Below are 144,179 nucleotides of genomic sequence, written 5' to 3'. Positions count from 1 at the left end.
TTCAGTCAGCGATTACTTTGGGAATAGCGATCACAATTCCATAAGTTTTAGAATACTCATGGACAAAGACGAGAGTGGTCCTAAAGGAAGAGTGCTAAATTGGGGAAAGGCCAACTATAACAAAATTCGGCAGGTGTTCAGGAATGTGGATTGGGAGCAGCTGTTTAAAGGTAAATCCACATTTGAAATGTGAGAGTCTTTTAAAGAAAGGTTGATTAAAGTGCAGGACAGACATGTTCCTGTGAAAATGAGAGATAGAAATGGCAAGATTAGGGAACCATGGATGACGGGTGGAATTGTAAGACTAGCTAAGATGAAAAAGGAGGCATATGTAAGATCGAGGCGACTCAAAGCTGATGAAGCTTTGGAGGAATATCGGGAAAGTAGGACAAATCTCAAACGCGTAATAAAGAGGGCTAAAAGGGGTTATGAAATATCTTTGGCTAATCGGGTTAAGGAAAATCCCAAAGCCTTTTATTCGTATATAAGGAGCAAGAGGGTAACTGGAGAAAGGATTGGCCCACTCAAAGACAAAAGAGGGAATTTATGCGTGGAGTCAGAGGAAATGAGTGAGTTTCTTAATGAGTACTTTGCATCGGTATTCACCAAGGAGAGGGACATGATGGATGTTGAGGCTAGGGATGGATGTTTAAATACTCTAGGTCATGTCAGCATAAGGAAGGGGGAGGTTTTGGGTATTCTAAAAGGCATTCAGGTGGACAAGTCCCCAGGACCGGATGGGATCTATCCCAGGTTACTGAGGGAAGCGAGGGACGAAATAGCTGGGGCCTTAACAGATATCTTTGCAGCATCCTTGAGCATGGGTGAGGTCCCAGAGGACTGGAGAATTGCTAATGTTGTCCCTTTGTTTAAGAAGGGTAGCAGGGATAATCCAGGGAATTATAGACCTGTGAGTTTGACGTCAGTGGTAGGCAAAGTGTTGGAGAAGATACTGAGGGATAGGATCTATTCACATTTGGAAGAAAATAGACTTATCAGTGATAGGCAGCATGGTTTTGTGCAGGGAAGGTCATGTCTTACAAACCTAATAGAATTCTTTGAGGAAGTGACAAAGTTAATTGATGAGGGAAGGGCTGTAGATGTCACATACATGGACTTCAGTAAAGCATTTGATAAAGTTTCCCATGGCAGGTTGATGGAAAAAGTGAAGTCGTATGGGGTTCAGGGTGTACTAGCTGATGGATAAAGAACTGGCTGGGCAACAGGAGACAGAGAGTAGTGGTGGAAGGGAATGTCTCAAAATGGAGAAAGGTGCCTAGTGGTGTTCCACAGGGATCCGTGCTCGGACCACTGTTGTTTGTGATATACATAAATGATCTGGATGAAGGTATAAGTGGTCTGATGAGCAAGTTTGCAGATGATACTAAGATTGGTGGAGTTGCAGATAGCGAGGCGGACTGTCAGAGAATACAGCAAAATATAGATAGATTGGAGAGTTGGGCAGAGAAATGGCAGATGGAGTTCAATCCAGGCAAATGCGAGGTGATGCATTTTGGAAGATCTAACACAAGAGCAGACTATATGGTCAATGGAAGATTCCTGGGGAAAATTGATGTCCGGAGAGATCTGGGAGTTCAGGTCCATTGTACCCTGAAGGTGGCAACGCAGGTTGATCAAGATTGTAAGTGGTCAAGAAGGCATACAGCATGCTTGCCTTCATTGGACGGGGTATTGAGTACAAGAGTCGGCAAGTCATGTTACAGTTGTATCGGACTTTGGTTAGGCCACATTTGGAATACTGCATGCAGTTCTGGTCGCCACATTACCAGAAGGATGTGGATGCTTTAGAGAGGGTGCAGAGGAGGTTCACCAGGATGTTACCTGGTATGGAGGGTGCTAGCTATGAAGAAAAGTTGAATAAATTAGGATTGTTTTTGTTGGAAAGACGGAGGTTAGTGGAGACCTGATTGAGGTCTAAATAATTATGAGAGGTATGGACAGGGTGGATAGCAACAAGCTTTTTCCAAGAGTGGGGGTGTCAGTTACAAGGGATTTCAAGGTGAGAGGGGGAACGTTTGAGGGAGATGTGCGTGGAAAGTTTTTTACGCAGATGGTGGTGGGTGCCTGGAATGCTTTGCCAGCTGAGGTGGTGGAGGCGGGTACGATAGCATCATTTAAGATGCATCTGGACAGATATATGAACGGGTGGGGAACAGAGAGAAGTAGACCTTGGGAAATAGGCAACAGGTTTAGATAAAGGATCTGGATCGGTGCAGGCTGGGAGGGCCGAAGGGCCTGTTCCTGTGCTGTAATTTTCTTTGTTCTTTGTTCTAACTACTATTAGACATTAATCATGTCAATACAACCTTTATTACACACCTTTAAAGGATAAAGGAGCAAAACACTCACTAACCAATCACTTACCCATTTCCCTGTGACCTTGCTCTTTGATAATTCCCCAAATGTGGTTGGTCCACAGACTGAGCTGGTTCTGCTCTTTAATGGACTCTCTCCTTTCTCTCTGCGACAAAGATCAAAGAACAAACAAAGAACAATACAGCCCAGGAACAGGCCCTTCGGCCCTCCAAGTCTGTACCGGTCATGATACCAACCTTTGCCAAAATCCTCAGCACCTCCTTGTGCCGTATCCCTCTATACCATCCTATCCATATGTTTGGCAAGATGCCTTTTTTTTCTTTTAAATTTAGTGTACCTAATTGATTGTTCCAATTAAGGGGCAATTTGGCGTGACCAATCCACCTAGCTTGCACATTTTGTTTTTGGGTTGTGGAGCGAAACCCACGCAAACATGGGGAGAATGTGCAAACTCCACACAGACAGTGACGTGGAGCCCAGAGTCGTGATCTCAGCATGGGACCTCAGCATCATGAGGCCGCAGTGCCACCACGTGCTGCCCATCAAGATGCCTTTTGAACGCGTTAATGTATTTGCTTCCACACCCTCCCCTGGCAACGCGTTCCAGGCACTCATCACCCTTTGCGTAAAAAACCTTCCTCGCACATCTCTAAGCTTTGCCCATGGACCGTAAACCTATACCCCCCCCCCCGGTGACTAACTACTCCACCCTGGGAAAGAGTATTTGCCCATCCACTCTATGCATGCCCCTCATAATTTTGTAGACTTCTATCAGGTCACCCCCTCAACCTCCGTCTTTCTAATGAAAACAGTCCAAGTCTATTCAGGCTCTCCACATAGCTAACACCCTCCAGGGCAGGCAACATCCTGGTAAACCTCCTCTGCACCCTCTCCAAAGCCTCCACATCCTTCTGGTAGTGTGGTGACTAGAATTGTGCACAATATTCCAAGTGCGGCCTTACCTAGGTCCTATACAACTAGAGCATGACTTGCCAGTTATTATACTCGATGCCCCGTCCAATGAAGGCAAGCATTCTGTATGCTTTCTTGACTACCTTGTCCACTTGTGTTGCCACCTTCAAAGATCGGTGGACCTGCACACCCAGATTTCTCTGACTTTCTATATTCCTCAGAGTTTTGCCATTTACGGTATATTTTCACTCTGTGTCACACCTACCAAAATGCATTACCTCACATTTGTCCAGATTAAACTGCATTTGCCATTTCTCTGCCCAAGTCTCCAACGTGTCTATGTCCTGCTATATCCTCTGACAATCCTCAACACTATCCGCCAGGCCACCTACCTTGGTGAACTTACTAATCAGACCAGCTACATTTTCCTCCAAATCGTTTATCTATATTACAAACAATCGAGGTCCCAGCACAGGGGCCTGTGGAACACCACTAGTCACAAACTTCCATTCTTTAATAGACTCTTGCCTCTCTCTCTCTCCATGCTCGTTAGTGGGCTCCCGCCTGTCTCTATGCATGCTCTTTATTGGACTCTTTTCTCCCTGTCTCTCCATGCTCTTTAATGTCTTCTCTTTCTCTCTCTCTCTAGCCTTTAATGGATTGGATTGAACTGGATATGGCTTGAACAGGGAAGGTCTGCTTTTGGAGGCTCTGATTTACCAGAGAGGCAGTGATGGACTGTGCTAATGACACCTGTTAACATGCAGCATCAGATGGGCAATATGAACAGTATTAATAAGCAGCTGTATACTTAAGTACTCTGACTCCCCTTCTTTAAAGAATGCTGAAATGTTGTCTTTTCTGGAAAGTAGTTGCTCTGGAATGGCAAACAAGGTCCTCATGTTTCAACATCTCCACTTCACCTGACAACAGAACTGCATTCCAATGTTTTCCCGCTCTATTCCACGTCCAAGGAATTGATTTCCTACGTCCAAATTTGTTGGATCAGCATTTGAGTTTTTTATTTGAAATTATTGTTTCATTCCCAAAAACATTTTTAAATGCAAACAAAAGTATAATCTATTAAAAAAAACATCTGTTTTCACCACTTTTTATATCACGTTTTTAACTTTATAAATTGCTTTGTGCACATTAATGAAGAGTCTTCTCCGTGTAAACTTGTCACATTGTAATTCCACAATCTGACCATAAGGTGGAGGGATTTTCTCTTTCAGCACCATCTTAGATTTTGCCAAAGTAATTTGTCATCTAATTTCTCTCTTCAGGCAAGCATAATTTTCACTTTAAAATTGAACATTTTGTGTTTGTTATCACTTTGATATTGATCATCATCTCCTGTATGTTTTGCTTAAAGCTAAGTTATAGTTCTGCTCTTGTTACATGCTGCTGCTTGGCCCAATCGCCTCACACCCATCTTCTTTGTAGAATCCCTACAATGCAGAAGGAGGCCATTCAGCCCATCAAATCTATACCGACCCTACCTAGGCCCTATCCCACCTAATCTTTTGGACATTAAAGGACAATTTTCATGGCTAATCCACTTAACCTGCACATCTTTGGGAGGAAATTAGAGCACTCTGTGGAAACCCATGCAGACATGGAGAGAATGTGCAAACACCACACAGACAGTCACCCGAGGTCGGAATTGAACCCAGGTCCCTGGTGCTGTGAGACAGCAGTGCTAACCACTGTACCACCGTTCCGCCCACTTGATTGCTTCTGAGTTGGAGTGCTCCTTTGTTGTTAAACCCTAAGGATATTGCTAACCCTGCTATAGCTTTGGTGGGCCCCCTGCCTCACTATTTAAAAAAATGTGGCTCTCAGCTGTTGGCTCAGCCTTAATGCTCTTCCTCTTACAATAGCTTCAGGCCTGTTGGGAACATCAGCGCTGCTGTCACTGTTAGGTGGCCTCAGTCATAGCCATCTGCTAGCTTCCCCATTATCCGTGGTATTAGCTGCCACCGTCCATTAAGGCCAGAGGTGGATTAGTGGTGGATGGGGGGAGGTGGGGGGGGGGGGGGGGGGGGGGGGGGGGAGGTGCTACAGTGTGGCCCAAGGGTGCTTTCCACAATATGAGCGTGCCATGGGCTGACCAGGACATGGCAAGGTTCAGAAATAGGGAGAAAGGCTGTCTGGCAGCAAACAACCTGGGACAGGGAGCAACATTCTCGAATATGAGATTGTCCTATAAAGTCTGGGACTTTTGGTCACCTTAGACAAGCATAACGTTGAGGGCAGCGGAATCAAATTTCTTGTGGATAGCAATTGATACCATCCCACCAATTGCAAGTTTTTCATTGACATCAGCACTAAAGTAGGTGCAAGAAGCAACTTCTCCATTATCAGCAAAACCATTGACACACAGTAAATGGAATAGAAGTTTGGAGGAAGCTAGACCCATGTCAGTTACCAATCTTACGTACCCTTACCTACACACTGCATTTCACACAAACTTTCAGGACAATATGTTTTGATGCTTACAACCTGACATTATAGGGTTATTCTGTGACAAAGCATCCCATGTGTATTGATTTATACAGTGTTGTTCTTCAAATCTGCATTCTCATATTAAACTATGGTGCATCTCAGAAACATAACTGGATTGGATTGGATTGGATTGGATTTGTTTATTGTCACGTGTACCGAGGTACAGTGAAAAGTATTTTTCTGCAAGCAGCTCAACAGATCATTCAGTACATGGGAAGAAAAGGGAATTAAACAAAATTCAAGAAAATACATAATAAGGCAACACAAGATATACAATGCATTGGCATCGGATGAAGCATACAGGGTGTAGTGTTAATGAGGTCAGTCAATAAGAGGGTCATTTAGGAGTCTGGTGACAATGGGGAAGAAGCTGTTTTTGAGTCTATTCGTGCGTGTTCTCAGACTTCTGTATCTCCTGCCCGATGGAAGAAGTTGGAAAAGTGAGTAAGCTGGGTGGGGGGGGGGGGGGGGGGGGGGGGGGGGGGATCCTTGATTATGCTGCCCGCTTTCCCCAGGCAGCGGGAGGTGTAGATGGAGTCTATGGATGGGAGGCAGGTTCGTGTGATGGACTGGGCGGTATTCACGACTCTCTGAAATTCCTGGCGGTTCTGGGCCGAGCAGTTGCCATACCAGGCTGTGATGCAGCCCGATAGGATGCTTTCTATGGTGCATCTGTAAAGGTTGGTAAGGTTTAATGTGGACAGGCCGAATTTCCTTAGTTTCCTGAGGAAGTATAGGCGCTGTTGTGCTTTCTTGGTGATAGCGTCAACGTGAGTGGACCAGGACAGATTTTTGGTGATGTGCACCCCTAGGAATTTGAAACTGCTAACCATCTCCACCTCTGCCCCATTGATGCTGACAGGGGTGTGTACAGTACTTTGCTTCCTGAAGTCAATGACCAGCTCTTTAGTTTTGCTGGCATTGAGGGAGAGATTGTTGTCGTTACACCACTCCACCAGGTTCTCTATCTCCCTCCTGTATTCTGAATCGTCGTTATTCGAGATCCGGCCCACTATGGTCGTATCGTCAGCAAACGTGTAGATGGAGTTGGAACCAAGTTTTGCCACGCAGTCGTGTGTGTACAGGGAGTAGAGTAGGGGGCTAAGTATGCAGTCTTGCAGGGCACCGGTATTGAGGACTACTGTGGAGGAGGTGTTGGTGTTCATTCTTACTGATTGTGGTCTGTTGGTCAGAAAATCAAGGATCCAGTTGCAGAGTGGGGAGCCAAGTCCTAGGTTTTGGAGCTTTGATATGAGCTTGGCTGGGATTATGGTGTTGAAGGCGGAATTGTAGTCAATAAATAGGAGTCTGATGTAGGAGTCCTTGTTTTTGAGATGCTCTAGGGATGAGTGTAGGGCCAGGGAAATGGTGTCTGATGTGGACCGGTTGCGATGGTATGCCAACTTCAGTGGATCAAGGCATTACGTGTGTATGGAGGTGATGCGCTTCATGATCTGCCTCTCGAAGCACTTCATTACAACTGACATCAGGGCCACTGGGCGGTAGTCATTGAGGCACGTTGCCTGGTTCTTCTTTGGTACCGGTATGATGGTGGTCTTCTTGAAGCAGGTGGGGACCTCGGAATGGAGTAGGGACAGGTTAAAGATGTCTGTGAATACCTCTGCCAGCTGGTCTGCGCAGGCTCTGAGTGCACGACCAGGAATCCCGTCCGGGCCCGTCGCCTTCCGCTTTCAGGAAGGCCGATCTGACTTCGGAAGCTGTGATGGTGGCTCTGGGTGAATTATGGGCTGCTGGGGCACTCGACAGTGGATTGTTGGTTACCTGCTTGAACCGAGCATAGAATGCATTAAGTTAATCGGGGAGGGGTGCGCTGCTGCCAGAGATACTGCTCGGCTTCGCTTTGCAGCCCGTTATGTTGTTTCGTCCTTGCCACAACCGCCGAGAGTCTGTCTGTGACTCTAGCTTAGTTTGATATTCTCTCTTGGCATCTCGGCATAACTGATGTGTTTGATGTTAATGACAAAACATGTCAATGCTTGCGTATGTGACACATTTTCTAGTCTGGACACCATGAGATTTTTTCCATTCTTTGGGCTGCTGAACATATTTTTCGTTCCTTCCACACTGTCCCAAAATGCTTCGTTTATCAGTATCAGTTCATCTTCCACACCTTCTCAATCTCTTAGTCCCCCAGCACCAATGTTGAAGTTTTCATGTCTAGATGGCAAGGGTAGAGCAACTGGATTCCCGTCCCGCCAGCCTCGTTTTGTGGCGAGGTGTGCCCCTTCGGCGGCGGGATCCTCCCTTACGGCAACCGGCCAATTGGGTTTCCCATTGTGGCCATCCCACGCCATGGGGAAACCCGTGGGTGTGGGTACGCTGCTGGTGAAGCAGAGGATCCCGCAGAAGACCTTTACTGGCAGATTTTCATTAAACACAAACATGACACTGAAAATTGTGAATGGGTCCAACAGACCTCCTAAAAAATGCTGCACCATAGCAATTCTGATGCTCGCTGAGCTACAATACAGAACAAGCATTTACTGTTAAATTTAGAGGTGTAATCCTGCAACTCCTTTCTTCACGTCAGAAGAGTCATTCTGATGCATTATAAATGCATTTGACATTAGCACTCCTTTTGGATCCTAAATTTCAATGTGCGCATCCTGTGCAATGAAATCATACATGATTAAAGCAGGTTGAATATCAGCAGGTTTAATTAATTACATCATCGTATTAGTAACATTCTGACTCTGTGTATGATTAGTCAATGCACCATGGTGACATATTTATTGATTTCTACAATGTTGTTCTTCAAATCTGCATTCCCATATCAAACTATGGTGTATCTCAGAAACATAACTGATGTGTTTGATGCACGAAAGACTTGACTTGGATACAACTGAGGCTTTATTGCTCTAAGATGTGTGGCGTCCCACAGCAGCTGGTGAAATGGCTGCAGCATGGAGGACACACATATTTATACTCAGGGACTACCAACGTACCTGTAGTACAGGTACTACCATACATCCTCTAATAGAGATGCAACATTCACCCCTCTTAAAATTGAGTCCGGTGGTGGTGGTGGAGAACTATATATAACAAATGGTTTTTACATTTCCAATATTCGATAGAGAGAAAAAAGAAGTGTCTTTTGAAGTCCAGTGGACCCGTTAGAAGTTTAACCGGTCCGGGGCCTTGATGTGCCGCTGGTAGCGACGTAATGGTGGCGGCGATGCTGATGCTGGTCTGATGTCCAGTAACTCTGGCAGCGTGCCGGAATCCTCTTCACCCTCGGGCGTGGGCAGGTGGAGGACGGATGGTCCTGGGGGGGGTTGCTGCTGGAGGTGCCGGGGGAGGGGAGGGTGGCGCCGGGCCGGGTGGGGGGAGGGGTGTGTGTGTGTAGAACCTGCTGGTGCCAGGTCCCTGAGGGAGACAGTATCCTAGCGGCTGTCGGGGTATGCCACGTCAGCATACTGGGGGTTTGCATGGAGCATTTGCACCCTCTCCACCAACAGGTCCGCCTTGTGGAATCGGACGTGCCTACGGAGCAGGACAGTTCCTGGAGCTGCGAGCCAAGTCGGGAGCGACACCCCAGATGTGGACTTCCTGGGGAAGGCAAAAATACGTTCATGGGGTGTATTGTTAGTAGCGGTGCACAGTAGTGACCGAATGGAGTGTCGTGCATCAGAGAGATTCTTTGGTTTGCGGGGTGTACCGCGAGGGAGCAGCGCCTTACCGTACCCAGGTGGATGAAGCTTTCGGTGCTCCTGGAGTCCAGCAGGCAAGAGGTCACGTGTCCGTTGATTTTAACGCTGGTCAATGTGGTGGCCTGGTTGTGCGGGCGAGACAGGTCGATGGTCACTGAGGCGAGTCGTGGTTGGTTGTTGGATGATGGGCAGCTTGGGGGCCACAGCTCCTGGAACGCTGGCGGTGCCCATGTGCCGTGGGGGAGACAAGATGGCGGCGCCTGAAGATCTTGAGGAGGACAAAATGGCGGCATCCATGGGCCACACATAGCGGGGGTTGAACAAGATGGCGGCGCCCATGGGCCGTGCGTGTTGCTCGGAGGGGAAGATTGCGGCGCCCACTGGCCGCAATTGGTCTGAGGGGGAGAAGATGGCGGCGCCCACTGGCCACGCGTGTTCCTGGGAGGTGAAGATGGTGGCGCCCATTGTCCATAAACGGGAGGGGTAGGGGTGATAGCGGCGACTGCATGGACCTGGCACACCGTGGCGAAGTGCCCCTTCTTGCTGCAAGCCTTACAAAGGGCAGCGTGGGCCGGGCAGCGTTGGCGGGGGTGTTTCTGCTGGCCACAAAAGTAACATCGGGGACTCCCGGGGTTCGCTAGTTAGCGCGTGGCGCAGGCGTATTGGCTGGGTAAGGCCCCCGTTGGGGCACTCATCTGTGGGGTCCACGATGCGTAGGAGGGGTGGGCCACACGGCTGGCGGTGTAGGCCTGAACGTTGCGCGAGGCGACCGTCACAGTGAGTGCTAGTTTCTTCGTCTCTGCTAGGTCACGCGTAGCTCCTTCTAACAGTTGCTGGCGTATGAGATCCGACTCAATCCCCGTAACAAACGCGTCCCGCATAAGGAGGTTTGAATGATCAGTGGCCGTAATGCTTGACAGTCACAGTCCCTGACGAGTGGGATTAGGGCCCGCCAGAATTCTTCTATGGACTCACCAGGGAGTTGAGAGCGAGTGGCGAGTACGTGCCTGGCGAAGAGCGAGTTCGTCTTCTGAGCGTAATTCTCTTTGAGAAGCGTAATGGCTTCGGCGTAGTTTGGCACATCCTGGATTAGCGGAAAGACGCTGGAGCTCAACGTTGAGTACAGGATCTGTATCTTCTGAGCCTCCGAGACAGGGCTGGGCGCCGAGTTGATGTCCGCCTCGAAACAAGCTAGCCAGGGTTGAAAGTCCTTTTTGGCGTAGCTTGAGTGTGGACCCAGCTGCAGGCAATCCGGTTTGATACGGAGGTCCATCTTTTGAAAATCTTAGAGCAATAAATTGATGCACGATCAATTGCACAAACACTTGAGTTGGCTACAACTGAGGCTTTATTGCTCTAAGATGTGTGGCCTCCCACAGCAGCTGGCGAAATGCCTGCAGCATGGAGGACACACATATTTATACTCAGGGACTACCAACGTACCTGTAGTACAGGTCCTACCATACATCCTCTAATAGAGGTGCAACAGTGGTTTACCACAATGTTAATGACAAAGCATGTCTATGCCTGTGTTTGTGGCACATTAAGTATTTTCTAGTCTGGACATCATGAAGTTCTTTCCATTCTTTGGGGCAGCAGAACATATTTGTCCCTCCTTCCACACTGTCCCAAAATGCTTTGTTTATCAGTATCAGTTCATCTTCCACACCTTTCCATTCTCATAGTCTACCATGGCTCTGATTGAATGAGATCAACTTGGAGTGGGCAATTTTCCATGGGACTCTCAGGCTCTTCAGCTATAACGTCATTTTTCCAGGGGTTCTATTGGCCTTCTGTTGAAGTTACACTGGATGAAGAGGAGAACCCCAGGATGTTTGGATTTAGTGGGCAACGGCAAAAATGTCTACCGTGATCTAATGATTTCTGTGGTGTTAATTTCCCCTTTCCCCATGACAATCGAAATGCGGTGCGTCAGTTCAAGGGAATTTCCAGCAGCATAAACAGCCTGTCACACCACAGTATCCTCCAGGGATGTGGCGGCGTAGTTGCATTGTCTCTGGGTAATTCTCTCAGGCCCCAGTACAAATCCCATCACAGCAGATGGTGACATTTCCATAAATTAGACAATGAAATGGTTGTCATTAAAAAACCCTGGTTCACTTAATGGGAAATCTTCCATCCTACATCTAACCGCAATGTGGTTGATTCTGAATGGTCTCGCAAGTCACTGTTCAAGGACAATGAATTTTCACTTTTAATTAAAATCGTACAGTGAACATTAAGGTGGAAACAGAAATATCTTAAACAAACTTTAAAACTTAACTTTGAAACTATGATTTTTTTGTCATTATGGAGAAATTCTATATTCTGCTACATATAATTTTCTTTAGGGTAAGTGAGGCTCTTCAGCAGTAATTATGCAATTAGCTTAAAAACCTCAATGAACAATGTGTAATCTTTTCAATGATTTTTACAACTACAATAGTTTAAAAAGGCATGTTTTCATTGCTTTAATGATTTCTATTTGATGGCAGTCTGTGGGAATTCAAATAACGCATAAATTCTGTGTGAACTCCCAAATTTGCCAGTTTCAGAGTGCCAGTAAATACTGAAAGTTTTGCCTTCATAACTACTGCAAAATACAGGCCAGAGTTCATGGAATATCACTGAATCCCTACAGTGCAGAAGGAGGCCACTCGGCCTATCGAGTCTGCACCGACCCTCTGAAAGAGCACCCCAGCTAGGCCCAATCCCCCATGGCCAATCCGCCTAACCTAAACATCTTTGGACTGTGGGAGGAAATCGGAGCACCCGGTGGAAACCCACATAGACAAGGGGAGAACGTACAAACTCCACACAGTCACCGGGTCCCTGGCGCTGAGAGGCAGCAGTGCTACCCACTGTGTCACAGTGCTGTCCATGTATTGATGGGTGCAATTTAACCTCAAAGAACAGAGTCCTGTTTTGGGTGCATATAGTTGGGTCTTTCTCAGCACTGAAGCGCCAAGAATAACCAAGCTACGAAATGGATCTCTGTTGTTTTTTTCTGTCCTCGGTCGGGAGCACCGCGTCGAGGCCGAACTTACCTCATTATCTGTATTGATGAATGCCACACCAATCTCTTGACCCCCTTGGACACCACACTGCAACCTCCAGGCTGTCCTCACTGTCCCAACCTACCTCTTTGGGGATCCTCGAGTCCCCCATAACCCCACCTCTTCAAGGCAGGGCACCCCCAGGCTTGATCCCTGGCACGGACAACCTGGCACCTGGGCAGTGCCAATGCCAACCTAGCAGTAGGTCCATATTTGTGTGGACCAGTTCTAAATGCGTCATGGCGAGATCTCCAGGTGTGGCTGTTCGTTCCCGGGCCTTGGAAGAATCGGGCACTGACATATTTAAATGAGTCTAATGGCTCACTTAAATACATTAATCTAGATCTGCCCAGAGAGGGGTTGTCTCGCGCAATCTCATTAGATCTTGTGAGGTGTTCCGAGTGTCACAAACCTCGTGAGAGGTGGCCTTGTCACATCACCAAGTCGGGCACGATGAGCCGTTTGATCATGCCCAACATGTCAAATTATTGGCCACTTGTCAGAACTTGAATGCATTAGCGATGTAATAATTTGCTGGAAAGTACAGAGGCAGGGAAATGAGCCGCTTTAGGTAAGTTGAGAACAAAAATGAAGATCTGTGAATGGGTGGAAGGTAGGAGAGATTAAGTGATAAAAGGTAGGATAGGGCAAGGCAAAAGTGGGTGGTAAAGAAACAAATTAGGGTCTGGAGTAACCATAATGGCAACAGCAAAATCATGACAGGCAGTTGCTTTCCAAAGTAAATCAGAGCAGTGGTTATGATTTGAAATTGTCGAACTAAGTAATGAGCTTGTAAGGTAATGTATCTAATTAAAAGATTAGATGCTGTTCCTTGATCTTCCATTAAGTGCCATTGAAATAGTTTAGAAGGCTGAGTGAGGACAGGAAGGATCAATTGAAAGTAGGATAGAAAATTAAAATCACAGTCGACTGGGAGCTCAGGCTCATGCTAATGGCGTGAATGTTGATATTCCACAAAATTGTCACCTGATCTGAATTTGGTCTCCCCTATGTAGTGAAAATTGCATCATGAGCAACCAATACAACATTTTATATCGAAAGAATAAAAGCAGATCATTGTTTCACCCAGAAGGAATGTAAAGGACCCTGTAAGTTGGGAAGGCAGGAGATGAAAAGGCATCTCCTGTACTTTCCGGCAGAAAGGGGAGCAGGAAATGGGTTGTTGAAGAGTAGATCATGTTGCCGAGGAGAGAATGATCCTCTTGGAATGATGAAAGGGAGGGCAAGATGTGTTTAATGGTAGAATTGCATTAGAGTTTGCAGCAATGGAGGAGGACGATCCATTGAATTTGGAGGTTGGGTGGACAAGGTGAACACTTTTGCAGTTTAAGGCGGGGTGGTGAGTGGGTGAGAGCAGAAATGTGGGAACTGGAATAACGTGATTGAGGACCCTGTCAATCACAGTGGAGGTTATCTTCCCTGGAGGAAAAGGGAAGGCATATCAGAAGAATTAGTGTGGAAGTGGTGTTGGCAGTACAAATGCAATGGAGACAGAGAAATTGGGAGGATTGAATAAAGCCCCACTGTAAGTGGATGGAAAGAACGTAGCTGTGGATGACAGTGGCCTTATAATGGATATTGGTTAATAGTTTCTCTCCAGAAATGGTGAGAGTGGGAATTTGAGGTTGACGTTGAACCATGCAAAGGTCAGCGATGGGTGGAAATTGGAAAGAAGATTAACAACATTTTCCAGTTTGTTGTGAGAGTAGGCAATGGCACCAAGATAGTACCAGAAACGGAAGTGAGGAAAGAAGCCTGAGTAGAACTGGAACAGTGAATGTTCCATGTATCTCACAAAAAGAGAGGCACAGGCACCTTCTATTTGAAGGAAGTGTATGGAGTCAAAGAAAAACTTTGAGTGTGAGAACAAATTCAGCCAGGTAGATGAGGGCTGATTGTGGAAGGGGACTAGTTGGGCCTCTGTTCAAGAAAGAAATGGAGAGCCCTCCGGAAATCCTCATGGGGGATAGAGGTGTGGAAAAATAGACATCCATGGTGAAAAAGAATCAGTTAACACAAGAAAATTGGAAACTGTTGAAGTGGCATAATTCATAGACATGGCGGGTGAGACTCAACAAGGGCAGAGAAAATAGTCTCAAGATCGGAGAAGTAAGTACTATGGGACAAGATTTAGCTGAAACAATAGGTCGACTAGTGGAGCAGTCATATTTGTGGATCTTGGAAAGGAGATAGAAGTAGCTTCTTGGAAAGAATGTGGCTAGGGAGAAGATGAGGCCGGTGACAGTCTGAAAAATGGTGGTTTGATTTTTGATCCTGGGGTTCTGGTTCATTGGAAGATTTAGTTTTCAGCCTCGGAATTTATAAGTCTGTTCATCAAACAACAACTGATACTCAAAGTTTGTTGGGAAATTGGATGCTGGTTAATTGCTCATTAAAGCAGGGAACACAGGGAAGAGGGTCTAATGACTGGAGCAGAATATGTTGCTTTTGGGAAACGTTTCCACCGTACTTGTCAGCTCTTTGTGAAATGCATGTCAGTTTCCAGAAATATTCTTATCTTTGGACCTACAAGATATTAAACTGATTGCTGCACAGTTTGCTACGTCAGGGCAACTTTCCTTGGAGTCCGTGGAGCCTTGTCAACGATTTGACGACAGTGTAGTGACTGAACCTGAGCGAAAGAAATGCGACAAGTTTGGAGGGAGATCAATTACAATGCGTGGTGAGGAGAGAAATTGAGACAGTGGATATCAATGAAAAGATCGAGAGTGTAAAGTGGCAGAGTGGAGGGTAAGGTGGAACGGGAATTCTAATGACCGAGTCTGCTGTGTATGGGTAGAGCTACTGGCCCATATGTGGGATGTAGGCGGTTGGCAAAGGCGATCGCGTTTAGTTTGAAATTTCTTAAGGTTGGAGTGTAATGGGGTGAGCATACAGGTCAGCATACTGGGACATCTGCGGGGTCCTGGCACACATCTTAGGTCGTACATCCGATCTTCGACAATTCAGACACCTGATGATCTGGGCTAATATCTCCCTTATTGTAATGGGTTAGAAGATTGGCTGTCACTACTGGGAAAAAATAAAAATTCAGCTTGAACTGTGATGGATATTTCTAATTGCATTTTGTCATTCTGCAAACTCTTACAAGTGTGTGTAAATATAACTGATCTCAGAGTTAGGCATAGATGTAAATTTTTACCGACAGGGCCTGGAATGTAATCTGGTGGAGTAGATCGCCTGTTTCATGTTGAACATGCTCAATTTTCATTTCAGAGATTTCAATGGAACAAATCTGTGCGTATTCTCCAACAGGCAGGGAACCTGTGCTTCCTGATTATGAGCCATGCAGTGGGGATTAAGGTCATTTTATTCCAGAAAGCCACCTGATAGTGGATGGAATTGAAACAAATATTTACAAACTTTTCTCAAGTTTTATTTATAGAGATACGGAATACATATAGAGACCACCTCGCTCAAAAAGATTCAGACCGTTTCTATTTATTAATTTAAAAATATATATTTTATTGAGGCATTTATATTATACATTTTAACACAATGGACAACAATACAGTCAATATGTTTTTACATAACCAGCACCCCAAAAGGAATTCCCCACCAACCCGCCCCCATCTTTTCCAAGACCGGATGCCTCCCCTTTTTAACTGCCTCCCCCCCACTGCTGACAGCTTAATTTTTCTCAAAGAAGTCGCTAAATGGCTACCACATCCGAGCAAACGCTTCCACTGATCCCCTCAGGGGGAACTTAATTTTCTTTAGCCTGAGAAGCCCCGCCAGGACACTCACCCACACCCCCAACTTCGGTGGGGGGGGGGGGGGGGGGGGGTGCGTGGGGGGGGGTCCGAGTCCCTCCATTCTAGCAAGATCCATCTCTGGGCTACTAGGGAGGCAAAGGCCACGACACCGGCCTCTCTCGCCCCCTGGACTCAGTCCTTTTCTTTTTATAGGAACACAAATCTCCAGATAATGCCCACCACCTTCAGACAATTAAATACAATTAAAAAACTATTAATGCAAATATCTTGTCCACTCTAAAATTAGGGGCGGGATTCTCTCAGCCTGGGGCCGGGCCAGAGAATCCCCACGACCGGCGCAAAAGCGCCACGCTGCCCCGACGGCGGCACGGAATTCTCCACAGAGCGGAGAATCGCCGCCATTGGCGCCAGCGTGTTTGGCCCGGGATGGGCTGAGCGGCCGTCGTGAAAATGCTGAGTCCCGCCGGTGCTGTCCACACCTGCTCTCAGCCAGCGGGACCTCAGCGTGGAAGGGTCGGGGGGGTGGCATGTGAGGGGGGATGGGGGTCCGACCCCGGGGGGGGGCCTTCCGGTGTTGCCTGGCCCGCAATGGGGGCCCACCGATTGGCGGGCTGGCCTCTCTGGCTGGGGGCCTCCATTCCTATGCACTGGCCCCTATAGTCCTGTGCCATGTTGCATCAGGGCTGGCTCGTTCAAGGAAGCCACTGCGCATGCGCGTGCGTTGGCGCCACTGTGCAAGTGCGGATCCCGCGGTGCCCAGTTTGCACCGGGATCAGCAGCTGGAGCGGCGTGACCGCTCCAGTGCCATGCAGGCCCCCTGTAGGGGCCAGAATTAGTCGTATGGTTGGCCCATTCAGACCGCTGTAAAACACGACGGCGTTTACAACGGCGTGGACACTCTACCGCAGGATTAGAGAATCCATTCCTAGGTATTTTTGCTTTTCTGTTTTTAATGTACAGTGTAAATTATTATTTTTGTGGCACAACATTTCTATATCATTGACTGATACAAAGCAAAAATCAATTGTTCTTAGGGTAGCATATTGACATCAATATGCTTTTCGTGAGTAATTGGCAAAGGTAGAACTAATTACCTAAAAGATTTAGCAAAAACAAACTGATAGCTTATCGTGATTGTTCAATTTTATAAATTATAAACATTAGTTTCTTGTTTCTGCTAAAAATGCATCGTCAGTTAGAACAATATTTCAGCCTTGGACAGATTCAACTATATAGAGCTGAAGGAACCGCAAAGCCCACAAGGTCTGAAGTTCATCTAGCCTCAGATCAATAAAACTTTGGGCTGCCACTCCATACACAATTACCTGCGACTGTCTCACCTGACTTTCCTGATTTAGGCCAGGTGAGCTCTAGGCAGCACCGGGAGGAAACTCACGCAGACATGGGGAGAACATGCAAACTCCACACGGACAGTGACCCAGGGCCAGGATTCGAACTTGGGTCCTCAGCGCTGCAGTCCCAGTGCTAACCACTGCGCCACATGCCACCCCCACAGTAATGTCATTGCAGTGTTGATGTAAGTCTGTAAAAAAAAACTGCTGGGGCCTCCTTTTCAGAAGACCTTAGATATATCACTGTGAGATGGCTTAAATGGCATAGCTTCCCCTCATAGCTGGGATCTTGCTGCCTCTACATCGTGTACTATTTTAAAGTAAAGAAAAGTTCTCCTCCAAGTCTTTGGGATTCAGCCGAGAGTTTCAGGTGACTCCCATTCTGCTGATGTTAGCAAGATATGCTTGGTGAGACGAGGTACATCTATGTTGATTGCATTCTGGCTTCTGACTGAGGACCTAAGAGTGCAATTTATATACAGGATAATCCTTTGAAATCCTACTTGAAATTGGCCAGAACAGTAATAGATGGATGAAGGAAAATTCTTGCAATGAGGCCTACAGCAATGTAGACAAATGCAGCAGCTAGTTCCCATTGACAACAATAAAATAATGACCAAACAATCATTTGAAGGAAAACTTTGGCCAGGACATGGAAGGAACTCCCCTGTTCTTCATGAAATAGTGTGATGGGATATTTTAATCTGAGACAGCTATTGGCTCCTCTGTTTAACATTTCATCTGAATAATGGTGCTTCCAACAATGCTGCACTCCCTCAATACTGAAATATTAGCCTGGATTATTTGATCAGAGTTCAATCTGGGTGATTGTCTAGCAAATGTTTATTTAATCAAGTGGATCTTGCTGAAACGTGAACATTAATTAACTTTGTTACAAAGTCTCGTCATCAAACTTCACCCACTTTTTGTTTACAATTTAAACATGATTTTTCATAAGTGAGACAAGGCAATACACTAAATCAATGCGAACTTGGGTCGGACATTAAAATTAATCTTACAAGTGACTCTGAAGCACATCTATCAACAAAGAAAGTTCCTTATTTTTTTCAATGAGTACTCTAAATTATGAACTGACATTTGTGTTTAATTTATTGCTGTTCAATTTATTTCTTTTAAAGAAGATAACAGGGATGGTAATCTGCTGTGAGGAAAGATTCCACAAGCAAAAGTTGTGCTCAGCAAACATAACTGCCTTGATAACGTTTGAGTGAGATAATGACTGTTTATAATTTAGCTGTAAGAAGGGAAAAAAATCTGCCTAAGCTTTTTAAGCACATTGTAACTCAGATTGTCGATTGTGTCTGTTGAACTCCTGCATCTCCATGTTGACTAAGTCCATTTAGTTTATCTTGAAAGTTCATCCCATGCCAAACATTTTTAAAAAGAAAAGTGCAATGCTCACGTATAGCCAGATGAGGAGCCAGCAACAACACAGAAAACTTTGATGGAACTTTAAAGGCTGCACTACTCACCCTTTTCATTCTAACAGCACTTCTGTATCAGGAGGATGTTTTTGATTGCAACCTTGTGTAGACAGCTATGCAATTTATTTGGACCATATTTAGTGCCACCTGGGTATGTGCTGTTAATGGTGTGTTGCTTGCTGGTTTAGGGAGGGCAAATCTGCGTTATTCCTATTATATATTTTTAAAAGTCTGTAAAAATTTGTTTGAGTAATTAGAAACAGTAGAATCTTTCAATACATTAAAGCCACTGTTCAAACATTTCCTTTAGAAAGGGTAGGGAAATTCTCCCAGGCAATATGTACCCTTCAATCGATAGCACTAAAAAACAGTTAATCTCACCATTATTACATTACTGTATTCAGGATATTACTGTGCACAAATCATAAAACGTACAGTGCAGAAGGCCATTAAGCCCATCGAGTCTGCACCCGCACTTTGAAAGAGCACCTTACTAAGCCCACGCCTCCACCCTATCCCCATAACCCAGTAACTCCACCTAACTTTGTGGACACTAAGGGGCAATTTAGCAATCCACCTAACCTGCACAGCATTGGACTGTGAGAGGAAACTGGTGCGCCCGAAGGAAACCCACTGAGATACCCTCAATTACGACACAGGAGAGAAGATAGGTAATTCAAAGGCTTTAATCATCTGAGAACTGAACAGCAGCTGAGAAGTGTGCTCATCACATGCTGCCGAGTGAGCCTCATCTTGTATACCGTTTCCTGGGGGCGGAGCCAGAGGCGGAGTCCCCCAGGGTTCCAAGCCCGGTCTTAAAGGGCCAATGCATTAAAGGTAAGGTACTGTTACAGCAGCTACTGATACCATTCATCACACCCATAGACACGGTGAAAAAGTGCAAACTCCACGCAGACAGTTAACCGAGGCCGGAATTAAATGCAGGTCCCTGGAGCTGTGAGGCAGCTGTGCTAACTGTGCCGTGCCGCCTATGTATGGCTGGCCTGTTTCCTTTATCTTGGATTGGATTTGTTTATTGTCACGTGTACCGAGGTACAGTGAAAAGTATTTTTCTGCAAGCAGCTCAAACAGATCATTAAGTACCTGAAAATAAAATAAAAGAAAAAGAAAATATATAATAGGGCAACACAAGGTACATAATGTAAATACATAGATACCAGCATCGTATGAAGCATACAGGAGTGTAGTATTAATCAGGTCAGTCCATAAGAGTGTTGTTTAGGAGAAGCTGTTATAAAGGACTGAATTGGCTGCAAAGCTCTTTGCGATGTCCTGAAGTCATGAAAAGTACGATATAAAAGCAAGTTTTATTCTGTAAAAATCACAAAATTAACTGTAAATATTTCAATGAATATTCCGACATTTGGATGTGAAGGCGTTTTGACGGAAACATTCCTTGCAGTAAAATTAAAGTCGCCATTGTCCCGGATGACCATAGGCTGCTTTCCCGTTTGAGGGGGCGAGCTGGTGATGATTTAACCTGAGGATCACCACACCTCAGGCGAGGGGCAAGGTTGAGAAGGTGGGGCTTCATGAAGTAGCAGTGGCCATTGTTTTGTCACCGTAACTTTCCCAGCAATATGTTTGTGATCTCTGTTTCTGGTGTATCTATAACAGACAAACTCTAGCTGCTCTGAGGAAATTTGTTTACTACTCAGGCAAGGATATTGCATTTTCTAAAATACAGGTTGACTTATTGCCAAATACCCAAACAAAGTTTTGACAGATTGATTTTATATACAGCAAGATTAATACAGATTTGCACTCCCTAAACCTACAAGGGCCATTAATGGCACATTTGTAGGTTGCACTAAACATGGTCCAAATAAATTGTACAGCTGTCTACATGAGGTTACAATCAAAAAATATCCTTCTTGGGAGGTAGTGGCTGCTGTTGGTGCAACACTCACCCAACAACCAGGATCGTCACTAGGTCCTAGCTGGCCACAGGTGAGTGATGGCAGGAGGGCAATCATGGAATGGAATGGGGATTGCATCGGACACAAGGTGAGAGGGGTCAGCAGCAAGGGAAGGGGGTGGCTCTCAGGCATATTACTGTTTATGGGATTTTTCTATGCACAGATTGAACCCTCCCCCCTCACCCTGCCCCCCTCAGGACCCTGCATTGATTTGCTTGTCATCCTCCCGGGATGGCGGGTTCTCCCGTCCTCCACTAGATTAACAACAGCAGCAGCGGGATGAGGCCCTTAAGATGGACTTAAGTCAACTTAATCGGGGTGGAGGCATGAAATCAGCAGAGTCCCCACACCACTCTCCCATCCAATTAAGTGCCACTGAACAGGCCATGGGAAGGCATCAAATATTCTGCCGCATATTTGTCTACCTGTTGCAATTGTATCAAACTGTTAGGTTACATTTTCATGCATGTGCTCTGGTATCTGATTTGGATCGATAAAGTCTTGACCTGATTGGAGCAACAGCAGGAACTATATTCTTCATAATCAGAGCCACCATAAAACATGGTGCCGGCTATGCGCAGACCCGATCTGGCAGATAGTGCCCCCCTGGCCACCCTCTGGCCACCCCCCCCCCCCACCAGTCCCCCCAGCCTTCATGGAAGCCCCCCCCCCCAGGCAGCAGCACGGCTCCCTTCCGACTGTGGCGGCGCTGGATACAATCTGCAGCCGCCGCGCCATGTTCCCGACCATTGAGACCACACGTCAACCGTGCGGCCAGGAACTTGGCCTATTGGGGGCGGAGCGTCAGAGGAGGCCCTTCAGGTGACATGCAGAAGCCGTTCCAATGGCATGCCGCGTGCGATGCAATTACACCATTTTGGAAGGGGGAAGGATACAAAACCTGTGACACACAGGCGCCACCTCTGATTTTGGCCTCAGAAGGGATTCTCTGCCCAATCGCCAATTATGAAATCGACGTTGGGGAACGGTGAATCCCACCCAAGTTCTCCTGCTAGAGCTGAATTGTCACCTGATTTGCGGGAGCGCAAAAGAAGAAGCCTTCGGCATACAAATTATGCATGGTGAGGATTGCGAGGGATTCCCGCTATCAGTCCACTATTTTGAGCGGGCGGCCCGATAGCGAGGTCCTGAGGCTGGCAACCCCCCACTGTAGCGAATTTGAAGGCCCCATATCCTGGATTTTCTGGGTCCCCCCCGTACCGGGGGGAACCCGACCCTCCCTCATGACAGAGACCCCCCTGAATAAGAGACCCCCCAGAATCCCCTAAATAAAAGGGACTCCCCAAACCCCATGAATAAGAAACCACCACCTTGAGACCCCCTACTTAAGAGACCCCCAAGGCCCCCAAAATAAATACATCAACCCCAGAGATATCTTAAATAAGAGACCCCCCATGAAACCCCCTAAATTATGATACCCCCACACACACACTCCCCAGAAATATGAACCCTGTCAGGAAGACCCCCAGAGAGTACGTTCAGGAAGCCCCCTTAGAAAAGAGACTCCTGTCAGGCTTCTTGACAGGGGTCATTTTTCTGGGGTATTCCTGACAGGGGTTTCTCCTTTGAGGGGCTTCCTGACGGAGTCTCTTTTCTGCAGGTTTCCTGACAGGGGTCACTTTTCTGAAGGGTCTTTGGGAGTCTCTTTATTTTCGGGTCTTTGGGAGGATCCTTATTTAGGGGGTGTGCTGGGGGTGTCTGGTGTGGGTGGGGTGGGTAGGTCTTGCATTGCGGGGGAAAGGGTGACCCTCGGATGGACTTTGGGGGCAGTTCCCTTAAAGAGTTGCCCCCTTGGCCCACTGCGAGGTCCATTGCGTCAGAGCCACACTTGTCGGGACCAGTAGTGATCCTCGCTCATGTGATTCCTGGCCTAGAGGAACGGAGAATCACTTGGGCCCGGAGAATTTGGTGCCAGCCCGCTAAGTGGATGCAAATGGATCTTAATGACCAATTTCCATCCTCCTGCTGGTGAGAGGCGTAATCTCGATCGCCAGCAACAGGCCGGAGCCGGGTGCCGATTCCGATTTTATTCACGACGGTGGATTCTCTGCCTCAAATAAATACAGATGTGTTTATAAATGTACAAATTAACAGATGTAGATATAAATACAAATTCATTGTGACTTTGTTTATTCTACTACTGCGATTATTGGGCGACATTGAATTCATATAACACCATTCATGCTTAAAGCACAAGATTTTATACAATTTCCTGATAAACTCAGTATCATAGGCATCCAAGCTGTTCAGCATCATTCTTTGGCCCACTGTGATTGCTCTGCATTTAAGTGCCTTTGCCGTGTTATCGGGAATTTACAACTAAAACTTCTGGAAAAGCTTACTTTCCACCTCCCGCTTCCTTTAAAACCCTCCTTAAAACCACCATCTTGGCATGTTGGTGGTCATACTTATTAATCATTCATTTTTTGGTTTGGTGTCTGTTTTCCTTATGCATCTGTGAAGCTCAGTTGGATTTTTTAAAATGCTGGAAGTAGTACATATGTGTACATTGTTGTTGTTGTGGGGAGGAGGATAGTAGATAGTGAGTTTTATGTGTGTCAAGGCAGGTGATCTTGGAACGAGTGCTGAGGCTACCAGGTGCCGAGGCAGGCTGGACAGAAGTCTGCCTGGGTGCACCAGCACTGTGTGGAAGTTTTAAAACATAAATAAACTCTCCAGACTTCACCCTTCACAGGTCTTAACCCCCATCCTACCTCACGCACACTCCCCATGTCCCATCCATGCCAACTCATACCATCTTATACCCAGCACACATACCCATGGTCCCCCTTAATCACCATGCTAAACAATGCCCCTCCACCCATTCCAATGGTCCTTCTGAACCTCTATGTGAACCTACCTATTTACCAGCTCTTCATAGCCCCTATGTCAATATATTGTCAATGCACGTCAACTCATTCCTCCCAACCAGAATCTTTTACCCTGAGACCTATCATGCCAACTCACCCAGTATCCACCATCAACAGGCCTCAGGGGCCCATGCTGAGATGAGATGAGATGAAATTAAGTATCCATTAAAGAATTCACTACTTCAAAAATAAAACACTCTATTGATAAAAAACCCATTTACTACATTTAACTTTCTTTGATCCCTTGTAAAACAAGGATTGAAATTCATAGTCCCTGTTAAAATAATCTATAACCTCTTGGTTCTGTCAACCAAGAGGCTCCCTACTGTGAAAATGGAGGGTTACTAAATCAGTTTTGCAGCACTGGTACAGTAATGATAGCCCTCAGGTGTGTGTCAACAGACAATGAAATAACAAGTACTTTATTAAAATACATTTCTTTGAAATATTTAATGGGTAGGAGTTTTAAATGGTCTGAAAGCATGACAGGCTGCTCTGACAGGCCCATTTGACAGTTCCTTATGAAGGTTCCTTGTGGCAGTTCTTTCTGACAATTCCAATGAGCTTGATAGCACGGTAGCATAGTGGTTAGCACAGATGCTTCACAGCTCCAGGGTCCCATGTCCAATTACCGGCTTGGGTCACTGTCTGTGCGGAGTCTGCATGTTCTCCCCGTGTGTGCATGGGTTTTCTCCGGGTGCTCCGGTTTCCTCCCACAGTCCAAAGATGTGCAGGTTACGTGGATTGACCATGCTAAATTGCCCCTTAGTGTCCAAAAAGGTTGGGTGGGGTTACTGGGTTACGGGGATAGGGTGGCCGGTGAAGACTCGGTGGCCAAATGGCCTCCTTCTGCACTGTAAATTCTATGATTCTATGACAGTTCCTATGAGTTCATGTACATTTTAAAAACATTCATGTCTACCTTTAACAATCCTAAAGAGCACCGTACCTTTCCGAAAAGGCACCTTACCTCTCTCAGGTGGCAGCTTACCTTACCAAAGGGTACCTGACCTCCCCAAAGATACCCTGGAACCAAATCCAAAATAGTACCTTACCTCTCCAAAATGGTACCTCATTTAACCAAATAACTCCAGAAACCTTGGACTTGCTCCTATCAGATTTCATCTTCACACTTCATGTTTCCCACTCCTAGCTGACAAAAATCTGACATGCCTGGAGGCAGCTGCAGTTTTATTTGGACAGCTGCCTCCGTGTATCACGGATGTGTAGCTTAGAACCTGCCCCCATTCCCAATCCCTACAAAAATGGTGGGTGCCATGTTTTTGGCCAGAACCTCCAGATCTGGGGTGGGATCCTCCAACCCCACGGCAGGTCGGAGAATCTCCCGGGGCCGGCGTCAATCCCGCCCTCGCCGTGTCCCACATTTTCCGCTCCCCGAGATTCGGTGGGGGTGGGAATCATGCTGCGCCGGTCGACGGGCCCCCCGCGGCGGTTCTCCGGCCCACGATGGGCCGATGACCCACCGCTGACTAGCCTCTCCCACCGGCGTGGATTAAACCACCTCTCTTACCGGCGGGATTGGCGGCGCAGGCAGGCGCCGGGGTCCTGGGGGGGGAGTGGGGCGATCTGACCCTGGGGGGTGCCCCCTACGGTGGCCTGGCCCGCGATCGGGGCCCACTCTCCTGCGCATGCACCGATATGACGTCAGCAGCCGCTGACGCTCCGGCGCATGCGTGGACTTACGCCGGCCGGCAAAGTCCTTTCGGCCCCGGCTGGCGTGGCACCAAAGGCTGTTCACGCCAGCCGGCTGAGTGGGAACCACTCCGACGCGGGCCTAGCCCCTCAATGTGAGTGCTTAGCCCCTAAAGGTGCAGAGACTTCCGCACCTTTGGGGCAGCCCAACGCTGGAGTGGTTCTCGCCAGTCCAACACGCCGGGACCCTCCGCCCCGCCGGGTAGGGGAGAATCCCGGCCCTGATCCTCCACAGCCATTTTTGTAATTATTGAGAGGTTATCCACCTTTACAGAAATTCAAGCCTTTGAATATTTAATGTAATTAATATTAATATGAACTATTCTTCAGTGACTTTAAATGTCCTCATGTTCACTTTCTTATGGATAAATTAATGGCAGAATGATTCACCAAATATACTGCTTCTATCTGTAATATAAAGGTGCCTGTAAAAAATTGTCTTTTTCCCATTTCTATCAAAGTCAGAAAACCAATCATTTAGACTATGATTATGATTTCACTGGACATAGCGAACAAAGCAGTTTTCACAAAAAAAATTCTGAAATGGCATTGCATGCTGAATTTTATTTACTTTTTACCTAATAAAACGTTTGAAGCAAAAGAGGAACCACAGTTTCTGTGCCAAGGTTCATTAAAAAAAAACCTAGCACTCCCAATGTTAGGCCATAATTTGTTTTGAAAGGGCACTTAATGGTATCTGCCATTTTAGACTTGAGCTTGCACCATTGTGTATTTAATATTTTTGGCATGATGCTGAGAGTAGAGCTCCAGGAATTGACAGGTGCTGCTTCTTCTGCCTGAGCCCAGCAGATATATTGCCCAGGTGAGTGTTAAAGCAGTGATCTGTTTCAATACCTCTGCCTGGACTGCTCTCTAGATTCCAGACAGGGGTTGCTTTTCTGGGGGGTTATCTGACAGGGATCTCTCTTCTGAGGCGGGAGGAGGGGTGCTTCTCTTCTGGAGCATCTGTGGGGGGTCCCCTTATTTAATGGGTCTCACCCAACTTAATGGCTGCAGTGCTTCACCATCTACTCCAAAGACAAATTCATAAATGTTGTCTTTCGATACACTTATTTCTAATATATGTGTATGTATGTTGTGTTTTATTACTTTCTTCTTTTGTTTTAGTGGCTAATAAACTCACTCTTTCTTTATCTAAAGAAATCCTGGTTATATGAGTTCCTTTGAAAACATAAACACATTTTGACTGGAAACAAGTATCCACCGGCGTCAATCCCGCCCCCGCCGTGGCCTGAATTCTCCGCCACCCGGGAATCGGTGGGGGCGGGAATCGTGCCGTGCCGGTCGGCGGGCCCCCCATGGCGGTTCTCCGGCCCACGATAGTCCGAAGTCCCGCCGCTGACAGGCCAATCCCGCCGGCGGGAATCAAAGCCGTCTGATGCTGGTGGGATTGGCGGCGCAGGCGGGCGCCAGGGTCCTGGGGGGGGGGGGGGGGGGGGGCGCGGGGTGATCTGGCCCCGGGGGGTGCCCCCACCATGGCCTGGCCCACCGATCGGCGGGCAGGTCTGTGCCATGGGGGCACTCTTTTTCTTCTGCCCCGCCATGGCCTTCACCATGGCGGGAGTGGAAGAGACACCCTCCCCAGCGCATGCGCCGGTATGACGTAAGCAGCCGCTGATGCACCGGTGCATGCACGGACTTTCGCCGGCTGGCGAAGGCCTCTCGGCCCCGGCTGGCGGGGCGCCAAAGGCCGTTTGCGCCGGCCGGTGGAGCGGGAAAATTCCGCACCTTTGAGGAAGCCCGAAGCCAGAGTGATTCACGCCACTCTGTCCCGCCGGGTAGGGGAGAATCCCGGCCCACAAGGGAACCAACCAAGGGGGTTTAATAAAAATTGGGAGCCAGTTCATCCCTCCTCATTTGAAAGCATAAACATTTGGAGGTATTATTTCCAATATCATAACAAATGGGAAGGCCTTAGCCAGGGATAGGACATAACAACTGTAAACGTATTGGTTCTCATCAGCTCAGTGCTTTCTAATTGATTGTATTCTGGGAGGACTTCAGTGCAGAGTTTGGAGAAACTCAGAATCACTGACAGCAATTTCAGGATTTCTCCTTTTAACTTAATTTGTGGACTCCAGAAGTTGCTCTAAGTTTTAGAAGACTAATGATGGTGAATGCTGACAGTTTCACCAAAGTCCTACACCAAAATCTGGGTTAATACTTAAAGGATTAAACACTAGTTTGGAGTAGTTAATTTTCAATGATGCAACTCAAGCTGAAATTCAATAAATTTGACTTTCTGCGGTGAATTTAGCTCCTAACTATGGTGCAACTGCAACATGCTCACACCATTCAATGCCTTTCAATGGTGAGTCAGACAGCAAGATACTAGAATTGCAAAGCGTTTGGTAGAACAGCACATCTTGTACAGCAACCGTTAATTTAACGAAGAACCATGGGCGCGATTCTCCGCTCCCCACGCCGGGTGGGAGAATCGCGGGAGGGCCGGGCGACTCACGACACGCCGCCCTGGCACCCCCCCCCCCCCCCCGCAATTCTCCCACACCCCCGCTCGCCGAATCGCCGCTCGCCGTTTTCCACGGCGACCGGCGATTCTCCGGCCCGCATGGGCCGAGCGGCCTGCCGTTCCCAACCAGTTCACGACGGCGGCAACCACACCTGGTCGCTGCCATCGTGAACATGGGCACCAGATGCTCGTTTGTGGCTTGTGGGGGGCGGAGAGGGGAGTGAGCACCACGGCCGTGCTCGGGAGGGGACTGGCCCGCGATTGGTGCCCACCGATCGTCGGGCTGGCATCTCAAAGGGACGCACTCTTTCCCCTCCACCGCCCCGCAAGATCAAGCCGCCACGTCTTGCGGGGCAGCGGAGGGGAAGACGGCAACCGCGCATGCGCGGGTTGGAGCCGTCAGCCGTCGTGACATCAGCCGTGCATGCGCGGGTTGGAGCCGGCCAACCTGCACATGCGCGGCTGACATCATTTAGGTGCCGCCATCGCGTCATTCTCGGCACGGCCGAGAATAACGGAGCACCGCTCCTAGCCCCCCGGGTGGGGGTGAATAAGGTGCGAGGAGCGGCCTCCGAGGCTGTCGTGAAACTCAGTCGAGTTCACGACGGCCTTCCTGATTCATCGCGGGAGCGGAGAATTCCGCCCCTTGTGTAAGGAAGGATATTAACGCGCTAGAGACAGTGTAAAGGAGGTTTCCTAGAATGATTCCAGGAATGAGGAATTTTAGATACAAGGTAAGATTCGAGAAATTGGGTTTTTCTCCTTAGAGCAAAGGAAATTATGTTCCATATAATGAACAATTTTGACGTAGTAAAGAAGTTTATTCTATTTCCACTAGTTGGTAAATCCGTGACTGGATGGGGTCACAATTTCAAGATGGTCAGCAAAGAGCTAAAAATGAGCTGAAGAGAAATGTCTTTACTCAGAGAGTTGGTGGGATTTGGAATGCACTACCTGGAAGAGTGGTGGAGATGGATTCCAAAGGAGGTTTCAAAAGAGAGCTGGATATATATTCAAAAGTGACGAATGTTGAGAACTACGGAGGTAGGGTTGGGGAATGGGGCTCGCTAGGTAGCTCTTTTGGGAGCCGGTGCAGACACGATGGGCTGAACAGCCTCTTTCTGTGCTGCAAAATTCCATGATTCTATGAATTTAGTTTAACTGTGCATCTGAAGTTGCTGTATCAATTATGCATAAATAATAGGAAGTGCCATTCGCCTCATTATTATTTTGACCATGATGTGGAAATGCCGGCATTGGACTGGGGTGAGCATACAACACCAGGTTAAAGTCCAACAGATTTGTTTTGAATCCCTAGTTTTCAGAGCACATTCACCCGAGGAAGGAGCAGTGCTCCGAAAGCCAGTGATTTGAAACAAATCTATTGGACTTTAACCTGGTATTGTAAGATTTCTTACTATTATTTTGACAGCAAATTATGGCCCAATATTAGTTGACAAAAAAGCCTGATTGAGGATATTACTCCATGGGAATTGATTGTTGTGTAGAGCTGTTTGGACTAGCATCAGAATTTTATTTTTGACATTAAGGCTCAAGTGGAACAAACACTGGCAGTGACTGGATTGGACTGAACAGCCTCTTCCTGTGCCCTATATCCAATGTAATTTGTATGCTGCTTTGGCACTGCAATTGGTGTTCCACACGACACTGCCATGGTTCTCATTATGGGGACACCACACTGAGCATCAGTACATCTGCTCATCATATGTAAGATATAAATCTAATGAATGTGTGTGATATTGATGCATGGCTGAGATGTTGGGAGGATGCATGTGTGGAGTAACTGAACTTACTGATCTCTTGGTTAGCTGCATGCCATCCGACTAGAGCAGAAAGTATGCTTCAATTGTTCAAACTTTCTTTGATATAAAAGGTCGCAGCAAACCACAGGGAAACTGAAAACGGATATTGCCGAGAGGAGTACTTTATGGTTTTGTCCATTTGTTAATCCATATGTCAAGGAGGGTAACCGAGTACCTCAACTGTCAGCAACAAAATGGCAGAGCGGTGTCAATCAGTGCTGGTGTGAGTTATAGAGTAATAAAGGTTTACAGCATGAAAATAGACCCTTTGTCCCAACTTGAAATGAAATGAAAATCGCTTATTGTCACGAGTAGGCTTCAATGAAGTTACTGTGAAAAGCCCCTAGTCGCCACATTCCGGCGCCTGTCCGGGGAGGCTGGTACGGGAATCGAACCGTGCTGCTGGCCTGCTTGGTCTGCTTTAAAAGCCAGCGATTTAGCCTGGTGAGCTAAACCAGCCCCAGTCCAACTTGTCCATGCTGCCCAGTTTTTACCACAAAGCTAGTCCCAATTGCCCTCATATGGCCCATTTTCCTCTATACCCATCTTTCCCATATAACTATCTAAATGCTTTTTAAAAGAAAAAATTGTACCCGCTAAAATTGTACTCTAGATGGGCTAGAGTAAGTAATGGCAGGGACTGGAGGAGTTCCATCTAATAAAGAGTCCACTGTTGGTAATAATGCTTACAATGCCCTCAACTTCTTCAGACTTTCTGCTGTTTTGTCGTTGTAACTGAATGGACCTGTTGTACTTACACAAAGTTATGGCAGTGTAGTGACAGAAAGTCTGGGGGATTCTAGAGGCTTGTGGATATTTTTTGCATTTCAGCAAATCAAATCAACGTGAATGTAATCTCCTCCACTCTTAGTTGCTGCTGCAGGCCTCTGTGAGGCAGCTTCCATTAACTGGTGAACTGGGAATGTGTTTCATCCTGGTAGCTTGGCTTGCCAGTTGATTTTAAGACAAGAGAAACCATGAAAATTGCGTGGAGTCCATGCTAGTTCCTCTGGCTGCCCATTCAATTTTACCTGCAAACTGGAAGTCAGCCCATGGTCTTGAAAATATAGAAGTGGACTCAACATTCTTGAAATTAGGCAAGTACAAATGCTTAACGTACCCTTATGATACATAGAAATATAGAAAATAAGAGCAGGGGAGGCCATTTGGCTCTTCAAGCCTGCTCCACCATTCATTATGATCATGGCTGGTCATCCAACTCAATAGCCTAATCACTTCTTCCCACATATTCTTTCATCCCCTTCGTCCCAAGTGCTATATCTAACTGCTTCTTTAAAACATACAAGGTTGGATTCTATGTTTGTGAGATTGTTCTCCCGCCTGAGCTGAATGCACAAGTTTTATGTTCCCCTTGCAATCGTAAAGCGGGATGTAATTCACTATTCCACGGCATGCAAATTTATGCATGGCGTGGAAGATGAGAGATTCCCAGGTAATCCCACTATTGGGTCACCATCGTGAGCAGGCGGAACAATGGCGCGGTCCCGCGGTCAGCCACCATCCCCTCAACATGGTAAATCAGCCCCAACCACCCCTCGCACCACAAATTGGCATCGACCCCACTACCCCACCACATGGCAGCCCCCTACCCATGGTTTGCCTGGGTGTCTCCCCCATCACCAGTAGCAGATGACTGGACGCATCTTCACCAGGGATCCCTGTAATAGGGAGACCCCCCCCCACCCGGGACCCCTGTAATGGGAGGATCCCCCACATGGTCCCCTGCCTAAAGGAACCCCCTCCACAGACCCTCCCCCACACACACACAGACTCCCCCCCATACACAGACCACCCCCCCCCGCAAGAAAAGGGACCCCTGTCTGGCTGTTAGAAAGTAGTTCAGACAGAGGCAGTGAAAGCATTATAGCTGTAATACTTACCTTGTAGCAGCATGTGTCCATTTCTTCAAGGAGAGCAACTTTGCCTGTTCCCAAAGATCCACTCATTCCAAGCCATTCATAACTTTTGAGTAGTGGTCTATGATTAACAGCTCATAAAAAGCATCTGCAGCTTTGATCCATTTATATCCTTTCAAGCTCCAGTGGTCTAAGTGATGAAACCCAAATGTTCGTAAACATTGACCATATCAATGAGAGGAAAGTGCAGTGAAATCACATGCTTGATTGATTGGAATGCACTTAGGGCACTTATATGTCTTTGATGTGGTCAATGTTTACAGCAAATACAATCCTAACCGACTTGGTCTCGCCTTATACATCCATCCTTCTATTCCTGGAATCAGTCTGGTAAACTTTCGCTGCAGTCTCTCCAAAGCAAGAACACCCTTCCTCAGATAAGGAGACTAAAACAGCACATAATATTCCAGCTGTGGCCTCACCAAACCCCTGTATAATTGCAGCAATACATCCCTGCTCCTGCACTAGCTATAAAGGCCAACATACCAATTGCCTTCTTTACTGCCTGCTGCACTTGTATGCTTACCTTGATTGACTGGTGTATGAGGACACACATGTCTCAATGCACATTCCCCGCTCTTAATTTATTGTCATTTGGATAATGGTCTGCCTTCCAGTTTTTACTGTGGATAACCTTACATTTATCCAAATTATACTATATCTCCCATTTGTTTGCCCACACAGTCAACTTGTGAAATCACACTGAAGGACCTCTGTATTTTCTCACAGCTCACCCTTCCTCCTAATTTGGTGTCATCTGCAAATTTGGAGATATGACATTTTGTTCCATGATTTTATGACTTTATCCAAGTTTCGTCACTCTATAATTCCTGGAATGAAGAAGATTTTTGACCTTTGATTAAGGGTGGGGGGACTGTCATATATCTTTACTTCAACAGTAACTTCATTCCTAAACTATATTCTTTTAATATTTTATTTTCATATCTTTTAATTTCATTACCTAATGCTCGACAATTTAATCTCTTGAAGATTTTCTAGCATTATTGTAATTTTGTTTTAGAAATATAGAAACATTGAAAAAGTAATAGCAGCAGGAGGCCATTCGGCCATTTGCCCCTTCAAGCCCGCTCCCGCCATTCATTATGATCATGGCTGACTATCCAACTCAATAGCCTAATCTCACTTTCCCCCAAATCCTTTGATCCCCTTCACCCTATGTGCTATAGCTAACTTTGCTTCTTGAAACCATACAATGTTTTGGACTCAACTACTTCCCGTGGTAACATATTCCACAGGCTCACCACTCTCTGGGTGAAGAAACTTCTCCGCATCTCTGTCCTAAATGATCTACTCCATCTTATCAGGGTTAAACTCCATCTACCACTTCTCAGCCCAGCTCTGCATCCAATCATTGTCTCTTTGCAGCCAACAACAGCCCTCCTCACGATCCAGAACTCCACTAATCTTTGTATCATCTGCAAATTTACTGACCCACCCTTCAACTCCCTCATCCAAGTCATTAATGAAAATCACAAACTGCAGAGGACCCAGAACTGATCCCTGCGGTACACCACTGGTAACTGAGCTCCCTTCAAGCGGCTATTGGATAGGTACATGGATTATGGTCGAATGATGGAGTGAGGGCCCGTTCTGTGCTATATTTTCTATGTTCTATATCCTCAGGCTGTGACCCCTGGTTCTGGACATACCCACCATTGGGAACATCCTTCCTTATTCTACTCTGTCCAGTCCTGTTAGAATTTTATAGGTTCCTATGAGATTCCTCATTCTTCTGAACTCCAGCGAATACAATCCTAACTGATTCAATCTCTCCTTGTGTGTCAGTCCTGCCATCCCAAGAATCAGTCTGGTAAACCTTCACTGCATTCCCTCTGTAACTAGAACATCCTTCCTCAGATAAGGAGACCAAAACTGCACACAATATTCCAAGTATGGCCTCACCAAGGACCTGTATAGTTGCAGCAATACATCCTTGCTCCTGTACTCGAATCCTCTCGCAATGAAGGTGAGCATACCATTTGCCTTCTTGACTGCGTGCTGCACCTGCATGCGGTAAAGTGTACGAAGACATCCAGGTCTCATTGCATGTTCCCCCCCCCCCCCTAATTTAAGGCCATTCAGATAATAGTTTGCCTTCTTGTTTTTGCTACCAAAGTGGATAAACTTGCATTTATCTAAATTATACTGCATCTGCCATATATTTGCCCATTCACTCAACTAATCCAAATCACATTGAAGGATCACTGCATCTTCCACACAGCTCACCTTCGCACCCAACTTTATGTCATCTGCAAATTTGGAGATATTACATTTTGTTCCCTCATTCAAGCCATTCATATATTGTGAATAGCTGGGGTCCCAGCCCTGATGCCTGCAGTACACCACTAGTCACTACCTGCCATTTGAAAAAGACGCATTTATTCTTACTCTTTGTTTCCTGTCTGCCAACCAGTTTTCTATCCATCTCAATACACTACCCCTAATCCCATGCTCTTTAATTTTACACACTAATCTTTCGGAGGCCTTATGAAAGCCCGAATAAACTACACCTATTGGCTCACCTTCTTCAACTCTACTAGTTACATACTTGAATAATTCCAATAGGTTTGTCAAGCATGATTTCCCTTTCATAAATCCATGTCCGATCCTGCCACTGTTTTCAAAGTGCTCTGCTATTAAATCTCTGATAATGGAATCTAGAATTTTTCCCACTACCATCGTCGGGCTTACTGGTCTATAATTCCCTATTTTCTCTCAACCCACCCATTTTAAATAGTTGGATTACATTAACCATCCTCCAATTTGCAGGAACTGTTCTAGAGCCTATCGGACCTTGGATGATGATCACCAATGCATCCACTATTTCTAGAGCCACTTCCTTAAAGAACAAAGAACATTACAACAAAGGAACAGGACCTTTGGCCCACCAAACTTGCACTGATCCAGATCCTTCTTTAGACCTGCAATTATGGCCCAAACAATCTTATCCCTCCATTCCTTGCCCGTCCATGTGTCTATCAAGATACATCTTAAACGTTAGTATCGTGCCTGCCTCCACCACATCCACTGGCAATGCATTCCAGGCATTCACCACACTCTGCGTGAAAACCTTTCTCCGCACATCTCATCAACACATTCTCTCTCTCACCTTGAATCTGTACCCCTTGTAATTCAGTCTTCCACCCTGGGAAAAAGTTTCTGACTATTTACCCTACCTATACATCTCGTAATTTTGTAGACCTCAATCTGGTCCTCCCTCACCCTTCATCTTTCCAATGAAAACAATCTGAGTTTATTCAACCTCTCCTCATAGCTAACACCCTCCAGACCAAGCAACGTCCTGGTAAACCTTCTTTGCATTCTCTCCAAAGCATCCATGCCCTTCTGGTATTGTGGCGACCAGAACTACACACAATATTATTCCAAATGTGGCCTAACTGAAGTTTGATACAACCGTAAAAATGACCTGCCAAATCTTGTACTCAATGCCCTGGTCAATGAAGGCAAGCATGCAGAATGCCTTCTTGACCATTTTATACACCTGCATTGCCACTTTCATGAACTATGTACCTGAATGCCCAGATCCCTCTGTATGTCAATATACTCTGGGCTGTAAATTATCAGGCCTGCGGATATATAAGTCTTCAATCCCATCAATTTCTCCAACACCATTTCTCTACTAATATTGACCTCCTTCAGCTCTTCCCTCTCCCAAAACCCTGTGTTTCCCAACATTTTTGGTATCTGATTTGTGAAGACAGAACCAAAGTATTTATTTAGTTGCTCAGCCATTTGTTTGTTCCCCATTAAAAAAAATCCCCTGTTTCTGACTGTAAGGGCCCTTACCAATTTGTCATTACCAATCTTTTTCTCTTCATGTACTTTTAGAAATCTTTACAGTTAGTTTGTATGTTCCCTGCAAGCTTACACTCGTACTCTATTTTCCCCTTCTTAAACAACCCCTTGGTTATCCTTTGCTGAATTCTAAACTGCTCCCAATCATCATACCTGCTGTTTATCATGGCTAATTTGTATGCTTCTTCCTGGATCAAATACTGGGCCAAATTCACGCCACATTAAAAACCCCACTACCAATAGCGGATGATGGTAGCAGGGTTTCCAATGCGATGGAGAATTGGGTGTCTGGGGTAAAAACAAACATCAACAACTTCAAAGAGAGTTAAGTGCATTCCTATAACCTCCTTTTCACGCTACAGTGATTTTGAAATGCTCAGCTGGAAATTGACAGAACTCTTTGAAGTGGTTGATATTTGTAAACATTTTGGTCAGACCGCTTTACAGTTACTGAACCATGAAAGAGATGAATGATGTAAGGCTCACAGTTGTGTTTGTCGAAGCTGTCAATCACAGCCCACAAAGGGTAATTAATGAATGGCTTGCAACCCAAGGATCTGAGAAGTTTAAACACAGATCATTGGTTTACTTTTTCCAGGAATTGACATGTGGTGCTTCCTCTGTCTGAGCCAGCAAATGTATGCCCAGATGAGTGTTACAACAGTACTTTGTTTTTACTTGCTCCTGTCTGGACAGCTCGCTAGCTTCCAGACAGGGTCTCTTTTCTGGGGGTCTGTGGGATCCTTTTATTTAGGGGATCTCGGGGGGGATGGGGGGGGGGGGGGGCAGGCGGGTTGGATCATCCATGTACTTGGGGGAAGGGAGTAGGTCTGATTCCAGTGGGAAATCAGTGGGTGCTGATTTGCAATGCTGTGGGGAGTTTGCCAGCTCTGGGACGTTGCTATCAGGCTGACCACTCAGAATGATGGCCCGTTAGCAGGATTCCCTAAGAAATCCCTCGCAATTGTCATCATGCATAAATTTTCATGGCTAAGGTTTTGGAATCGATTCCTGACTTAAGCTCCCATTATGACCGGAAATCAGGTGCGATTGACCTCCAGCAGGAGAAGTCTTCCAAGTATCGCCCAGTATCTCTTTCGCATTTTACTTTTGTGCCCGACAGGAATATCTCGGTCCACCATTTTAACAAAGTTGTTAACACATTAAAATTAATAAAAAAAGAGAATATCTGTTCTAATATAAAAATGAAAATCGCTTAGTGTCACGAGTAGGCTTCAATGAAGTTACTGTGAAAAGCCCCTAGTCGCCACATTCCGGCGCCTGTTCGGGGAGGCTGTTACGGAATCGAATCATGCTGCTGGCCTGCCTTGGTCTGCTTTCAAAGCCAGCGATTTAGTAGTCTTGAATCATGTCCATAATTGAATTTGTACCCAAGTTCAGTGCTTCATACAACATATGAGTCAACAATTATTTTTTACTTCTGCAAGACACCGAGATATCTAAAATATTACTCATCAGATAGGGATCGTACTAGCATTAACACCATTGTCATGTTCAGTAGCAAAATGTATCCATTTCTTATTATGTCACCCATCCAGGACTGCCTCCTAATTTATTATTTCTGCTTTTGTTTTTTTAATTGTCACAGCTGGCAGACAGTCATCAAAACCACATAATATTATCACCATCTGCTGTCCAGCTCTTCCTCTTTGTGGTTCAATTGCATAGCCATGTACGGAGGATGCAAGAGGTGCAGGAGGTCCAATATGAAATCTTCCTTGATCTTCTTACAACTTGTCAACAGATGGGATGATTCCTGAGGCAAATATTATTTTGGGTAGATGGCAGTTTGATTAAGGCTACTGATGCAGCTTCATCTCAAAAGCACCAGCACAAATCATTTCTCTATTAACTAACACTGCTCCGAATGAGACTGTTTCACAAGCTGATCAACAAATTGAAGAAAGATAGATGATCCATCCCATTCCAATTCCCAAGGGGGCAGACATTTTTTTTGCCACATGCCATTGGAGTTATTGCTACAACATTAGGAGTCTTGCCTGCTGGCTAGAGAGCCAGCAAGACACCGTGCTGCTTCTTTTCAGGGAGGTCTGCTAAATGTGAAGGCAGTCTGGCAGTGACAAAGCCCCTCGACTCAAGACCCTGAGGGGGTGGAAGTGCCGCTTCGTGAAAACTTGACAGCTGGTTAGAAGTTAGCAGCTCTCATACTAAGCAGCATCACTGAGGAGTCCATGGCTACCAGCAGAAGGACAAACCCCAGAGTCCTAGGAAGACTACCTGTTACAGTTAGCTAATGTGGAATAGTAGGCATTTTGCAGTGTGGTGATAGCAGGTAGAGAAGGCAGTGGAATTGGAAGCAAGGGAAGGGTGTAGTTCTGAGTGAAACCCCCCTCCAAACCCCCCTTCCCAATGTCTACTCCCTGAATCAGGCACTGAGTGCCTTTGATTGAGGAACCACACCCCCAACCCCTCTGTGGTGAATGTGATTCACACTATATATAGTTGCCAATATCACTCCATGTATATATGTTCATTATCTACCCATTGTAAGATCAATGCTGTATATAGTTGCCAATATAACTCCGTGTATATATGTTCACTGTCCACCATTGTAAGTGCAGTTGCACTATCCAACCACCAGGGGGAGTCGCTCTGGGAGTACGCGAGAGTTTGTACTGGGCTCCTCCCTTGGCTCCGCCCAGGACTCCTCCCCCTGGGACCGATGTATAAAGATCAGTGCCTTAGAGCCAGCCTGCAGTTCATCTGGAGTTCAACGACGAATAGGCTGGCTCTGTTGTAAGTGTCTGTTCAGATCCAACTACACGTGTTCGCTGAATTGGAGGGTTCCATCACCCTGCACCCTGAGGTGGCAAGTGGCCCACACAGTTTCAGCTATTGTCCACACTGCACGGCGACATGCATGCATGCAGTTGGGTTAATCCCAGCCACAGTGGGATGAGACAGAGAGTGGCAGGGTGGGAAGGTCAACCCTTTGATTCTGGCAGAGGTGGAAAGGCATCAGGTTTCCTGTATGCCACCATCCTGTCTAATTACAGGCCTTTCCCACCTCCAAATTCACCACCAGTGAAAGCAGCAGATTCAGCACCTCAGTATATGCTAATTTATTTATGACTCCACCTTGATAGACCCAGGTACATGCAAAGCTGAGGTAGGTGAACATATATTAACAGTGCATGATACGTCAATGGTACATTAATGTACAGTGGATACATGTAACAATAACTAATTGTTGCCCAAAAATCAATCTCTGTGTTGCAAGCTAAACCAATCAAATTATGTTTCACTGGCAGGACAGATACACCAGAGGGTGGCAAGGGCACGGAATGTACTCTGGGTAGGGCACTTCAATACACATCACCAAGAGTGGCTCAGCAGCAGCACTACTGACCAAGCTGGCTGAGTCCTAAATGGCATGGCTGCTAGACTGTGTCTGTGGCACATGGTGAGGGAACCAACATGAGGGAAAAGTCTACTTGACATTTTCCTCATCAATCAACTTGTCATAGGTGCATCTGTCCATGGGTGTATTGATATAAGTGACCACTGTAAAGTCCTTGTGGAGACAAAGTCTCATCTTCAAACTGAGGATGCTTCCATAGTGTTGTGTGACACTAACACAGTACTGAATGGAATAGCTTTTGAACAGATCTAGCAACTCAAGACTAAGCAACTATGAGATGCTGAGGATCATCAGAAGCAGAAGAGTTATACACAACCAGAATCTGTAACTTCATAGCCCGGCAAATCCCCACTTTCTCAGTACCACCAAGCCGGGGATCAACCCTGGTAGAATGAAGGGTGCATTCCAGGAGTAGCACCAGACAAATCGAACAATGAAGTTTCAACCTGTCGAAGCGACAACATAAGACTACTTGCACGCCAAATAGCAGAAGCAGTGTGCAATAGAGAGAGCTAATTGATCCGACAACAAACAGGTCAAATTTAATCTCTGCAATTATGTCACATCCAGCCATGAGTAGTGGTGGGCAATTAAACAACTCATTAGCAGAGGAGGCCTCGCAAAGGTTCCCATCCTCAATGGTGGGGGAGCCCAGCATATCAAAAGACAAGGCTGAAACATTTGCATGTTACTTCAGATAGCAGTGCCGAGTGGATGATCTATCTCGGCCTCCTCTAGATGTCCCCACTATCACAGATGTCACTCTTTAGCCAATTCAATCAATTCAAAAAACGACTCAAGACACTGGATAAAGGAAAGGTCCTGACAACATTTGGCAGTAGAAGACGTGTGCTCCACAACTAGCCACACCCTGAGTACAGCTACAACAATGACTTTTACTTAGCAGTGTAGAAAATTGTCGAGGTATGTCCTGTACACAAAACGTAAGACAAATCCAGCTGGGCCAAATAGCACCCTATCAGTCCACTCTTGGTCATCAACAGAATGACGGAAAGTGTCATGAACAATGCTGTCAAGTCGCACTTACCCAGATATAACTTACTTTCTGATGCTCAGTTTGGGTTCTGACAGTCCACTCAACTCCTGGCCTCATTACAACCTTGGCCCAAATAGAGAAAAAAGAGCTGAACTCAAGAGGTAAGGTGAGAGTGTCTGCCATCGACATCAAGGAATCCTAGAAAAATTGAAGTTAATGGAAGTTAGGGGAATAACTTACATTAGTTGGAATCATATCTAGCACAAAAGGAAGATGATTGTAATTGTTGGAGTTCAACCATCTCAGTGCCGGGACATAGCTGTAGGAGACCCTCAGGCTAGTGCCTGAGGCCCAACAAGTTTCAGGTGCTTCATCAATGGCATCCCTTCATCATAGGTCAAAAGAGGGATGTTCACAAATGATTACACAATGTTCAGCACAATTCATGACTACTCAGTCACTGAAGCTGTTTATGTCCATATGAAATAAGACCTGGACAATATTCAAATTTGGGCTGATAAATGGCAAGTAGCATTCATGCCACACAAGTGCCAGACAATGACCATCTCTAACAAGAGAGAATCTAACCATCTGCCCTTGACATTCAATGACTTTAGCATCACTCCCTCGCTATCAACATTGTGGGAGTTACCATTGACCAGAAACTGAACTGGACTAGTCATATATATGGCTACAGGGGCTGAGAATTTGATGGCAAATAACTCACCTCCTGGTTCCCCAAAGCCTGTTCACCATTGCAAGGTACAAGTCAGGAGTGTGAGGGAATACTCTCCACTTGGGGATATGTACAATTCCAATAACACTCAAGGAGCTTGACACAATCTAGGACAAAGCAGCCTGCTTGACTGACACTTTATCTACCACCTTAAATATTCAGTCCTTTTACCACCAATTTACAGTGCCAGCAGTGTTCTCCATTTACAAGCTCCACTCCAGTAATTCATCAAGTCGCCTTCGACAACATCTTCCATCTATGACCTCTGCCACCTAAAAGGACAAGAGCAGCAGATATTTGGGAGCATCACCATGTGTGAGCTCCCCCGTAAATCACAAACCATTCTGGCTTGGAATTCTATCACTGTTCCTTCACTGTTGCTGGGTCAAAATACTGGAACTCCATCCCGAACAAGACTATGGGTATACCTACACCACATGGACTGCAGCATTTCAAGAAGGCAGTTCACCACAACCTTCTCAAGGGCAATTAGGAATTGGCATTAAGTTCTTGTCAGCGATGTCCATGTCTCATAATCCAATTTTTAAAAAACCAAAAGGACAGGAACGTGTGAAATTACCCATGATGACAGAGAGAATGGAAAGAAAGAAATCTTAAAACCTGAGAAATAAGTAACTGTTCGGGTTCAGAGGGATTTTGATATCCTTGTAAACAAATGGCAGAATGTTAATGTGCATGCAAAGCAACAAATTAAGAAGGCAAATGGTATGTTTGTCGTTATTATGAAGGGTTCCAGTATTCGAATAAGGCAGTCTTACTGGAATTATGTAGGGACCTTATTGAGAGTGCCACGCACACGATATGCACGGGCGGCACGGAAGCACTGTTGCTTCACAGTGCCAGGGACGCGGGTTCGATTCCCGGCTTGGGTCACTCTCTGTGCGCAGTCTGCACGTCCTCCCCGTGTCTGTATGGGTTTCCTCTGGGTTCTCCAGCTTCCTCTCACACGTCTTGAAAGACGTGCTTGTTAGGTGAATTGGACATTCTGAATTCTCGCTCTGTGTACCCGAACAGGTGCTGGAATGTGGTGACTAGGGGATTTTCTCAGTAATTTACTGCAGTATTAATGGAAGTCTACTTGTGGCACTAATAAAGATTATCCTTATTAATTTTGGCCTCATTACTTAAAGAAGGATACTTCCCTGAGAGGGGGTGCAACAAAAACTCATTAGATTCATTCATAGGATGAATAAAATGGGCTTATATTCTCTTAAATTTCAAAGAATCAAGATAAATTGATTGAAACATAAAATTCTGAGAATATTTGACAGGATAAATGCTGAGTGGTTGTTACCCTTTTGAAGAAAGTTTTGAACTTGGGGTCATTGACTCAGTATAAGGCTATTTAAGACTGAGAGTAGGAGAAATTTCTTCATTCAGAGTGTTATTGGAAGACAATCCTGAGGGTTGTGGATGCTGAGTCATTGAGCATATTCACTATTAAGATGGAGAGACTTTTGGAGACTAAGGGCTGGATTCTTCAGCCCCACCTGCCGCAGAAAGATCACAACGGGTGGGACGGCGCGCTTGACCTCGGGCAGGAATTTCCGGTCGCCAGGATGGGACACGGCCGCACAATCCTTTCCTAAGGAAATCAAGCCATATGAGGCTAGGGTGGAAAAGTGGAGTTGCTGTGGAAGCTCAGTCACAATCTTATTGAAAGACAGAGCAGACTTGAGGGGCTGAAATGGCCATTCCTATTTCTTTTAATTCTTTTTGGTCTTACACATGCCTTGGTCTAACACGAACAGTGCTATTGGAGATCTGCTCGTACTGTACCCCACAGTATGGCGGATGCTGGGACATTGAGTAAATGTAAGCAGGAAATAGGCAGAGTTTTAATTAGTAATAGGTTGAAGGCTTATGGAAAATGGGCAGGAAAGTGGAGTTGAGGCTGGAAGAAGATCAGCCATGATCGTATTGAATGATGGAGCAGGCTCAAGGGGCTGAATTGCCTACTCCTGCTCCTAGTTCTTATGTTCTTATGTACATACAAAAATGTGAATTTCAGATTATTAATGAAAATTAAGGGTTTTATAGTGGAACTTTATTGGGTTATATTTGTGTTCACGAAGATAGCTGTTGGCCTGTCTGATTGTGAATAATGACTGTGACATTTAAGAGTGAGTCAGGCCTAACCACAGCTGAAAGAAATAGCTAAACTGTCCAAAAGAAGGAAATGAAACTTATGAGGCAGTGAAAGAAGACCTCAGACCTCCCTTAAATGTTTAAACATTCAAATCATTTTATGACTAATTAGAAATGAATAGAAAAAGTGATTTATCAACTTATTTACAATTTCTCTGAATCTAGCATTCATAGGTCATCTTCCCGCTTTGGGTACAATGGTTAAGGAGAGGGAAAAATTGATCTGCAGCTATCATACTGGGGCCCAAATTAAAAGGTTATACGCAAACTGAGAAAGTGTGCATGTCTTCTCATGTTTGCAGGCAGTTTAAGATATATGGGATCATGATTATGGTTATGGATTAGTTTAATATTACTCTGGTAAAGTTGTGGCACAAGTTTGACAGGTCAAATGGCCTTCCCTGTGCTATAACTTTGATGATTCTAAGCTGCTTAAAGCTGAAGTCATATTATTAATAAATTGGCAGGTAATAGATGTGTACAGTACACCATCGACAGATTATCATGAATCACGCATACAGTTACCATAAGATTGCCCGGGATGTCCTTTTCCAGCTTCCCCTTCTCACTGTCACATCTATTAAAAATACTGATTAGATTGGAACATTCCACCAAAAATTGTATTTAAATTCCTAAATCAGACTTTGTCTACAGAAAAAAATTCTAAATTTAAGCGGTATATCCTGTAGGCTCCACTGTAAATAGCCACCTTAAAATTTTAATATGTCACGGTGGTATTAAATAGAAAAGCAATATTGTAAATTACCATTTATGGACCTGCCTGAACTTTCACAAACCAACCACCTGATGCCTGTGCAACAGCCTCTTTACTCCAGAAGGTAATGCCAGTCTGAAGAGTGATATCCTGCTCTGTTAGTGCTGTTGGTATTTTTCTGTTAAGTTGAAGATTTCCAGGTGCCGCAAGCATATTATTAATAATTAATAATCTTTATTGTCAAAAGTAGGCTTGCAACACTGCAATTAAATTACTGTGAAAAGCCCCCAGTTGCCACATTTCGGCGCCTGTTCGAGTACACAAAGGGAGAATTCAGAATGTCCAATTCCCGTAACAAACACGCCTTTTGGGACTTGTGGGAGGAAACCGGTGCACCCGGAGGAAACCCACGCAGAATGTGCAGACTCTGCACAGGCAGTGACCTCAGCCGGAAATCGAACCTGGGACCCTGGCGCTGTGAAGCAACAATGCTAACCACTGTGCTACCTTTAGGCCCGTCTTATTAATAATAATAATAATAATCGCTTATTGTCACATGTAGGCTTCAATGAAGTTACTGTGAAAATCCCCTAGTCGCCACATTCCGGCGCTGGTACAGGAATTGAACCCGCATTGCTGGCATTGTTCTGCTAAACCAGCCCCTAATGCATATTGCAAGTGATTCTATTTGCATCCATACCCTTAAGCGAGCTTGGAAAATGCTGCAGCAGCCTGAAGAGCCTAATAATCTACTTTAGCTCTTATTTCTTATGTTTCTATCGGAAATAGAGGAGGAAGGTGGAATAGATCAGCCATGATCTTATTAAATGGTGGATCAAGCTAGAAGGACTAAATGGCCTAATTCAGCTCTTATTTCTCACATTCTCATGCTGAGTTGTTCATCAGAATATTTTAATTTCATTTATTTCTCTATTATTTGGACCCCTCCCATTCCCCAGTAAGATGGCTATTGGAGCCATGCCCTCCTTTGGTGCCACAACACCACACATTGCCCCATCTAGCCTGCCACACCTCAGCCCTGGAGCACTCTGTTCCAACAAATCCATTCTGCCGTTCCTGCCTCCTGGGTATACTAACAATTCAAACATTTGCATCACAATTAACCCTGATAAATATTACTGTACCTCTGATATTATCAAATAGATCACTTTCAAAAACATCTCTTACCATCCCCAGCCTCTCCTTCATCCTTTATGGCAACATGTCCCATCTCAGAAACCCATTTTCTTTGCGAGAAGCATTTCTCAGACACCGCCTATAATCTTCTGAGAATACTTTCTGATCATTTCCTGAAGCAATATTGAATTTCTGTCCTGCAGGCATAGATTGCCAAACTGTTATCCAACAATTTTACTGGTCCAGGCAGCCCATATATTGCCAGACCTCGACCCACCTACGCAAACCCCACACCAGAGTCAGACCCCACACACTGAGAAGATTTCCAAAGTCTAGCAGAGACACAGGTCACTCGGCAGCATACACTCACCCATTCTGCCCCTTTCTCCTAGCCATCTTGCCACCTCCACTTTGGCCTTCCATCACTCCCTCCACATGAACTCCTCACTCCCACCTACTCCTCTTTCCTCACCCCCCTCTTGTTTCTCTCTCTCCTGACCACTTCACCTTCCCTCATTCTTCATTTCCTACTCTTCTCCCTGTCCTCCCTTATGTCCTGCTTTTTCCTCCAATTTCCCCAGCTTGATTCAATTGCACCCTCATTCTCTAATGCTGCTTTACTTGAATACTTTCACTTGGTTTAACTGGCTGACATCAACTAGTACAGACAAAATGCCAGTGACAGGATATAATCCACTCTAATCATTAACAGGCACTGAGGCCCAGACTTTGCTATCAAACTGGCAGTGGTGGGATTTGGGGATAAGGGTCCTTCAACTTGGTGTGAGACTACCAACAGTGAAAGTTTTAAAAACCCATTAAAATATATCAGTGTTCTAATTGTGGATCCAGTTATACATGTCATTAATGGTCCTTAAGATACCGGTAAACTATTAGCAGAAAATGTCACAGGACGATCCAGGAAGGTTGGTGATTACAGATGTGTAATATAGACGAGTTCCAGAAAATGTCTTTCATGCTTGCATAGAACAATACAATGTGTTGGTTCATCAGGTCTGATGCATTCAGCTAAGTTACAACTAAGGATGGTGATCTACATCCAATGGTGAACCTAATCCCCTGGAAAGGTGGGTGGAGAAAAGCTGATATAAAAACAAGACCAGGTCAATTCAGGGAGAAAAAGACAATTCTGGGATTTTTTTCTCAGATAACCTCCAGGGGATAACAATAACTTGTATTTATATGGCAACTTTAATGGAGGAAGACATCCCTATGTGCTTTGTAGGAATGTTATTAAATTTGACAGAGCCATTTAAGTTTACATTAGGTCAGGTGACCAAAAGCCTGGCCAAAGAGGTAAGTTTTACAGCATGTTTTAAAGCAGGAAGGTGAGGAATTGAGGTGGAGAAGTTTAAGGAGTGAATTCCAGAGGTCAGGGCCTTGAAGGCACAGCCATCAATGGTGGAGCGATTCAAATCTGGAATGCTTAAGAGGCCAGAATTGGAGGAATGCAGCAATCTCAGAGGGTTGTAGAACTGGAGTAGATCGCAGAGACCAGGAAGAGGCAATTCCATGCAGAGATTGGAAAACAAGGATGAGAATTTTAAAATTGAGGCAGTGCTTGACTGAGGGTTAATGTCGGTCTCGTGTGATAGGTGACTAAAACTTGGTGTGAGCGAGGCAGCAGAGTTTTGGATGACCTCAGGTTTACAGAGGATAGAATGGGGGAGGCCAGCCAGAAGTGTGTTGGGATAGTCATGTCCAGAGGTAACAAAGGTTTGGATGTGGGATTCAGCAGCAGATGAGCTGAATAAATACCTAATACAGGGGTGGAGTCAAACAATGTAGGTGGTCTTAGTGATGATGTGGATATATGGTCAAAAGTTCACTTCAGGATCAAATATGATACCAAGGTTACACAGAGACTGATTCAGCCTCTGTGGAGAGGGATGGAGTTGACGGTTAGGGAGCAAAGTTGATGGCAAAGACAATGGCTTCAGTCTTCACAATATTTAGTCAGAGGATATTTCTGCTCATAAAGTATTGGATGCTAGACTAGCAGTTTTGTCCTTTAGACAGTGGTTGAGAAAGGTGCTGGGAGGTCTTTGTGGGTATGCTTTTGCGCAGCGTATTTGTGGAAACTGATACTACATTTTCAGATGAACATAACATTCCCTGAAGCATTTCCTGAAGAAATATTGAGTTACAGTTCCCCAGGCACATCTTGCCAGACTGCTATCCAAGGATTTTACAGCTCTAGACTGGACTAACCACCCACGCCCACCTCCCACTCCCTGATAACAGCGACCACGATGTACATTATCCAATGTCTCACCTAGCTCTCGCATGCAGTGACATCAGCTTCCTACAGGAACTTGTGCAGTTCCCTTTTGCACGTTTGCAGTGAATCTACATCCATTGCACAAGCTGACAACTTAATCCAATGATCAACAACTCTCTCTGAAAAGAAAAAGCTGTTGACATCTAACCTAGTTTTAGGCTTATGTAATTTGTATGCATGTTTCTTGATTTTTCTTAACTTATTTAACTCATTATCTGTCCACAAGTACACAGACTACTCCATTATCTTTAATATTTTTATCATCCTGAAGTCCACACTTTTCTACAGTAAAAGAAAACAATTGTGATAGCACAGGACTTGAAAACCATATCAATCTAAAAGTAAACCTAGGATTTACATTTATATTGTATCTTTCATGATATCAGGACGACCCACTGCACTTTACAACTAATAGTACTTTTGAAATGCAGTCAGGTTTGTAATGTGGGAATCTAGTGACTTTGTTCTGAACCTTTTCAATGACACTTTATGGGGAGAATTGTAACTCCAGAAACAAGTGGTATTTTGGTCATGGGGCATGCAAAAATGTGAAAATTCTGAAACTTGCAGTTCAATCCAGCTCTAACTCATCCACTTTTGGCTTTAATGGAGGTGGGATTGGGGCAGGTAACCATCTTGCTCACAGGAGGAGGGCTCATCATTTATAGATTATGGTAAGGGCGTGTGCCTCGGAATTAACCGTCATTTTAAATTGAACCTGGGCTAGCTCGGCTTCCAGGAAACCTGTTGCCTTTACACTTACCTGTTGGATTAATTTTACCTGCATCACCCATTGCTGCAATTGGACATCTCACCAACTCTTATGATCCTCCAGTTACCTTTCCAATCTCTCCAACTCCCTCTGTTTCCCCATCCCATACCAATCCTTCTGATCCCTCCACCAAGGTCCCTGATCTCCCCCTCCACCCGAGGCTCCTTCTTCACCACTGAACTTTCAATCTGCCCCTTAGGCTACTGACCCATTTGTCTGCTCCCTGGCTCCGGTTTGGTGCTGACTGATTACCTACCTTACAGCCAGCCTTTCAACATCATTGCTTACAACCAGGCAACAGAGACAATAAATGTTAATCCAGTCCTGCTATTTAATTTGGGCCCGATGGAAAGTTGTTCTTATTGGTTTCCTGATCTCAAAGTAACAGCACTCACTCCCTCCCGACATCTAAACTAATATTAGAGCACATATTCCCACCATGTAAGGGAACAATAACTGGGTACACAGTAAGGATGAAATTTGGCTTTGGTGGTAACGTAAAGACAAGCAATAATGAATTAACCACTTAACGTCAACAAACCTACAGTACACATGAAAAGTACACTGATTCTAAAGGGAGCTTCACCATGGGCTTGTACATTGCCACTGTTGTGCCATTTGCCTTATATTTGACCTACTTGTACATCGTATATCCCATTTGCTTTCACTATAACCTTTCAGCACTGGTTGGGGACCTTAGAGGCTCACACTGTAACACCCATCTCTTTCCATTTCAACAGTTTATTAAATCAGGTTGGTAAAACGTGGCCTAATTTTTTACAATCGATCTTTTGTATCCCTAATAACTCTTCCTTTGTCAAGGTAGTTGCAAAGAGCATCCTCATGGCAATTGAGGTTGGATCAATTGTAAATTTTAAATCTGAGATTGATACATTTTTGTTATCCAAAGGTAAACAGGATTACGGGGCAAAGGTGGGAGGAGATCAGTCACAGATCATCCATGATCTCTTTCAATGGTGGAACAGGCACGAGGGCTAAATGCGCTTTATAACAACTATCCTAAAACTGACATCAAATTAATAGCGCTATAATTTCCTATAATATTCTAACTTACTGTCGTTCAAAACAATTCCTACAATAACCTCTGTCCCAGTGATAAGGAACAGTTCCCAATATCAGCAAATTATCGAAAATATGAGCAATGGACTCATTTAGCACGGCTCTCATTTCTTTAAACAACCTGAGGTAAATTTTGTCTTAACAGCTTTGAGTTAACAGCTTGATCTAATTTAAGATCCTTTATTTTCTTCAAGATCAGATCTTCATTAATTATAACACTAACTGTCATGTGTTGCTCGTTCTGGGTGAGTGTGCTTAACACTTAATTTGGCTCTGTTTCGGTACTTAGCTCTAGAGTCGCCAGGTATCGTTAAGATACCGCCACAAGTTTCAAGGTCAAGTTCAAAGCAATAAAACCATACACCAATTAGTAAGTTCAAACAAGACACGTTTATTATATTACAGTAATCTACTAATCATGCATATAAAACTATAAGACTAGGCTAATCCTACCACTAATAGGCCAAATACTTATCTGGATAAGGGGACTGCCGGATCAGGGAACAACAGCCTCTAGCTTTGACCTGGGTCCACAGGCTTCCACTAGTTATGGACTACAGGGGGTCAGGAGTGTCTACTCTCGTAGCGTGCGTTGTGACTTACTTGTTTGCGGCTGCTGTCCAGACCTCTCCTCCTCAAGGTTCTTCTGCTGCAACGGTGTTCTGCTGGGAGGGCTGGCTGGTCAAGGAGAGGCTGGCAGAGAGAGAGAGCTGGGGACGCGGTCTCTGTCTTATATACCTCTCAGGGTCTTGCGCCCACCTGGGCGGATCCTCTATACTCTCGCAATCGATTGGGTCTCTTCCCAATCGATTGATTTGAATTCCCCAATAACGGGGCAGTACCTCGATCACTGGGGCGGTTCTTGGGACTTATTGTTTTGGACTTCTTTGGCGCCGAGAAGTCTGGCCTTCCATTCAATGTATCGATTTGTGTTTAACTTGTTTCCATTGTACCTGGGGATCGCCCGGTATCGCCTCATTAGTATGCTAAATGTTTTCTTTTCATAGTGCTGTCTGGTTTCTGCAGCAGTCAGAACTGGTTTCTACAGTAGTCTGAATATACAAGCGCTTTGCAAGCTGCTTGCTTTTACAACATGTCCAATTTCCCTGCATTCCTTGCAATCTTCCATTTTGTGTTGGGCAGTGGTCACCCCAGGTGGCTACCCTCCCTCCTTGTGATCCTCATGAGAAATCATGAAGGATCACCCAAGTTTGGTGTCTTTGTGTTCCCTGATCTCAGCGAGTCCCATGGCCTGTACACTTTCCTCAATTATGGCACAGAATCTTTATCTAACAGTCTCTGGTTGGCGCTATGTCAAAGGGGACATGCATTACTAGGGAAGCTCTAACTATCCTTTGTAAACTACACTCCCTAACACATTTAAACATTCTATCTTCTTATCCATAACATTATCATTACATTTCATTTCTGGCTCGGCAGTCGAACTCAGAATATTACAAAACATCAGAAAAGGTCTTTATTTACAACAGCGATTCAAAAATTAAATCATTCATTACACATAAAGGGGTTGGGGAGATTGGTGGAAGCCGAAAATAGGGGATTGTACTCTGTAAATGGTCGAGGCGCAAGAGCGGGAGGCTCTCCTTCTCCAATTTCATAACCGAAGTGTCTGCACTATGATGCAGAGAACTGCTATCACCAAAAGTGATTCAATAACGTACGAAAGGGAGTACCAGTTCATAAATTTTGTGCACCAGGTCTGGTCATCGCTGTTCATTACTGGGCTTTGAGAAGTTGGTGTCTGGGAAACATTAACGGCGGGGGTCATAGGGGAAAAAGGGTTTGCGTCCGCGCACAAAAATACAGAAACAATAACTAAAAACATGTAGTTCTGCATCATGCTCTTCTTTCTTCTCTTCCTTCAGTCCTTTTGTATTGCTGATCTTGCTCTGATCCTTCCTTCGAACGTTCGAAAGCTATGGGATCAAGCATAGTATCTGTCAATAAGTCGTTAGTGTTAATTCGTAATGTTAGTGTATCTGTCCTCTCATTCCAATTGTCCCTTAAATGAATGCCCAAGTCACACCCTGTGACTCCCCTCATTTTGTTTTCAATAGCGAATTTAGGACCAGACATACACTTAACAACTTTGCCACTGCGAGCCGTCTCGCAGGTTTTGTGATTAACCATCCCAATGTTCCTGGATGTAAATAGCATAAGGAATGGCAGCCGAAGGGCTACCTCAAACAAAACAAATGAAAACAAACTTTAGAAATCAGATATCCGAATGAGTTGCGTACGGGCTGCGATGGGTAAGATTTGTATGGAATCCCTGGGTAGGGCGTGCTGTGCTGTACCCGAGCTTAGCTGACCAGAGCGGGGGTCCTCAGACAGGGCGGGTCCTCAATGCCGTTTCTCCACTGCCTGAGCGACCTGGAACGAACGGGCATGAATGTGTTCATTGTGAATTTGCAGCCTCTATTCCCAGAATAGAGGGGCACCTAAAAAAAAGGGGGAGCCAAGATGCTCCTAGTGGGTGAAGGGTGGAGCCTTAAGTTGGGCTCCAGACATTGTAGCTGAGTGAAGTTCTCAGAGTTATCTGCGGACAAACTTAACGTGCATGTGAGGTGGTCACAAGCTTTTCGGCTGAAAAGCGAGTGGCCAATCTCCTTATCAAACATTTAATATACAAACATACAAACATCACCAACATGCGTGCAGGTTCCATCAGAAAGGACACCGTTTATCTCTCAAACGGTTCCTCTTTTTACATAATCTGGACACCTCAATTCTCTTCATTCTCTGCGAACAGGGTCGCAAAGGGGTTGCCGTGTTGGGAGTCAGACTCAGAGTCATCCTCTTCTCCTGGATCCCATACCCTTGTATGGATCAGGCATGCAATTTTAGCGTTATGTGACCGGGGGTCACTCTCGTCATTTCGGACAAGTCTCCAAGAATTGTCCCTGTGCCAAATCGTGGGGTCTAAATTTGTATGAACGTCTTCGGGGTCGTCATAGTTGGGCGGTGGGGTTGGGTGTGGGTCTGGAGTTTTAATGTAAGTGATCTCTAAATCACTGTAGTCAGGGTCGTAGTTGGTGTGTGTGGGGTCTGGTGTATCAGGGCAGTAGAGAGGCGTGCAGTGGCTGTCGTCAAAGTCACAGTCGCTGTCTCTGCTGTGGCAGCTTGTGGGCGTTTCGGGGCATGGTCTGAAGCCAATGGGCGGAGTCGAGGTCGAGTCCGATGAGGCGCTGGTCTGTGAGGGGGAGGGTGAAAATGTGTCTCTTGTGGGCGGGGCATGGTGTTCTGCTGCGTCTTGCAGGACATGGTGTGAGTGGTTGGACTGTGTTCCATTTGCCTTTAACTGGTTAATATGGAACCACGCAGTCTTCCCGTTTGGGTACTTGATCCTATATACTGACAGGCTGATTTTGTCCGAAATTGAGTATGGGCCGGAAAATTTTGGGGCCAAAAACATGCTGGGGTATACACAGATAACATTACCTGTTGCCCAACCTGAAATTCTGTGGTATGGACAGTCCTGTTAAAACAAGCCTTGCCCTGTTTCCGTTTCTTACCCAATTTTACTGCGGCTGCTAACTGCGCCGACCTTACAGTCTCAACTAATTGTTTTACTGCTGTCTCGTGTGTGAGGTCCATCACTTCTGGGCTGGTCATGTCGAGTCCTAAAAGGAATTCAGATCCTTTCATAGGGTGTCCGGTCATGAGTGTGTGTGGGGTGAAACCTGTTGATGCTGAAACAGTATTTCATATAAACATAAGGGCGAATGGGAGCACTGAATCCCAAGTTCAATTGTTCTCCTGTACCATCTTTCTAAGGGTCGATTTTAGAGTCCGATTCATGCGTTCCACTATTCCGCTTGACTGGGGGTGGTACGCAATGTGGAAATTTTGTTTGATGCCGAATATGGTCAGGACGTTCTTCATGATCCGTCCTGTAAAATGAGATCCCTGATCTGATTCAATACTTCTGGGAAGTCCCCATCTAGTAAAAATGTGGTGGGTCAGGATCTTTGCGGCTGTGTTTGTACGAGATGGGAATGCTTCTACCCATTTCGTTAACGTGTCTATGACCACCAGAACATATTATAGCCATTCCTACAAGGGGGCAATGGACCTATAAAATCGATCTGGAGGTTTGTCCAGGGGCCATTAACGGGGCGAGTGTGGCTGAGTTGTGCCTTCTTTGAATACCTCTCCGGGTTATTCTGTGCACAAATCAAACAGTTCTCAATGTAGTGCGTTACATCATCTCTTAAATTGGGCCACCAACAGAGCTGCCTAAGGTGGGCTGTGGTAGGATTGATCCCTTGGTGTCCATGACCATCATGGAATAAGGCAATCATTTGATTCCTGTCTTTCTCAGGAACCACATACAACTGGTCTTTGATAATCACACCCTCATGTGTGGTCAAAGCGTGTTTGAATTTGTCGTACTGGGCCACAAAGTTTCCTTTTAAAATCTCCCGGAGATTTGCGTCCTGCCTCTGTGCCTGTACTAAATCCTCTATGTCTGTCTGTGAGACCTGAACTGAACTCACAGGGGCGCTAGCTGGTGCGCTAGCTGGGGGTGTCCAAAAATGACCTCACCTGGAACCTGCTTTAGCCAGTGCGTCAGCTTTCACATTTCCAGGGGGGGATGATCGATGGTGGCTTCTAACCTTAATAATGCCATACGTCCTATTCTTTGCCTTCTCTAGGATATAGCAGAGTAATGGGGCTGATGGAAGGGGCTTCCCGTCCGCGGAGACAAAACCTCTTGTCCTCCACAGGGGTAGAAAATCTGTGAGGCTGTTACAGACATATAGACTGTCCGAATATATGTCTGCTGGGCTGGGGAACGAATCTGGTTGGTCCACTATGTATGCTATGGCTGCGAGCTCTGCTGCCTGCGTGCCTAAGTGACCGGGTAACTTTAATGCTATCTCCTCTAGTGCACATCCCTGTGCATATTCCACATAAATACCGCATCCTGTAATGCGTTCGCCATCTAAAACTGTGGATGAACCGTCCACATAGATCTTCAAGGGGGCACACATGTCTGTGTGCTGGGGGCTCTGGCTTGAATTCCCTATCTTCCTGGGGGGCGCCTTAGCAATGAAGGGGCCTGTTGGGGTGCTACTATTTTGCATTCATGGGGTTGTCCTGGGTACTGGAGGTTGTCTGCTAAAAATGTGTGTGTCCTGGTCCGTTTAACTGTTATGTCCCATCGCTGTAACAGAAGTGTCCACCTAGCTGCTCTTATCTGGCTCACTGAACCGTCCTTCAGTCGACCATCTAAAAGCAATTGTGTGGGGGTGTGTTCGGTCAGAATGGTGATGGGGTTGAGTTCGGTAATGTAAGAAAAGTATTGTACTGCCCAGAACACTGCGAGCAGGTGCCTTTCGCAGGCTGAAAATCTTTGCTCTACGGGGTCTAACAGTCTGGAGGCATAAGCCACTGGTTGTAGCTGCTCATGCCGTTCCTGAAGGAGCACGGCCGAGAGGGTCAGATCTGTGCTTGCTACCTCAATTGCATAGGGGAGAGCGGGTCTGGAACTTGTAGTGCAGGTGCTGCGCTAAGGGCTTTCTTTAACTCTTCCACAGCCTCTGTATGCTGCGGAAGCCATTCCCAAGGGGCTCCTTTCTTAAAGAGGTCTGAAAGTGGGGCTGCCTTGGTCGCAAAACCATTGATATGGTACCGACAATACCCAACCAGTCCTAAAAATGACCGGAGGGCTGAAACATTTTGGGGAAGGGGCAATTTGACGATTGAGTCAATTCTTTTGAACTCGATCTCGCGTTTGCCATGTGTGATGATTGTACCCAAGTACATCACTTGATTCTCCAATATTTGGGCCTTTCTGGGGTTAACCTTACATCCGATTGTGTTCAGAAGTTCCAGGAGTTCAGACAGAAGCGTGATGTGCTCTACATTGGTGTCTGTCTGTAGTAATAGGTCGTTCACATACTGTACCAGACATTCAGGTCGGGAAAATTTTGCTAGTCCATTTGCCAGCTGCCGGTGGAAAATGGAGGGGGAATTGTGGAATCCTTGTGGGAGGCATGTCCATGTGTACTGCTGTCCTTTGAAAGTGAAGGCAAATTTGTACTGGCACGCCTTTGCCAATGGGATTGACCAAAAGCCGCTGCTAATGTCCAATACCGTGAAATATTTGGAGTGGAGTCCCTGCTTGAGCATGGTCTCGGGACTTGTTGCTACCATGGGGGCTACTGCTGGGGTAACTTTGTTGAGTTCACGATAATCAATGGTCAGATGCCATGATCCGTCGGGCTTCCTCACTGGCCAAATAGGGGCATTATTAGTCGAGGCTACTGTCCTCAGTACACCCTGCTCTAATAAGCTCTCTATAACTTTTCCAATTTCTCCCTCCGCTTCTAGGGGAAATCTGTACTGTCTCTGTGGTCTCGGGTCAGGTCCTGTAATTTGAACTTGTCCAGTCATTCTGCCGCAGTCGTGCCGGTGACTGGCAAATGTTGTCCTGTGCTTGTTCAATACCCTAACCTGTTTGTCCATGCTAAGTGTGGTTGGGTCAAAACAACAGTCACCTACTGCGCTAATCCTGTTTGCGTACTCTCCTACTGTGAGCGTTGTGGGTGCTCTGTCTGATTTCGCCATTCGCCAGACACACTGATTTACTGGGTCGAACGACAGGCTGTGGGCATTCATAAAGTCAATGCCCAATATGTGTTCTGCTGTGTGGGGCAGATTAACTAAAACAATGGGGTGTCTGGTGGAGATATTCCCTAGCTGGATTGATACAGGGGCTGTAATGGTTCCTTGCTGTGAGTGGCCTGTAAAGCCGCTGAGTGTTATGGTGGCTGTAGTGGGCCACGTGTCTGCCTGTGGTGTACTGGAGGAATTAATGGTTGTGTGGGACCCTCCTGTGTCCCAGAGTAATTCTATGGGCTTTCCCTGAATTATCGCCGTGACTACCGGTCGTCCGGATCGGTCCCAGAGGGTGTCACAGACCTAAGTGGGGGAGCCCGAACACCGTCAGTCCGTTCCGTCCACATTGGTCTGTCCTGACTGCGTCCCTATACTATGGATAGGCTTAGCTTTGTTCCTGTTCAGACTTCCTGTCAGCTGGCCTCTCTGAGATTTCTGGGGGGCGTTGCATTCCCTAGAAAAAAGCCCTAACTGTCTGCAGTTAAAACATTCCTGTGACTTCTGTGGGGGGCTGTTCTTTCCCTCATTTACCCATGCGGGGTTTTGGTGTGCTCTCACTGCCTGAATATCTGCTGCAGCCTGAGCTTCTTCGGGGTTCTTTACTGTTATTTTGCCGTGTACAGATTGCTCCCAAGCGCGGGACAATCTTTTAAATACCCATTTTTCATTATGGGCCTCTTCTGAGGGGTCATAATTGGAGCAGACATTCTGTTCTGCATCTGTGGCGTGGGAGATGATTGTGCGGGTCCATTTAACCATATTATCTCGGGTTAAATGTGCGCGGTCTAAATCACCGAAAACTGCAGTGAAGTGAATCCACAGCCTTCCTGCGAATGCTGTGGGGTGCTCGGTCCTTTTCTGCCTACACTTATTTAGGCCTTCGACTGGGTCTCCTCTGTTGTACCCTATCGCGTCTAAAATAGCTGTATGCATCTCTTCAAGGGTGCCTCCTCCAACATTCTGTGGGTCGGGGAGGGCTGCTACAACTGATGAGTCTAAACTCAAAACTGTGAGCTTAACCTGTTCTCGCTCATCCAGGTCGTACATGGCCGCCTGCTATTTCACTCATGCGAAGATTTGTGGGGGTCTGCAGTGGGGAGGAACGGGGTGATTTTCTCACATTCGTCCCTTAGTTGTGTCACGGTTAAGGGGGTGGTGTACGTAATCTCGGGTGCGCCTTCTGCGGTTGCTTTTCGTTGGGTGGTGACTGGGTTCATTGATGTGGGTGCTATCTGATCTGTGGGGGGTTGGGGCGCTTTCCTTTTCTGCTGCGTTGCTAGCGCACATGTTCCCTGAACATAGCGCTGCGCTGTTTCACTTAATTCCTGCCAATCTGGGGCATCTTCTTCTTCTAACTGTTCCAAAGGTCTCTTGGAAGCCATTCTGCACAGAAAGCAGAGATTGCAGCTGCGCAATCAGCTTCCTACATTTAGCGTGGTCTACGGTGCTTTGCCTTTGCTCGGTGGTGGCAGCATGGAGTGCCCTTAAAGCTGCTTTTAGGTCGCTACACTGCTTCTTCAGTGTCTCTACCTGTTTTTCTGCTTCTTCTCTTAGCAAGACTGCACGCTGCACATCTTGATAGGCTTTTTCGTACTGAACTTGAGAGCTGCTTAGATGGACTAGACAAGACTGATGTGCCCTCTTGGCATCATCCAGCTCTCTATCCTTATCTGCCAGGCGTTGCCTTAATCCTATATTCTCCTTTTCAATGTCCCTGACATCCACTTTGCTCATTCTGTTTTTCTCCTCTAAATCTGCTCGGAGCGTCCTGACGGCCTCCTCTGTGCCTCGCAATTGTGCCAAGCAGGACACAATTGCCATCGGCTTACGTGCTTTACTTAAACTCTTCTTGTGAATTTCAGATAGGTTCTCTCACCAAGTATGTCCTATACTCCCGGGACCTGTCTCCTCATTCACACAAAACTCACTCCAAAGGGGCCATCCTTTCCCTTTGAGGTACTTCCTGAGTTCCAGCTCCCAAACGGGACACTGACCTACTCTGCTGCTGTTGGTCGCTGCGACCACGAACTGCTCTGGGTTCATGAGGCGTTCCATTGCCTGCATGGCCATTTCCTTTCTCCTATGCTCTCTTAAATTTGGAACGAGGGATAATAAGGCAATGCTTATAGAATACGGGTACGGCTTTCGCTATGTTCCGAATTATAAAACTCCCGACAGTTTGTCGCAACAAAAATCTCTCGGTTTTACCTTACAACCCTGTTAGTTACGCATGCAAAACCACACTTCCAAATTATGGGTATTGATTTGAACTACTTGAACACTTGTGGTTTTCCCTTTTCCCAATTGGATTTCAGATTCAAATTTCTGGGTTCTCTCGGAGTGGGGGGGCCACTTCTAGTCGAGTCCCGGCGGATGTCGGCACTAAATGTTGCTCGTTCTGGGTGAGTGTGCTTAACACTCAATTTGGCTCCGTTTCGTTACTTAGCTCTAGAGTCGCCAGGTATCGTTAAGATACCGCCACAAGTTTCAAGGTCAAGTTCAAAGCAATAAAACCATACACCAATTAGTAAGTTCAAACAAAACACATTTATTATATTACAGTAATCTACTAATCATGCATACAAAACTATAAGAATAGGATAATCCTACCACTAATAGGCCAAATACTTATCTGGATAAGGGGACTGCCGGATCAGGGAACAACGGCCTCTAGCTTTGTCCTGGGTCTGCAGGCTTCCAGTAGTTATGGACTACAGGGGGTCAGGAGTGTCTACTCTCGTAGCGTGCGTTGTGACTTACTTGTTGGCGGCTGCTGTCCAGACCTCTCCTCCTCAAGGTTCTTCTGCTGCAACGGTGTTCTGCTGGGCTGGCTGGTCAAGGAGAGGCTGGCAGAGAGAGAGAGCTGGGGACGCGGTCTCTGTCTTATACTCCTCTCAGGGTCTTGCGCCTACCTGGGCGGATCCTCTATACTCTCGCAATCGATTGGGTCTCTTCCCAATCGATTGATTTGAATTCCCCAATAACGGGGCAGTACCTCGATCACTGGGGCGGTTCTTGGGACTTATTGTTTCGGACTTTTTTGACGCCGAGAAGTCTGGCCTTCCATTCAATATATCGATTTGTGTTTAACTTGTTTCCATTGTATCTGGGGATCGCCCGGTATCGCCTCATTAGTATGCTAACTGGTTTCTTTCATTAGTGCTGTCTGGTTTCTGCAGCAGTCAGAACTAGTTTCTGCAGAAGTCTGAATATACAAGCGCTTTGCAAGCTGCTTGCTTTTACAACATGTCCAATTTCCCTGCATTCCTTGCAATCTTCCATTTTGTGTTGGGCAGTGGTCACCCCAGGTGGCTACACATGTCAACTATACAGTAGTGCATAGAATAACCTAAAACAATAAAGATTGTGTGCAATGTAACCATTTCAAATAACTTAAAATCTGAACTTGTCCTGGAGACTTATTTAGTGGTTCTGGACAGTTCTTTATCACTTTATCACAAGATTTTGTTATTGCTGCCCCTGTTATCCATAACCTTCTTTTTCCCTGACCTTTTGACTGCTCTGATAGTCGCTTTCATTCCATTAATTTAATCATAGTGCCTAACCTTATTCTCGTGGGTCTTGTTTTTCTTTTATCCCGCAGAAGTACTTTATCTTCAGTCGCCCAAGGTTAGAACTAATTGATGAACAGATCAGAGGGCTTCCTGGTTGGTCTGTTTCTAAGACTCTCACCTGCAGGTCAGTATGCATTGGATCCTCCGGGAAGATTACTCTGACTGCTTGGTTCTCTCCATAACCATGCATTCCAAATGCCCTTGGAACCTGGCACCAACCTGTATGTAAGGGTGTAAATGCGATTGATGCAGTTCTTAAGATGTTGAGTAGATTGATACCTGGAATGAATGGGTTACCTTATGAGGAAAGTTTGCACAAGCTGGGCTTGTTTCCGTTGGAGTTTAGAAGAGTGAGGGGTGACTTCACGGATGGGATCTATCCCAGGTTACTGAGGGAAGCGAGGGTTGAAATAGCTGGGGCCTTAACAGACATCTTTGCAGCATCTTTGAGCACGGGTGAGGTCCTGGAGGACTGGAGAATTGCTAATGTTGTCCCTTTGTTTAAGAAGGGTAGCAGGGATAATCCAGGGTATTATAGACCTGTGAGCTTGACTTCAGTGGTAGGCAAACTGTTGGAGAAGATACTGAGGGATAGGATCTATTCACATCTGGAAGAAAATAGACTTATCAGTGATAGGCAGCATGGTTTTGTGCAGAGAAGGTCATGTCTTACAAACCTAATAGAATTCTTTGAGGAAGTGACAAGTTAATTTATGAGGGAAGGGCTGTAGATGTCATATACATGGACTTTAGTAAGGCGTTTGATAAGGTTTCCCATGGCAGGTTGATGGAAAAAGTGAAGTCGTATGGGGTTCAGGGTGTACTAGCTAGATGGATAAAGAACTGGCTGGGCAACAGGAGACAGAGTAGTGGTGGAAGGGAGTGTCTCAAAATGGAGAAAGGTGACTAGTGGTGTTCCACAGGGATCCGTGCTCGGACCACTGCTGTTTGTGATCTACATAAATGACCTGGAGGAAGGTATAGGTGGTCTGATTAGCAAGTTTGCAGATGATACTAAGATTGGTGGAGTTGCAGATAGCGAGGAGGACTGTCAGAGAATACAACAAAATATAGATAGATTGGAGAGTTGTGCAGGGAAATGGCAGATGGAGTTCAATCCAGGTAAATGCGAGGTGATGCATTTTGGAAGATCAAATTCAAGAGCAGACTATATGGTCAATGGAAGGGTCTTGGGGAAAATTGATGTACAGAGAGATCTGGGAGTTCAGGTCCATTGTACCCTGTAGATGACAACGCAGGTTGATTGAGTGGTCAAGAAGGCATACAGTACGCTTCCCTTCATCGGACGGGGTATTGAGTACAAGAGTTGGCAGGTCATGTTACAGTTGTATAGGACTTTGGTTCGGCCACATTTGGAATACTGCGTGCAATTCTGGTCGCCACATTACCAGAAGGATGTGGATGCTTTGGAGAGGGTGCAGAGGAGGATCACCAGGATGTTGCCTGGTATGGAGGGTGCTAGCTATGAAGAAAGGTTGAGTAGATTAGGATTGTTTTCGTTGGAAAGACGGAGGTTGAGGGGGGACCTGATTGAGGTCTACAAAATTATGAGAGGTATGGACAGGGTGGATAGCAAGAAGCTTTTTCCAAGAGTGGGTGTGTCAGTTACAAGGGGTCACGATTTCAAGGTGAGAGGGGGAAAGTTTAAGGGAGATGTGCGTGGAAAGTTTTTTACGCAGAGGGTGGTGGGTGCCTGGAACGCTTTACCAGCGGAGGTGGTAGAGGCGGGCACGATAGTATCATTTAAGAGGCATCTAGAAAGGTATATGAACGGGCGGGAACAGAGGGAAGTAGACCTTGGAAAATAGGAGACAGGTTTAGATAAAGGATCTGGATCAGCGCAGGCTGGGAGGGCCGAAGGGCCTGTTCCTGTGCTATAATTTTCTTTGTTCTTTGTTCTTTGTTCTTCAGCAACCCCAATACTTTGTCAATATTAGTCGCCCAGTAATAGAATAATAAATTAGGTAAGGCTAAGCACCCTGACTGTCTCCCTCTCTCGCTGAAGAAATGCTCTTCTAGTCCTTGGGGTCTTACCTGCCCAAATCTAGGAGGCCATCATCTTGTTGACTCGAGCAAAGAACGATTTGAGGACAACAATGGGGAGACACTGATAAATAAATAAAAACCTCAGAAGGACATTTATTTTAACTGCCTGAACCCTGCCCACCAAGGACAGGGGGAGATTATCCTACTTCTGCAAGTCAGCTCTAAGGGGATCATAGAGGTCAGCAACAGCCCTTGGAGGGCTCAAGTATTGGTAGTCCGCTCCGGGGAAAAGCAACGAATGGTAGTGGATTATAGCCAGACCATAAACCGCTTTCCGCAACTCGATGCGTACCCACTTCCCCGCATAGCAGAAATGCGCCCAGTATTGAGTAATCTCCACGGTCGACCTAAAATCGCCCTATCATCAACTCCCTATCCTCCCAGAGGACTGGCCCTACACGGCTTTCGAAGCAGCCGGTTGGCTGTTTCACTTCCTCAGGGTCCCTTTTGGTGTCACAAACAGAGTCCCCGTTCTCCAGAGGGCGATGGATCAAATGGTGGACCAGTACGGCTTACGGGCTACCTTCCCGTACTTGGACAACGTCACCATCTGCGGCCATGACCAGCAGGACCACGACGCAAACCTGAGGAAGTTCCTCCAGACTGCCGGGGCCCTCAACCTCACATATAACAAAGAGAAATGCGTGTTCCACACAACCCAGCTAGCCATTCTTGGCTACGTCGTGGAAAACGGGGTCCTAGGCCCAGACCCCGACCGTATGCGTCCCCTTAAGGAACTCCCCCTCCCCCGTAGCCTCAAGGCACTCAAACGGTGCTTGGGGCTTTTCTCCTATTACGCCCAGTGGGTCCCCAGATATGCGGACAAAGCCCGACCACTCATTAAGACGACGGTTTTTCCCCTGACGGCTGAGGCCCAGTCGGCTTTCAGCCGTATCAAGGCCGACATCATCAAGGCCGCCATGCACGCGGTGGACGGAGCCATTCCCTTCTGTTGGTGCTTCTGTGTGAGTGTGCTGAACACTCAATTTGGCTCTGTTTCTTGTCCAAGCTCTGGAGTCGCCAGGTGTCGTTAAGACACCGCCACAAGCTTCAAGGTGAAGTTCAAAGAAATAAAACCGTACACCAATTAGTAAGTCCAAACAACTAGAGTTTATTATAATACAATTATAATAACTACCCATGCACACGCTAAAAGGATTAAACTTATTCCTACGACTAAATAACTAATACTTATCTCGAAGGAACTGCTGGGTCAGGGAACAAGGCCTCTTGCTCTGCTCTGGTTTGCAGACTTCAGGTTGGTATCAATTAAAAAGAGAGTCAGGAGTGCCTATCTCTGGTAGCGGTCGTTGGGAGGCACTTACTTGTTGGTGGCTGCTGTCCGAAGGCTGGAGCAGGAGACAGGAGCCAGGAGACAGAAGATTGAACCATGTGTGGGACCTGTCTTTTATAGGTCCCAGGGGGTCCGCGCCCCTTTGGGCGGACTCCTTTACCTGCTTGGAATCGATTGGGTCTCTTCCCAATCGATTATGTTTGAACCCCCCAATCATGGGGCAGTTCCTCGGTCACTGGGGCGGTTCTTGGAACTTATTGTTTTGGGCTTCTCTGGCTGCAAAGGGTCTGGCCTTCCATAGAATGTATCGATCTGTGTTTAACTTGTTTCCATTGTATCTGGGGATCGCCCGGTATCGCCTCATTAGTATGTTAACTGGTTTCTTTTCACAGTGCTGTCTGGTTTCTGCAACAGTCAAAACTGGTTTCTGCAGTCGTCCCAATATACAATCGCTTTGCAAGCTGCTTGCTTTACAACATGTCCATTTTCCCTGCTTTCCTTGCAATCTTCCATTTTGTGTTGGACAGTGGCCACCCCAGGTGGCTACACTTCCAGGTAGAAAGCGACGCATCAGACGTCGCCCTGGCTGCTACCCTCAACCAGGCGGGCAGACCAGTAGCGTTCTTCTCCCGAACCCTCACCGCCTCGGAAATTCGGCACTCTGCAGTCGAGAAGGAGGATCAAGCCATAGTGGAGGCCGTGCGGCACTGGAGGCACTACATAGCCGGTAGAAGGTTCACCCTCGTCACCGACCAACGGTCGGTTGCCTTTATGTTCGATAACGCACAACGGGGCAAAATAAAGAATGACAAAATTCTGAGGTGGAGGATACAGCTCTCCACCTATACGTACGATATTAAATATCGCCCAGGGAAGCTCAATGAGCCCCCGGATGCCCTGTCCCGCGGCACGTGCGCCAGCGCACAAAAAGACCACCTGAGAACCATCCACAATGACCTCTGCCACCCGGGGGTCACCCGGCTTGCCCATTCATCAAGTCCCGCAACCTACCTTACTCCACAGAGGAGGTCAAGGCCATGACTAAGGCATGCCAGACCTGTGCGGAGTGCAAACCACAATTCTATCGACCAAACAGGGCTCGTCTGATAAAGGCCTCTGGGCACTTTGAGCGACTAAGTGTGGACTTCAAAGGGCCACTCCCGTCCACCAACCGCAACATCTATTTCCTCACCGTTATCGATGAGTTCTCCCACTTCCCTTTTGCTGTCCCCTGCCCCGATATGACCTTGGCCTCCGTGATCAAAGCACTGCACAGCATCTTCACACTGTTTGGTTTCACCGCTTATATCCACAGCGACCGGGGAACATCGTTCATGAGCGATGAGCTGCGTCGATATCTGCTCAGCAAGGGCATCGCCTCGAGCAGAACGACGAGCTATAACCCGCGGGGAAACGGGCAAGTGGAGAGGGAGAACGCGACAGTTTGGAAGGCTGTCCTCCTAGCCCTACGGTCAAGGAGTCTCCCAATTGCCCGCTGGCAGGAGGTCCTACTCGATGCCCTACATTCCATTAGGTTGCTCCTCTGTACGGCCACGAACGAGACCCCTCACAATCGTTTGTTTGTCTTCCCCAGGAAGTCCACCTCTGGGGTCTTGCTTCCATGTTGGCTGACAACTCCAGGACCAGTCCTACTCCGGACACACGTGATGAGCCATAAAACAAATCCGATAGTCGAGAGGGTCCAATTGCTACACGTGAACCCTCAATACGCCTACGTCGAGCACACTGACGGCAGGCAGGATACCGTCTCCCTGCGAGACCTGGCACCCGTTGGCTCTCCCACCGACCCCGCCGGCTTCCCCACCGACCCCCCCCCCCTCCTATCGCGCTTCCCTCCCCGCACTGACTGCCGACCCCGACAGCGTCCCCCCCATAGCGCCCCTTGCCCCCCAGCCAGCGCCGGCACCGATCACCCTAGTCATCCCGGATAACGCCCCCCCGGTCCAAAGCAGGCAAAGGCTCAGTCAACCGTGCTCCCGGATATACCATCATCATCAGGCAGCACGGTAGCATGGTGGTTAGCATAAATGCTTCACAGCTCCAGGGTCCCAGGTTCGATTCCCGGCTGGGTCACTGTCTGTGCGGAGTCTGCACGTCCTCCCCGTGTTTCCTCCCACAGTCCAAAGATGTGCGGGTTAGGTGGATTGGCCATGCTAAATTGCCCGTAGTGTCCTAAAAAGTAAGGTTAGGGGGGGGGGGGGGGGGTTGTTGGGTTACGGGTATAGGGTGGATATGTGGGTTTGAGTAGGGTGATCATTGCTCGGCACAACATCGAGGGCCGAAGGGCCCTCGCCGCCACCACCGGAGAGGAGAAGGTCAGCACGGACGGTCAAACCACCCAAAAGACTGAACTTATAACTCCACTTCACCCCCGACGGACTATGTGCTTATTTTAAACAGGGGGTGAATGTGATGAATGGTATCAGTAACTGCTGTAACTGTACCTTGCCTTTAATACATTGGCCCTTTAAATTGAGATACCCTCAATTACGACACAGGAGAGAAGATTGGTAATTCAAAGGCTTTAATCATCAGGGAACTGAACAGCTGCCGAGAAGTGTGCTCACCACATGCTGCCGAGTGAGCCTCATCTTATATACCGTTTCCTGGGGGCGGAGCCAGAGGCAGAGTCCCCCAGAGTTCCAAGCCCGGTCTTAAAGGGCACATCTTTAACCTGCACATCTTTGGACTGTGGGAGGAAACCAGAGCACCCGGAGGAAACCCACACAGACACGGGGAGAACGTGCAGACTCCGCACAGTCACCCAAGGCCAGAATTGATCCTGAATCCCGGCGCTGTGAAGTAGCAGCGCTAACCACTGTGCATTGTGAAACTTTCTGATGAATTTGGTTTTTATTGCTTTCTTTCACAGCAGCTTCATTGCAGTGTTAATGTAAGCCTCCTTGTGACAATAAAGATTGTTATTATTATTAATTGTTCATCTATCAAAGCTGGAGAGTTCTAATTGATTACATTTTTATGATTATGATAGTGAATGCATTTAGGTACAAATGTGGCATAAACTATGCACATCACGACAGTGATGTACTGTTTTCAGTTCACCGTAATTATCACATTGACACTTTATCACATGCTGTTCAATGGACAACGACCTGTAGATTGATACTTATGTGATTTGCTTTCTTATCAAAGATCTTTCCATGATGCATCAGACACTTCAATGCGAGAAGGAATACCACAGTTTTATTTGATGTGTTTGTAATTGTTGCACTTCTGAACTGACATGAGCGGAGCTGTTAACAAGGTTAGAGGTTAAACATAGCAAGAATTTTCAGTGTTCTTGCATATCAAGTTCAGGTTTCAGATAAATGGAAATAATATTGTAATAAGTGAAACTAAGAGCAAGACTGTTATTAATTAGCAGAAATAATGCCAAAAAACATATTCACTTAGCAACAAAGAGCTTGCATTCTTGTTATGATTTCATGACTTTATCCAAGTTTCATCACTCTATAATTCCTGGAATGAATAAGATTTTTGACCTTTGATTAAGGGTGGAGGACTGTCATATCTGTTTACTTCAACAGTAACATCATTGCTAAACTATATTCATTTAATATTTAATTTTCATATTTCTTTTAATTTAATGTTCTGCAATTTAATCTCTTGAAAATTTTCTAACATTATTGTCATTTTGTTTTACAACTTATATAACATTATAACTTTTATAACAAGTGTTAACTTGTTTCTTTCCTGGTTATATTCTATTTTAGTATTGCATTTTTACTTCTGCTGTACTTTATATCTTTGCTTCTTTCCAAAGGCTTTTAGTTTGCGAGTCCTCTCTGTGAGTCCTCAGTCCAAAGTTGGGCAGGATAGCAGGAGACAGTGAAGATAAATTCATGCAGGAAGGCTCACCACTGTCTGACCACAGGGCCTTGACTTTGGCCCCATGTGTGCCTCATCCGCCCCCGCCATGACTGCTGTTGACCACTCTTTTCCCTCTTGCAACATGCACATGGTAGAGGGGAGAGTGATTAGTCTCACAAGAGGTTTCCTTCCCTTCCACCCATGTTGCTGCTACTTCCTGAAACCATCATGTGGAAGGTCATAGGAGGCCTAGAACGTGATGGCAATGCTGCCAATATCCCCAGGTAGACTGAAATGATATTGAAGAGACTTTTTCCGCCTCCATTTTACCTCGGGCACTTGCCGTTTGAAGGCCCCAATTTTGGCTAAGACCTCCTTTGGGATTTTATATTTTAGGAATCCTGCCATGAATGGAACCCAGTAAAATGAGTTGAGGTTGGGGGCAGTGGAGGTATAAGTCCTACTCCACCACCAATTGATCCCCTCTTTTACTGCTGAATCATATTCCAATTTAAACTTTTAACCCTTGCATCAATTTTATTTTCCTTTTTCACCATTTTTCTCTTTCTGTTTCTTTTTATGTTTGGTGTTTCTCTATTTTTCTTCATTATCTGTCATTTTTTTTTCTCTAACCCCCACTGGCAATCTAGTCAATCCAGCTGAGGAAAAATATTTTTTGATTGTTTTTCTGTTATCAGATAAAAGAAAGCTTTCGTTTCATTGAAAATCTTCAATCCTCTATACTCAACGCTGCTCATTCCAGAGAACTAATTCAGGGAGTTGCTTTTTCCTATATTTGCACAAAGTGACTCTATTTGGAGAGGCATAAATTTTCATCTTGTCCGCATGGGTGGCAATCTGGTGGAGCAGATTTTTCATCCATTAGAAAACTCACTTAACTTCCATTCCAATGAAATTAATGGAATGAGAATCGGGCGAGTTCCACAATGGGTGGGAGGCCTGCTCAATCAGATTGTTACCCGTGTGTTGGAGAGAAAAACTTAATCCATGATGTCTTGTTTGTGGCTGTCCGACTATAAACAATAGTATTTCTGGAATCAATGAAATTTATTATTTTTCTGGCTTTTTTTTTCATTTTACCTAAGTGTAATGAAACGTAAAACTGGAAGAAGACAGTGCGGAGGATTAAGTAATGAATGATAGTTTCCCTCCAAAGATATGAATACAATAAAATATGTACAGATTGAAATGAATGAGCTAATAGTTGACTTGCCCATCTGTCTCTCTTTTGCATAGCAAGCAAGACTGGGTGGCCTATCAGCTGTAAGTTCATTCATTTGGATGTGATTTGCCGTGGAAGTCAGGTCAGGTTGACCCTGAGTGTAGGAGTTGGATTGAGTCACAGCTACCAGCGATAGTTATATTGTGGGCACCATTGCCAGTTGGATCAAGTCAGGACTGCCAGCTGGTTTTGGTTTCATGAGTGGTGTGGCTGCCTAGTCAGCATTCCCCATAAATCCTCTGCTGCTTCCTTTAACCAGCAACTACCAGCTGTGCTGACACTTCCAGATTTGAGCTTCATTAATACAATCAATCCATGTTGGGAGTGGAAGTTCAGAATTCAGTTCTCGTCTATGTGTTTCTATGCAATCATTGGACAAGTATCTTTGGCTGGGATTTGTTTCAGGCCAGCACCAGCTCTGCCACCAAATCTTGAATAGAATCTTTGCCTCATTTGGCGGATTGAAATGATAATCGCTTATTGTCACAAGTAGGCTTCAAATGAAGTGACTGTGAAAAGCCCCCTAGTCGCCACATTCCGGCGCCTGTTCGGGGAGGCTGGTACGGGAATTGAACCACACTGCTGGCCTGCCTTGGTCTGCTTTAAAAGCCAGCGATTTAGCACCATGCTGAATTGCCCCTTAGTGTCCAATGATGTGCAGGTTAGGTGGGGTCACGGGGCTACAGGGATAGAGTGGGGGGAGTGGGCCTAGGTAAGGTGCTCTTTTGGCGGGCCGGTGCTGACTCGATGGGCTGAATGACCTCCTCTGTACTGTAGGAATTCTATGGATTTCAGCAAAGTTACAAGGGCAGAGCAGGAGCAACATCACTTATTATTTTGTTGATTGTTATTTTTTGGCTTTCTATGATAGGAAAGAAAATCGTAGCAGTGCTACACAACAAATATTTTTGCCTTGTTGACATTTAATACTGCTCTTGACCATTTGCTCAGTCACATCTCGGCTTATGTCAGATTTTACACACAAAGGAGACATGCCCCCTCTGGTGTCCAAGTACCCCTGTGAATTACAGGCAGTCCTTGACAGCAGTAAAGCTTTCCACTTGAAAAGTAAAAACAATTCTTAACTAACTTTCACTATGGCTGCTTTGACTGGTGGCTGTAAATTCCTGGAGTATTGTGTTCAGTTTTGGTCATCTTGCTACCAGAAAGATGTTATTAAACTGGAGAGAGTGCAGAAGAACTTTACAAGGGCGTTGCCAGTACTCAAGGGACTGAATTAGAGGGAGCGATTGGACAGACCAGGATCTTTTCCCTTGGAGCGCAGGAAACTGAGGGGTGGTCTTGTAGAGGTGTATAAGATCATGACAGGTATGGATAGGGTGAATGCGCTCAGTCTTTTTCCCAGGGTTGGGGAATCGAGAACTAGAAGGCATAGGTTTAAGTTAAGAGGGGAAAGGATTAATGGGAACCTGAGGACCAAATCTTTTGCACAGAGGGTGGTACATATGTGGAATGAGCTGCAAGAGGAAGTGGTTGAGGCAGGGACATTGACAAAAACTAAAAGACATTTGGACAGATACATGAATAGGAAAGGTTTTGAGGGATATGGGTCAAATGCAGGCAAAAGGGGCTGGCTTAGATGGCTTTTTGATTGGCATTGACCAGTTTGTCTCCATGCCGTAGATTCTATGATTCTATGAACATGGAAATGTTAAAAAACATATGCACAAATGTTCATGCTTATCTGATGTAAAACCTGTTAAACGTCTTAAACCACACAGTGAATGTATACAATATTTTAATTTCTTCAGTTATTTTATTTTTAAGCCAGTCCATATGATTTTGTTTGACTGAGTTAATAATGTGAACATAAGGCATGAATCTGTATCTTTACACAAGAAAATTGGACCTATTCAATTACTTGTTCATTAGTACGAGGAGAGTGAGCATAACATTAAGTCAGAATGTATTTCCGCCAGACTAGGCGCTTCATTGACTGCTTGCTTCATCGTTGCACTGGCTCTGGTTTCTGAACAGCCATTAGCAGCAATGCTGACTAAACTCCAAAATTTGTTGAGACCCTTTTTTTTGGGGGGGGGGGAAGAAACAATCAGACATGCATTACATGGGAATGTGTTTTACACAGTTAGACCATTATTGCTGCTGGAAAAACCTTTACGACGGGGTGGTGTTTCTTCAGAGATCCTTGTCCCTTGTATACTGGTAATATCAGATTCCCCAGGTGAGGCTGTCATGTTGTTTTTGAATCAGGAGGTTGAAGTGATCCCTTAATTATTTTTCTGGATGCTCCGATGTAAAGTAAGAAGTTACAGTTTCAAGTTGGTCTTAAGCCAGTAGCTGGAGAGTACGGGATATTTAAAAAGGCTGGAGTCGGCATTCTTATTCCTGCCTTGCCCTTGTTTCTATAATGGTAGCACAGTAATAGTAACCCGCATACAAATTAAGCATATGCAGTTACTGATGAACAGGTACATTTCTACTTCTGCTTACATCCATATTTTATATTAGATCCAGTAAATCTACTCTTTTATGTACAATAAAGCACTACAGCCTTTTCATTTGTTGTCAGGGCTACTCCGAATATGACAACTTTATAGATCTGTAAATATTGTGGGATTGACTTCCAAAATAAGTCGAAGACTGTTTTTCCCTTTTTTACATATTTCCAAAGATTTTCTTCCTCAAAACAAGTTTATGATAGTTCTGAGCATTTCAATGTAGCACAAATCATGACAGAGGCCGACGTAAAATATCTCAAGTTGTCACTTTAAAAAATGGGTCAGAATTTACATTGCTGGATCGGACACCCAGCTGACCTGAACTCAGGTGAAATTGTGCGAGAAAATGTTGAGCGTTGTCTCATCATATTGTCGGTGGGCACGAGCTGGAGTTGGGTGCATACCCGTTGACAATTAAACGGGCAATCGAGCCCATTAGACGGCAACTGTCTTGAATTTTATGTAGCCTGTGTGATTTCGTGGCCAGTATATGAGGCACATGGGAGCAGGCATCACGTTTTTAACTGAAGCACAATCCAGGGCGGGATAAAAGTTGACAAAAGCCGCGATTATGTGAGCAGGTAGGAATTTAGGTGAGAGATCATTGTAGGTGCTTTTCTGACAGTTAATTGCATTTCTTGTGTTTTTTGGAGGACCCTTTGGGTTACAAACTTTCCTAGAGGCTTTCTGTCGAGTACACCTTATTCTGTGCCATCTGTATTCCACCAAATGGGGATTGTCTATTCTGCTGGACAGGTCCCCTCCTCTGAAGAGGATGAGAGGACAAGGAGGGAGAGGAGGCCTGGTGTCCACAGAGAGCAACCCAGAGAATGACCTGTGGAAAGAGCAATGCAGTCAGAAGGGGTGCAGTGCCAGCAGGAAGTGCAAGGAGGAGCGGTCTAAAGAAAACACCATTATCCTGCAGCCAGAGTCTGCCGGGGGCTCTCTAGCTACCTGTACATTTTGGAGGTATGTTTCTGAAGGAGGCTCACCTTTCCCGGGAGACCCGGACCTCCATTTGTCACATGATTTCCCCAGCGATTGCCTCAAACTCTGTTGGTGGCTGCCCGATTCCAGTGCTGATAAGGTGATAGTGGCCCTGAACATTTCTGCCTTCAGTTCCTTCCAAGGGTCAGTGAGCTATCTATGTGGTACTTCCAATTTGCTGCCCAGTGCTGTGTCAAGCTGGTCATTGATGCTCTGTTTAAAGGGGTGATTACCAACAAAGCCAACCAGGCAGAGTGAGTCAGTGGCTTTGCTGAAATTACTGGTACCCCACATTTAGGGTACCACAAATTGTACTTATGTGGCATAAAGTCACCAGTGGGTGAGCTGGGAGCCTTTGTCAATAAAAAGGGCTTCCATACCATCAACCTCCGGATCATTTGGAACCACAGGACACAGATTTTGCAGGTTTGCACCAGGCAACTGGGCAACTCCTACAATGCTTACGTCATGTAGCACTCCTTGGTCCCAAAGTTCTTCATTGATCTAGTTTAGTTGGATGATTGGCTCCAGGTTACAATGGTTATCTCTTGGAAAGGTGGCTCATGATGCCACTCCGACACCCAAGGACAGTAATGGTGCACAGGGGCAACAGGCTACGCCTCCACAAGTGCAGTAACTGCGAGGACCATTGGCCTGCTCAAAATCAGGTCCATCAGCCTGGATCAATCAGGGGGAGACTGCCATATTCTCCAGAGCGCACCTTGCGTATTGTCATTGTGTGAGGTGTTACATAGAACATAGAACATTACAGCGCAGTACAGGCCCTTCGGCCCTCGATGTTGCGCCGATCTGTGAAACTACTCTAAAGCCCACCTACACTATTCCCTTATCATCCATATGTTTATCCAATGACCATTTGAATGCCCTTAGTGTTGGCGAGTCCACTACTGTTGCAGGCAGGGCATTCCATGCCCTTACTACTCTCTGAGTAAAGAACCTACCTCTGACATCTGTCTTATATCCATCTCCCCTCAATTTAAGCTATGTCCCCTCGTGCTAGACATCACCATCCGAGGAAAAAGACTCTCACTGTCCACCCAATCTTATCCTCTGATCATCTTGTATGCCTCAATTAAGTCACCTCTTAACCTTCTCTCTAACGGAAACAGCCTCAAGTCCCTCAGCCTTCCCTCATAAGATCTTCCCTCCATACCAGGCAACCTCCTGGTAAATCTCCTCTGCACCCTTTCCAATGCTTCCACATCCTTCCTATAATGCGGTGACCAGAATTGCACGCAGTACTCCAAATGCGGCCAGAGTTTTGTACAGCTGCAACATGACCTCATGGCTCCGAAACTCAAACCCTCTACCAATAAAAGCTAAAACACCGTATGCTTTCTTAACAACCCTCTCAACCTGGGTGGCAACTTTCAGGGATCTATGTACATGGACACCGAGATCTCTCTGCTCATCCACACTACCAAGAATCTTACTATTAGCCCAGTACTCTGTCTTCCTGTTATTCCTTCCAAAATGAATCACCTCACACTTTTCTGCATTAAACTCCATTTGCCACCTGTCAGCCCAGCTCTGCAGCTTATCTATGTCCCTCTGTAACTTGTAACATCCTTCTGCACTGTCCACAACTCCATCGACTTTAGTGTCATCTGCAAATTTACTCACCCATCCTTCTACACTCTCCTCCAGATCATTTATAAAAATGACAAACAGCGGTGGCCCCAAAACAGATCCTTGTGGTACACCACTAGTAACTGGACTCCAATCTGAACATTTCCCATCAACCACCACCCGTTGTCTTCTTCCAGCGAGCCAATTTCTGATCCAAACTGCTAAATCATCCTGAATCCCACGCCTCGTATTTTCTGCAATAGCCTACCGTGGGGAACGTTATCAAACGCTTTACTGAAATCCATATACACCACATCAACTGCTTTACCCTCATCCACCTATTTGATCACGTTCTCGAAGAACTCAATAAGGTTTGTGAGGCACGACCTACCCTTCACAAAACCGTGTTGACTATCTCTAATCAAATTATTCCTTTCCCGATGATTATACATACTATCTCTCATAAACCTTTCCAAGACTTTGCCCACAACAGAAGTAAGGCTCATTGGTCTATAGTTACCAGGGTTGTCTCTACTCCCCTTCTTGAACAAGGGGACAACATTTGCTATCCTCCAGTCTTCTGGCATTATTACTGTAGAGAATGATGACCTAAAGGTCAAAGCCAAAGGCTCTTAATCTCCTCCCTAGCTTCCCAGAGAATCCTAGGATAAATCCCATCCGGCGCAGGGGACTTATCCATCTCAGACCAGATCCTAACAATGGCTAGGATACAGGAATTAAACCCCAATATTTTAATTTATTTTGTAAGACTGTGCAGAAAGAATGATTTGCTCCAAGAGTGATTGCATGACTAAATAGGGATTTGGTATTTTAAAATAAAACTTCATTATGAATACAATATTAAACTCTTTAACTTCACACCCGAAAAGCACTTAAAATTACCCCTTAAACACTACTACTCAATTCCCCATTTAACAACAAGAAACGTACCATTCTCAATCCAACTTCAAAATCAGAGTGGCAGAGAGTAATATTGCTTTGCAGAACAGATCTGGGCTCCGGTTCAAACCCCTGCAGACTCTGGCTAAAAGTCTTCAAAAAGATATCCCATCTGGTTTGTTTCAGCTTCTTCCCTGTCTTCAGACAAGACTGCTCTGTCTTAATAACATTTAGAATGTTTTTTTTTTAAACTATCCTACTCGGAGAAAAACTGATCTTACTTGTGGTCTAAAATTAAAAAAGGGTGCCAGATCAGACTTCAACTCTTTCCAAAAGCTTTCTCAAAATGTCTTTGAATTTCTTAGCACTGCCAAACAATGGCATGATCTCCCCAAATTGCAAAACAAATGAACTTTGCAGGGAGTGAAGACACATGAACTCCCCAGGGACTTCCCCAGTCAAACCACAGTGCATTAGCCCAGAGTGAAAAATACATTCCTTTGGTCAATTTCACTTTCTGGCTCCTAAAAGCTCCCAGGCCCTGCAAAACAGGGTTATTTAAAAAAAAACATGACCACTACAGTCAGACACATTTAAATTGCCCAATACTTAGAATTCAATATTCCTAAAATAATCCAGTTGTGACAGCTGCACTCTGCACAATCTGGCTCGTTCAATTTATTGGACTTATTGGAGAATGAAGACAGTGAAGCGGGTCTCCAGGCCACAAACCAAGATTCAACTGATGGGTCTGATGAGGATCTGGAGGAAGTCCAGCGTGCGGATGCGGCTGCAGAAGTGATTCATTTTGTGCGAGGTAGGGAGTCCTTGATTCTCCATTCATTCAGCTAGGCATTCAAGGCATGGCTTGAAAGTGAGGTCAAGGGTGATGCCTCCTTACTGAACGTTCATGATGGTGCCATTCTGTTGTAGCCACCGAAGTTGGCCATTCCCTAAATACAAAATGGAGGAACGCAAAGCATACAGGTTAAAATGGACAATGTTTGCAGCACCAGCAGGCTGCACCAAGCAAATGTGGATTCTGTCTGCTAAGAGAGCAGACAGCACCGAAACGAACATTCCGCATACTAATGAGGCAATCTCCGAGGCAGTTAGCATAGTAATGGAACGATCCCAGAGACAATGGTCACAAATGGGGAAGTAACTGCAACATTGTATAGGATACCAGACACCCCGGCACCAGCGGGGTCTGAAAACAAAGCACCTGAAAGCCCGCCCAGTAGCCAAGGAACAGCCTCAGTATTGGGGGGATTCAAACATATCGATTGGGAAGAGACCCAATCAATTCCCAGCAGGAAAAGGGTCCGCCCAAAGGGGCGCAGATCCCTGGGACCTATAAACTTAAGAACATAAGAACATAAGAACATAAGAACTAGGAGCAGGAGTAGGCCATCTGGCCCCTCGAGCCTGCTCCGCCATTCAGTGAGATCATGGCTGATCTTTTGTGGACTCAGCTCCACTTTCTGGCCCAAACACCATAACCCTTAATCCCTTTATTCTTCAAAAAACTATCAATCTTTATCTTAAAAACATGTAATGAAGGAGCCTCCACTGCTTCACTGGGCAAGGAATTCCATAGATTCACAACCCTTTGGGTGAAGAAGTTCCTCCTAAGCTCAGTCCTAAATCTACTTCCCCTTATTTTGAGGCTATGTCCATAAGTTCTGCTTTCACCCGCCAGTGGAAACAACCTGCCCGCATCTATCCTATCTATTCCCTTCATAATTTTAAATGTTTCTATAAGATCCCCCCCTCATCCTTCTAAATTCCAACGAGTACAGTCCCAGTCTACTCAACCTCTCTTCATAATCCAACCCCTTCAGCTCTGGGATTAACCTAGTGAATCTCCTCTGCACACCCTCCAGTGCCAGTACGTCCTTTCTGAAGTAAGGAGACCAAAACTGAACACAATACTCCAGGTGTGGCCTCACTAACACCTTATACAATTGCAACATAACCTCCCTAGTCTTAAACTCCATCCCTCTAGCAATGAAGGACAAAATTCCATTTGCCTTCTTAATCACCTGTTGCACCTGTAAACCAAACTTCTGTGACTCATGCACGAGCACACCAAAGTCTCTCAGCACAGCGGCATGCTTTAATATTTTATCGTTTAAATAATAATCCCGTTTGCTGTTATTCCTACCAAAATGGATAACCTCACATTTGCCAACATTGTATTCCATCTGCCAGACCCTAGCCCATTCACTTAACCTATCCAAATCCCTCTGCAGACTTCCAGTATCCTCTGCACTTTTCGCTTTACCACTCATCTTAGTGTCATCTGCAAACTTGGACACATTGCCCTTGGTCCCCAACTCCAAATCATCAATGTAAATTGTGAACAATTGTGGGCCCAACACGGATCCCTGAGGGACACCACTAGCTACTGATTGCCAACCAGAGAAACACCCATTTATCCCAACTCTTTGCTTTCTATTAATTAACCAATCCTCTATCCATGCTACTACTTTACCCTTAATGCCATGCATCTTTATCTTATGCAGCAACCTTTTGTGTGGCACCTTGTCAAAGGCTTTCTGGAAATCCAGATATACCACATCCATCGGCTCCCCGTTATCTACTGCACTGGTAATGTCCTCAAAAAATTCCACTAAATTAGTTAGGCATGACCTGCCCTTTATGAACCCATGCTTCGTCTGCCCAATGGGACAATTTCTATCCAGATGCCTCGCTATTTCTTCCTTGATGATAGATTCCAGCATCTTCCCTACTACCAAAGTTAAGGTCACTAGCCTATAATTTCCTGCTTTCTGCCTACCTCCTTTTTTAAACAGTGGTGTCACGTTTGCTAATTTCCTATCCACCGGGACCACCCCAGAGTCTAGTGAATTTCGGTAAATTATCACTAGTGCATCTGCAATTTTCCTAGCCATATCTTTTAGCACTCTGGGATGCATTCCAACAGGGCCAGGAGACTTGTCTACCTTTAGCCCCATTAGCTTGCCCATAACTACCTCCTTAGTGATAACAATCCTCTCAAGGTTCTCACCTGTCATAGCCTCATTTCTATCAGTCGCTGGCATGTTATTTGTGTCTTCCACTGTGAAGACCGACCCAAAAAACCTGTTCAGTTCCTCAGCCATTTCCTCATTTCCCATTATTAAAACTCCCTTCTCATCCTCTAAAGGGCCAATATTTACCTTAGACACTCTTTTTTGTTTTATATATTTGTAAAAACTTTTACTGTCTGTTTTTATATTCTTCTTTATAGCTTTTTTAGTAGCTTTCTGTTGCCCCCTAAAGATTTCCCAGTCGTCTAATCTCCCAGCAATCTTTGCCACTTTATATGCTTTTTCCTTCAATTTGATACTCTCCCTTATTTCCTTAGATATCCACGGTCGATTTTTCCTCTTTCTACCGTCCTTCCTTTTTGCTGGTATAAACCTTTGCTGAGCACTGTGAAAAATCGCCTGGAAGGTTCTCCTCTGTTCCTCAACTGTTCCACCACAAAGTCTTAGCTCCCAGTCTACCTTAGCTAGTTCTTCTCTCATCCCCTTGTAATCTCCTTTGTTTAAACACAAAACACTAGTATTTGATTTTACTTTCTCGCCCTCCATCTGTATTTTAAATTCCACCATATTGTGATCGCTCCTTCCGAGAGGATCCCTAACTATGAGATCATGAATCAATCCTGTCTCATTACACAGGACAAGATCTAGGACCGCTTGTTCCCTCGTAGGTTGTTCTAGGAAACTATCGCGGATACATTCTATAAACTCCTCCTCAAGGTTGCCTTGGCCGACCTGGTTAAACCAATCGACATGTAGATTAAAATCCCCCATGAGAACTGCTGTACCATTTCTACATGCATCAGTTATTTCTTTGTTTATTGCCTGCCCCACCATAACGTTACTATTTGGTGGCCGATAGACTACTCCTATCAGTGACTTTTTCGCCTAAAAGACAGGTCCCACACTTAGCTCGTTCTTCTTGTCCAGCCCTCCTCTCTCCTTGACCAGCCCCCCTCTGTGGACCAGCACCTCGACCACCTTTGGCCAAGAAGACCTTGAACGACAGAGAGGAGAGGTGTGGGACAGCAGCCGCCAGCAAGTAAGTGTCTCACAACGATTGCTACCAGAGATAGACACCCCTGACCCCTTTTTAACCTATACCAACCTGAAATCTGCAGACCAGAGCAGAGCAAGAGGCCTTGCCCCCCCTGATCCGGCAGTTCCTTCGAGATAAGCATTTGTTTATTTAGCGGTAGGAATAGTTTACTCCTCTTAGCGTGTGCATGGGTAGTTTTATAATTGTATTATAATAAACTCAGTTGTTTGAACTTACTAATTGGTGTATGGTTTTATTGCTTTGAACTTCACCTTGAAACTTGTGGCGGTATCTTAACGATACCTGGCGACTCCAGAGCTAAGTAAAGAAACAGAGCCAAATTGAGTGTTAAGCACACTCACCCAGAACAAGCAACACTGTCAACTAACAATGTCTGAAATAAGTCTTGCAGTCCTTCCCTGGAGCAGAGGAGGTCGAGGGGAGAATCTGACAGAGACATACAAAATTTGCAAATGTTTATACTCAATACCCTGGCCAATGAAGGCAAGCATGCCGTATGCATTCTTGACTACCTTCTCCACCTGCGTTGCCCCTTTTAGTGACCTGTGGACCTGTACACCAAGATCTCTTGGACTGTCAATACACTTGAGGGTTCTACCATTCACTGTATATTCCCTACCTGTATTAGACCTTCCAAAATGCATTACCTCACATTTGTCCGGATTAAACTCCATCTGCCATCTCTCCGCCCAAGTCTCCAAATGATCTAAATCTTCCTGTATTCCGACCAAGACCTATGGTGGCCATTCATTTCCACTCACCTCATGCAAATAATGGTGTGAAGGTTCGGCCAATGTTCCTAAAGGATTACTTTTATGTTTGCTGAATTTACTACTGCTTGCCTGGACTGACATATTCAAGCTGGGGAAACAGCAGGAAAGGTTGAAAGCTCCACCTCCCTGCCCCAAGTTGAGTCTCGTTCTTACATGCTGAAGCTCTCTGTTTTGACCAGCATTGTAACTGGGAGCCTGAAAGGAGTCTTCAGTGCGCTTCCGCCCTTTCAAGCTTAATGCCACAACATTCACACCCTTGCACAAGTGCACTTTCTTGAAAGTGAGCATCGTGCCAGGGATCTACCATGAATTCAGAATGAATTCTGACCCAGGAAAATTAGTTATGGGTGTAGCACCAAACCAGTATTCCACCCCAAAGCGGAGAATCTCAGAGCAGACCAACCAATGGGTTAAATATGTCAGAATATTGTAATTTCTAGGATACAGTGTTAAAAGATAAGTAAATCATTGCCATTTGCATATGGCTAACCAAATTACTTCAGGTCGGAAACAACAAAAAGCTGTTGGGCGGGATTCTCCATTTGCCGACGGCATTCAATCGGGTGGAGACTAGCTCCCGATGGCAAAATTGTGGCAGATGCCAGTTTGACGCTGAATCGCCATGATCCACCTGCTCCGGAAATGGATCAATGCGATGCACACCGCACGTAGTTGGAATACTGTTTGCAATTATTAGTGGGCCCACGTACGATTCTCTGCCTCTGATGGACCGAGTTCCCGTCGCCATGGTCCACATGTGCTCCCACAAATCATGAACCTGGCGTGGTGGCTGTTGACAGAAAGAGGGCACACGGACGGTGTTCAGCGCCGCTATACTTCGCGGACAGCCGTGCCGTTGGCTGGGAAACTCCTGCCAGGGCTGGGGGGAGTAGTGGGGGTTGGCCAGGAGGTGGGCTCTGGGATCGGAGTGGACGGGTACGCAACACTATTACTGCAGCCGGTAAGGCAGCTATGCAACTGCGCAAGTTGCTGACAGACCGCTTTAAACCAGGTGCCCTGGGTTTATAGGTGACCCCGCCCCCGGAGCACCTCCATGGGAGCCCTCTGGCCCCAGCCGCCCCATAGCTGTATGGGCGTTCTAGCACAATCATTCCCATATTTTCAACCCCGATCAGTGTGTGTGCAGAAGGTGTATGGTTTAAGTGCGATTGCACCTCGTCAGCCCTGCGAGTGTCCATCACGGACCCGGTGATTCCCGCACTGTTTCTGTGGGTTTCGTTGGTGTTCCACACCTCACCGGTGCTAGCCCCTTGTCAGTAGCAGAATCAATGAAGGTGTCGGGCCAGTTTTTCTGACGTCAATGTCCACGGATTCTCCGTTGGCGTCAGAAATTAGACTCAGAAACGGAGAATCCGGCCCAATATCTATATGATAGGAGGGATTATCCGGACTCTGACCCTAAAATCGAGTTCGGTGATGGCCGGAGAATCCCGAAATCGGTGCCGGCGCTGCTTTTGCGATACTCCACCCCTTCCAAAACGGCGAACTCTAGGAGTACGCCGCGCGCCGTCGGGATGGCCTCAGGACGTTATCTGAGGCCCTCCGCCCGATGGGCCGCCCCGTTGGGTCGAGTTCTCTACAGTATCGGTCGCTTGTGGTATTTATTTTCGGGAACTCGGCTTGGCAGCTGCGGACTAAGTTCAGCGCCACCACAGTCAGGGGGGAATAGAACCGCGGCAGGGGGGGGGGGCTTTGGCAGGGTCTGGGGCACTGTGGTAGAATGGTGCGGGGGTGGCGAGCCTGGCTAGAGGCCGGGTCCGCACGTGACCGGCGCCATGTTGCACGGCACAGCCGCTGCAGGCCGCATTGATATGTGTTCCATAGAGTTCCTCTTGGCTGACCGCTAGTTCTTGTACCATTGGGGCTTCGATTTCCATGGTTGCTTGGAGACCAGTGCCGCCCCCCCCCCCCCCCCCCCAACCACCCCCACCCCCACCCCCACCCCCCCACACCGAGTAGAGAAGCCTGCTGGCAGCCAATGCACCGGAGGAAACCCATAACATGGTGCCAATGAGCTAAACAAGGTGGGAGTGGGACTTCTGTCCCAGCGACAGGATATCGTGCCCTCGAGAGTTGCTGGCTATCAGATTGGTTGGCAGCTCCAGCAGTCCCGACGTTGCCAGAGTTCAGTATTGGCACTTCTGGAGCTGCAAAGAGGAGAAAGAAGAAGACCGATAGCAACCAAAGACAGATAGGTTTTGGGCTTTTAGGTCAGGATGGGATCCAAGAGTCCAGGAAGACAGAAGACTGTAAGGTGGCTGGGGGGGGGGTGGGGGGGGGGGGTGTGGAGTTTAAATTTGTGGGGGTGACCACTTGGAGGTGGGAGCGGTGGGGGGGGGGGGGGGTGGGGGGGGGGGGGGGGTGAGGTGGCATTGCACATAGGGCATGCCCTGAATAATATGACCCCCTTCCTTCACGGCCTTTTGACAAAAAATGTACTGCTCACTCCCACCTGTCTGGCCATGCCATCTGTATAATGGTGTGGGCAGCGTAATGTCCCAGTCAATTGGTTTGATAACAAGTTTGACTGCTCTTAAATTCAACGATTTTGATTTTGGCAACCGCCCACCTAGTGCATTATGGGAGACAACTTGGGGGTGGGCGGGAAGATGGGGGCTTCTCCTCATATTTTACTCCCCCACGCCACAGAAAATCTGGTTGGTGGGAGGAACTGTTGAGGGCGTGAATTTTAAATCTGAGTTGGGGGAACCAGGTGCCAATCGAGGTCTGTGAGCACAAGAATGATTGGTGGGCAGGATTTCGTTCAGAGCTAGTTTAGGGTATGTGAGATGTTGGTTTGAAAAAGTTGGAATTTATAGAGGGAGGAAGGTGGGAAGTGTAATAAGTCCATGGAGGCAGAAGTCCTGTCACCAGAATTCCTTTTATTTACAAACTCAACAGCTGAACAACCATTACCATTCGGTTTGCTGTCTACACCGGGAGTGCAGAGGATCTGACCCTCCCTGTTATATACACAGAAAGGGGTTCCCTGATTGGTTCACTAATCAGGGAACTCTTATTTAATTGGCCAATCTCAAAGGCCTGGCCTAAGTCATTATATCCCTGCCGCCCAAAGTCTGAGGAGCCTCCATGGTCCTCGTGACTCATGGGTCTCCTGCTTCGTTTATGGCCCGGGTCTGGCTCCTCCACTTCGGCATCTGATGTAGGGGGGGATATAACGACGTCGGCACGCGTCTTTTCTGATTTGAGCGCCTGAGGGGCGGTTTGCCCCTTTCCTCTGGTGGCAGGGGTACAGCTGTGGCATTATTCACAGTGATCATATCAGAGTGCACATCCTCACCAGTGGTGTCGGAGGTGCGTGAATAGTTTGTCGGGGAGGACTCTCCACGGTCCTTGGTACACTGGTCTGAGTCAGCTCCGGAGGAGGAAACGAATCTCAGGCCCGCACCTGGTCCAGATGTTTCTTTATTACATGTTTTCCCACACGTGTCTCATATGACACAGGTTCTGTCCTGGCCTTGACTGTTCCTGCTACCCACGTGGGGTCATTCGCATAATTTCTGACCCATACATTTTCACCCATGTTGAACTGCCTTTCTCGGCGAGTGTTGTCATGGCCCCTGCATTGGGCCTCTTGGTATCGCTCTATTCTGCCACCTAAATTCAGGAATAGTAGACTCAGCCGCATTCGGAGTAGTCTGCCGGTGCTGTTCCCGTTGTGGCATTTGGGGTTGATCTGTAGTCAAGCAGCCAGCACGACAGTTTGGTGTCCAATGACGCTGCTGTTTCTTCAAGCCGACTTTCAAGGTCTGGACGGCTCTCTCTGCCAAACCATTCGATGCCGGGTGGTATGGTGCCATCCTTATGTGCTGACTGCCATTCAACTTCATAAATTTTGTGAAGTCCTGGCTGGTGAAAGCCGATCCATTGTCCGAAACTAACACCTCCAGGATACCATGAGTTGCGAACGAGGTGCGGAGTTTTTCAATGGTTGTTCTTGAATTTGCAGAGTTGATTTTGTAGACGTCCAGCCATTTGGAGTGTGTACTTACTTTATAAAAAAAACATTGAACCCATAAATGGGCCTGCAAAATCAACATGAAGTCATGACCATGGCCTACCTGGCCATTCCCATGGGTGCAGCGGGGCTGCCAATGGCACCTCTGCCCTTGTTGGCATTCTTGGCACCGACCTACCAGTGCCGCTAGGCTGTGTCCAGGCCGGGTCACCAGACATAGCTTCTGGCGAACATCTTCATTTTTGAAACTCCAGATTGCCCATGATGTAGTTCAGCCAGTATGGCCCAATGGCCTTGACTTGGAACTATTACTCGAGCCCCCCATAGCAGTATCCTGTCTTCCACGGTGATCTGCTCTCTTCTGCTCCAGTAAGGGTGCAATTCCACCTGGACCAGTCTTTCCATCTCCCCAGTTAGCACCATGTGTTTTATTTTTGATAAAAATAGGTCCCTTTGGGTCCATAAACAAATGTTTTTTGCGGCCACTGGTAGGGTGTCCAGGAAATGTAACGTCATTACCTACCAGTTCCTATTTTGGGTACTAATGGCGGGGTGTCTGGTAATGGCAGCCTGCTTAGAGCATCGGCGTTTGCCACCCAGGTTCCTGGCCGATGCTCCAGTTGATACTGGTATGTTGCCAGTAGTAGGGCCCAGCGTTGGATCCCGGCCGAAGCTATTGCTTTGTCATCTTTCAACATACCCAACAATGGCTTGTGGTCTGTAATTATTGTGAATTTCCGCCCATCCATGTACTGGTGAAATTTCTTCACCACGAAGATCGCAGCCAGTCCTTTCTTTTCGATTTGGGAGTACTTTCGTTCTGCTGCTGCCAGAAACCTGGAAGCAAACGCTATAGATTGTTCCTGTCCGTTTTGCCCTCTGTGCGCCAAACCTGCACCAACACCATATGGAGACGCGTCACACATGAGCAGCAACTCTTTCCTGGGGTCGTAGTGTGCCAAGAAGTTCTGAGGAAAGCTGTTCTTTTATCTTCTTGAAAGCCCTGTCTTGGTGGGCGGACCACTCCCAGGCTTGCCCCTTTTTTAGTAATTGGTGTAGGGGGTCCAGGATGGAAGCAATGTCCTATGTGAATTTTCATAATATGTCACCAATCCTAAAAAAAGACCTTTACTCCTCGATTGTGATGGGGGCCAGGGCGTCTTTGCCCTCATCCGATCCTCCAAAGGGTTTAGCCCTGATTTGTCAACCTTGTACCCCAGACAGGTTACTTGAGGAGCTAGGGAAACACATTTCTCCCTCTTTAGGCACACTCCTGCTGCTGAAAACCTCCGAAGGACTTCCTCCAGGTTTTGTAGGTGTTCTGCATTTGCTTTTCCTGTAATGAGGACGTCTTCCAGGTAAATGCCGACTTCTGCTCGCCCTTGCAATATATTCTCCATTGTCCTCTGGAATATTGCACAAGCTGACGATACCCCGAAGGGTAATCTTGTATACAGAAAAAGGCCCTTCAGTGTGTTCATCGTTGAGAATTTTTGGGACTCTTCGTCCAGCTTCAGCTGTAGATATGCGTGGCTTATATCCAGCTTTGAGAATAGGAGTCCTCCAGCCAGCTTTGCGTACAAATCCTCAATCCGGGAACTTGGGTATTTGTCCAGTTGTGAGTCACGATTAATCATTTGTTTGAAATCTCCACAAAGGCGGACCGAGCCGTCCAGCTTAAGGATAGGCACCACGGGTGCAGCCCACTCTGCAAACTGGACTGGTTTTATTATTCCCTCATGCTCGAATCGTTTTATTTCCATATCGACTTTCTACCTTAATGCAAAAGGTACTGGTCAGGCCTTGTTGAATTTTGTGACTGCCTCTGGATCTACGTGCAATGCCACCTTTGCTCCCTTTATTGTTCTGAGCTCTTCTCGGAAAACCTCTGGGTATTGGCACAGGAGTTTGCTCAGGCGGCCATTTTCCAGCTGGAAAATGTTTACCCAATCCAGCTGGATCACTTTTAACCAGTTTCTTCTCAATACGCTTGGCCCCACACCTTTCACTACCATTAAAGGCAGCCCAACCAGCTGCTCTCCATAAGCCACAGTTACATGTGTTGTGCCCAACACTCAGTGGTTCCCCTGTGCATGTCTTCAGTTTTGCCGAGGTCCTGGTTAGGAATAAGAGTTGGAGTCCAGTGCGAATTATATTGAATACTGTTTCCCTCATCACTGATACAGCTGCTCCAGTGTCGACTTCCATCAGTGTGGGACGTCCATTCAACCTTATGGATAATTTAATGGGTTTTGATTTCACCATTGTTACACAATTTAGTTGTTACGCGTCAGAGGTAGGTGGGGCTTCTTGGGTATGCATTCTCCTGTACCCCAGCCTACATGATCTTCTCCAAGATGATGGTTTTGGGCTTCTATTTCTCCTTTCTGGCTCTGATCTCTGGCAATAACTACAATATTTTGTTGGGCGAAAGGCTGCAGGGACTGCCGTCTGTCTGGACATAATTCTTACTTGCTTGGAAGGGCTTCTGCAAGTCTGCGTGGTTAACTTAGTATCTGAGTCATTACTGAGGGTGGCTGTGTAGTTGCCCATCCCCAGCGGTAGTCCCTTAACTCAGTTTCACTGGTATGGGCGTCTACCTCCATCGGAGTACCCTGTAACTCATGTGCTCCGTTTGCTGCTTTTTCTAAGGACAAAGCCAGCTGCAATGCTTGCTTGCAATCCAGCTTGGTCTCTGCTGACAGATGTTTCTATATTGCTAAACTATTTATTCCACATACCAAACAGTCTCGGATCATCTCATTTAGAGTCTGGCCAAATTCGCAAGCCTCTGCTAATCGCCTTAATCTTGTTAAAAAGTTTGTAACTGACTCCCCAGTGTCTTGGAATGCTGAGTAAAACAGATACCTTTGCATGATTAGAGGTGGCTTAGGGTCACAGTACTCTTTTACTAAGTCCATCAATTCCTGGAAAGATTGTGTGTCCGGTGCTTCCGGAAAACTGAGACTGCACACAATGGCAAAGGCTTCTGGCCCACACGTGGTCAGCAGAATGACCCGTCGCTTTTCATCCAGAATTATCGTTTGCTCTAAAGAAGTACTTCATCCGCTCTCCATATTGGGCCCAGTCTTCCACTGCAAGGTCAAAAGAGTCCAACTTTCCAAATAAAGGCATTTTGCCTGTCAGTGGTATACCTTCAATATGTGGCAGCTGCTGACGAGCAGGTTTCTTCGGGTCGTTCCATTTTCCTCATCGACACTGTAATAAGTCCACAGAGGCAGAAGTCCCGTCACCAGAATTCCTTTTATTTACAAACCCAACAGCTGAATAACCATGACCATTCAGTCTGCTGTCTACATCGGGAGTGCAGAGGATCTGACACTCCCTGTTATATACACAGAAAGGGGTTCCCTGATTGGGCCACTAATCAAGAAAATCGTATTCTAATCAGCCAATCTCAAAGGCCTGGCCTAAGTCATAACAGGAAGTCAGCAGAGAGAGTGTTGGATAGTTAAGCCTGGTGGTGACACAGACACATATAAAGGTTTCAGTGATGTAGGGGCTGTGATAAGGGTGGAAGTAGTTGCAAAGCTGGAAATGGTCTTGGTGACAAAGCTACCAAAAAGGTAAATTGAAAAGAAATACTTAACTAAAGCAGTTGATCTCACCCTTCCTCAACAGCAGTTCCACAAGATTGTTGCTTGCTCCCTTCCAACTGAACACTCCCAACAATGGGCTAGCTGATGGTTGCTGCCTTGGTGGTTCATGAAATTTAATTGCTCCTTACCTGAAAGGATAGCAGCCACCCACAGCTCACTTATGTAATAATTCATGAAGCCCATTATCAAATGTCCTATGTATCTATCCATTCTGGGGCAGGAATCATTCCTTGTGCAGGTTTGTACCTGCAAACCAATGATATCCAAATTCACCTTTTTGAAATCAAAAGCAGTGCAGAGATTCTGGTCCATTTAAATAAACTGAATTCAGATAATGTGTTGGGCCCATTCAACCAAGATCAAGATAGGCACATGTACATGCAACATATGCTGCAGTGAGGGAGAAACTGGAAGCAGATCCTTGCCATTATGTTCTACATGTCCCACATGAAGAAGGCAAACAGCAGTTGGAAACTTTATCAAGTGATTCAATTGAGCAGTTTTGTGATACTTGCTGCTCTGTGAAGCCTTTGAAAGATGTGATGCTACAAGGGTGGCTATATTTGAGTACTTTCAGTATGTAGGTCCATGTTTCGTGTGCTGCTTCTTGTTGGAGACCAGTTATAAATATTTAACTGTCTGAGATGCCTTCACCCTGTTATATCACAACCCCACTCCCTTGGAAAAATGCAGCCTTCCTTAAGTGGGAAAACTTTATGATGACATTGACTGGATAGGTACAGGCCTCTTAAACACAGAGAGAAAAACATGCCTCGATCGTGACAACTGGGAAAGTAGAATACTCTTCTGTAGCTGCGTGATAGGATGTATTACCATGGCAGGGCACACAGAACTGATTGGTTTTCAGCCAAGATCTTATGCAACATGTGTAGTGAAGCATTTTGGCATGCAGAGCTTTTGAACTTTTGTCAATCACGTTCATTATAGTAGAAAATCGTGATTAGAAGAAAACTTGCAATTAATAGTGGTTGGTTGGAATATTAATAACTGAGAATTTATTTGCAACTCTTTGTGAAACTAGTAAAAATGTTTAAATTCAAATAATCTGGTACTTACTATTACTGTAACTAGATACAAAGTGCTGAGGTATGTAAGAGATTACTTCGTAGTATTCAATCGGCAATAAGAGAAAGGCTCTATAGCACTAATGTTTCAAAAAGATATGCTACCCAGATTTAATTTTCAATAGTATACATTACATCCTGAATGGTTTATTTACTAGTAACCAGCTGCCAAAAAGTACACATAATAGTATCTGACCATGATTCCATATACCTTCAGGTCAAACATTTCAATTAGCTTCATTACCCAACATCATGCTACCTCTACTTGCATGTGTCGGCTGCATATGGAAAGTAGAAAACAAATGTTATTAAAAAAGGGAACTATTCAGTCTATATTGTAACTAATAGCTGTCAGTGAGTTTGAAGCTCTAATTCAACCTTGGGGCTCTGCTGATGATCATAAAGCACTCGGGTTTCACTCTCATTGTTTATGATATCACCAGCACTCAATGATTGAATTACAACCGCGGAATTAACTGCCAGCTATTTATTATCCTGTATTTAATTATAGCCTCTGGAAAAGTAACAGAATGATACTTTGTTCTTTAACACTATCTGAGATTTTTTTATTAAAAAGCTGTATTTTCTGCTTAACTTGAAGGAGTCCTCTTTTCACAATGAAAGTGGCAAGGTTTTTCTCACATTATAAAGTGGGACTGGGGGTGGGGGATGTGGGGTTGGAGAATTGCTCTGATCTGTATGTGACCACAATGTAGATGTATTAATAAATGTTTACGATTTTGCTATACTCAGTGAGCAGAGTAAGGAAAGTAGAGATGATACTGTAAACAGACATAATTTCATCAATTTGAGATTGAGATGAAGAAAATGAGGCACAGTTCTTGTAGCTCTTCTCCCTTCTCATACAAAAAATAAATTTGTCACGCACATTCTCATGTAAACATTGCTGCTTCTATTCAATTTATCTATTTTTGAATGTTTGCTGTACCAAGGGTTAATGATACGCTGAAGCATCTCACCTGGGCAACTCTGTTAACTCCAAACCTCCTCTTGACCCTTCTGTTGTGTTTTCATTTCAAATGTGGTATGTCTATGAATGTCAGCAAAACAGGGCAATTAGAAGCTTAAAAAGGGTTGTAACATAAACCATCATTGCAGTGAAATGGATACCAGCAAGAGCTGTTCAGGACTCACTTAACATTACATTAAGTTTGAAAGTGCAGATACTCTCATTCTGCCATGGTGGCCTGCTATTAAACACATTTGTCTATGGCCTGACCCACTATTAAAAAGGACTCTTTGCGATTTGATACAATGAAGTAACACAGCATGAAAAATACCAGCAAATGGTGACCAGTGAAGAACAGACACAAATCAGACAAGGATAAGACCTTAATTGCTGTCTCTGCTTTTGCTTGAAACATGATGCTACCCTTTCATGGCTGTTACTCCCACCCCTTTTTTTCGCTTCACTCCTGTATTCTTCCGAAAGCATTGGCTCTCGCTGGTATCTGGCTGCATGGACAGCAGCTATCTTCCAATATCTTGCCCAGATGGTATCTTTTCATCTAGATTATTTGCAAGATAATTCACCTTGTGGGGAAACACAACCAAACTCGATCCTCTCCTCGTCCAACAGCCACATATAAAAGCTTTCCAGCAGGAGTCTTTGGATAGATTAAGAGTGGGAATTCTGGCTATTTTTTTTCTCTGCTTCCCAAGGGACCAATTTTAGCAACCCAACAGCTGCTTTGTGTGAGGTCAGCTAACTAAGCACAAAGCAGGATCTGAATAGCACATTTATGGTCCATATAGTTCAGTACTACATTGGGTGATGAATTTGCCCATTAATCCATTAACAGAACTCAAGGTTGCATTTAATACATAGAATGCTGTAAGTCATGGACATTTGTTGTTTCGTTTTAGAATGTGTAACATCAAATTGTATATTAAGATATTGCAGCACATTTATATAATTGCTGCATATAATACATTTCTAATTGATTTGAATAGGCTATTAAATTGCCAGACTGAAGATATTAGTAAAATACGCATAAACCTATCAAAATATAGAGCGCAAGAAAACTAATTGAGTCAAAGCTCTACGTATTGTGGTCTCCTCTTTGACCTTTTTTAGTTACTGAGAATTAAGAAAATTCTTCGCCACAAGTTACTTACTAAATATTCTTCAAATTCATGACACCAAAATTGGCTCAACCCAATTCGAAGAAAGCACAAAACACAGACTGGTGCTTTGTCTAATATTATTTGTTCTGACTAGGTGAGGAGGAGTGAACTGGCTCCCCTATATTCAGCCTCCTTGCAAGCAAAACATTTAACATTATTTTCCATGTGGATGACTTTTCCAAACCAAATACATTTTTACGATCTATGCAGCAAAAATAAGGAACCGATTAAGAGGTTTGATTGAGTCAAAGAAAGAGCAAATAAGCTACTAAACCCAAAGGAAAAAATATTAAAAGTCATAATGGGGGGGATTTTGCACCCACATTCGCCGCAAACTCAAATAGCGATGAGGGTGAAAAATGTCACGTGAGTCTCACTGGTGCGATCTCATTTCCTAATTTTCCGTGCCGGTAATGTAATGAGATTCCCTCTCACAATGGGCGATAACCTTGTTGCAATGCATTTAAATACATTTTTATATAATTAACGAGCCTCGCACCACAGTGTGACAATGGCAACCTGTCAGTGCAACCTGTGCCATGGAGCGATGCGTGTGTGGAATGTCCTCCATGTCCATGGGATGGACTGTGGGCTGTTTATTTTTAATTCAGATTGCCCTTACCTTTGTGTCAGAAGATCTGGCCTGAAAACTCGGCTGTGCATCTGGAGAGAAACACACCGGTCTTCCGTCAGACCTCGGCACTCAGCCAAATTATGCAAAAATTCCACCCAACATTACACACACAAATATCAGAAGTCCAAATAAAAATTTAAAGAATATGCTGTTAGAAGTCCTTTGTTTGCCTTTGAGGCATAGATTGTCAGACATTACTGCCGGCTGAAGTTATCTAGTTCCTTGGAGAAGGTAGATGTAGAAAATTATACATTTCTTACAAGATCTTGGATCGTTGGGAGATCTTGAAGTGGGTGCTGTGCTTGTTCCCAGGGAGAGAGAGGTATCTCTTCTGCTTGTTTCTCTGCTTAAGTCTTTTTCCAAAATCTCTCTGATTGTGTGTCAGTGGACATTCACTATATCTTGTCTGTTTGATTTTTAAACTGTAGAGGTAGGGCTTTACTAAACTTAAGGAAAACATCCTTGCTGCTCCATTAGCATCCTCTCCAGATTCTTCTGCCTTGGCTTCGCCAATCTAATTCTTAAAGTCCTGCTCACGGTATATTCCAAAGGAATTTGATGACAGCCCTAGTCATTGTTGTGGAACAATCAATCACATTTTTATATTTTATCTCAGTAGTGCTTGACATATTTCAAGATAGCCGAAATCAACAGGAGATGGGATCCTCTTATCCTCTTAGGGTGGGTGGGGGTGGGGGTGGGGGGGGGGGGGGGGGGTAGTTGTGCTTTGAGAGTCTGTTTGTTGCATATCCTGGCTGACTAGCAGTCCTTCATTATCTTCCTTGATCTTTTTTAAAGTGGGCCTTGACACACCCAGGTGTGATATTCCATGAGGAATCATGCCAGGGTATGACTGCTGTGCGATTCGTATAGTAACTTCGCAGAAAAGGACGACTTACAATTCCAGACATCAGGTGAGTGAAAGCAACCATCGGTGCTATTTTTATTGTCTTTGAAAACAAGGTCCCTTTTAAACAGTTCAGTATGTTTTTCGTTAGCTGGTGAAATTTGTTTGATCACTCAATCACAATTTCCCATTGTCATGACATACTGCAAGTCTGGATATGCTTCAAACGTTTTCAGAATATTAATATTATAGTCAGTACTTGGCTTAGTAGAAGCGCTTTTATGAAGGTTGTTGGTTTATGCCCATTTCAGAGCTGAACCCATCATTCCAGCTAATACTTCAATGTAGTACTCAGGCAGTGCTGCACTGTCCAAGGTGTTGCTTTCAGATAAGACATTAGGGTGAATTTTCCATTGCCATTTTCAGTGGGTGGGAAAGCCGAAGGGAGCGGGGAATCCAAAGGGAATCCCAAAGCTGCATTTGCACTGGTGGAATTTCCTGTTGCGAATATCGCCCCCCCCCCCCCCCCCCCCCCCCGCCCCCCCCCCCCCCTCCCACCTCACCCCGTCAATGATGTAATGGGGTTCTCGCCATGAAAGTTCGGTAACGCCATTAATATATGTTTGAATGTAATTAGCCGACCTTCCCCCTGTATTATTCCCCCCACATAAGGGTTCTGCCGCCCTGTGAACAGGATTGACAACCGATCCTGACAAACGGGGACTTGGTGAACACTCCCCACAGGAGACGCACAGCCCCCGGGCAGGAAGGAGAGGATTATGCTTGGACAGTACCCTAGCACTGCCCTCTGGCACTGTCCCATGGCCTCCTACCAGTGAAAAATAATTGAAAAATGCCACCCACTAAGTTTGGACCTCCACCTGCTGTTTCTGGTGGATGCAATGTCACTATTTTGAAGAAAAACAGTTCCTGTGATTGTCAACACCATTTCTCTGCAACAAGAAACAGTAATTTCATTACTGCTTTTCTACAAATTGACTGTTACATACAGAACAACAGGAATTAACAGGATTTACCAGGGCCTGGAAGGCAGGCTGAATGGTGGGTAGTCCAGTAAAAATGCAGGAATTCTACTTGCTCCAAGAAAGTGGGAGGCCAATTGACATAATGAAATACCCAATTAGGGGCCATTTTATGGTGCCATAGATATTGTACCAACGATGTGGTGACGCGTTGCCTGGTGAAATGGAAAGATTCACCCTGTGGCAGCCCTACGGTTTTGGGGGGAGGACGTGGGGCCCAGGCTCAATGGCTCAAAGTGGTGGCCTGCGTGTTCCCAGTAATCTGCTTGGAGGGATTTCCCCTCAGCCTTGGACGCCTGACTTTAAAAAAAATTACGTTGCCCAGTTTCTAAGGCCTCATTCTTGCCTCAGCAGTGACCATCTGGATGCGCTGCTGAGGCTTCAAAGTTGTAAGCCGTCTAGTTGGGCATGAAGAGATTGCTTTGTTCTTCATTTTGCAATGGACTTGTAGATAGCATATTGTAGGTGGTCACCTGTTGTAAGATTACTGAACTGGTCCTGCTGTAGGCAAATATTGACTTGTGGGAATCACTTTGCACCCTGCCATCGGAGGCTCCCACTACCCTCATAAAATTTAGGCCAACACTTCAAGATCACAACTGTTCAAGCTCACAACTAAAGGATACTTTCCTAATAAAAATGTAGCATTATACTTGAACGTAAGGCTGCACAGTGACCAATAGGTGAGACATAAGAGGTGATTTTCATATTGTACTTTAAACTTGGTGAACTTGTCTGCATTTCACACTTGTGTGAGACTACCCATTTCCTCTGTGTCACTCCAAGGTGTGTCCTCCTTAACTCTCAAATCATCTGTTCTTCTTTCCATAGTGGGTTTGGGGTGTGCTGTTAGATCTGAGCATCCACTTTTCTATGGTTGAGGAAGCCCTGGTCAAGACTGCTACCTTATGGCAGATCCTAAGATTGACAATTCCCCCACACTCTCCACTGCCCCAATATATCTATGAAATGCTATGTATGTATGCGTATATATGTACATATGCATACTCTTCAATATTAACTGATTAGCTTGCACTTATAGTCCTAGAATTTGCATCACAGCTGTCCGCTTTTAAAAAAAACTTGTCTAAAATGAGTTACGTGAGAAATACATCACCATAGAGTCTGGTGTGAGTTAGCCTAATGCTAATGCTTCAAAATGTGCAGCATGACTAAACTGGATCTATACTTCAATAATTGACGCAAATGGTGTATTTAATCTACAATACAACACATTTACCGCAATGTCAAACCCATATCAGAAACTACTAATGACCATGAATATTGTCCAAATGCTCCTCTATGTCTAGAAAACTATTTTCTACTTAGTAATCAGTCAGAGTAAATATTTCCTCCAGGCAAAATATTATCATTATAATTCCAATATGATTTACTTTGCCAAAATTACTCCTTAGTGGAATCTGTACTGGATTAGTTCTGGCATGAGTTTTGCAGTGTAAATGAAGTATCAGTCCATTAAGTGTAAAAGAGGTCAGCTTTCAGTCAACAGTCATTTACGTCAATAAATGTTCTCAATAAAATATTATTAATACCAATGGCTCATTTAATTAAAAGATTTCAGTTTTGTTGCAGATTTTATATAACTGAAACAGTACAGGTAAGTTTTTGCTTTCTGAAAAAGATTTGAATGGATGACGCTGTGAAATGCTATGTCTTCTGTAATGTCTTCATTTATTTTTTTCATTTTTTTTTTAACGAGATGTGGGCTTCGCTGGCTAGGCCAGCATTTGTTGCCCATCCGTAATTGCCTTGAGAAGGCGGTGATGAGTTGCCTTCTTGAACTGCTGCAGTCCATGTGGTGTAGGTACACCCACAGTGCTGATAGGGCGGGAGTTCCAGGATTTTGACCCAGCAACAATGAAGGAACGGCAATACATTTCTAAGTCAGGATGGTGAGTGACTTGCAAGGTGGTGGGGCTCCCATGCATCTGCTGCCCTTGTACTTCTAGATAGTAGTGGTCATGGGTTTGGAAGATGCTGCCTTGCAATGCATCTTGTAGATGGTGCACACTGCTGCTACTGTGCGTCTGTGGTGGAGGGAGTGAATGTTTGTGGAAGGGGTACTGACAAGGCCATTTGATTGCACAATTAGTCTCTGACCTGCTCTTGTTTCCATAGTATTTATATGGCTTGACCAGTTTAGTTTCTGATCAATGGCAATCCCCAGGATGTGGATAGTGGGGGATTCATTGATGGTAATGCCATGGAATCTCTTATTGGAGATGGTCATTGCCTGGCACTTGTGTGGGGCAAATGTTATATTATTATATTTAACCATGCAATATAATAGAACTTGGAATAAACCTGGGGAAATTATGCAAATGGAACATGACAACCCTCCCAACTCCAAAATGCTTTTGAGAATTTTGAGCTTCCACAAGAGCGTCTTGAAACTTAGCCATGGCCAAATACATAAGCTGTTTTGATATTACACTTAATGGGTTGCTAGGGATGCTCGGCCTTAATGCAAGGGTTTTGTACAGCTGTCATAACTCCTGAGTAAATTTGTCAAGTGAGCTGAGGCCAGCCACTGTGAAGATCCATTTTTTAATTTTCTAGTTCAGATGAGATGCAACATTCCATAGAAAAGGAGTGAGATGGGAAAAAGACTGAATTAGAGGTCATAAAACTGTTATATATTTTAAACTTGTTCATAGAATAGAGCCAATTATGATTAAGGGAAGAAGGGAGACATATGCACTGTGAACAATTAAAGTATAATAAGTGAAACCCTGACCCCACAAGACAAGTCAGGTGGGAGGAAGAGATCCAGGGTACCCACTGATGTGTTGGGCTGGCTGGGTCGATGTGGACTACACTTGATGCAGTGTAGCGAGAGACAGACTTCCAACACTTGATGAGATGCAACACGATTTTATTTAACATCTAAACTATTATACATGTTCAACTGTTGGTTGACACTATGCTGACGTGAATGGTCAACACATGACTGGTTGTTTGGTCTTTGATCAATATCCGGTATTTCCTTGTGGTGGTATCATTTGATACCTGGCGACTTTGAAAAGCAATATTATCATTAATAACTGCCATATCTAATTAATTTGGCAACATTATTGGTGCCGATTGGTGGGATAGTATTCCACTCATTAAAAAGAGTAACATTATTGGTGACTCCGGTGCCGATTGGCAACAGCAGGCACCGAGAAACATTCTGCTAAACGTGCCCAAGATGGGACTCTGTTTTTTTTCCTGTCAAATCGCACTCGGACACTACTGTTTCAGTCAGTAGATTGTTTAGACTTGCCTTTCTGAGATCAGATTAGCAAAATGTCAGAAACATGTATTAGCCATCGAGGGTGAGTGCCAAACTGAATTGCCAACTCAAATTGGTCCTTTGCAGTTTTAAGAGCAACAGACAACAAGAACAAAGAAAAGTACAGCACAGAAACAGGTCCTTCGGCCCTCCAAGCCTGTGCTGACCATGCTGCCCGTCTAAACTAAAATCTTCTACACTTCCGGCGATATCCCTCTATTCCCATCCTATTCATGTATTTGTCAAGATGCCCCTTAAACGTCACTATCATCCCTGCTTCCACCACCTCCTCCGGCAGCGAGTTTCAGACACCCAATACCCTCTGTGTAAAAAAATTGCCTCATACATCTCCTCTAAGCCTTGCCCCTCGCATCATAAACCTATTCCCCCCAGTAATTGACCACTCTACCCTGGGAAAAAACCTTTGACTATCCACTCTGTCTATGCCCTTCATAATTTTGTAGACCTCTATCAGGTCGCCCCTCAACCTCCGTCGTTCCAGTAAGAACAAACTGAGTTTATTCAACCTCTTCTCATAGCTAATGTCCTCCATACCAGGCAACATCCTGGTAAATCTCTTCTGCACCCTCTCTAAAGCCTCCACATCCTTCTGGTAGTGTGGCGACCAGAATTGAACACTATACTCCAAGTGTGGCCTAATTAAGGTTCTATACATCTGCAATATGACTTGCCAATTTTTATACTCAATGCCCCGGCCAATGAAGGCAAGCATGCCGTATGCCTTCTTTACTATCTTTTTACCTGTGTTGCCCCTTTCAGTGACCTGTGGACCTGTACACCTAGATCTCTCCAACTGTCAATACTCTTGAGGGTTCTACCATTCACTGTATATTCCCTACCTGCATTAGACCTTCCAAAATGCATTACCTCACATATAGACAACATCTACTGCCCTACCTGCATCAATCATCTTTGTAACCACTTCAAAAAATTCTATCAAGTTAGTGAGACATGACCTCCCCTTCACAAAACCATGCTGCCTCTCGCTAATACGTCCATTTGCTTCCAAATGGGAGTTGATCCTGCCTCGAAGAATTCTCTCCAGTTATTTCCCTACCACTGATGTAAGGCTCACCGGCCTGTAATTCCCTGGATTATCCTTGCTCCCCTTCTTAAACCAAGGAACAACATTGGCTATTCTCCAGTCCTCCGGGACAATACCTGAAGACAGTGAGGATCCAAAGATTTCTTTCAAGGCCTCAGCAATTTTCTCCCTTGCCTCCTTCAGTATTCTGGAGTAGATCTCATCAGGCTCTGGGGACTTATCCACCTTAATATTTTTCAAGACGCCCAACACCTCGTCTTTTTGGATCTCAATATGACCCAGGCTATCTACACACCCTTCTCTAGACCTAACATCCACCAATTCCTTCTCTTTGGTGAATACTGATGCAAAGTATTCATTTAGTACCTCACCCATTTCCTCTGGTTCCACACATAGATTCCCTTGCCTATCCTTCAGTGGGTCAACCCTTTCCCTGGCTACCCTCTTGCTTTTTATGTACGTGTAAAAAGCCTTGGGTTTTTCCTTAACCCTATTTGCCAATGACTTTTCATGACCCTTTTTACTCCTTGCTTAAGTTCCTTCCTACTTTCCTTATATTCCACACAGGCTTCGTCTGTTCCCAGCCTTCTAGCCCTGACAAATGCCTCCTTTTTCTTTTTGACAAGGCCTACAATATCTCTCATTAACCAAGGTTCCTGAAATTTGCCGTATTTATCCTTCTTCCACACAGGAACATGCCAGTCCTGAATTCCTTTCAACTGACATTTGAAAGCCTCCCACATGTCAGATGTTGATTTACCCTCAAACATCTGCCCCCAATCTAGGTTCTTCAGTTCCCGCCTAATATTGTTATAATTAGCCTTCCCCCAATTTAGCACATTCACCCTAGGACCACTCTTATCCTTGCCCACCAGCACTTTAAAACTTACTGAATTGTGGTCACTGTTCCCGAAATGCTCCCCTACTGAAAATTATACCACCTGGCCGGGCTCATTCCCCAATACCAGGTCCAGTACAGCCCTTTCCCAGTTGGACTATCTACATATTGTTTTAAGAAGCCCTCCTGGATGCTCCTTACAAACTCTGCCCTGTCCAAGCCCCTAGCACTAATTGAGTCCCAGTCAATATGGGGAATGTTAAAGTCCCCCATCACAACAACCCTGTTGCTTTTACTCCTTTCCAAAATCTGTCTACCTATCTGCTCCTCTATCTCCCGCTGGCTGTTGGGAGGCCTGTAGTAAACCCCAACATTGTGACTGCACCTTTCTTATTCCTGATCTCTACCCATATAGCCTCTCTGCCCTCTGAGCTGTCCTCTCGCAGTACAGCTGTGATATTCTCCCTAACCAGTAATGCAACTCCTCCACCCCTTTTACATCCCTCTCTATCCTGCCTGAAACATCTAAATCCTGGAATGTTTAGCTGCCAATTCTGTCCTTCCCTCAACCAGGTCACTGTAATGGCAACAAATCATAGTTCCAAGTACTAATCCAAGTTTTAAGTTCATCTGCCTTAGCTGTTATACTTCTTGCATTAAAACATATGCTCTTCAGCCCACCAGTCCCGCTGTTTTCAGCAACATCTCCCTGTCTGCTCTTCCTCATTTTGTTGAAGAATATTTAAATGACTACTATTTGAACCATCTGAAGTTATGGATGTTGCCTGTTATACCCATATGTGGACTGTTCTTGAGCTCTGCCATCACTTTCTCAGTGCCAGGGGGAATAATATAGACTGAGCCGCTTCTGTATTAAGAAAGTCATAGCTGCTCTGCACCTATAGAGGATAGTAATTTTAGTTCTTTTTGACCAGCTTCTTACTGACATCAGATGAACAGGAATCACTGCATACACTTACTGAAAACGTGGTATTGACTGGAGGGTGGTTAATTGAAAACAGAAAAAGGGAATGTCTTGTTGCAAATCTTTTATAGATTTATCCCCCCTCCCATAGTACCGCCCATAGTACGTTTGGGCTGGTGGGGAGGTGGGGGATATTTTCGGGGGGGCCTCGGAGATTTAGAAATGGCGTCCCGGCGAGCGGAGCTCCCCACAGTACAAAATGGAGCTATGTGCGGCCTTGCCCACGGTTTCCCCGTTCAGGCCCTTTATTCAACGTGAGTCGTGTTGAATAGCTATGTGTTTCTCGGCACTGTGAGCTCTGGGAATAACGCAACTAAACGCACTCGCTAGGGGCTTTGTTCTCTTTTGCGAGAATTACGCCTAGTATGTCAGCTAATAATTTCTTTTCATCGAAAGAAGGTTACATTTAACAGCACTATCTTCATTGAATTCCTGACAATCAACATTCTGGGTTACCATTAACCAAACATTTAATTGGACCAGTCACATAACACTCTGAAACTACAAGAGCAGGTCAGAGGTTGGGAATTTTGCAGTGAGTAACTTACCTCCTGACTCCCTAAAGCCTTCCCATCATCTGCCAGGCATAATGAACGTTCGGAAGGAAGTGGGAGTACTATCTCTGGGGGTGTCCTTTGCACATAGAGGGCTAGTCCCCCTAAGATCCTACCCCCCCTTTCTGCATAGCCACCTGCTTTGTAAAATCCACCATTCCACCCAACTGTCCGCCCTCCCTAAATGGTCCAAACCTCCTTGCCCAATACCGCAGACTTACCTTGATCCGGGATCAATGGGCCTTCTTCTTGGGACTGCTTACAGTCCCGGCAGCACCCACATATGCTCTCCCAGTGCTGCCGGGACTGCTGGAGCTGGCGGCCAATCAGCACCAACATGGACTGCAATGGCCCAAGAAGGCACCACCTTCTCAGGACCCAATTAGTGATGCACAATAAATGAACAAATAAAAAACATTCGCCCACTAACTTCTCCTTTCGTAGTTGCAGTATCTTCATTTGCCTATCTTTTCCTACTTTCCCTCTTTTTCTGATTCCACTAAATTTGCTTGCTTTTCAGTCTCCATTCTGCAGGACAACATTTCTACAGTGTACTGTCATCTACACATTATCTTGGCAAGGGACTATGCAACAATTCTCAAACACAGCTGGGTTACAAGTATGCCCTCTTTAAGTTCTTGTTCTTTTCAACTTTTTTTCTTTTTTTTAATTCACTCTTTTCTTCTGTTTAAAAGGTTGAGAGGCGATTTTTATTTTTATTTATTCTTTCATGGGATGTTGGCATTTCTGACAATGACAGCATTTGTTGTCCATCCCTGATTTCCCTTGGCTTACTTGGCCATTTCAGAGGGAAGTTAAGAGTCAACCACATTGCTGTGGATTTGGAGTCTCATATAGACCAGGCCAGCAGATTTCCTTTCCTAAAGGACGTTAGCAGACCATATTGGTTTTCACAACAATAACTGATGGTTTTGTGGACACCATTACTGATATTAGCTTTTAATTCCAGATTTTATTTGAATTGAATTTAAATTCCACAAGCTACTGTGGTGGGATATGAACCCCTGTCCCAAGAGCAAGATGTCCAAAGGAAATAACTTAACCATCTCTCCTTGACATTCAATAGCATTACTATCATTCAATCCACCATTATCTACATCCTGGGGTTACTATTGACCAGATTCTAAACTTGACCAGCCATATAAATGCTGTGGCTACAAGTCCAGAGGTTGGGAATTCTACTGTTAACAACCCACCCCCTGATTCTCCAAAGCCTGTCGACTATCTGCATGCCCAAGTCACGAGTGTGGTGGAATACTCATCACTTGGCCTATTTGAGTGCAGCTCCAGCAGTGCTCAAGAATCACGAAACCATCCAGCACAAAGCAGCCCATTTGACGCTCACCCCAACCACCACCTTCAGCATTCACTCCCTCCACCACCAATCCACAGAATGTCCCATCACAAGGTGCACTGCAGCAACTCGTCAAACTCATTTGGCAGCACTATCCAAATCCATAACCTCTACCTTGTATAAGGACAAGGGCAGAAGTGGTATAAATGCAACACCAGCTACAAGTTTCTCTCCAAGTCACATACCATCCTGACTTGGATCACCATTCCTTCATGGTCTCTGGGTCAAATTCCTGGAACTCCCTGACAGCACTGTGTGTATACCTACACCACGTGGTTTGCAGCGGTTCAAGAAGGTGGTTCATCACTATTCTCAAGGAAATTAGGGATGTACCATAAATGCTAGCCTAGCCATCCATGCCCACATCTCATAAAAGAATAAACAAAGAAGAAGTCTCTGCAGAAAAGTGTCCTAATCTATGGTAGGAGAAGCTATCTATTGTCAACTAGCAGACAATTTTCTCTATGCCTTTGAAATTGAAGTGAGCTGGGACACTGAACTGAAAATGTGTAAATGCATCATGACAGCAGATGTCACATCATGTGGAAGATGTTTGACCTTTATTGCCCATTTTGGGGGTTGAAGCATTTATAGTTCATACAAATGTAGTAGGAAGATTTATATTTACACTCTTATGTGCAATAGAATCTATAACCTGCAAAAGCCTGGAGGATACACTGATTTTTTTTACATTTGATGGTCCTCTCAGTAACCTGTCTAGAAAAATACATACAAATTGTGTTGCCCTGCTTTAGACAATGTTGGTAACTTGCCCTGTAGAGAAATGGGCAACAAATTGTAGATCTGGAAACAATTTCCTTCTTTTACTGGAATAAACCTGTGGTATAAAGTGAGCAGTGCGGTAATGTTTCCTGGCATAGTCAGAGCTGTGCATGCTGTGGAGCTTTGCTGCAAATTAGGCTACAGCAACAAACAGCTCTTTCAAATCTTCATGACCGAAGTGAAGTATTTTGGTTAATCGCTAGTTTGTTATTGCCTTTCAGCTGGATACATTTTTCATCGACCCTCTTGATCACCTTGCTGTTTTATTTCTTTGTCATTTTGTCCCCTGGTTTACCTTCCCTGTTTTCATTCTCATCCCCTCAAAATTAGCTTTGTTCCAATTCATTATTTTGGTCTTTCTCTTACTTATGTGGTCTGATAATCTCGCAAGAGATAATGGCATGAGTCAGGCCCAGTGCCATGCTAGTATTTGAAAGTTAGAAGATTTACATAAACAAGTTACACCCTGCTCCTTCCTGCAATACCAGCATGGGTAAAACTGAAGGGCAGAACCTTTGCATTCAAGCTAGAACTAGAGTACGGTTAATGTCAAGGAATGAAGTTGTATCATAATAAATGCTGAAGCTCTTCTTCAAGATATAACTGAGGTATTATTGCTTTACAGTCAAATATTATCATGAACAAAGCATATTTGATTAACTGATACGCCTAATTTATATCATGAAATAGCAGATGGAACAATAAAAAGATAGGAGAACACAGGCCATTTGTCAGTTGTTGACAAAACTCAACTTGATCCTTCAGTCACAGATATGTTATATGAAAGAAGCTTTGACACCCATTTCAGGAAGCCATGGAAGCTTGGGCTTTTGAGAGATGAGTATGGAGGAATTGACAGGTTCGCATTTAATACAGAGTGGTCCTGTCTGTGTAATTTCCTCATTTAGATGAGGAATCTGCCACACTTTATGCCAATATTACACTATTGGAATTAAATATAGGATGGAATTTTCACAGCCTCGTTGAGGTAGGGGCAGGGCTATAAAATGCAGCAAGCCACTCAAAAGTTCATTGGCTACGGCGGAACTGGAAAGTCCCACCATCAGGAGCGGCCGTATAATTCCACCCATAATAGGGTGAAGACGTCTTGTAGACATGGTGGCTCTCACCTTTACATCCGCTATCAGAATGAAATACTGAGGTTGGGTTTTTCCTGTCATCAAAATATTTAAAAGGAGGAAAATTTTAAAATACCGATTACATGGAAAGGTAGAGGACTGAAAACATTTCATTGTCCAAAACAAATGACAAGCATCATTTTCAAAGCAGCAGAATTGATTTCACTCCCATCATAAGGTCGAAGTGCCAAACAAGTTTCCTTGAGACCCCATTTTGGACTTCCAATGTTCCATTTAAATAGCTGCTGCAAGGTATTTTGTAGGAAATTGTACTGCAACAACAGATGTCTTGGTGAGGAAAGGCAGCAAATATTTTTTCTGGTGCAGAATGAGATACAATGCATACCAGAAGAATATGAATGACCCACGCATCTCACAAAAAATTTATTGATATGTATTGATATCCTTTAACGACCAGAAATGCTACTAAGCTAAAGAAACACACCTACCTATAGATCTTATACTTGGAAAAGGCAAAAGAAGCGTACTCAAAAATCTTTAATGTAATTATCCACTTTTGAATTGCCAGTGCCTGAGTTCCACTTGGAAGGATTCAGCTCCATGTACGTATCTATGGGCTGTTTCATTTCATTCCTTCTAATTGGAGCCGTTTTCCTGGTCTAATTGGGGTCCGAATGTGCTCTGAAATCCATTTTGAACAGAAAGCAGGGATTGCAGTTCTGCAATTTGCTTCTAGCACTTTGCATCGTCTACCGAGCTCTGCCTTTGTTCCACTGTGGAAGCATAGAGTGCTCGTAGGGCTGCTTTTACATCATTGCATAGTTTCTGCAATGTTTCTACCTGCTGCTCGGTTTCCTGTCTTACCAAGACCGCACGTTGTGTGTCCTGGTAGGCTTTATCGTACTGCGTCTGGAAGCTACTTAAGTGCGCAAGACAAGACTGGTGTGCCCCCTTGGTATCATCCACCTCTCTGTCCTTTTCTGCTAACTTCTCTCTCAAACCTCTGTTCTCCTTCTCTATCTCACTCACGTCTACCTCACTGGTTCTATCTCTCTCCTCTATCTCTCTACGGAGCGTCCGAACGACCTCCTCGGTGCCTCGCAATTGTGCCAGACAGGACACGATTGCCATTGGCTTGCGCGCTTTTCCCAAGCTCTTCTTGTGGATCTCTGTCAGGTTCTCCCACCAAGTATGTCCTATACTCCCGGGACCTGTTTCCTCATTAGCGCAGAATTCACTCCAAAGGGACCATCCTTTCCCTTTGAGGTACTTTCTAATTTCCTCTTCCCAAACGGGACACTGTCCTACTCTACTGGTCGCTGCGACCTCAAATTCCTGGAGGTTCATAAGGCGTTCCATTGCCTTCATTGTCATCTTTTCTCTATCTCTGGGTTCTCTACTGAATTTGGAACAGGGGGTGATAAAGTGGCGATGTAGACACGGGTACGGCTTACGCTAATTTCCGGCCTACAAAATTCCTGACAGTTTTACGCAACAAAATCTCTCAGGTTTACCTTATATCCCTGTTAGTATGCATGCATTAACACACTTCTGAATTCTGGAGGCTTGATCAGTATTGCTTAAACATTTGTGGTTTCTGTTTCCAATTGGATATCTAATTAAAATTTGGGTTTTCTCGGAGTGGTGGGGCCACTATTTTCGGATTTCACCAGACCCCCAAACTCCTTGACATGGATTAAAGAGCATCCATTTTTTTGTGTGTGTTTTGTTTGTTTCAATAAAGAAGTGTAATCTCTGTGCTTGACTGCCAAGCCAGAGAAATTTGTATGTTGCTATTTTATACAGTTTAAGATGTTAGAATATTTTTGGATTGTTTAAGTGAGAATAGTTTGTTGAGAATAGTTAGAGGTTCCAGTTTTTTTATTTTGTAATGCATGCCTTAATGCCATAGCGCCCCGTTTTTTTTGATGTATGTATTTAAAATGATTTAGGTAAAATTGTATTGCATAGTATAGGTCAGCGTAGAGCCTAGTCATGGGTGCCCTGCTTGGTCAAAGAACGAAGACGACGCGGTGATGTGATCCTTTACGCTTCATGTTGAGGATCACAAGGAGGGAGTGTAGCCACCTATGGGGCTGGTTTAGCTCACAGGGCTAAATCGCTGGCTTTTAAAGCAGACCAAGCAGGCCAGCAGCATGGTTCGATTCCCGTACCAGCCTCCCCGGACAGGCGCCGGAATGTGGCGACTCGGGGCTTTTCACAGCAACTTCATTGAAGCCTACTCGTGACAATAAGCGATTTTCATTTCATTTATTTCATTTCATTTACCTGGGGTGGCCATGTCCCAATTACAAAATGGACACTTGCAGAGAATGAAGGGAAAATTGGACAATGCTAAGAAAGCAAGCAAATGCAAGGTTTGTCTGTGGATTGGAGTTTGCAGCTCCCAGACAAGACCGATACTGCAAAGCCATTAGCATATTAATGAGCTATCTCCGGGGACAAAAGAGAAACATTTAAGCAAACGATACCAAAGCAGACACCCCGGCGCCAGAGGAGACTAAAACAAAAGCAGACCAACGGTCACCTAGGGCCCGCCCAGCGATCAGGCAACCACCCCTTTATTGGAGAAAATCAATACCGATGATTAGGATATGGTCCAATTAATTGGGGCCAAGTTCAAGGCCCGCCTAAAAGCGTGCGAAGCCCCTTTGGGGTATAAGAAGAAGCCCCCAAGCAAGATTTGTTCTTCTGGGCCTTGGCTCTCAGCAGCGAGAGACCTGCCTAGCAAAGTCAATGCACGCTACGAGATAGACGCTCCTAGCTACTATTCTATACCAGTTCGATGCCAGCAGCCTCAGAACCGGACAACGGCCATTGTTCCTCTGACTGAGTGGGCACCCGAAGCTAAGTATAGGCTTTTAGTAGTAGTGATAGTTTAGTCGGTAAAGTTTGTGCATGAGTATAATTGACTGTGTGTAAATAAATGCAGTAAGAAGTCTTACAACACCAGGTTAAAGTCCAACAGGTTTGATTCAAACACGAGCTTTCGGAGCGCAGCTCCTTCCTCAGGTGAATGGCGAGGTATGTTCCAGAAACATTTATATAGACAAAGTCAGAGATGCTGGACAATGCTTGGAATGCAGGCATTTGCAGGTAATCAAATCATTACAGATCCAGGGAGATGGCAAGATGTTCATCTTCATTGATGATGTGTTGAAGGCTGCGAAGAAGATGTCGTAGTTTCTCCGCCCCAGGAAAGTACTGGACGACGAAGGGTACTCTGTCAGTGGTGTCCCGTGTGTGTCTTCTGAGGAGGTCGGTGGGGTTTTTTGCTGTGGCGCGTTGGAACTGTCGATGAGTCGAGCGCCATATCCCGTTCGTACGAGAGCATCTTTCAGCATCTGTAGGTGTCTGTTACGCTTCTTACTCCTTGGTGTTGAACATCTTGCCAAGGTCATCCCCACACCTCCACTACTGGCCTTCAAACAACCGCGCAACTTCAAACAAACCATTGTTTGCAGCAAATTACCCAGCCTTCAGAACAGCGACCACGACACCACACAACCCTGCCAGGGCAATCTCTGCAAGACATGCCAGATCATCGACTCGGATACCACCATTACACGTGGAAACACCACCCACCAGGTACGCGGCACATATTCGTGTGACTCGACCAATGTAGTCTACCTCATACGCTGCAGGAAAGGATGCCCCGAAGCGTGGTACATTGGCGAGACCCTGCAGACACTGTGACAACGAATGAACGGGCATCGTGCAACAATCACCAGGCAGGAATGTTCCCTTCCAGTCGGGGAACACTTCAGCAGTCAAGGGCATTCACCCTCTGATCTCCGGGTAAGCGTTCTCCAAGGCAGTCTTCAGGACACGCGACAACGCAGAATTGCCGAGCAAAAACTTATAGCTAAGTTCCGCACGCATGAGTGCGGCCTCAACAGGGATCTTGGATTCATGTCGCATTACATCCACCACCCACCATCAGGCCTGGACTTGCAAAATCCTACCAACTGTTCGGGCTTGAGACAATTTACACCTCTTTAACCTGTGATTATCCCTCTCCCTGGATCTGTAATGATTTGATTACCTGCAAATGCCTGCATTCCAAGCATTGTCCAGCATCTCTGACTTTGTCTATATAAATGTTTCTGGAACATACCTCGCCATTCACCTAAGGAAGGAGCTGCGCTCCGAAAGCTCGTGTTTGAATCAAACCTGTTGGACTTTAACCTGGTGTTGTAAGACTTCTTACTGTGCTCACCCCAGTCCAACGCCGGCATCTCCACATCATGTAAATAAATGAATATTGGTTTTGAACTTACTAACTGGTGTATCGAGTCTGATCAGTATTCGGTTTTGAACCTTGTGGCAGTATCAAAAAGATACCTGGCGACTCTTGAGCAAGCATAATTAGAATTAAGGACAGTGACCATATTAACCGCCATAAACAGAGCCAATTAAGGAGAGAGCTTAACGAGCAACAACGCATAGGGTCCAAGATAGAAGGACACACCTCAGAACATGTTGGCAGTGGTGGAGACAATGTAAAAAACACATCGGTGTTATCAAAGGAACCACAGAGTGAAGAAACCTTTGAAAGCTGCTCGTAAAATGTTGGCAGAAGATGAAGGAGAGTGGTAACGATGAGTGTATGCGGTGAGCAGTCCCTGCCCTTGCCCCACCTGTTTGACTTCCTTGAGGGCCCACAGGGGTGTCAGCAATGGGAGTTATGGGAATGCCACTTTCTCTGGTACTGAGCAGCCGCAGGCCTTCACGGAAACTTTGTTAGTTGTTCTCTTTATGCCATAGGTCCCAGTAGCGCACAACATTCTCCTAAGGCAAGGGCTGCAGGAGTTCATTGCGAACTTTGACTCAATTCTTAAAGCTTTTGATACCTATTTTGCCCAAGTTAAACTTGCTAATTGAATAAGCATGTTTTAACCAGTGTTCACACCGACCTAGGGCATTGACTGAATTATTTATAACTGACCTACAGTGTCTAGCTACTTCTTGCCTGTCCAAGATGCTGAAGGATAAGCTCATCCATGATTACATGGTATGGCTGCCCATGATGAAAAACTCTCTGACTTTCTGCAGACCAATGATGATCTTACTTTGAATCAAGTGCTTCCAGTAAGCGAGGAAATCTGGGTTTAGAGCATTTAATCTGGTTATAATTCAGGATGTGTCCCAGGCTTCACATTACTTCATAGACTGAGTAAACCCATGGGCAGTGGCCCCACCCATAAGAAAGCCTGACAAACAAGACAAAGTGGTGGGAATCCAGCCGAGCAGCCATTTTGAGCTGCTTGTATTGTGGCGTAAAAGTCCCAACATAAATGTCAGGACTGCACAATAGGGGACATGGAATGCATCCAGCGCTGCAAAAGAGGACGTTTCAGGTGTTTCTGCAAATCAACCAATTTTTATTGATAATGAAGACCAGAAAGTATTTTATGAAACACATTAATGCCAAAAAATGGGAAGTCAGGGAAAAGACAAAATGACAGTGTCTAGTGGAAGTTGATAGTTGTAATCCAGACTTGGATCAGTTCAGTCCAAGTTCAAGGACTCAATACTACTTTTAAAATTTATACTGATGCTGCTGTTAACATATTAGCAGATAACATTGACTGGCTTCGATCCATCAGACATCAAGCTACAAGGTCCAGGCGGCATATGCATTCCAATCAAAGGCTCCTCTTAGTTAAAGGGGGAGCAGATTGTTGATTCTTCTATGTTCTTCACAATCAATGTACATCTCTAAGGGTGGTGATTTGACATACTTCGAAGACAAAGCAGACGATGCCAATCATTTGAATGACTGTTTGGGAATGATTTTCCAGCCTCCCAGCCACATATTTCTCAGCGGCATTCTGTTCACTGGTGGTGGGATTCTCAGCCCCGCCACTGTCAATGGGAATTCCCATTGATGCTACCCCATGCTACCAGGAAACCTACGGGAGGTACTGTGCCGACAGTGGGACCGGAGAATCCCACCGCAAGTGAACAGCCGGAAAATTCTGGCCACTGTCTTTCGTGCAACAATCTTCAACCTTTTATTTAGAAGCTGTGAAAATTCAGAAAAGCAGAGGAAGTTTATACACTCAGAAGTAAAGTCCTTTATTTCACAGAAACACCATCCACTCGACACTGGGCAGACAAGAAAGTTATGAATCTCTTAGTTGCTCATAAAGTAAGGCCAGGGATGACGGATGCAGAAGGCACTGCAGCAGTCAGTGAGCATCCTGGTGAAGATCTGTTGGAGATGAATTGGCTCTTAGAGGGTGATGAGGAATAACCCGTTGCAGTACTGAGTGATCTCTTGGAGGTTGAGGTCCTGGAGGGATGCCTGTAAAGTCTCTGCTGTCTTTTTAGAGGAGCCAGCTGTGTTTTTAGTGTCTGAGCAGCATTCATATCTTGGTTCACTGAATCTACCAATGTTATGCTATTTTACCTCCTGTTGTCCATGAAGAGTCTTTCACAGAAAAGTTTTTGCCTGAGTCCAAGTCAGAGTTCATAGAGGATCACAGTGTTAAAGAGCTGGTACTTTCCAAGGTTGAAGTCAATTGCTGCCCATACTTCAGTCACAGCTGAAAGCCTTCTTCCCTCCAGAGCTGGAACTCAGCACAGAAGTTGCGGCACAATCTTTAGCACATCAGAAGCTGCAGAATCCTGTACAGCAGCCTTGTCCCCAAATTGATTGTCTACAGGATATTAACCCCAAAACAGAAGGAGGTGCTGTCTTGTCATAGAGCCACAGATCTGCAGCACAGAAAAGGCCCTTCAGCCCATCACATCTGCGCCGATCAAAAACAACCACCAAAATATTCTGATCCCATTTTCCAGCACTGGCATCATAGCCTTGCATGCTTTGGCATCATAAGTGCACACCTAAATATTTCTTAAATGTCTGCCTCCACCACCCACTCAGACAATGGGTTCCAGACTCCCACCACCCTATGGGTGAAAAGTTTTCCTCATATCCCTTTTAAACCTCTGCCCTTACCTTAAGCCTATGCCCCCTAGTCACTTATTCCTCCACCCAGGGAAAAGTTTCTTCCTGTCTACTCTATCTACGTCCCTCATAATTTTATACATCTCCATTATATCCCCCCTCAGACGCCTCTGCTCCAAGGAAAACAACCCCAAGACTACCTAATCTCTCTTCATAACTAAAACTCTCCAGTCCAGGCAACTTCCTGGTAAATCTCCTCTGCACCTTTTCCAGAGCTATCACATCCCTCCTATAATACTGCAGACAATGCTCTAGCTGTGGCCTAAACAACGCTTTGTACAGTTCCGGCATAATCTCCATGCTTTTAAACTCTATGCCTCGGCTAATAGAGGCAGGTATACCATATGCCTTCTTAACTACTATATCCACCTGCCATGCTACCCTAATGGGCCAGTGTACATGCACAAGAAGGTCCCTCTTATCCTCAGTGCTTCCCAGGGTCCTGTCGTTCATCATGTATTCCCTTGCCGGTTTGTCCTGCCCAAATGCATCACCTCACACTCATCCGGATTGAATTCCATTTGCCAGTAATCAGCCCACCTGACCAGCCCATCTATATCCTCCAGCAATCGAAGGCTATCCTTCGAACTATTTACAACTTTATCAATTTTTGTATCATCCAAGAATTTGCTGATCAACCCTCCTACATTCATGTCTAAATCATTTATATAAACCACAATCAGCAATGACCCCAACGCCGATCGCTGAGGAATCCCATTGCACGTACCCCTTGGCCATCACCCTCTGCTTCCTGCCACTCAGCCAATTTTGGATCCAATTTGCCAAATTTCATTGGATCCCATGGACTCTTATCTTTGTTATTAGTCTCCCATGTGGGACCTTAGCAAAAGCCTTGCCAAGTACACAGAAGGCAGTGAGTGCCTGGAATGTGTTGCTGGGGGAGGTTGTGGAAGCAGATACATTAATGGTGTTCAAAAGGCATCTCGACAAACACATAGATAGGATGGGTATAGAGGGATATAGCACTAGGAAGTGCTGAGGGTTTTGGCCAAATCATGACCTGTACAGGCTTGGGGGACCAAAGGGCCTGTTGCTGTGCTGTATTGTTCTTTGTAGACTACGCCAAATGTATTGCCCTTCATCTACGCACCTGGTCACCTCATTAAAAAGTTCAATCAAGTTGGTCAGCCGTGACCTCCCCTTAACAAAACCACACTGGCTGTTCTTGATTAATCCTTGCCTCTGCAGATTAATTCTGTCTCTCAGAATCTCTTCCAATAGTTTCCCCACCACTGAGGTTAGACTGTAGTTTCTTGGTTTATCCCCTCCTCCCTTCTTGAATAATGGCCTAATGAGTAATATCCTCAACAATTTTTCCAATTTCCCATGGTGGAGCACCGTCATACTGAGAAAGGTGTAACACCAGCTAAAAAACGTAAACAGTTCTCTCAAAATATCATTGGGTGATGATACATGAATTTGTTCATTTTTTCCTTTATTGTTTAAGTTCATTGAAATCTTGGATCTTCAATGCCTTTTCAATCTTTGATAGAGCAGTGGATGAAAAAGCTGTGATACTCTTCCGTGGAGGTAATGATCATTCCTCTTCTGTAGCTCTTTTCCTGGGTATTTTGAGGCAGCAACAAGTCCTCAGAGTGTCTCGCGTTCTATCCTTTCTAGTCCAGGATTGTCCAAGGGTCGCTTCTCTTAATGTTTCCCTCTCAGAGCAATTTTTTTGTTGGAAGTCCTTGTTGTCTTTGCAGTTTGGTCATCCTACACTCTGCTCCTCAGCAAAGCTGCTGATGTGTTATCCCATTCTGAGGATGATGATGTCCTTCTCATCAATTTAACCGCGAGGGAGATAACTGTAGAAACATCTACAGTGCATCCAATGAAGGATCATATGCTCAGTTATAGTAACTTCTAGATCTCTGTTATTGTGCACATGCCTGAGCTCCTGAAGTTGCTGTCCATTTCAGTGGAGAATGACAGCCAATTCTGACAGTTTTGCCATCATTACCACAGCAAAACCCAAGGTATACTTTGGTGTAATTTTGATTGTGTTTGAGATTTTTTTTTAAACTGATGCAATTTAAGTGGTAAATGCAACTGTTATCTATACCTTGGCAAGTAGTTTGTGAAATAGTGTAGAAGTGGATGAAGCCCAACACAACATAAATTAATATCCAAATTTAGCAATGAACTAAAAATATATTTGAAATCTAGTTGTTATAGGGTCTCGCTAATAGGCTAACTGGATTAGAGAAACCACTTGCATAGGGACAGGTTTACATTCAAGGCTGATTTTCTGCATGTATGGATCCCTGTTAGATAAATAGTGCACATGGATTACTAATATTTTGGCATAACATATATTTATCCTTTGTCTGCGAATAGGTGCTGAATAAAAAATGTTGAGCAGTGAGCCAGAAATACTGCCCCCAACATTCAGCAAAAAAAAAATCACATTACAAATCTAACTGAAATTTGAGATTCTTTTGGACAAGGGGTCAAGAGCTGAGCTGGTCACTTCTGGTCTTAATTATGTTATTGGCAGTAAACATAGGAAAAGTGCTAATGTTAGTACCAAAAAGATTAAACTCTGCAAAAGGATTAAACTCTGCACTTACACTTTCTGAACCCTGATCTAAAAGAATGCAAATTAAGCACAGTGAAATCTCTAATGTAAGCAACTGACAAAATACAGAGAAGAACCTGACAAGAAACAAAAGCTGACATTCAAGCAGAACCCTGAATAAAGGAAGGAAAAGGAGAAAAAACTAAAAAAACATGAAGTCACCCAGCACCTGTGGACAGAACAGATAGTTAAGCCCAGTGGGTGGGATTCTCCGTCGGTTGATGCCAGAATAAGAAAAGGCGATTGGGTGGAGAATCGGTTTGAGGCCGAAATGGTGGCGGGTGCTGGGTTCTTGCCAAATCAGAAATCTCTGATGCTGCGACAGAGGCGTCAATGCGTTGCACTCCGCACATACAGTAAACACCGTTTGCATATCACTGGCACGTTTGACCCGGTATTCTCCGGAAGCTCCATGATTCTCCGCCTTCACTGGGTGGAATTCCCGACGGCAAGGTTCACTTTTAATAAGCGAGAAACAGGCCCCGTGGCTGATGAGGGAGAGAGAGGAGGTAGGACATGGAGAGGGGTGACCGTGGCTGCCGGTCCTAACATTGGCCTGGCTGGCTGGGGTGGTGGGGGTGTCTGCCAGGGCTGGTTGGGGGAGGGACGGGTAATGGGGAAAAAGCGAGGGGCCGAGGTAACTGGGCATGGATCTCCATTGTGACGGCCTGCAAGGCAGCCATCTGCTGCGCACCCCACTGGCCGCCCACCTTGGCTCCTGGTTCTCAGAGTGCCACCGGCAATATTAGTGCCCCCACCCACCACCCCCACACCCCATCCTCTACCATACAATGCCCCCCTCTCCCCCAACTGGCCACCACTGGTCGGCAGGGCATCACGCGATCCGCCCAAGGGCAATGCCCACAGTAGCCCCACAGAGGGGTGCCAGGCAGGGGCCATGCAGTGAACCAATGGCAAGGGTTCCAGCCAATGATACCCCTAGCAGCAGGGAAGGGCGCGTGGACCAGAGGCCCCCTCGGTGCCAGACACCAAGCGGCCAGGGGTGCCGAGAGTGGGGGGAGACATGCGGGGGCAGAGTCCGCAGCGCCAACCAGGGCAACCAAGTAGCCCATTGGGCTTTGGGCCCCGTATCTAAGGAAGGATGTGCTCGCCTTGGAAAGGGTCCAGAGAAGGTTTAAAAGAATGATCCCTGGAATTAGGAGCTTGTCGTATGAGGAACGGTTGAGGACTCTGGGTTTGTACACGTTGGAATTTAGAAGGATGAGGGGAGATCTTATTGAAACTTACAGGATACGGTGAGGCCTGGATAGGGTGAATGTGGAGAGAATGTTTCCACTTGTAGGAGAAACTAGAACCAGGGAACACAGCAGACTGAAGGGGCAATTCTTTGAATCAGAGATGAGGAGCAATTTCTTCAACCAGAGGGTGGTGAATCTGCGACTCTTTGCCGCAGAAGGCTATGGAGGCCAAATCACTGAGTGTCTTTAAGACAAAGATAGATAGGTTCTTTTTTTTTCTTTTTCTTTAAATTTAAAGTACCCAATTATTTATTTTTTCCAATTAAGGGGCAATTTAGCGTGGCCAATCCATCTAACCTGCACATCTTTGGTCATGGGGGTGAAACCCACACAGATATGGGGAGAATGTGCAAACTCCACACGGACAGTGACCCAGGGCCAGAATTTGAATCCGGGTCCTCAGCGCCTCAGTCCCAGCGCTAACCACTACGTCACATGCCGTCCCTATAGATAGGCTCTTGATTACTAAGGGGTTCAGGTGTTATGGGGAAAAGGCAGGAGAATGAGGTTCAGAAAAACATCAGCCATGATTGAATGGCAGTGAGACTCGATGGGCTGAGTGGCCTAATTCTGCTCCTATGTCTTATGGTCTTATGGTCTTCAGTTGGCCTTTCACCCTCTGCAGACAATGGATATTGGAATACAACCAGCAATGGTGGCCTTCCTCCCATTTGCTGCAGCCCTGGGGGATGCACTGCGGCTGTACGAGCTGGCGCTGCTTGAGGAGGATGCGAAGACTGCCCTAGAGGGAGAGGAGGCAGCTGCTGAGGATAGAGAGCTGACTTCCCAACAGGCCGAGGAGGCAGAGGAAATGCAAAGGGGGTGCTGCTTGAGGCCTTGTGTGTACTGTCAGCGACTGTCATTCAAGGACCTGCCAGACCGGGCATGCCTTCAAAGACTCCGGCTGAACAGGGGGACAGTGTGACATATCTGCCGGATCATGGCGCACCTGGCACCGCGGGGGAATGGGGGAGGACACCTGATCCGGGGACCGTCCAGGCGCCAAGTGGGGACCTGTCCGGTATCTCCTAGAGCTCGGTGCAAAGGTGCATCTGTGCCATCACGAAGGCTCTATATGCCCCGTCAGAACAACACATCCTTTTCAATGTGGACCGAGCCACCAGGATACCAGGGCAGTGGGGTTTGCCACCATCACCGAGATGCCCCGGATCCAGGGGGTGATTGACAGGATGCATGTCGCCCCACAACACTGGCACCGATCTTCACAATCCCAAAGGGATCCCATTCGATGAACGTGCAGGTGGTGTGTGTCGATCAGGTGCGCATCATGCACGTCTGCACCAGATACCCGGGTAGTGTGCACGCTGCCAGTCCTGGAGGCCCACTGTTGTCTTGACCAGAGTCTGCCTGCTCGTGGCTGTGAAGCACAGGGAGCGGATCACCTCCATCTGGGACTGAGTCACCTCCCTCTGTGTCTGTGTCTGTGCCACCTCGACCAGCGCTTGGACAATGCCGCAGTTTTTTCATGCACTGCTGGCTGGTCCGGACCGTGTTGCACACGGTGCTGACCACTTCTGCACCTGCGTCCAGGCCCGATAGATGTTGATGGCCGGCAGCCTCCTTCCTGGTCCAGGGTACAAGGTTGGCCACCTCTCCTCCATGGCAGCTAGCAGGGTCTCGTGCTCGGCGTTGCTGTAATACATCGCTGGATACACTTTTCAGATGCAGGTTCTAGTGTCATGTCCCTGCGATTACCAATGTGTTGTCCAATGTCACTTCTTCGATCAGTCAAACATTTTTGAACCTTGCTATCAATAAAATGGAAGCCATCCTGCTTTGCTATTGCCAAATAAATGGCAGGCAATGATTGGCTATATCAAAGAAAGGTGCACCCCAGCACTCTGACAACCAATGGCACCATCGCTTTACAATCCCCATCATCAGCATCTTGGGGTCATCCTTAATCAGAAACGTAAATGGATCTGCAAGACTAGGGGCAGGATTCTCCGACCCTGCGTCGGGGGTTGGGTGGGGGGCGCAAATCCCGCGACGCTGCTCCGAAGCTGAGATTCTCCAGCCTCCCAGCCTCGTGTTTCCTGGCTGCGGGATGCTGTGTGCCATTTACTGGAGACGGGATTCTCTGCTCCCACCGCTGTCAACGGGAATCCCACTGAAGCCACCCACACCACAGTAAAACCCATGGGTGGGGGTTGAATACAGGGTCATTTACACAAAGCACCAAAAGCCAAACTCAGATGAATGGGGAGTTTTAAAGGGTTTTAGAGCAGGAGAAGGTCACTGTAACAAAAAGGGGCGAGGACATGAATAGATTTAAACATGAATATGATCATTTTTCATTTGAGGTGTTTCCGGTCTAGGTCAATGAGGATAAGAGTATGGATGAGCTTAATGAACGAAAGGTTACAGGCAGCACAGTTACCAATTATTTGAAATGTACATAGAGAATGGGAAACAAGTCATGGGAACATTTGGAAAGGATATCTACTGGATGCACTGCAGCAATTCATTCATGTTAGTCCTACCCTCTGTATTCTACCATCAACAAAGGACAGATATAAACACCTTCTAGTTCCTCTAAAGTCACACTTCACCCTTACTTTGGCATGTGTTACCATTCCTTTATTTTTGCTGACCACATTGTGGAAGCTCTGACACTACAAGGAATGCAGCAATTTTCAGGACAATTAGGGCTAAAAAAAACAAATGAATGCTTGCCGATATTGCTCACAACTTGAGAACAAATTAAAAAGCACTTTTCCTACCCGACACCATTCTGTACCCTTCACCTCTTCAGCTGCCCACCCAGGATAAACCTGATGAGATGTAACCTCAGTTTTCTGTTTGGCTCTGATGTGATCTTCAAACTCGACTTCCTTCTCTGTTACCAACACTACACACGTCCACCTCTATCCTTACTTCAGACACTTTTATTTCCCCCAGACTTGACTTCCTGGATTCCCCATCCCATCCTCATTAGCGCATAAATAAGCTCCATCTACAATGGAATTTGATTCATCCAAATCTTAATCATTCACCTCCTTCCTGCATTAGGTTTGCTCCACGGTCACTTCTATCCCCCAACACATTGCATTAGAAACCCTCAGCCTAGTTTTCAAATATCTCCATATCTTCACTTTGTGCCACTTCTGTGAACTATTGAAGAGCTACTTTCATTCATACACATTCTGATTTTCTCTGGATGCATTGCAGCATTTCCTGTTTGCCTCTCCTGCTCACTTCTTCTTCAGTAGCAGAACATTCAACCATCCTATCCTCGTACTCTGCAACCTTGTCCTGCCACTCTCCCTCACCACTGTCAAAACGTCTCCTCAAAGCCAATCTCTTTAGTAATCTATCATAATTATTCTGCAATAACTGTTTTTTCACACTTGTAAAGTGCATACGGCATCCATTAAATTAAATTAAAAGCATTACATATGGTCGAGGTAGGAAAGAAAGTACTTGTATTATAAAGTGTCTTTCACATTCTGAAAATATTCCATGTGCTCGGCAGTAAATGATATTGCGATCCCAGGCCAGAAACCAATGGTAGATAGGATACTGGACAAAAACCCCAATATATTATTTTCATTTTGTAATACTGTGAGGAAAGGAGACCTTGCTCCAGGAGTGATTTCACACACAATAGGGATATGGTATATTGAAACAAACTTTATTACTAACGCAGTATTAAAATATCTTTAACATCACACCAGAACCCTTAAACAATGCTACTCAATAATAATAATCTTTATTAGTGTCACAAGTGGGCTTACATTAACACTGCAATGAAGTTACTGTGAAAATCCCCAAGTCACCACACTCCGACACCTGTTCAGGTACACAGAGGGAGAATACAGAATGCTCAATTCACCTAGCAAGCAGGTCTTTCGGGACTTGTAGGAGGAAACCGGAGCACTCGGAGGAAACCCACGCAGACATGGGGAGAACATGCAGATCTACCACAGACAGTGACCCAAGCCGGGAATCGAACCCGGGTCCCTGGTGCTGTGAATCACTGTGCTACCCACTATGCTACCGTGCTGCCCTGGTGAATGCAATGCCTGCTATATTTGTTTCCACTCAAACAACAAGTAAAAACATCTAAGCTCGCAATCCACTTAAATGCTCCTGAGCACAGAGGAATACCTGCTGTACAGAGATGTCCTTTGAGCAAGAAAGATCTTGTGCCACTGCTTTGGGGAAAAGACCTGAATCCTGTCAGAGCCATGCAGAAATTCTGGCTGTATGCCTTCAGAAGATGCTTCTCAGTTTGTTTCAGCTCCCCTTTGTCCTCAGACAAGCCTGCACTGCTTGGAAAGACTGTTAATCTGTTTTAACTGAACTGCAATGAGAGCAAACTGCTTGACTTCTGATCACAGCTTCATCTAGAACTCCACTAACCTGTTTTCTGCAAAATGCCTGATAACTTAGCTCCACACAGTAATTACATCATTTTATAAGATTAAATCTGATTAACTTCACAGGGAATCTCCCTTAATCCAAACAAAACTTAATTTGCCTAAGCCTTTTCCAATGGCTTAATTGCACTCCTGATTCCCAAATCATTTATGTCTTTCAAACTAGGATTAAACGTGACTGCAGCAGTCTCACACACACAGTAACCCAGGTTTTTAACCTGCGCTGCAGCAGATACATGAAGAACAATACATCTGAAATTCCAACACACATGAAAAATGAAATGAAATGAAAATCGCTTATTGTCACGAGTAGGCTTCAATGAAGTTACTGTGAAAAGCCCCTAGTAGCCACATTCCGGCGCCTGTCCGGGGAGGCTGGTACGGGAATCGAACCGTGCTGCTGGCCTGCTTGGTCTGCTTTAAAAGCCAACGATTTAGCCTGGTGAGCTAAACCAGCCCCAGTCACAATGACAATGAAAACGCAAGTTCTTAAATTTGTTCACAAGAGCAATAAGACCATAAGACATAGGAGCGGAAGTAAGGCCATTCGGCCCATCGAGTCCACTCCACCATTCAATCATGGTTGATTTCAACTCCATTTACCCGCTCTCTCCCCATAGCCCTTAATTCCTCGAGAAATCAAGAATTTATCAATTTCTGTCTTAAAGACACTCAATGTCCCGGCCTCCACCGCCCTCTGTGGCAATGAATTCCACAGACCTACCACTCTCTGGCTGAAGAAAGTTCTCCTCATCTCTGTTCTAAAGTGACTCCCTTTTATTCTAAGGCTGTGCCCCCGCGTCCTAGTCTCCCCTGCTAATGGAAACAACTTCCCTACGTCCATCCTATCCAAGCCATTTATTATCTTGTAAGTTTCTATTAGATCTCCCCTCAACCTCCTAAACTCCAATGAATATAATCCCACGATCCTCAGACGTTCATCGTATGTTAGGCCTACCATTCCTGGGATCATCCGTGTGAATCTCCGCTGGACCCGCTCCAGTGCCAGTATGTCCTTCCTGAGAGGTGGGGCCCAAAATTGCTCACAGTATTCTAAATGGGGCCTAACTAGTGCTTTATAAAGCCTCAGAAGTACATCCCTGCTTTTATATTCCAAGCCTCTTGAGATAAATGACAACATTACATTTGCTTTCTTAATTACGGACTCAACCTGCAAGTTTACCTTTAGAGAATCCTGGACTAGGACTCCCAAGTCCCTTTGCACTTTAGCATTATGAATTTTGTCACCGTTTAGAAAATAGTCCATGCCTCTATTCTTTTTTCCAAAGTGCAAGACCTCGCACTTGCCCACGTTGAATTTCATCAGCCACTTCTTGGACCATTCTCCTAAACTGTCTAAATCTTTCTGCAGCCTCCCCACCTCCTCAATACTACCTGCCCCTCCACCTATATTTGTATCATCGGCAAACTTGGCCAGAATGCCCCCAGTCCCGTCATCTAGATCGTTAATATATAAAGAGAACAGCTGTGGCCCCAACACTGAACCCTGCGGGACACCACTTGTCACCGGTTGCCATTCCGAAAAAGAACCTTTTATCCCAACTCTCTGCCTTCTGTCTGACAGCCAATCGTCAATCCATGTTAGTACCTTGCCTCGAATACCATGGGCCCTTATTTTACTCAGCAGTCTCCCGTGAGGCACCTTGTCAAAGGCCTTTTGGAAGTCAAGATAGATAACATCCATTGGCTCTCCTTGGTCTAACCTATTTGTTATCTCTTCAAAGAACTCTAACAGGTTTGTCAGGCACGACCTCCCCTTACTAAATCCATGCTGACTTGTCCTAATCCGACCCTGCACTTCCAAGAATTTAGAAATCTCATCCTTAACGGTGGATTCTAGAATTTTGCCAACAACCGAGGTTAGGCTAATTGGCCTATAATTTTCCATCTTTTTTCTTGTTCCCTTCTTGAACAGGGGGGTTACAACAGCGATTTTCCAATCCTCTGGGACTTTCCCTGATTCCAGTGACTTTTGAAAGATCATAACTAACGCCACCACTATTTCTTCAGCTATCTCCTTTAGAACTCTAGGATGTAGCCCATCTGGGCCTGGAGATTTATCAATTTTCAGACCTTTTAGTTTCTCTAGCACCTTCTCCTTTGTGATGGCAACCATATTCAACTCTGCCCCCTGACTTTCCTGAATTGTTGGGATATTACTCATGTCTTCTACTGTGAAGACTGACGCAAAGTACTTATTAAGTTCCTCAGCTATTTCCTTGTCTCCCATCACTAAATTACCAGCGTCATTTTGGAGCGGCCCAATGTCTACTTTTGCCTCCCGTTTGTTTTTAATGTATTTAAAGAAACTTTTACTATCATTCCTAATGTTACTGGCTAGCCTACCTTCATATTTGATCCTCTCCTTCCTTATATCTCTCTTTGTTATCCTCTGTTTGTTTTTGTAGCCTTCCCAATCTTCTGACTTCCCACTACTCTTTGCCACATTATAGGCTCTCTCTTTTGCCTTGATGCATTCCCTGACTTCCTTTGTCAGCCATGGCTGCCTAATCCTCCCTCTGATAACCTTTCTTTTCTTTGGGATGAACCTCTGCACTGTGTCCTCAATTACTCCCAGAAACTCCTGCCATTGCTGTTCTACTGTCTTTCCCACTAGGCTCTGCTTCCAGTCGATTTTCGTCAGTTCCTCCCTCATGCGCCTGTAATTACCTTTATTTAACTGTAAAACCTTTACATCTGATTCTACCTTCCTTCTTTCAAATTGCAGACTGAATTCTACCATATTATGATCACTGCTTCCTAAGTGTTCCCTTACTTTAAGATCTTTTATCAATTCTGGCTCATTACATAACACTAAGTCCAGAATAGCCTGTTCCCTCGTGGGCTCCATCACGCAATGTATGAAAATGTTGGGTATAATTTGCTTTAATTTGCTTTATTTTACAGAGAGGTTTGATTTGTCCTTCATTTGATTAACTGGACATTTTGTTGCCCTCTGGATTGGTCTATGATATCCCCATTGTTGCCCCCCCCCACCCCCCTCCCCATTGGTTTCAACACCCTTCCTCTTCTCTTGTGGTTTCCCCATCTTCCTCACACCCCCCCCCTCCCCAGGTTGCGCAGTACTTTGGTTCCTTATCTCTTTTTTTTCCTGGCTTACTTCTCATTGCTGGCCTTGAACAGGTTTTGAACAGACCGACGAACTGCCCCCAAGTATCCAGGAAGCCTTCCTCTGACCCTCGGGTGGCATACTGAATCTTCTCCAGGTGGAGAAATTCCAAGAGGTCAGCGAGCCAGTCTGCAGCTTTGGGTGGTGATGTCGATCGCCAGCCGAGGAGGATTCTCTGGCGTGCGATTAGGGAAGTGAACTCCACCTCCTCCTGTGCATGTGTAACTCTGGCAGCTCCGATACCCCGAAGATTGCCACTATTGGGCATGGCTTCACCCACACCCCCACAACCTTGGACAATGCCTCAGAAAAGGCTGTCCAGAACCCAGCAAGCTTTGGGCAAGCCCAAAATATGTGGGTGTGGTTGGCCGGGCCCCTCTCGCACCGCTCACAATTGTTCTCCACCTCCGGGAAGAACCTGCTCATTCGGGTTCTGGTCAGGTGCCACTTTGAGCTGCAACAGGCTTAGCCTTGCACAGGAGGAGGTGGAGTTCACCCTGCTCAGTGCTTCGCTCCAGAGTCCTCATCCAACCTCTGTCCCCAGTTCGTCCTCCCATTTTTGTCTAGTTCCAACCAGTGGTGTTCGAGCACTGTCCAGTACTGTCTGTATATTTTCCCACATAGCCACCCCTTCTTGCTGCTTGTGCCTATCAGGTTCTCTAATATTGTGCTTTCTGGGGCCCCGGGGTACCCTACTGTCTCTTTGAGGAGGAAGTGCTTTATTTGGAGGTGTCTCAATTCCTGTCCTTTTGCTGATTTCCACTTCCTCGTCAGTTCGTCTCGTGTCGCCAGTCTGTGCCCAACGTAGAAGTCCCCGACCATCAGTATGCCCCGTCCCATCTCCATCTTTTGTAGGTGGTATCCAGCATGGCTGGGAAGAATCTGTGATTTCCGCATATGGGGGCCATGGGGGACATTTTGGCTATCCCAAAGTGTTGTCTCAACTGGGTCTACGTTCTCAGCGTGGCTGCTGCCACTGGGCTCATTGTGTACCTTGTTGAGGAGGATTGGAGTGCTGCGGTAGCCAGGGCCCGGAGGGTCGTTCCTTTACATGATGCCTCCTCCATTTGTACCCAATCTGTGTCGGGTTCTTGTACCCATCCCCTCACTCTTTCTGCCATTGCTGCCCAGTGGTAGTATTGTAGGTTTGGTAGAGCCAGACCCCCTCTGACTTTTCCTCTTTGCAGTGACGGTTTGGGAATTCTCGGGTTCTCTCCCCCCCCGCCCCCCCTCACCCCCACCCACACACACACACACACACACACACAGAAACACCATGATTAGACTGTCTACGTTTTGGAAAAAGGCCTTCGGGATGAAGATCGGGATGGATCTAAACAGGAAGAGGAACCTTTGCAGTATGTTCATCTTGATCGTCTGCACTCTTCCCGCTAGGGAGAGTGGGAGTGAGCCCCACCTTTGAAGGTCTTTTCTTACTTCCTCCACCAGGCTGGTCAGGTTCCACGTGGATCTGTGTCCAGTCTCTGACTTTATGGATCCCCAGGTAGCAGAATCTGTTCTGGGCCGTTTTAAATGGGAGCCCCTCCAGCTCTCTCCCTCCCCCATTTGGGTTCACTGGGAATGCCTCACTTTTGCTCAGGTTAAGTTTTTAGCCCGAGAAGGTTACAAACTCTGTATTTGCAGTATTGCATTCAGTCTATCTTTTGGCTTCGAGACAAAGAGGAGCAGGTCATCTGCATAGAGTGAAACTCTGTGCTCTCGGTCTCCTCTCCAGATTCCCTTCCAGCTTTTTGCATCCCACAGGGCTATCGCCAGGGGTTCGATCGCAAGCGCGAACAAGAGTGGGGACAAGGGGCAGCCCTGTCTTGTTCCTCTCTGTAGCTGGAAGTATTCAGAGCTGGTGGTGTTAGTTTGGACACTCGCTTTGGGAGCGTTGTACAGGAGCCTCACTCAGGCGGTGAACCCCGCTCCTAGCCCAAACCGTTCCAGTACCTCGAGGAGGTAGCTCCATTCGACTCTGTCGAAGGCCTTTTCTGCGTCCAGGGTGACAATCACCTCTCGTGCTCCCTCCCTGGAGGGGGCCATTATCATATTCAGTAGCCGCCTGATGTTCGTTGTGAGCTGCTTACCCTTGACAAAGCTCGTTTGGTCCTATGCGACCACCTCTAGTACACAGCCCTCCAGCCTTTTGGCCAGGACCTTTGCGAGTGTTTTCTCATCCACGTTCAGCAGTGAAATGGGTGTGTATGATCCACATTCCGTCAGGTCTTTATTTTTTTTGGGTAGTAATTGCAACATTGAAGTTGTCTATACGGTCAGCACGGTAGCATTGTGGATAGCACAATCGCTTCACAGCTGCAGGGTCCCAGGTTCGATTCCCGGCTTGGGTCACTGTCTGTGCGGAGTCTGCACATCCTCCCTGTGTGTGCGTGGGTTTCCTCCGGGTGCTCCGGTTTTCTCCCACAGTCCAAAGATGTGCAGGTTAGGTGGATTGGCCATGATAAATTGCCCTTAGTGTTGGGTGGGGTTACTGGGTTATGGGGATAGGGTGGAGGTGTTGACCTTGGGTAGGGTGCTCTTTCCAGGAGCCGGTGCAGACTCGATGGGCCAAATGGCCTCCTTCTGCACTGTAAATGCTATGATAAACATATTTCTCAAAAATTGAGCAAATGTGAAACAAAATGCATTTAGCGCTACTAAATGTAAATATGCTTTAAGTTTTCCAGTTTAGATCATAAAGCATTTGCTAACTGCTATGTTTTCCTTGTTTTTGCAGCCACTCTCAGTTAGGCATGTTTGAGCAGGGTCCTTTGTAAACTCAGTCATAGATGCTGAAATGGTTGAACCGCAATGCAACGTTTGTGGCAGTGAATGGAGGCTGAATTAACCATGCAAAATTGAGACACACCAAAATACTCCAACCCACTGCTGGCCCTTCTGCCACTTCCCAAAGGCCCCCCTCCCCCACCCCAAAGCAATCCCCTCCAGGACCATTTTAACTCTCCCAGGACTAGGCTGTTGGTTTGCTGAAAGTTAGTGAGAGGTGAGCTTGGTTTGGGTACCGTCCTGGTGTGTTTGGTAGGACAGCATAATCATAGGGTTTGCCTCCCACCTGATTGTGCAACAATGGGTGCAATTTAACCACCATGTTGCACCCGGCATGGATCTGGGCACGCCGGTTAAATAGCAGGAAAGGTCAAAATTGCATGAAACAGTTTACTATTGAACCGGCACAATCCCAATGATGAGTTCCTCATCTCTCCCAAATATGACAAGCAGATCATTCATCCTCATTTGCATTCATTTCTATCTCATGAGCGAGATTGAAGCTGAATGTAACAGCTTCCTGGGAATTATCTGGCACCCCAGCTAGTAATCATGCGGGCGCCGTATGGTACTCCATTTCAAAACATGATGGTGGCACAATGGCTGCTAAGGAGAACTGAGCAGGTGAGCAGCCATTTCCATTTTCTGGTATGCAGCTCAGGTGCACCGGCGTAGCTGGCTCAGTGCTCTGGGGGGAGGGGGAGGGGTTCCCTCAGGGGGTTGGTTTGGTCGGAGGGTCGCTCCTGGGCCAGATGGGGGAGGGGAATGGTTGGCAGTGGTCATTGAGGAGCTTTTGTCTGTGAGGCCATCTTTAAATATTGTGGAGACCCGTATCAGGGCAACTACAGTTGCTGCTTGTCAGTCCTTGCAGACACTCTCAAGACTGAGCCCTGATCCTGGTCCTATGCTGAAGATCACTTTAACTCCCTTTGACCATGAGGGGCCTCGAGCTTCACAGCTGAAGGCAATTGCTAATGGGAATTGGCCTTGTTAGTGGTGAGAGCACTTCATAGCTGCAGGCTGTGTTTGCTGCTTGCTCCTGCTGGTGACTGTAACTGGATGGAGGCTTCTGCTGTTTTCTTCCTTCTTTGTAGCCCGAAAAAAGGACTATTTTTTCTCAGATACTTGGGTCCCCGAGCACCGGGCTCAGGATTCTAGAAGGAAATCTGGTTTGAAGCAAGAAAATGCTGTGGGACCTGGTGCGCGACATTGATCCAAATGGGCCACCTGCTGACGTCGTTGACAAAATGCTTTCATAGATTGCTAATGCTTTTGTTGCTGGTGTGGTGAGTGCTGCGTGTAACTGGAACATCACCGTGGGTTACACACGCTGCAAGTCCAGGATGTTCAGCTGTACCTTGTGTGCCGGTGGAATATGTGGATGCCGGGATTTGGCTCCGGTGAGGTTGGGCCATGTTGGAGGGCCGGCACAGCTGTGGCCCCTGGACGGAGAATGGTACTGATACGTGGAACAAGACACACATTGATGGACAGATCATTTCTATGACAAAGTTCTGGATATGATTACACATTCTCAGGCTTATCCTCCATTTCTGTTGAGGAACCTGCGAGTGGTGATATCATGTGTTTGGTTGTTTTTTGTGAAAATGAGCTGATATAGCTTTGTATTGGTACCAATATGGAATGGGGACATTTTCTTGTTGTTTAATGGTTAGTGTGATATGTGGAATATTAGGTAGTTGATTTTCAAATCTTTGTTATTGTTGACCATTTAGTAAACAAAATATTCTCAAGTGGCTTCTCGTGGTTACACGTGCCATGTCTCAGACAATGATTATTGCATCGCATTTCAATCAAACTTTGAAGCCTGAACAGTTTGCCTGAATTGTAGAAGCCTCAGTACCATAGAGGCAGCAGCCAACAATCAAACACTCCAGAGCTGGGTTTCAGCACTGGGGATATCCTGGCAACCAAAGGGTGAGTGTGTGGACTAGGGACCTGGTACAGACTTGAGTACACTCTCCCTAATGTTCCCGTTTGGGGTCAGGGGTCCAAGGGCTCTTGAGGGCCGGGGGTGAGCATGCAGAGCGAGGTTCTCCAGCATATCTGGCTCAGTGGATGGCACTCTGAAAGAAGGTGGGACACATAAGGGTGGGGGAGACTTGGGTGTTTTGAGGGTCCTGGGGTGGAAGCCCTAACTGATTGTCGGTCTCTTTCCTTCTCCAATTCCTTACAGATATAACAATATGGCTGTTGTTGTTGGTCCGACAGAGGCTGCCCTCACAGTGCTGGTGGCAGCCCAGGTGGCCAGGCGCAGGAAAAGGCAGCAGCGTCGATGCACCTCATGTGCAGGGAACCACCGCACAGCCTGAAAACTGACCACCCATCAGGCCAAGGAGGAACCCAGAGGGGGAGGCCAACAAGGCCCAAGGTGTACAAGCATTGTTTGCCTTTCAAAGACATGATGGACAGCATGTGTTGCAGGAGGCTCCGTCTCAACAAAGAGACAGTGCAGTACCTGTGCCACATCTCGCTGACTTGGCAACCCATGGAAGAGGAGGACACCCGCTCCCGGTGGCCATGAAGGTCCACGTAGCCCTGAACTTTTATGTAACCAGACCATTCCAGGCTCAAGTAGGGACTAGTGAGGTATTTCACAAGCTACAGCCCACAAGTGCATCCATGGTCACAGAAGCTCAGTATGCCCAGCCATCAGCATATATCAACTTTGAGCTGGAGCAGGCCATCCAAGATGCCAAGGCTGCAGGATTCTCTGCCACCACCTGGCCCAGGGGGCAATAGATGGCATGCTCATTGCCTTGCGTGCACCGGGACATCAGGGGGTGTCCTTCATTAACAGAAAGGGGTTACACTTCCTGAATGTTCAACTAGTGTGCGACCACCACCTCCGTATCATGCAAGTGTGTGGACGCTTCCCAGGGAGTGTGCATGATTGGTTCATTTTGGGACACGCGGAGATCCCCACAGGATGACGGGTTGGCTCCTGGGGGATAAGGGGTATCGGCTGAGGTCCTGGCTGATGATACCGGTGCGGAGGCCAGAGACCAAGTAAGGTCCTCATCCCAACCTGATTCTCATAGGATGAGATTTTGTCTCTCAGCTCACTCCTCCCGCCTCAATCCTTCAACCCACCAATCTCCACCCCCCACACATTCCCCGCCTTCCCACCAATTTTCCTCCTTCTTCCCCATTCCACTGCTCCAATCCCTCCTTTCCCCAAATCCCCCCTCCCCCTCCAATTTCACCCCTCCCATTTCCCCGTTGATCCTAGGGTCTGCCCCCCCCCCCCCCCTCAAAACCCTCCAACTCCACAAAAGATCAAGAAGAGACTACCCGGTCAGCCGTCCTCTCTCTTCTTGATTCTTTGTGGTGTACTGCTACACCTAAGTGTGTCCCTGGGATACCCATCAGAGGTGGAGGCAGCCTGCTTCTTTCCATGTTCTGTGGCATTTGATGCTCTTTGCGGACGTCCCTCTGGAGGGCCTGAAGCCGGAGGTCCTCAGCTGACTTACCAGTGTTACTGGCATTGCCCGCTGCCCTTGAGATGCGCCAGTTTCAGGATGGGAGATTCGGAAGAACTGGAGATCGCCATTGTCTCTTTGGTGGCAGGCCCCGGGTTGGCTTCTAGTGTTTCTTCCTCCCTGGCAGTGCCCATAGGGCCCTGGGAAGCTCCATGGGACTGAGAGGTAGCTGGAGTAAGATCCAGAGTTGTCTCAATCATCTGGCACCACCCAGAGCTGCAGACTGGCTTTCCGACCTCTCGGAATCTCTCCAAATGGAGAAAATCAAATTCGCCATTCAAGGGTCAGACAGCGGCTTCCACAGAACGTGGGAGCCATTCACCCAATTGTCCCGGGACCTGTTTGTTCCCAACGAACAAGCAGAAGAATGGCCAGGTAGCCAAGAATCAGGGGAAAGGGGAGGGAGTGATAGACCAGTGGGAGGCGGGGGTGATAGCAGCTAAACCTAAGAGAAAAGAAAGGCGGACCACAGGAGAAGGGAGGGGAGGGGATGGAAGAGAGAGGAGACAGGGAACAATAGAGGGGAACCAGTGAGGTGGGGGGAAGGCAAGGGAATGACAGCCGGAAGGAGGGCACGGGAAAGAATAACAAACTTGGCATCTACAGGAGCAGAGAACAAGGAAAATCCGGGCGAAAGGCAGGACGAACGGCTGAAACGGGGGTGATCGCTAGACGACAACGGCAGCGAAAACCGTCCGGGAGACGCAAGCGACAAGACCAACACCAGATCCATTTGCGTATTTCCCTCTGTAATTGTTATGTATTTGTTTCCCCAGCGCCCAAATGTATATGTGCCCCCCCCCCCCCACAAACAGATGCCTACTTATGTGCTAAAAACAATACTGCCAATTGTACAGAGCTGTTGTTGTTGAGCCAGCACATAATACCCTACCAGTTATTTTATTCTAACTTCTGTTTTGTTTTGTTTTTATTTGTGTTCCCTTCTCTTCTATGTATATATATATATACCCTGCGGGGGGTCGGAGAATTTCGCCCCAGAATAGAGTAAAATTCATTTCACATATTTGAGAAAATTGTAGATTAATATTTTAATCTAGGCTGATTTAGAACCTCAACATTTTTTCCCTGGTAAAAAATATTATCGCTATTAAAGACAGCCTGAAAAATCAATGACATGGGTTCAGTGCTTTTGTCACACAGCATAGTTTGTGATATCTGCAACTTCACATGGTGTTTCTCACTGATTATGTGATGCAAATCAATGACCTAAAGTAAAAGAGCAAAGAACAAAGAAAAGTACAGCACAGGAACAGGCCCTTTGGCCCTCCAAGCCTGCACCGACCATGCTGCCCGTCTAAACTAAAATCTTCTACATTTCCGGGGTCCATGCCCTCTATTCCCATCCTATTCATGTAGTTGTCAAAATGCCCCTTAAACGTCACTATCGTCCCTGCTTCCACCACCTCCTCCGGCAGCGAGTTCCAGGCACCCACTACCCTCTGTGTAAAGAAACTTGCCTCGTACATCTCCTCTAAACCTTGCCCCTCGCACCTTAAACCTATTCTCCCTAGTAATTGACCCCTTTCCCTGGGAAAAAGTCTCTAACTATCCACTCTGTCTATGTCCCTCATAATTTTGTAGACCTCTATCAGGCCATCCATCAACCTCCACCGTTCCAGTGAGAACAAACCAAGTTTATTCAACCTCTCCTCATAGCTAATTCCCTCCATATCAGGCAACATCCTGATAAATCTCTTCTGCACCCTCTCTAAAGCCTCCACATCCTTCTGGTAGTGTGGCGACAGAATTGAACACTATACTCCAAGTGTGGCCTAACTAAGGTTCTATACAGCTGCAACATGACATGCCAATTTTTATACTCAATGCCCCGGCCAATGAAGGCAAGCATGTCGGATGCCTTCTTGACTATCTTCTCCACCTGTGTTGCCCCTTTCATTGATCTGTGGACCTGTACACCTAGATCTTTCTGACTGTCAATACTCTTGAGGGTTCTACCATTCACTGTATACATCTCATTTTGCTCAAAAGTTTGATAAAGTTAAGAAATCCCACCCACATTGGCCATTTGTGATTGTGTTACATGTTTGCTATCAGTGAAATAACTGATAACTGGGGTTGGTTAGTTCAGTTGGCTGGACACCAACAGCAACAGTCCAATTCACATAGCGGCTGAGGTTATCCATGAAGGCCCCGCTCTCTCAACCTTGCCCCTTGCCTGAGTTGTGGAGACCCTCAGGTTACATCACCAGACAACTCTCTCTCTCTCTCTCACTCATAGGGCAGGGTAGACTCTGGGACCCTATCGTCCTCTGGGAGTGTGGCTACATTAATTACTTGCTTCTGATGCATGCATATAACATAAAATTAATCAAATGTAGATCATGATGAGTGGTAATGGAAAATGGCACATTCTGAATTATCCCTCTGTGTACCCGAATAGGCGCCGGAGCGTGGCGACTAGGGGATTTTCACAGTAACTTCATTGCAGTGTTAATGTAAGCCTACTTGTGACACCAATAAAAATTATTATTTTTATAAAAACATTAAAATCCTCGCTTTCGTCCACGCCTTTTCATGGGGAACTCTGTGTGATCATGAGGAGATACAGTAGATAACTTAGCCTGCAGGAAACAATCAAGTACACAACTGGGCTGCTGTCAGATTCCAGTCGGCAACGCTTAAGTCTGCACAACCAGCAGTGCTTAAACCTGAATATTTATTGTTAGAAAGCAATTAGAGGTACTTTTTTCCCCTCCAAGGCACCCTTGACATCAGTGGCATTTTGTGAATGGTTTGGAAAGAGTTAACAGCGGCTGCATGTAAGGTGTGAAACAGCAGTCTGTACATTGTTTTCATAGTTTCTTTAGCTGTGTACATTCCTGATTCCCAACACTGCCAGTGCAGCTGTTAGACAGACAACAGTAAACCATTGTTGCAGTATCTTGGTGATGTAAACAACTGTGAGGGTATTGAGTAATAAACTCTGTTCCATCTTCTTTTCCAAGAGTGAAAATGTAAATGATGGGGGCAAAGGTAAACAGGAAGCACTTGCAACGGCAGGCAATTCTTAGAACACAGGTAGAAAAAGGTGACAAATTGTTTTGTGATTTACTTTCTAGAAGTGCAACTATAAGAGGTCCAATTCAATTGCAGATAAGAAGGGAAGAAGTGTCTTTGGAGCCAAGTTAAAAAGCCCCTTCACTAAACATCTTTAAGAGAGGACTCCATTAGACCATAAGACATAGGAGCAAATTAGGCCATTCGGCCCATCGAGTCTGCTCCACCATTCAATCATGTCTAATCATTTTCTCATCCCTATTCTCCTGTCTTCTTCCCATAACCCCTGATCCTCTTATTGATCAAAAACCTATCTATGTCTTAAACACTCTCAGTGACTTTATCTCCACAGCCTTCTACGGCAATGAGTTCCAAAGATTCACCACCCTGTGGCTGAGGAAATTCCTCCTTATCTCTATGTTAAAGGGTCGTCCCTTTAGTCTGAGGCTGTGCCTCGGGTTCCAGTTTTCCCTATGAGTGGAAACATCCTCTCCGCATCCACTCTATTCGAGGCCTTGCAGTTTCCTGTAAGTTTCAATAAGATCCCGCCTCATCCTTCTAAATTCCAGGCCCAGAGTCCTCAACCACTCCTCAAATAACAAGCTCATCATTCCAAGGATCATTCATGTGAACCTCATCTGGACCTTTCCAAGACCAGCATATCCTTCCTTCTTTATGGGGCAGAAAACTGCTCACAAAATACTCCAAATGGGATCTGACTAGAACTTATACAGCCTCATAAGTACATCCCTGGTCTTGCATTCTAGCTCTCTCGACATGAATGCTAATATTGCATTTGCCTTCTTAACTGTCGACTGAATCTTCACATTAACCTTAAGAGAATCTTGAACCAGGACTCCTAAGAACCAAATCTTAGCAATGACCGAAGTCAGGCTAAACGTCCCTTCTTAAACAGGGGTATTACATTAGCCATTTTTCAATCCTCTGGGACCCTCTCTGCCTCCAGTGATTCCTGAAAGATCACCACCATAATCTCCTCAGCTATCTTCTTTCAAACCATGTGCTGTAGTTCATAAATCCATCATAAATCCAGGTGATTTATCCACCTTCAGACCTTTTAGTTCCCCCAAAACCTTCTCCTTAGTGATGGCCACCACACTCACTTCTGCCCCCTGATTCTTCTGAAGTTCTGGTATCCCACTGGTGTCTTCCACCGTGAAGGCTGATGCAAAATAACTATTCAGTTCCTCTACCATTTATTTGTTCCTTATTACTACATCTCCAGTCCATTTTCCAGTGGTCTAATATCTATTCTTGCCTCTCTCTCTCTCCTTTATATATTGGAAAAAAATCTTGCTATCTTCTTTTATATTACTGGCTAGCTTTTCTTCACCTTCTCCCCCCTTATTGCTTATTTAGTTGGCCTCTTCTAACTTTTAAACGCTTCCCAGTCCTCTGGTTTCCCACTAACCTTCGCCACTTTGTATGCTTTTCCTTTTGCTGTTCAGCTGTCCCTGACTTCCTTTGTCAGCCATAGATGTCTCATCCTCCCCTTTACATGTTTCCTCCTCCTTGGGATGAATTTCTGTTGTGCCTCCCGAATAACCGCCAAAAACTCCAGCCATTGCTGTTCCGCTGTCTTCCCTGATAGGCTCCTTTTCCAATCAACTCTGGCCAGCTCTTCCCTCATGTCTTTGTAATTACCCTTATTTAATTGTAATACCGTTACACCTGATTCCAGCTTCTCCCTCTGAAACTGCAGGGTAAATTCTATCATATTGTGGTTACTGAACCCTAATGCTTCCTTCACCCTAAGTTCCCTCATCAGGTCTGCCTCATTACACATCACCAAATCCAGAATTGCCTGTTCCCTAGTAGGCTCTGTTACAAGCTGCTCCAAAAACAAAATCTCGTAGACATTCCACAAATTCCTTTTCTTGGGGTCCACTAACAACCTGATTTTGCCAGTCCACCTGCATTTTGAAGTCCCCCATGATTATTTTAATATTGCTTTTCTTATATGCCTTTTCTATCTCCTGATTTATTTTCTGCCCCTCACCTTTTTAAAAATAAACTTAGAGTACCCAATTATTTTTTCCGAATTAAGGGGCAATTTGACATAGGCCTACCCTGCACATCTTTGGGTTGGGCGGGTGACACCCACTCAAACACAGGGAGACTGTGCAACTTCATACGACAGTGACCCGGGACCAGAATCGAACCCGGGTCCTCAGTGCTGTGAGGCAGCAGTGCTAGCCACTGCGCACTGTGCTGTCCTTCTGCCCCACACCCTGACTACTGCTGGCCTGTGCATAACTCCCTTCTGAGTCTGTTTTTCCTTTGTGATTCCTCAACTCTACCCACACAGATTCTATGGGCGCGATTCTCCGCTCCCCACACCGGTTGGGAGAATCGCGGGAGGGCCCCCCGACTAATTTCACAACCCCCTGGCGCCCCCCGCGATTCTCCCACCCCCCGCTCAAAAGAATCGCCGCTCGCTGTTTGTCACGGCGACCGGCGATCCGAACGGCCTGCCGTTCGCGACCGTTTCACGACGGCGGCAACCACACCTTGTCGCTGCCGTTGTTAAATTTGCCGTGAGATGCCCGTTTTGGGGCTTGTAGGGGGCCTGGTGGGGAATGAGCACCACGACTGTGCTCGGGAGGGGACAGGCCCACGATCGGTGCCCACCGATCGTCGGGCCGGCGTCTCAATCGGACGCACTCTTTCCCCTCCGCCGCCCCGCAAGATCAACCGCCACATCAGCCGCGCATGCGCGGGTTGGAGCCGGCCAACCTGCGCATGCGCGGCTGACGTCACATAGGCGCCGCCGTCGCGTCACTCTTGGCGCGCCGCCCGAGAGTTACGGAGCGCCGCTCCTAGCTCCGCCGGGAGGGGAGAATAGGGGGCGAGGAGCGGCCTCCGAGGCCGTTGTGAAACTCGGCCGAGTTCACGACGGCCCTCCCGATTTTTCCCGGGAGCGGAGAATTCCGCCCTATGCCTTCCGCTCCTATATTGCTTCTTGCTTTCAATTTAATTTCATTCCTTTCGAACAATGCAACCCCGCTTCCTCTGTCCATCTGCCTGTCTTTCAATAGGACACATATTTAGGTCCCAGCCTGATCCCCTTGCAGCCACAACACCCTCAGTCTTGCATTGACCGCCCCCTTCTCATATTTGTCGCCACTTTTGCTCTGTCTGAAGTTAGATTGCTGCCACCTTGTGTACTCTCTGTTCTAATACGTATTCTGGAAATTTTATTAGCCTCATCTGAGCCCTTGGGCCCTTTAACTAGTTTAAAGTCCTTGTCATTAACCTGCACTTCTACCCTCCTCTTTAACTTGGATTATCTAATTCTCCATACAACTGAACCGTTCCCCCACAAATAAAGACCTATCTACAGCCCTAGTTACGCAATTCGCCAAGGCTCTGATCCCAGCATGATTCAGATGAACTATCCCATCGGGACATGTCCCCTGTTCCCCAGCCCTGGTGCCAATGTCCCATGAATTCAAACCCATTTCTCCCAGACCAATCTTTGAGCCATGCATTTACCTCCCTAATCTTGGATTGGATTTGTTTATTGTCACGTGTACCGAGGTACAGTGAAAAGTATTTTTCTGCAAGCAGCTCAACAGATCATTCAGTACATGGAAGAAAAGGGAATTAAACAAAATTCAAGAAAGTACATGAGAATACATAATAGGGCAACACAAGATATACAATGTAACTACATAAGCATTGGCATCGGTTGAAGCATACAGGGTGTAGTGTTAATGAGGTCAGTCATTTAGGAGTCTGGAGAGAGTGGGGATGAATCTGTTTTTGAGTCTGTTCGTGCGTTTTCGCAGACTTCTGAATCTCCTGCCCGATGGAAGAAGTTGGAAAAGTGAGTAAGCCGGGTGGGAGGGATCCTTGATTATGCTGCCCGCTTTCCCCCGGCAGCGGGAGGTGTAGATTGAGTCCATGGATGGGAGGCAGGTTCGTGTGATGGACTGGGCGGTATTCACGACTCTCTGAAGTTCCTTGCGGTCCTGGGCCGAGCAGTTGCCATACCAGGCTGTGAACAGCCCAATAGGATGCTTTCACAGAATCTTATTGATTCTGTGCCAATTAGCTCAGTTGGTTTGATCAAAATTAACAACAGTCTATCAAACTGAATCTAGACACTGAAGCCAGAAACATACACATTGAGTAACCAAAATTTACAACCAAGCAGTGATTTCAGCATGCATAAAATCAGAGCTGGTGCAAGCTCATGCTGTGAGAAATTTTCAAGAAATGGCATCAGTGAGTAAATGGTTTGCAGCTGACTTATTCAATGCAGTCCCAATATGGACTTTATTACTTTTGAATATGATACAATAAGGCCATAAGACATAGGGGCAGAATTAAGCCAGAATTACAACTGTGAGGGTATTGAGAAGTAAACTCTGGTCCATCTTCTTTTCCAACAGTGAAAATGTAAACGATGGGGGCAAAGCTAAACAGGAAGCACTTGCAACGACTGTAGGCAATTCTTAGAACACAGGTAGAAAAAGGTGACAAATTGTTTTGTGATTTACTTTCTAGAAGTGCAACTATATGAGGTCAAATTCAATTGCAGATAAGAAGGGAAAAAATGTCTTTTGAGCCAAGTTAAACAGCCCCTTCACTAAACATCTTCAAGAGAGGACTCCTCCATTAGATCAAAAGACATAGGAGCAAATTTAGGCCATTCAGCCCATCGAGTCTGCTCCGCCATTCAATCATGGCTAATATTTTTCTTATCTCCATTCTCCTGCCTTCTTCCCGTAACCTCCATCCCCTTATTAATCAAAAACCTATCTATGTCTTAAAGACACTCAATGATTTGGCCTCCACAGCCTTCTGCGGCAAAGCGTTTCAGAGATTCACTACCCTCTGGCTGAAGAAACTCCTCCTCATCTCTGTTTTAAAGGATCGTATCCTCTGGGTCTAGTTTTTCCTACAAGTGGAAACATCCTCTTCACATTCACTCTATCCAGGCCTCGCAGTATCCTATAAGTTTCACTAAGATCCCCCTTCATCCTTCTAAACTCCAAAGAGGACAGACCCAGAGTCCTCAATCGTTCCTCAGATGACAAGCTCTTCACCAGGGATCATTGAAGTTCTTTACCACCATTTACAATCTAATCTCCATCAAACTTGGATTTTCTAATTCTCCATACAACTGACGCTTCCCCCCACAAATAAAGATCTATCTACAGCCCTACTTATGCGATTGGGATTCTCCGCTTGCCGACACCAAAATCGCATTCGGCTGGAGAATTCCTTTTGATGCCAAAATAGGGGGCGGCGCCCATTTTCGGATGCTCTGCACCCTCCAAAATGGCGCCATCAGTGAGTACGCCGCAAGCCGCACACCATTGGGACGGCCTCAGGACGTCACCTGATGGCCCTCCCCTGATGCTCCGGCCCGATGGGCTGACTTCCCGACGGCATGGATCACTTGTGGTCTTGGTTTTAGTCAACCTCGCATGGTGGCTGCGGACTGTGTCCAGCTCTGCCACAGTTGGGGGAGGTGGGGAGCCCTTCCGCTACCAGCGGGGGCTGGGGAGACTGTTAGGGGGTGGTCCGGGGGTGGCAAAAGGGATTACAGGGGTGGCACTATCTAGCAGACTGGGCCCATGCACGGTCGGCGCCATGTTGCACGACATGACCGCTGCAAGTCGTCGGCGTTAACATACGCAGCCACGGACCCAGCAATTCTCTGGCCATTTCTGTCAGGAACGCCGGGTGTTTTACGTGGTGCAGCTGCTAGCCCCCCACCAGGCAGAGCATTGGTGCGGGGTGGCAACAACTTTTCCATCGTAAGACTAGGCACAGGCTCCGGACATAGCCTCAAAATCGGAGAATCACGGCAGCAAAACTGGCAACAAACCTGTGTGGCCATCTAAAATGGCCATCCGCAAAAGATGATGGGAATGGTGGTCAGGTTGGGACACAGAGAGGACACAGCCTGTGTAGATTGCAAACGACAAACTCAGACTGATGCAGAAACTTGCACCTGCTAGGGGCCACTCACTGGTCTCCCCAGGACAATGGGCCTCAGATGTAAACAACATTAGTAACAGATGCAGGGGTGCCTATTTGCCTTATTTGGGAGTGCCTAAGTGCCTTGGACAATAATAACTACGACCCGCCCAGCTGTCGTGGTACCCGCCCCTAATTGACCAGAATCGATCAGGGTGATTCAAATCCTATTGGTCCATTGGATCCCTACCTGGGACCTCCCAAAAGAGCTCAAAAAATTGGAGAATAAGAAGTACTGTGCAACCAACATTCTGTCTGTTTTGGGACCGGCTTCTGTGTACCAACTGCAGCAAATCGACCAGCCAAGTTCAAGGACCCGCGATTTCCACCTGAAAGACGACACTCAGCTTAGACACACCAGACAACCTCCAGCCTCCACACTGGGAAACCAGATAAAGGCCTTATCTAACCTGCACAGAGCCAGTCACTTGGAAGTTAAGTAAAGATCATTTAAACTGCTAGATATAGTCTAATGTGTAGTAGCATGTAAGTTATTAAGTATAGACCCAATCCTATGTTTGATAATGAACTATAATTGTACTAAAATACTGGCTGTGTGGTCATTTGCACAATACACAGAACGCACTCGCATATTGTGGTCATTAATAGTAGAAAGGATAGAAATCAACACCTGGATCGATTCAGTGATTGTGGAGGGTTTCGCACCGGCACCATGTAAAACACAATCGATTCCAATGAAAAGCTGTGTGGGATTCGCCAGGTCCCAGATTGATACTCAGGAGGCTGCATCTGCACATACACATTACAATGTCCACACACATTCATCCCAGCCAACAAGATGGCACTGGTTGTGCTGGAGCGCACCCATACAGCTGATGAGTTGGCTGTGGTTGCCTCGGGGGACTCCTATACGACCCATGGTCCTACATTCACAGTGGACTGTTAGAGGCGCGCAGTTGCATGGCTGCATTGCGGCTGTGACAATGGTGTTCCGTGCCTGTCCACCCCGATCCCACAGCCCACCTGCTGGCCACGCCGGCTACCCTCCCCGGCCCTGGCAGAAGACGCCCCCCCCCGGCCAGAAGCACAACTGTCAGCAAACTATGGTGATTGTGGACATTTTCTGTATCCCCTCTCTCTCCCACAGAGGCCACGACGCTAGTTTCATGATTTTTAAAAGCACAAGTGAACCCCGCTGTAGGGAACTCGGCCCATCGAAGGCGGAGAATCGCGGAGACCCTGGAGAATATTGGGTCGGACCCACTAATAACATGATAATGATGAATACTGTATGGGCGTTCTGGATCGCATTGATGCCGCTGTTGAGGTGATGGAGAATTGCGATTTGGTGTCAAGTCGGCACCTGCCGTGAATTTGGCGTTGAAACCTATTCTCCGCCCAATCGCATTTCGCGATTCTGGCATCTGGCAACAGGGAATCCCTTCCTAGATATAATTCTGTGGTCTATCCTACCAATGGGTGATTTGGGGGTGTGGGTGCGGAGGTCATAGACATCTGGGGTTACATTTTAAAGGTAATGGATTCTATGCCAGCTTGTCCTGATCAGAAATATGTATTGTTGGGTCTCAGAGACAACAGAGTGAGACCACAACCTTGATAAAGTTCCTGAACTCAACAAGTATCTTCCAAAACCACAACCTCTCACCGTCTTAGAGGGACAAGAGCACTTGGTTTATCAGAAGACCACCACCTACAAGTCAGCCTGACTTAAAACTATATCACCGTTCCTCCACCGTAGTTGGATCAACATCCTGGAACTCCCTGCCTAGCAGCACGGTAAGTTTATCTACTCCAGATGGACCTCAGTGGTTCGACAGGAGGGTCCTCACCACGTTCTCAAGAGAAATTTGAGATGGCTAACAAATTCTGGACTTGCCAGCGGTGCTCAGATTTCATGAATAAATAATATAAATTTTAAATATCCTTCCTCTACAGCATGCAGCTTCTGACGCCACATTGTATTTTCCAAATCAACTATTATGTGGCTTCTGTAATTGTTGTTTTTAAATTTGTACTAATTAATGGAAAGCTCTGTGTTATTTTGTGGAGTTCATCGAAGACTTGAGACGTGATTTAATGGAAATGAAACAGAGTCCCGCTTCGGGCAAGGTTAGTGTCATAATATACATCCAGGTATATGATGGTGTGCAGACAGTCAGTGATTGACACACAAGATGACCAATCAACACACAGAACACAGCAGCCAATCACTATAAAGCCAGAGGGCACTAGTTTTCCCGCTCTCTCAGGATCCAGCCTCTGAGTCAGTCAGAGCTCGTGAGCAGCAACTAGAACAAAAACCATGTGGTAGTAAGATAGTCTGGTCAGGTTAGCCTCAGGTCTCCAGTCAACTCAGCATAGTGTCAACCCACAGTCAAGCATGTATTATAGTTAGTTGTTCAATAAAATCGAGTTGCATTTCTTCAAGTGTTGGAAGCCTGTCTCTCTCACTACTGCATCAAACGCAGTCCTCGTAGACCCAGCTTACCCAACACATCATGGTACCAGTGAGTAATGCTGAAGTTTGACGGACCTACCTTGAGATAATCTGCCTCTGACCAGCGATCAGCCATCCGGTAACATGGACAGTGTCCGCCCTCCTCCGCAGCTCCGCATCGCCGGCAACCTTGGTACAAACTGGAAGATTTTCAAGCAGAAGTTCCAACTCTATCTTGAAGCCACCGACCTCGCGGCCACATCAGATGCCAGGAAGATTGCACTATTCCTTTCTACAACCGGGGACCACGCTATCCACATCTTCAACTCCTTCACCTTTGCTGAAGGCAAAGACAAGACGAAGTTTAAAACAGTCCTGCTGAAGCTCGATAGCCACTGCGACATCGAGTTCAATGAGAGCTTTGAACGGTACGTTTTCCAACAGAGGCTTCAGGATAAGGATAAACCTTTTCAGTCCTTTTTAACCCATCTCCGCATCCTCGCGCAGTTATGAAACTATGACTCGACAGCTGATTCCATCAGGGAATGGGGATCAGATCGTTTTCGGGGTCCACTCCGATTCCCTTCGCCAGCAGCTCCTAAAAGTTAAGCAGCTCACCCTTACCATCGCGATCGAAACCTGTGTCCTCCACGAGCACGCTAACAACCGGTACTCCCATATCAGGGCGGTAGAAATGGCAAGGCAAAATCCCCACGAGGAAGAACGGGTGCAGGCCATCAAACAAATGCAGGGCCTGAGCCTGGATGAGAGTGGCCATTTCGCACTCTTTTCCCGGGCTCCAGCCCATGCCCGCCACGAACGAGGGGGGACGGCGAGACCGACGACCAGACCGCGCAAGTGAGCATGTCGTTCGACCCCACTGCGCATGTGCGGTGGCGCACGGAACGTCCTGACGTCGGCGTCATGACATGTTCCAACTGTGGCTCCGCCCATTTAAAGTGGCAATGTCCCGCAAAATCTCGATGCTGTCTCCTGTGTGGCAAGCTTGGCCACTACGCAGCCCTGTGCAGATCTGTTCCACTGCCCAGAATCCAGCAATCCCAGCCACAGGGCAGGAGCGTCCGGTCAGTGCAGCAACCCGTTACAGACTCCGACCCCGACAGTCTACCAGATCCAGACATTAAGGGCCTCAAATCCCCATTCTGGGTGGGCATCATCACCAAGCATACGTTGCCTTTCTCAACGATGGTGAAACAACTCCCAATTCTGAGCAATGATCCGGATGACGAGTGGTGTGCCACTCTTACGGTTAACAAGGCTCGCATACGCTTCAAGCTGGACACCGGCTCTTCAGTAAATCTCATTTCAAAGTCTGACCTTGACACCATCCGCGCCAAACCAAGCATTCTTCCACCGGCCTGCCAGATCCTCAACTATAATGGCAATGCCATTGCTGCCAGTGGCTTATGCCAGCTTGCGGTGTTAAATTGGTCTTCAAAAGCACCTCTACAATTTGAAATTGTAGGAATCAACAGAGCTTCCCTGATTGGTGCTCGGGCCTGCAAACTGCTGAACCTAGTGCAGCGAGTTCACACCATGTCGCCCGCACAGGCAACAGCCTCGCCTGATGTTAACTTCCAGGCTCAACTCGATGACAACATAGCACAATACCATAATGTGTTCGAAGGTATGGGCACACTCCCTTACCGATACAAAATTCTATTGAAGTCATATGCCACCCCTATGGGTCACGCACCGTGTCGGGTGCCGGCACCCCTCAAGGACCACCTCAAGCAGCAGCTGCAAGACCTCCAGGACTAACGTCATTTCTAAGGTCACGGAACCCACGGACTGGGTTAGCTCCATGGTTTGCGTCAAGAAGCCATCAGGGGAACTTCGAATCTGTATCGACCCCAAAGATTTGAACTGTAACATCATGAGGGGACATTACCCAATACCTAAACGAGAAGAGCTAACTTGCAAAATGGCTCATGCCAAATTCTTCACGAAGCTGGACACCTCCAAGGGGTTTTGGCAAATACTGCTGGATGCATCCAGTCGAAAGCTGTGCACATTCAATACCCCGTTCGGCTGCTACTGTTAGAACCGAATGCCCTTTGGCATCATCTCCGCCTTATAGGTGTTTCACCGCATAATGGAACAAATGATGGAGGGCATCGAGGGGATGCGAGTGTACGTCGACGATGTCATTATCTGGTCCACAATTCCTCAAGAACACATCGATCGACTCAAGCAGGTGTTCCACAGGATCTACGGGCATGGCCTCTGACTCAACAGAGCCAAATGCTCATTCGGTCAATCAGAAATCAAATTACTTGGCGACCAGATTTCGCAGCAAGGCGTGCAGCCGGATGGTTTCAGCGATCAACGCCATGAAGACCCCGGAGAACAAGAAGGCAGTTCTCCACTTTCTGGGGATGGTCAACTTCCTTGGGAAGTTTATCCCCAACCTGGTATCATACACCACAGCCCTCCGTCATCTCATTAAAAAAGCAACTGACTTCCTGTGGATACCCGTTCATGAGCAAGAGTGGCATGAGCTCAGGGCAAAACTGGCCAAGGCCATGGTGCTGGCATTTTTCCACCGCGCCAAGGAAACTAAAATATCCACCGACGCGAGCCAGGTTGGCATTGGGGCAGTGATCCTCCAGCGGGACTCCTCCTGCTCCTGGGCCCCAGTCGCATATGCCTCTACAGCCATGACACCCACTGAGCAACGATACGCTCAGATTGAAAAAGAATGTCTGGGCATCCTTACAGGGATCAACAAGTTCCACGACTATGTGTATGGCCTCCCCAAATTCACGGTCGAGACGGACTACAAGCCATTGATTCACATCATCCAAAAATACCTCAATGACATGACGCCACGGCGACAACGTATCCTCCTCAAACTCCGCCGCTACGATTTCGACCTGGTGTACACCCTAGGCAAAGAGCTTATTGTGGCCGATGCACTTTCCAGAGCTATCACCACACTGTGTGAGCAGACTGACTTTGTCTGTCAAATAGACGCGCAGGTGCAATTCTGTGCCTCGAACTTTCCGGCCACTGATGAGAGGGTTGTGCAAATTCGTCAGGAGACGGCCAAGGATCCTCTGTTCCAGCGGGTTATGCAACACCTCACAGATGGTTGGCAAAAGGAGCAGTGCCCCCAGTTTTATAATGTCAAGGACGATCTAACAGAATTGTGATCACACACAGCATGCGAGAGTTGGTCCTCTGCCAAATCCATGAGGGTCATCTGGGGGTCGAAAAGTGTCACCGTCGAGCCCGAGAGGCAGTATATTGGCCAGGCATCAGCCAAGATATCGCCAACATGGTCCTTAATTGCCCAACGTGTCAAAGGTTCCAGCCGGCTCAGTCTAAAGATACTCTACAGCCGCATGAAATGGTGACCTCCCCATGGTCCAACATTTGTGTTGACCTGTTCCATGCCAAGGGCCGAGACTATGTCCTCCTCGTGGACTACTTTTCCAACTACCCTGAGGTGGTCAAACTGACTGACCTCACGTCAGCAACGGTAATCAAGTCACGCAGGTGACTTTTGCCCAGCATGGCATCCCACTCACGGTGATGAGTGACAATGGCCCCTGCTTCTTCAGCCAGGAATGGACAGATTTTGCCCGGCTATACAACTTTTGGCACGTCACATCCAGCCCCCACTACCCCCAGTCTAATGGGAAGGCTGAAAAGGGGGTCCACATCGTTAAAAGGCTGTTGTGGAAAGCTGCTGACTCGGGTTCTGATTTCAACCTGGCACTGTTAGCCTACAGGGCGATTCCTCTGTCCACTGGGCTGTCCCCAGCGCAGCTCCTTATGAACCGCACACTGCGAACGACGGTTCCGGCCATCCACATTCCAGACCTTGACAACTTCCCGGTCCTACAGAGGATGCAGCAGTCTCAGGCCCAATGCAAGTCGACGTACGGCGCCCATGCCGAGTTCGTGTTCAGCTACCTGACGGTGGCTGGTCCGCCACAGCTGTGGTAGTCAAGCAAGTAGCCCAGAGATCATTCCTCGTTTGCATGCCTGATGGTTCCTTTCTCCGGCGTAACAGGCGGGCACTGCGTAGACTTCCACGCCCACCACCCGACTGTGATGTCCCGCCTCGCACACTGTTTCCTCAGGACACGCCCTTCCACGAGGCCACCGATCTGCCAGTTATTCTACCGACCTCTACGACCACTGCATTGGAGGCAGTTCCGCCCATTCAAGTGCAGGCGGCGCCTGACCCACCCTTGAGGTGGTCAACCAGAATTCGTCGCCCGCCACAGAGACTGAATTTATAGACTGAATGTTGCATTACCTTGTTATCTCATCGTTTACACATCTGTACATATCATTTTTTTCTCATGTGTTATCTGCCCTCTATCTGCACTAGACACCTTCCCATGTATATAAGTTAGCATATACTGTATATAGTCAGGTTCCTGTACACATACTCACTATTTATTGACCTGAACACATAAAAAAAAAAACGGGGGGGGAGATGTCATAATATACATCCAGGTATATGATGGTGTGCAGACAGGCAGTGAGTGACACACAGGTTGACCAGTGAGCACACAGAACACAGCAGCCAATCACCAGACAGGACACGGACACTATAAAACCAGAGGGCACTAGTTTTCCCGCTCTCTCGGGATCCAGCTCTGAGTCAGTCAGAGCTCGTGAGCAGCAACTAGAACAAACACCATGTGGTAGTAAGATAGTCTGGTCAGGTTAGCCTCAGGTCTCCAGTCAAGTCAGCATAGTGTCAACCCACAGTCAAGCATGTATTATAGTTAGTTGTTCAATAAAATCGAGTTGCATTTCTTCAAGTGTTGGAAGCCTGTCTCTCTCACTACTGCATCAAACGCAGTCCTCGTAGACCCAGCTTACCCAACACATCAGTTAGTAGGGTAACGACCTCACCATCATACGGGACACTGGTTCATTTTTGGGCATCAGTGAAGAGCGTGCGCCAAGGCTGCGCTTTGGCTCAGTTCCTGCAATGACCAGCTCAGCCTGCCGGTGCAGAACAAGATCGAGGCACCAGGAACCCCCACCCTGGCATCTGGACCGCCTCCCCGCAATGCTCCAACTTACCAATATGGGGTCCTCAAGCCCACGCACCCCACCTCATAAGGGCAGGCCACCCCTGGCCTGATCACCAGCAGAAACAAATGCCACCTAGGTACCTTGTTACTGCCAGCATGGCACCCTACAAGTTCTCCTGCTGGCTTTGTATTTCTACACGGGCACCATGGCAGTGCCAAGTTAGCAGTGCCAAGGTGTCAGTTAGGCAGTGCTAAGATGCCCACTTCTGGGGGAGGACCAGCGTGCCCGTGACCACCCAGGTGTATCCGATGGCCCAGGAGACTCATGGGTGCTGTTCCGACTGGGCTATTTTTGTGTGAACCCAGTACTGAGCGCCACTGGGCTGAGGCCTCCCTGGAGATGCCGGTAGATCGGGATAGGGTGATAGGTTGCTGGTAAATAAGCTTAAGTAGGTTAAAAGCCTACTTAAGTGTGCATGGTCTTGTCGCGCCCATTGTGGGCAGGATTGTGGTCATGCCGCCTCGTGGGACCTGGGTAAATCCCACGAGGTGTCATGGCAGCAGGGATGTGCGGGAGGTCTCGCCCAGCAACCACCGCCTAGCCTGTTGCCAAGCAGAGTCCAATACACACTATCCCACTTTTTCCGAGGCATCCTGTGTGTTACCTCAAATTGAAAGAGAGGGTCCATAACATTACCATCTTAAAAAACCTTGCATTCATAACAACCCCTATCTCAAACAATTAATGTGATTATGCCAGAGTATACAGGGCGAAATTCTCCCAAAACGGGAGAAATCGTCAAACTGCCGTAAAACCCGGGCGGGTTTTACGGCATCGCGCCCCTTCCCGACGGGGGACCGATTCTGGTCCCCCGTCGGGGCTAGCAGCCCGACGTCGGAGGCTCCGACAAGTCGGGCTTAACGAAAATCGTTAAGCCCGCTTGTCGGACTTAGCGCCGGCTGACGCGTCATATGACGTCAGCCGCGCATGCGCAGGTGGGAAGACTCCACCCGCGCATGCGCGGGTGACGTCATCGCGTTTTTTGCGCGAAACCCGCGCATGCGCGGTCCGGGTTGCCCCTCAGCCGCCCCGCGTATTGATACTG

This window comes from Scyliorhinus canicula, chromosome 6 (assembly GCF_902713615.1).
Source record: "Scyliorhinus canicula chromosome 6, sScyCan1.1, whole genome shotgun sequence".
NCBI lineage: Eukaryota > Metazoa > Chordata > Chondrichthyes > Carcharhiniformes > Scyliorhinidae > Scyliorhinus > Scyliorhinus canicula.
The sequence above is the reverse complement of the archived record's forward strand: the minus strand, read 5'-3'. Positions refer to the sequence as shown.